This window comes from Perna viridis, chromosome 10, assembly GCF_037379345.1.
Source record: "Perna viridis isolate PV_CMFRI_1.1 ecotype Kerala chromosome 10, ASM3737934v1, whole genome shotgun sequence".
NCBI classification, from domain to species: domain Eukaryota; kingdom Metazoa; phylum Mollusca; class Bivalvia; order Mytilida; family Mytilidae; genus Perna; species Perna viridis.
This window is the reverse complement of record NC_142454.1, coordinates 31580687-31724865: the sequence shown is the minus strand read 5'-3', so window position 1 is coordinate 31724865 and position 144179 is coordinate 31580687. Positions and strand designations below refer to the sequence as shown.

At 32.9% G+C, this 144179-nt stretch overlaps 8 protein-coding genes and 1 pseudogene across 19 annotated transcripts in view; 2 read left to right on the top strand and 7 right to left on the bottom strand.

The window, feature by feature from the left end:
• The window catches only part of LOC148605403 (CD109 antigen-like), a 54512-nt gene extending 40948 nt beyond the window's left edge, over positions 1–13564 (bottom strand). For all 6 annotated transcript variants that reach the window (XM_088548741.1, XM_088548743.1, XM_088548742.1 and 3 more), the window contains exons 1-14: positions 13467–13564; positions 11781–11835; positions 10960–11120; positions 10501–10526; positions 9662–9815; positions 8727–8797; positions 6924–7049; positions 6296–6335; positions 4361–4445; positions 3482–3596; positions 2058–2285; positions 1652–1882; positions 1298–1396; positions 1–10 (exon numbers count right to left, since the gene is read on the bottom strand). The exon at positions 1–10 is cut by the window's left edge and continues 53 nt beyond it. In XM_088548741.1, the coding sequence (XP_088404867.1) occupies positions 1–10; positions 1298–1396; positions 1652–1882; positions 2058–2285; positions 3482–3596; positions 4361–4445; positions 6296–6335; positions 6924–7049; positions 8727–8797; positions 9662–9815; positions 10501–10526; positions 10960–11120; positions 11781–11833 (1399 nt within the window). In that variant the 5' untranslated portion in view covers positions 11834–11835; positions 13467–13564. The remainder of the gene's footprint in view (positions 11–1297; positions 1397–1651; positions 1883–2057; positions 2286–3481; positions 3597–4360; positions 4446–6295; positions 6336–6923; positions 7050–8726; positions 8798–9661; positions 9816–10500; positions 10527–10959; positions 11121–11780; positions 11836–13466) is intronic.
• A 3575-nt stretch (positions 13565–17139) lies between these two features.
• LOC148605402 (C3 and PZP-like alpha-2-macroglobulin domain-containing protein 8) lies at positions 17140–31397 on the bottom strand. 3 transcript variants are annotated; one of them, XM_088549390.1, is made up of 16 exons: positions 31290–31397; positions 30349–30450; positions 29939–30067; positions 28664–28802; positions 28018–28194; positions 27536–27617; positions 26563–26719; positions 25073–25147; positions 24302–24479; positions 23722–23927; positions 23033–23182; positions 21852–21914; positions 21102–21211; positions 19701–19848; positions 19161–19263; positions 17140–17310 (listed from the first exon to the last, which is right to left on the bottom strand). In XM_088549390.1, exons 2-16 carry the CDS (start codon positions 30406–30408, stop codon positions 17222–17224), a joined length of 1866 nt encoding a protein of 621 aa, XP_088405516.1. In that variant the 5' UTR covers positions 30409–30450; positions 31290–31397; the 3' UTR covers positions 17140–17221. The 3 variants fall into 3 exon arrangements, with proteins under 3 accessions (XP_088405516.1, XP_088405518.1, XP_088405519.1); XM_088549392.1 differs by lacking the exon at positions 29939–30067; XM_088549393.1 differs by lacking the exons at positions 28664–28802; positions 29939–30067; positions 31290–31397.
• A 3502-nt stretch (positions 31398–34899) lies between these two features.
• On the bottom strand, positions 34900–49453 carry LOC148605401 (CD109 antigen-like; annotated as a pseudogene). Its single transcript, XR_015916003.1, has 16 exons — positions 49416–49453; positions 47771–47825; positions 45091–45260; positions 44723–44748; positions 44326–44479; positions 43731–43801; positions 43381–43506; positions 42188–42227; positions 41497–41581; positions 40497–40615; positions 39864–40094; positions 39387–39590; positions 37615–37713; positions 36293–36355; positions 35310–35501; positions 34900–35147 (listed from the first exon to the last, which is right to left on the bottom strand). The product of XR_015916003.1 is annotated as a CD109 antigen-like (transcript).
• Positions 49454–56452: 6999 nt separating this feature from the next.
• Positions 56453–76423, bottom strand: LOC148605400 (uncharacterized). Of its 2 annotated transcripts, none has more exons than XM_088548420.1 (12): positions 76232–76423; positions 73621–73667; positions 72097–72231; positions 70638–70748; positions 70333–70447; positions 67635–67812; positions 65470–65996; positions 63751–63775; positions 63110–63178; positions 62511–62560; positions 60025–60130; positions 56453–58410 (listed from the first exon to the last, which is right to left on the bottom strand). In XM_088548420.1, exons 1-12 carry the CDS (start codon positions 76373–76375, stop codon positions 58292–58294), a joined length of 1626 nt encoding a protein of 541 aa, XP_088404546.1. In that variant the 5' UTR covers positions 76376–76423; the 3' UTR covers positions 56453–58291. The 2 variants fall into 2 exon arrangements, with proteins under 2 accessions (XP_088404546.1, XP_088404547.1); XM_088548421.1 differs by having other exon boundaries at positions 72115–72231; positions 76232–76420.
• Positions 76424–79341: 2918 nt separating this feature from the next.
• On the top strand, positions 79342–85234 carry LOC148605399 (uncharacterized). The gene is made up of 2 exons (XM_088550619.1): positions 79342–80234; positions 81150–85234. Exons 1-2 carry the CDS (start codon positions 79448–79450, stop codon positions 82562–82564), a joined length of 2202 nt encoding a protein of 733 aa, XP_088406745.1. The 5' UTR covers positions 79342–79447; the 3' UTR covers positions 82565–85234.
• A 1427-nt stretch (positions 85235–86661) lies between these two features.
• On the bottom strand, positions 86662–104479 carry LOC148605398 (ATPase family gene 2 protein homolog A-like). The gene is made up of 15 exons (XM_088550617.1): positions 104231–104479; positions 100732–101005; positions 99569–99621; positions 98723–99280; positions 97444–97573; positions 96273–96329; positions 95647–95770; positions 95041–95175; positions 94667–94784; positions 93285–93427; positions 91995–92204; positions 90497–90630; positions 89642–89768; positions 87466–87630; positions 86662–86844 (listed from the first exon to the last, which is right to left on the bottom strand). Exons 1-15 carry the CDS (start codon positions 104412–104414, stop codon positions 86668–86670), a joined length of 2589 nt encoding a protein of 862 aa, XP_088406743.1. The 5' UTR covers positions 104415–104479; the 3' UTR covers positions 86662–86667.
• A 43-nt stretch (positions 104480–104522) lies between these two features.
• LOC148605397 (RNA-binding protein 26-like) lies at positions 104523–129304 on the top strand. 2 transcript variants are annotated; one of them, XM_088550615.1, is made up of 21 exons: positions 104523–104736; positions 106772–106890; positions 107646–107797; positions 108864–108967; positions 109627–110000; positions 110876–111043; positions 112146–112244; positions 113895–113972; positions 115326–115535; positions 116123–116284; positions 117031–117158; positions 118237–118386; positions 119290–119466; positions 119793–120035; positions 120257–120322; positions 120891–121007; positions 123468–123572; positions 124173–124430; positions 125446–125532; positions 126879–127013; positions 128092–129304. In XM_088550615.1, exons 1-21 carry the CDS (start codon positions 104678–104680, stop codon positions 128197–128199), a joined length of 3099 nt encoding a protein of 1032 aa, XP_088406741.1. In that variant the 5' UTR covers positions 104523–104677; the 3' UTR covers positions 128200–129304. The 2 variants fall into 2 exon arrangements, with proteins under 2 accessions (XP_088406741.1, XP_088406742.1); XM_088550616.1 differs by lacking the exon at positions 112146–112244 and having other exon boundaries at positions 104553–104736.
• A 6891-nt stretch (positions 129305–136195) lies between these two features.
• Positions 136196–137334, bottom strand: LOC148605396 (complement C1q tumor necrosis factor-related protein 3-like). The gene is made up of 2 exons (XM_088550785.1): positions 137237–137334; positions 136196–136622 (listed from the first exon to the last, which is right to left on the bottom strand). Exons 1-2 carry the CDS (start codon positions 137301–137303, stop codon positions 136324–136326), a joined length of 366 nt encoding a protein of 121 aa, XP_088406911.1. The 5' UTR covers positions 137304–137334; the 3' UTR covers positions 136196–136323.
• A 3334-nt stretch (positions 137335–140668) lies between these two features.
• On the bottom strand, positions 140669–143773 carry LOC148605395 (lysozyme-like). 2 transcript variants are annotated; one of them, XM_088549893.1, is made up of 5 exons: positions 143653–143773; positions 142925–143068; positions 142223–142405; positions 141638–141713; positions 140669–140795 (listed from the first exon to the last, which is right to left on the bottom strand). In XM_088549893.1, exons 2-5 carry the CDS (start codon positions 143052–143054, stop codon positions 140732–140734), a joined length of 453 nt encoding a protein of 150 aa, XP_088406019.1. In that variant the 5' UTR covers positions 143055–143068; positions 143653–143773; the 3' UTR covers positions 140669–140731. The 2 variants fall into 2 exon arrangements, with proteins under 2 accessions (XP_088406019.1, XP_088406018.1); XM_088549892.1 differs by having other exon boundaries at positions 143605–143740.
• Positions 143774–144179: the final 406 nt, after the last annotated feature.

The window sequence follows — 144179 nt, the reverse complement described above, 5'->3', positions numbered from 1 at the left end:
CATTTCCTGCCTAGAATTAATATATTTGTTTATATTTCATCTTCAAATGTTATCTGTAATTATTAAGCTGTTGCCTTATCATTTAGATATTTCAGAAATGATATTAGTTTTTTAATAGGTTATACGAAATCAAATATCCTAGTTTACGACTATTAATCTTTTTAAAATGCTTTGTTTCTAATGAAATCCATTTAAAATGTTGTACCATGGAGTTTAGACTTTAATGACGTTACAGTACACCTCTAAGACATACAAAACAACAGGGTTTGCTAAAGAAAACCCAACTAATCAGAAAAGCTTAGCACAATTCAAATTAAAGCATATGAATTAAGAAATAAAGATTTAATTGTATGGGTATATGTGATACAGTTATTGACATATGTACTAGTTAGAATGACATCAGTTGATTCGTAAACAGAAAAGTGTGCAAAAAATTCCATGTAATGTGTAACTGAAAGTTTACACTTAAGTGTTAGTCTCTGAGAGAATCAGACAATGTGTGCAACATATGAAATATCAATCATTTTCAAGGTTTAATTTGACTTTATTCACAATCAGAATCAAGAAAAAAAGACTATTTATCATATGACTTTGCTAAATTGAGTTATCATTTCATTAAAATGCATTGGAAAGAACATTTCAAGGGCAGATAACTCTATCCAAAAGCTCATATTTTGTAACATTCTATTGATAAATTTCTGAGCCAATCCAGTGAAAACAGAAATCGAATATTTTTATTTCAGATAGAGAAAACATCCTTAAGTGAAATCATATCGTCAGGTCGGTACGTTTTTCACGCTGAGAGCGTTCGTTTAAACGCACGATAGGAGCATTCGTTTAAACGCACGATAGGAGCATTCGTTTAAACGCACGAGAGAAGCGTTCGTTTATTTTTCTTCTTTGATTATTTCCTTGTTTTAACTGTTATTTTTATATGTTTTGCTATTATTAAATTTTATATAATTTCATTAATCTTTTTTTCTATTTTTTCTGTCTTCATTATATGTCAATATCATTATTTTTCGTTGTTCGTCTACCGTGCGTTTAAACGCACGCTAGGAGCGTTGATTTATCGTGCGTTTAAAAGAACGCTGGGAGCGTTCGTTATCGTGCGTTTAAACGCACGACAGGAACGTTCGTTTAAACGCACGATAGAAACGTTCATTTATCGTATGTTTGGTGAGCGTTTAGCGTGCGTTTGGGTATCATGCGTGCAGGAAACCTAAACGTCTCAAGGAGTGTAAGTTCATTTGGTCAGTGGAGGAGAATACGATTTAAGGTGAAGTAAAGGACTAACCTTTAGATGAGATGATCTTAGAAACAGTTGAATATAGCTGTCGCTAGGTGAGTAACTTTTCGAGAGAGTTTTATATGCTGAGAGTGTTCCATAGTTGGCCTACAAATATTTAAAAATGATGTTTAATTTAGCAATTTTAAAGTATAAAAAATTATAAACACATCATCTGAAATATATACAAAAAATAATTCTTCAAGTTCTTTACTATTTTGATAAAACTAACAACCGTACAAGGTAAAAATAAATATTAAAAACAATGAAAATCACGTATGCAGATATCTACTCGGTATACTAAGGGTAATATATTGACTAACATGATATACTATAAAAATTAAAATATCTAATCATGCATACATGTAGTGAAATACTTGTAGCATTGTCAGGAATATCGACTTGAACAGGTACGATGCCAGAATCGGGTACTGTAAATGATTTATCAGCAATTTTATAATTTCTTGTCTGGGGTCCATAGTAATACTTGGGTGTTGTTGATGGTGCTGGCAGCTCATATGTGACTGTTGTATGAAGAACAACCTGGGATCTCGTTCCCATAATTGGGGTATCATCTTGCCTTGCTACACTGAACTGTAAACGAATTTTAAACTATAGTTAAGACAACGAAATGAGATATTTCTAAAAAGTACATTTTCGTCTAAGCTACAATTAAATTAAATGTGTGTTTATGCTATATCTATGCTATGACATTTTACAATGCAAAATGGTTATGCAAGAGTCATGATCTACAGTTTTAAACACTTACATAAGCAGTATATGGCAATCCCGGTTTAAAAGTGTTTGGGTTGGATTTCAGGAATTCAATTTTTTCAGCATGTGAATAAAACGTAAGCAATTCCTTTCCGCTAAGTGTTATATGAGTCAAACCCTCTGTGACATTGGCCTCAACTACGATTTTTCTACCACTGTAAAGACGAGAAGAACCTGAAGTGAAGCTTTGAAGAGGAATGGTAAACTTGGCCTCCCCATCAAGCTGAAAAAAAATACAGTGTCGTTAAAGTACATTGTATAACCCAAATGGATACTTTGGTTTACAATTGAAGCCTATTGATCAACGTTCAAAACTGTATGTGATAATCTTAGTATGTTACAAGTCTACGGTAAATGTGTCATCTGTTGCAGAAGCCACGCTCAAGACATAAAAATCTTATTCCCAGACTAGGTTTTTTTTTAAACACCATAAAGCGAGTTGAAAACAAAATAACATAAAATAAAATAGATCCGCAGTATCACTAAATTTGTCGTAAGAGGCGACACTAAATAGTGCCCAGAACGAACCCTGCCCACAGAGCAACTGTGGTGGAATGGGGTACCCCTAGCATATTACATGCTGGGATCGTGTGACGACAATACGGAAAACCTTACTACAAACCAAAGTGGAGCAACGTGTTGGAAAATATGCCGTATTCCTCATCCACACGTTAAAGAAACCTGCTGTGATATTCTATTGGAGTAGGAATCTTTGCGCTTCGCCAGAGGAGGCTAAATTCTCCTTATTTTAAGTGGCATTCAAAAATCCTTGTGTCCCATCTGATTTTTTATTTCATCATCATTTCATGTTCATTTAATCATCCATTTCATGTCCATTACCTTGATATAGCTACAATATTGCTGCTTGGGAGTTAAACACCAACAATCAATCGATCAATCAATCAGAAGTTGAAAATGATGTCGGTGTTAGTTTCTGTTATTTTCCAAATTAGTTTCGAAGAAAAAAGATAAACTCATATAATATAATCTACAGATACCGTATTTGTCCTGTCCTGGTTTATAAAATGAACATCTGACGACCAAGGCAAAAGTACATTTTATGTTTTCACATGTTTCAAAATATATGTGCTTTGGACCAATGTAGTACTATTTTTTTTTTTTTTTTTTGAGAATTTAAAATACATAGAAATATGTTTTCTAAAATCATACGAAAACTATATTATTGTCAAATACAAAATCTGACCAAAAACGAATAACTATCAACTAATTTCTTTTATCTTGTCTTTTTTTTCTTTAATTCATTCCGTCAGTCGAAAACATATGTTTTTCAGTTGTTTGTCTTGGTAGTCCTAAATGTTTGGAAAACATTTTATAAACGTATTCCTAATAAGTTGTTTTCAAAACTTATTTTACAACTGTTCTGGTGAAAGTTGACAGTTAAGGGAATAATAATCTTACATTTAATGAAACTTCTACCATAGGTTCTGATCCATTATATCTATAAGGTCGGTACCAGTGTTCTAGTTTAGCTCGTACTTTAACTGTTCCCGTTACTGGCTTACCATAGGTGTATCTTTAAAGAGAGCATATTAGAGTTCACTTTTTCATAGTTTTTCTTTCTAATTTCTTCTTTCAAAGAATCATTGTATGAGTAAGTGTTTTCAGAAAAAAAAACGGAAGACCCTTACTCGGGGTAAAATAATGCGACATAAATGGACAATCCGAGGTAAAGCAATGATAAAATTGAGTTTCCGTGATTTACTTCGTAAACAAGCTATCACCAAACAAATTCTAATATGAAAAATAACATATTGAAATCTATTTAGCTACCTACAATCTCACTTTTAAGCTTGGGTATAATACGAAACAAACTATTATGGTTCCTAAATAGGTTTGAAAAGTTAGCATGGTTATAATGATAAGAAAACCAGTAAACATGACCACCATTGTAAGTTGGATAAAAAAAATAGTATGATACAAACGTACAATTGGTTACAAGTATGACGAAAGAAACACTTGTTAATGTAATATCACGCAATATGTCGGGTTCTGGGTTGATATGGATGTTTTGCCCAAAATTAAACTTGCAAACTTATAAAACAAAAAAACTGACTTGTGTGATGAGGCATGTATCTACGAACTGTTTGCTTAAGGAAGTAAAAAACTTTCCGGAAGTCATAATTATAAAAATACGCAGGTATTTAGTGTGAATTGCCTCATATAAAGCATCTTTCAACGAGTCATAATAATCAACTTTTATATAATACCGCAGTACAATACATTCTAAGCAAACAAATTGTTTCTCTAATAAGATTAATAAGAAGCCATGTTACTTACGTTGCTTTTACAGATCCCTGAATGCTGGTGTCACTTGTCAGGCCGAAAGATGGCAGCTCAACAGATACTTCAAACTTTGGTAAAACTAGAATACGAGATAATGTAACGATTAGTACTGATTATGTCTACATGTATAAATCAAACAGGATTGAAAGTGCTTAGCTGAACACAACATTATTCTGAAAATATGATACCAGACTAAATCAATTTACGGAGGTAAAGAGGGAAATAACTTTGGAAATTAGTAATGTATTTGTATCATATTCAATTTCACCAAAGCCTATCAAGCTTTGAAACAGAATGTAATCAATCCAAGTATTTTTTATGCTTACATGAGATTGTGGGAAAAACTGAATACAAACGTTCAATAATTGATAAGAGTTGTGTCACTTTCCTTAGGTTTACCTCATTAACTGATTTTTTCATACTTTCATACTTGCCCATGCCTTAAGTCAGAACATATTTGTGTATGGCATACATATTATTAAATTGCTATTAAACTTTGACATTTCTTATACCTAACAATTTAGTGTTTTACATTAAGGAAAATTAATCTCATTAATGATTTTATATAATGCTTGATTTAGTTTAAACGAGTAATTAAGGGAACCAAGGTTATAGCGGTAATCAAAAGAGTGTAATTCAGGGACAAAGACCAGACATGGAAAACAGACATACTCAACAAAGAACATAAAGTAACTAAAATCATACATACAAAGTAACAAAAGCAAATGAGCAACTCGGACTCCACTAAAAACTGGAAGCATGGACACGATGCACCGGTAGGGTAAGCGTCCTCTGCTTTTCTAGATACACCCGCCAAGTTGCTCATAAAAAAATCAAATCCAGGGTAGACGAAAGAGGTAAGGGAAACTTTGATACGTTGAACAAACCAGTTTTCTTGGCGCAAATGGATGCACCGTAATAATCCATGATTTCATGATGACGGCCACAAAACTTTGTAGTGATGACTTCAATCTTGTATCAACATAACCCTGCTCCAGAAGCCTATTTGTTAGAATTCTAGCGCGATACAAAAAGCCTGCGTAGTCTTGGCAAGCTGTGGCATAACGTATCTGTTGTGATATGAACACTCCATACGCAGGTGCTGAGGGGTGTTGCCACAGATGAATGGAAAGTTGGCAATTCTGAATGAAAAGTCATCACGTTTGTCGTAACGTTTGGTCAATAGATTTCATTTACCATCGATTTCTAAGTGTAGGTCAAGATATGAGGTTGATTTCACAGTGTCTGTAGTATTCTTTGTCTCATTTTCTTTAGGGTAGATGCGATGTATCAAATCCCCGAAATTAGGATTGTTTAAAAATAATACGTTATCTATATAACGGAAACTGAGATTAAAAGATCGAGCTAAACGATATTCTTTCTTTCAGATCAGATCAGCTATAAAGTTAGCCTCATAAGATTGAAGGAATAGGTCGGCAAGTAGAGGGGCACAATTTTTTCACGTCCACCACACTGGACAAATATGTTGTCGATTAAAAATTTTGTAAACATATTCTTCTGTATATTTGGAAGATGATTTGGAATTATTTCTTACACAGTATGAGGAATCTCTACCAAAAACTATATATTTGTATCTAGGTGTACCAACTTTTTTGAAAAAAAACAACGATGTGTAATGTTTTAAGTCGGGATTTTAATTGAGTAAACTTAAAACTTTCATTCGTTTCAAAATTAAGGACCTAACGGCCTTTAACCACTCTGACAGAGAATCAATGTCTTCTTTATCGTTTTATCCATTTTCTTGCGTAGTCCTCCACGGCGTCCATAAGAACTTTATAGAGAGGATTTCGATGGAAGGAAAGGCTTGAAACATTAACAGTGATGAAAAATAATGGTTCAGCAACCTTCGATTTTTACATTTAAAAGCGTCATTGTTTTGTTTCATAATTAATTAATTGATTAATGTACCATAGTGAGCAACTGTAAATACTTTCTCCTCTGAACGACCCTGAAATTTAAAAGAAATGAACATGCATGCAAAAAACCCTATTATCAAAACTGAAAGTCCGAAGTAATAGATGCTTGCTTTAAACTTGTTTAAGATATATAATTTCATGAGTGTACGACTGATTTAGTTTTTATTTGATATTATTTGCGTTTCTTTTAAAATTATATAAAGTTTAACTACCCTACTACGTTTCATAGGTTGACATATCGCCTTTTTAATCTCTAAACTGTTATAATATTTTACTACAGCTTTGGCTTGCAACTGCTTATTTATTCTATATCATAATACCCATTCCATTGCCTCATTCTCATTCCATAAAGAAACACACCATGCAATTCTTAATTAAAAAAAAAACACCCTTTTCCAATTTTTCTTTCATCATTACATTATCCACTTACATTTTCATTATTGACTTTCAAGTCATTTATAATTTTTGAATAAGTTAAACCGATTTCCTCTTTCGTCTTAATAAAAATCTCTATTACGAATACAGAATCCTTAACTCTTATCCACATTCCTCATTTCCTATTCCTATAAATTGACAACATAATTAAACATGATTCATATGAGTACAGGAAATTTACTTACATGTGAAGTAACTTTGATTTTCCAGTCACCTAATACAGGTTGGGTATCCATTACCATAAAGTTCGTAACTACTCCGCTTACGTCCCTAAGGTTCATCCATCGTTTTATTTTATTGGTGTTAGGATCCTGAAAATTATTGCGATCAAAATAAAACAAATATCAATTACATACAAATATGAGAGGTTGACATATCGCTTTTTTAATCTCCATATATATATATATATATATATATAGTCTCAGAATGTGACGACTCTATTCGCTACACTGCTCCATCGGATCAAATTGATACAGGGAAGAAGGGAAGATAAAGTAAACGCATATAAAGGTCTGAGAAATTCCCAACGATGTTAGAACTGTCAAATTTGCAATGCAAATTTTTGGTCGTTCCCTCCGCGGGACTCGAACTCGTATCGCTGTGCCGATGGAGCAGTGTAGCGAATAGAGTCGTCACATTCTGAGAAGTTGTATAATATTGATTTGTTGTGACATGCATCATTAATTTGATCCTTTATCCTACATGATAACATCTAGATGAACTGTCCCGTACTACCATACATCGTGTACTAAGGTACACTCTAGATTAATCCTACGAGGAGAAATGACCTGGCCAGTGAAAGATATATTTTAATATAGCCTAGCTGGCCGAGTGGTCTAGGGCGCTGGACTTATTGCAGGCGGTGTTGTCATAGATGTCACAGCGGTACGAGTTCGAGTCCCGCGGAGGGAACGACCAAAAATTTGCTTCGCAAATTTGACAGTTCTAACATCGTTGGGAATTTTTCAGACCCTTCTATAAGTTTACGTTATCTTCCCTGTCTCAATTTGATCCGATGGATATATATATATATATATATATATAAAGTCTAAAGGAATCTGCCAGCCAGCAAACTTAATGGGTATCGGATCGTCCTGTCATGACGATGCAGCACAAACAAAAATAATTATATAAGTCTAAAGGATTGTACAACGATACCGATAAAGATGCTAACACACTATAATAAAGTATATAATGGGCAAAATTTTCAGTCAACAAATGACCTTCTTCAGTGCCTTAAATAAACTGAGTGTGTATGAAAGTAAATGGTCTGTGAACACAACTCACTACCTAATCAGGTGAATACCTGTGACGTATAAATTTTTTTTACCGACAGTAACAAAGATCTTGAATATTGTGCTATAGACACACGTTGTGTGTTGATCTTGAATACTGAACTATAGAAATAAAAATATTTACAAACACTGTTAAAAGAAACTATACAAAATAGGAAGAACTTAATGTTTTTTGTTTTTAATTCCGTGTGGGTGTAAAACACGGAGTTCTTTCATCCAAAATCCCTCCCGCTTCACTCTCTGTAGATCGCTCCAGATCGTCTTTTGTTCCACGATGGGAAAATTTGAAAAAGAACTACTTGAATCCTCTATAGAAAAGCCTCTGTCCTGGTATAGATTTATTGACGACGTCGATATGAAGTGGACACATATATATTAGATATATATATAAACTTTTTAAATTTTCAAATTTTAGTACCGGTACTCTTTACGTGTGGTTCAAGGAATAACATCCCTTCAGCGACATTCACATTTAATACTTTTTATAACTAAAGGTACAACAATAAACCTAATACAGAAGTTACTGAGAGCCACAAATATCGAAATAAGTAGCTGCATCGTAATGTTTCGTAATGTTTTACAAAAGTATATAAACAACGTTAATGTGTTTTCTACTTTAAGAACATACAAAATGTGATTCATGGATAAAAAGACTGCATATTTTTATTTTTGATATTGACTCAAGTTACTTACATAAATCTCAACATCCATTGGACCATTAAATACAGTCATGTTTGGGTACATCGCAAATGCTCTGAAGTGTACTACAAAAAGTGCATACATTGTAGTTGACAGAGTAATCAAGGGAACCAATATTCTAACGGTAATCAAAAGAATGTAGTTAGTTTTATGCTTGTGTCATGTTATTTTTTTACCAGGCGTGCTCGCTTTCATTTGAAACAGATTGAAATATGTCAAAGTAGCTTAAATTGATAAGATCTATGACAAAAGTTATCCCGAACGCCTAAATGACTTATACGTTTTCTGCCCTTTAACCTAGGTCAACAACTATTTATTGGTTTCAAAGGTATTTTGTAATATATTTTAACTTAACTCTTGAAATCTGTGGTATGTTTATATCATATTCAATTTCACAAAATCTTTTGGAACAGAATGAAATCAGTCCTAGTTACCTTATTGCTTACATTAGATTGATGTAAAATGGTGTATACAAACGTTCCAATGATTTGCCTACCTCCTTAAATAGTTACCTATTGCCACAACAACTTATCAAAGTCTTCGAAAATGATGACATTAAAAAACTTTTAACAACAAAATGGCCACAATGTTTAAAATTTTGAATCAAAAATTACTTACAGTCTTTCCACAAAGCATACAACTATCATTATTATTCACGTGGCATTGTCATATATGTTTTCTTATAAATGCCTACTTTTCCAAGCCGAACAGTGAATAATTATAAAACAAAATTAAACCAGATACTTTATAAATCCCATCGTACCAGAGAACATGGACCAGGTGCACCTAGGGGTAAGCGTCCACTTTACTTAAGTAAACCGAAACAATTACAAGTCCAAAAGAGGTTCAGTTGAAACAATGTTTTATGTACTGCATAAAATTATTCTTAATTAATATTCACACTAATTACAAGAGTAAAATACATATACCTGTCTGTCCTGGTTTGTACATGGCTTTGTCTGTTTGGATAAAGATAGAGATACTCTTCGCTTGGTATGATAATGATGTTTGATTCTGGAAAGTCAGTCCACCAGTTCCTGTTACCTTAATTTCGTATGTTCCGGACTGGAGATCATCAGGGACCTGCAAATATTTGAATAGCAGTCGTTATGATTATAAAGTCAGACAGGAAGCGATCCAACCATGTTAACAACAGTCAAATTTACTCAGAAATTCAGCATGTGACGACGTCACTTCCTGTGATCATTATTCCAAGTTATTGGTAAAGTCACAGTTGCTTGTTTAATTGTAGTCTTAAATGATGTTTATGTGAGACTTTTAAAGTTATGATTTAAGCTTTTAAGCAATTTTAAAAGTACCATTCTTTGTAATAATCAGGCAATGAGTGGCACTTCATTTTTCTCAATTTGGTCTTTTTTTGCCTCAAACATATTCAAATACAACCGAACAGCTATTTTAATTTACCTTAAAGCATTGATGACGTAGATATTTTTTAACCGCTTAGATAATGAAAAAAGTTTGGGAAAATTTTACTGCCATTTTTTATTAGTGCATTTCAACTAAATTAGGCCTATCAATATCTTCAAAAAGGCAAACTTTCTACTTACTTTTAGAGTAATTTCTTGAGGTAATGTGGATCAAATACTTGAATAATGCAATAGCATCTCTGTTTTTTTTTCTTCATGTGCCACACCTTATACCTATTTTAGCTGATTGTTGGACGGAGAACTACTTAATTAATTTCACTGGCTTGATATATGTAAAGTACAAAATGGTGGTATTATTATACATTTACGTTTTAACTTACCGAAACAGTAAGAAGTCCCGGAGTACCTATAGAACAGAAGTAATTTCAAAGTGTAACTGATATACGTTCGTAACAAAATTATTAATATAAACAAATGAAAATAATTTTTTTAAACATTTTGCCGACTATATTATGTAGTTAGTTTGGTCACAAAATCGAATAAAAAAACTGCAAAAATACAAATTTCTCTAAGAAAAAAAACTTAATCCGTTAATCTGGCGAAAAAATCACGTTTGCTATTTTATTTACGAATTTTAAACAGTGGTTCTAATGTGAAAATAATACGCTGTTTTTAAGGCATTTAGCTGAATAATATGTCTTCAGTCTCAATATTTTGATAATAAATCGTTAATCGGAATACATTAAAACAGATCATAATCTACTACACATTTATTGTAATACAACATAGATTACTTTTATATAGGTTTTATTTTGATACATACGTGCTTTAATACTTACCTTGTTGAAAAACCCCTTGCGTTGAACTAATGTCCTTGCTATCAACAGTCCTGACGAGTTGTGCTTGAACTGTGACGTCACCAGTAGCCTTTAGTATGTTGACGCTGACACTTAGAGACAATCCTGGACGTATATCGGTAGGGGCGATGACGACATAGGAGCTAGAGAATGTCATATGTTATATTATTCATGTTAAAATATCTGTTGATAAATCCTATTTTAGCACATGAGGGTGCAAGAGTTGTCTGTTAAGAAGGAAATAAAGTACGATGGGATATTTTGCGGGTGTAAAAGAGTGGCGATTTTGCGTTTCTAATTTTGGAGGATGCTTAGTGGTGCAATTATTTCTTAAGCCATGAGAAAATATTGAAGCAAATATTAGCATCCCGCAAAAAGATCCCGCTAAACTCGGTGATACTGTTTATTCAAATGAGACATTATTATGCGGAGTAGTTATGGAAAATTAAAGGTAACTCTTTCTTTCGTTATATAATTTACATGTTAGTTTCATTTTTTGTAAGAATCAGACATTGATTTAAATATGGTTTAAAATATCCCACCACTTTGACGGTGCAATTTGAAGATTTGTACCATCATTACCAAAGACAAATAGACGGAAATTTTCATACTATCATTTTGGTGAAATTTGTATCACCTGATACAAAGTATAAAAATGGGCGTTTTAAATATACAGGACCTCAGTGGGAGAAAGTTTGATGTCATATTTTGGTAGGCGTATTTAGGAAGTATCCAATTTTGTCTAATTCGTAAATAGACGCGCGTATAATTATATTCTTAGTTCAAATATGAATTGTACTCACTCATCTGCTACTACGGCCGCTACGACCACGGCAAGAATAAACAGGTGCCGCATATCTGGCAAAGAAAAAAAAAAGAATTAGTGTAATATATTTTTTATACATGTAAGAGTCTCAAGTGCGATTGGAACGCGGACGTGCGACAGTCAATGCTGAAGTCCTTTTTGGTATGTAAAGCTAATGCGTGGTATCGCGTTGGTTAATTTTGAGCGTGCACGTGGAAGAATACTGTTCCAACGTCTGAAATATTCAGTGCCCCCAACTTCCTTTTTGAAATATGGAATAATGTCCATTATACAAACATTTACGAATTTTTATCTACTAGTCTTTTTTTATAAAGTTAGCGAAACTGTGAAAATTCCCTTCAGAATGCATGTAGAATGTTGTAGAAAAAAATCGCTAATTTTTCGGATTAACTATCTCGAAAGTAAGTTTAGTGACACATGTATGTATCTTTGTTCAAGATCATTTTTGAGAAAAATTGTGAAAATATATCTTCTAAAAGTATGAGGTATAATCTACGTTAATAAATAGGGGAAAGTAGTGTGATATTTAAATTTAGAACTGAATATAGAAAGGTCTTATCTACTTTAAAATATAGCGTAACCCGAAAAAAAATACCGTTATTATTTTTATTTATTCTTTTCTTGCCCTTTGCTTTTTGTTTTTTGTTTTTTGTTTTTTTTTCTACGATTTACATTTGCTGTGTTTTGTATTGCTAGGTACACAAAGATGTTTTCAGCCTTATCCCACTTTTCACGATTGTACGTAAATTTGTATTTTATGTTTTTTTATTATTATTATTTTATACTTAGGTTTTCATTCATTTTCTAAACTAGTAATGGTTTGTTTTCTATGCATTATATTTATTATTTGTTTCTTCACTTCTTAAATATTCAGCCTGTGTAAAACTTCGTAACACAATCATGCCTTATACCTGACATACTAGTTATAGTAAGTGTTTAACAATTCTTCTTTTTAAATAAACTAACATGTGCATGTTTAAATGTTAAATCATTAATGATATTAAGTTTCCTTAATGTAAACACACTAAATTGTTCCAACTTGGTAAAAGAAATGTATAAGTTTAATAGCAGTTTAATGATATGTATGTCATACACAAATATATCTGACTTCAAACATGGGCAAGTATGTAAAAACAGTTAATGAGGTAGACCTAGGGCTAGAGACACAACTCGTACAAATCTTACAAATCACTGGAACGTTTGTATTCAGCATTTTATATCGATCTCATATAAGATTCAAAGTAACGAGGTCTGATTTCATTCCGTTTAAAATGAAAGGCTTTTGGTGAAATTGAATATGATACAAACATATCACAGATTTCAAGAGTTATATTCCTTACCCTAGGTCTACCTTCTACAATCTATTGACTTCTTTAGATAATTAGCTTGATAATTGAGAAGAATATTTAAACATCTTATAAAAAAATACATTAGTTGATTAATTCCAGGGGTATATTAATCTATTTCTGATGGAAAGATTAAACCCCATCAGAATTGCTCAATTAAGCACTCCGCAAATTAACTCTTAAATACTATGCTAAACATATATAACAAACAAGAACATCTTAGAACATTAACACTTATGTAAGCCCACAGATTTTAATATTTAAACGCAATTTCGTCGTTTGTGGTTAAAATTGTCAATGTGATAATAGATTCTTACCTTGCTTGTTTTGCGACTAAGATTAACGTCTTATTCAAGCTGAACTGTATTTATACGGGACCTAGATTTCTCAATAACCGAAATTTATCTTGACGATTTCAGTATTTTGAAGCTCGTTATCCATTATAATGCCTATGTCAACTGCGATTGTCTTGTTTGTGAAAAAATTTGCAAAAGGTTATCATCACTAAATAGACAGACATGATTCAACGTAAATTTCAGGCATGAATGACTAAAGATAACATTACCTGTATATTATATATATATATATAATCTACCGCAATGGTCTTGATTTGATATTGGCATATCAAAATAAAAGACTTAAAGCAGGTCTTGTAGCGTTTTAATGATCTCAGATTAAAATTATTAATCTGATATCCTGAAGTTGTATGGTCTTGAAATATAATCTAAAAAAAATTAAATCAAGTTATGACTGAATGAGCATACTAAATTACTTTTCTGATTACTATTTTTTCGATTCCAGTCCGAGCTAAAGTGTTGAATGTGACAAAAATCGGGTATTTAAGATAACAGGAACTTATTTATCAGCGATCGGGAATTATTCTCTGCAATGATGGTTTTTTAAAAAGCACTTGTCTGAATAAAGTATTCCCAATTAATGCTTCTGAACGTATTTACCTATAACTACCTAAACTTTAAAAAGATTTATAATGTTTGCTGATGTCCTTCAATCATAACAACACTCCAACATTTTCTGATAAACTCAGTTCTTTTGTGTTCTATTTGGTTGTTTTTTATTATTTTTAAGTCCAAAATCAAAGTCGGTTCCTGTTAAATTATAGGTCGATTGACCTTTCCGTACTGAGTGAACCTGATCAACCTAATATACGCAAAGGAGAAACGTGCGTCCATTTAATAGAATACTGCAGATGATAAACCGAGCCAAGGACGAATTAAATGTAAAGCAACAAAGGAATGCCCATATGAAGTATTAAATCAATGGACTATCATACACTTTTTTTGCTCTTGAGCTGATAACTTAGACGTTATAGGTATGAACACAGAGTTTACATTTTCCTGATCTGGTCTGTGTGAATAAATAGTGTGCGACTGTAATTTTAGGAAAGGTAATTTTATCGTTATTGAAACCTGTACGTGCTGCCCTAATATTATTATACTGAATTTCTCAACCATTTGAATGGATGACCAATTGATGACGGCTAGCTCAAAAACCACTTACCGAAGACCGATCACTCCTGGATTTTTTTTCTCATCATCTCAATAAAACTTATTCATTTTACATAAGAAATATATATTAAAAATCTATTATGATACAAAAAAAAAAGGAAAATAACGGTAATGTTGATATACAGTTTTACACTATAACAATAGAAACACAGCCTACTCCAATAAAATTTTAAAATCCTCTAAAGGCAGGCGATTTATATTAATCGGACTTTTTATCGGAATGATGACTGACCATTTTTGTAGGAAAGTTGAATAAGGGTTTTTTTTTTTGTTTTTTTTTGCAAATTATAGTTTTCATGTTGACAAAAAGCTAAAAATATACCCTTTTTTCCTTATGTATAGAAAAAAAGTCAATTACCGTTTTCAACATAGATAAATGTAATAATGCATGTTATGTTTATTAAATATTTTGTAACGAATTTCCGCCCTGATCCCCCTACCCCCCCCCCCTATTACAGATATGGTTAATTCCCCAAAAGCTTCAGATGTTAAAACATTTTCAATTTTTTAACTCTAATTTTTCAAAATGTCCCCGGTGAATTTTCTTTAAAATTTACCAGAGGACTTACTTTGGTTAGCATGATATTATACATATCTAAAGGAAACTGTATCATGGGAAAATTTTGGGGTCATTAGGGCAACACCCATGTTATAGCAAAGAGAACTGCTTTAAAATATATTTATTTTATTTCTATGTCAGCGAATGAGTGAATCAATATTAATACCAGAAAAGCTATCTTTGACGATTTGATAACATTATTATAAATATATCTTTTACAAATGAGCCTATACAAGGGTTAAGTTAAATTATTTGGTGAGTATCGAGTATTCCGTGCTTTGTGTAGAATATTACATCTTTGCATAATTGACTATAATTAAAGACAAATTTACGGGTGGGCTTTTTGTAACTATAGCAAACAGGAGGGAGTTCAGCAGTATTCTTCATACGGTGTAGAAGTTTCTCAACTTGTTCGATATGCCCATGTTTTTAAAATTAATGAACGAAATTTCTGTATTACCGGTAAATTGTTGAGTCAATATTTTGTTAAATTGGGAAAGAGCTTTTCTAAATTCGTCCATAAATATAAATATTTGATGCTAAAGTTTGGCTGTACCTTTCTTTTGTAATATAATTAAAAATTGGATTTTTTTGTTAATGTAATAAATAAAGCCCGAAAAATTACACAGAATCCTTTAAGTCTAAAAAAATATTGAATAATCTTATCCGTAAGGGTAATCTTCATCGTAAGATTGTTATTATTATTTGTGTGTGTGTGTGTGTGTGTGTGTGTGTGCTAATAAATGAAATATTTATTAATTGTATTACATTCCGTCCTACTCACTGCCGTTTCTAGTAAGCCGGTGGTGCTTAATACTTCTTTCACAATAATCAATATTAACTAATCCCACGAAACAGTTTTATGTGAACGTCAATGTTTACTTATCTTGGCATTTTTACGAAGACCTTCTTTTTCTTAGACATTTTATGTTATATTTTTACTTAATCCTATTGGATGTGTTCTTATTTACATTTTGTGTTTGAGTAAACAACGTGTGTTTATTAATTGCTTTTGGATTTTGAACTAGCTTACCGAAAAAGCAAATACTTTGCCAGGTAGTTACAGCTTTTTGTCCTTATTCCTATTTTTTTAAAGTGTTTGTTTTGTGTATCTATCTCAAAAGTTTAATCCGAATTAAACAGATTATTTAGTTTGGTTTTTGTTGTATTTTCCCAACACTGTCCCTTGCTAGGGGGTTTAGCGCTCACGAACATGGGGCATTTTACAGCTTGAATTAAAGTATAGGTTCTGCCTATCATAGAAGACCAATTGGTGATTTGTAGAAGTTTAATTGATTGTAGTTTCGATAATCATACTACATCTTCAGTTATTTATATTAACTTTAATATCAAATAAAACTTGATCTCTGTTCGAAAGAGTACTTAAACTATGAATAAGTTATTCTCATTTCTTGTATTATACATGGGTTCAAAACAGCTGTATTGGGCCCAGTCAGCTCCAAGACCTTATGGCACTGACGATGACATAGTACAAGACCAATATGAACAAAAAACTTCTATGACAGCTTTATCAAGCAGTTGTGTAAAACAAAAAATTCGTTACCGTGAAATGTTTATATAAAGCTTATATCGGTTCAAATTCGTCGTTCATATCAAATTTTCTTACCATCAACTGCATTAGTTAGTATATCTTAATTAAAACAAAGAAAGGAAAAAAAATAAACGACATGTTTTGCTTAAGACTAATAAATGTCGTAGAAAATCGACATATAATTTACATTTGCTTTAGTGTATAAGGATACCGATTAAGTCGATCTGTAGTTAATGGTTACTGTTTAAATACCAAGTTAGATTAATGAACTTGATAGACCACATTGTATTTTGTATACAATTACTGGATATATTGTATTATTGACAGGTAGTAATTTTGATACAATCATGCTATTTAAATTCAAAATTTTAATACAAATAATTCAAGACAGCAGTGGTATGAAATAGAATCGCTGTTTTAAGACACTTCCGGTGACTATACACATCCACGACATGATTGACAAACATCACATATAGAAGAGTTCCCAAGACTTTGTGGTTGGTAAAATGTAGTCACTTGATTATCTGAAAAGTATGAAAATTATTGAATGGAAACGTGGGTTTACGGATAACCATGTACACGTAAATATGTGTTTTAACTTCAGACGAATCCGTTTACGACAAAAATATCAATTCTTTACATTAGTTTTACTTAAAGAGTAATCAAGGGAACCAAGGTTATAGTGGTAATCAAAAGAAAGCAATCCAGGGACAAAGACAAGACATAGAAAAAAGACATACAGAACAAAGAACATAAAGTAACTAAAATCATACATACAAAGTAACAAAAGCAAATGAGCAACACAATGCACCGGTAGAGTAAGCGTCCTCTGCTTTTCTAGAAACACACGCCGAGTTGCTCATAAAACGTCAAGTAGACAAACGAGGAAAGGAAAACTATTACCCGTTGAATAAATCAGTTTTCATGGTGCAGAGTTCACGCTGTCAACGATCCACGAGTTCGTGATGACGACCATAAAACTTCTGTAGTGATGACTTTAATCTGGTAGCAACATAACCCTGTTCCAGAAGCCTATTTGTGAGAGTTCTAGCACGATACAAAAAGTCTGCGTAGTTTCGGCAAGCTCTGGCATAACGTATGAGTTGTAATATGAACACTCCATACGCAGGTGCTGAAGGGATGTTGCCACAGATGAAAGGAAAGTTGACAATTCTGAATGAAAAGTCATCACGTATGTCGTAAAGTTTTCCTTTACCATCGATATCTATGTGTAGGTCAAGATATGAGGCTGACCTTACAGTGTCTGTAGCATCCTTTACCTCAAGTTTGATGGTAGATGCGATGTATCAAATCCCCGAAATTAGGATTGTTTAAAGATAATACGTCATCTATGTAGCGGAAACGGAGATTAAAGGATCTATTCTTTCTTTCGGATCAAATCAGCTATAAAGTCAGTCTCGTAAGAGTGAAGGAATAGGTCAGCAAGGAGCACAATTTGTTCCCACTGCAATGCCGACCGTTTGTTGAAAAACACGTCCACCACACTGGACAAATATGTTGTCGATTGAAAATTCCAGCATTTTGTAAACATCTTCCTCTGTATATTTGGAAGATGATTTGGAATTATTTCTTATAAAATATGAGGAATTTCTACTGAATAAATTAAAATCAATGCCCTTCCCGAAATGAACAAAACAAAAATTGATATTTGACGAGTCTGTCCAGGGATCGATCGGACAATTCAACAACTATAATGACAGGTCTGTCCTGGAGTCGATCGGAAAATTCAACAACTGAAATGCCAAGTTTGTCCAGAAATCGAGCGAACAATTTAACAATATCCTGAATGACAAGTCTGTCAAGGGATCGATCAGACAATTCAACAACTATAATGACAGGTCTGTCCCGGGATCGATCGGAACATTCAACAACTGAAATGCCAAGTTTGTCCAGAAATCGAGCTAACAATTTAACAATAACCTGAATGACAAGTCTGTCAAGGGTTCGATCAGACAATTCAACTACTATAATGACAGGTCTATCCCGGGATCGATCGGAACGTTCAACAACTGAAATGCCAAGTTTGTCCAGAAATCGAGCTAACAATTTAACAATAACCTGAATGACAAGTCTGTCAAGGGTTCGATCAGACAATTCAACCACTATAATGACAGGTCTGTCCAAGAATCGATTGAACAATTCAATGATATAAACTTCAGTGAAGCCTGTTTGAAAAGAACCTCTTTTTGACTGAAATATTTGTTCTGTTAACGCAGGTGTTCGGTTCACACAAGTTCATATGTAATAAAACTGATGGATGGATCTCAGATAATTTCTGGCATATACAGGTTGCTGTTGTACATTGTTCGATTTATTCAAGTTATAAAAAAACACTTGCAACATAGTTACTTACTTGGTTTGTAGTAGTCAAAAACTCTAATGACAGCTGGTTGTATCTTGGCAACTATTTCCGTCCTGGTTGATTCAATTATAACACACATTGGGGACGTAGTTATCTAACAACAAAATATATTTAAGACATACATTCCAAATAATTTTAAATTGATTTTGAAATACGACTGTGTTTCTTAATTAAAGATTAAGAGTAATTTACGATTAGGTGGAAATAGCAGCATTCACAATGAAGTTTCATAAAGATAATGTAGTTAACAAAATATAAAAACTAATTAAATGTTAAAAAATACAAAAATAAAAATGGTTCAAAGTCATAAATGGCCGTTCATTAAACAGGAAGTAGACCGCTGACCGCCCGACCGACATTCATCGTACTATAACCAGATATTTACATGTGAAATTCGGCTTAAAATTAAAGAAAAGGAAATAAAAACAAACAACACTTTCTCTTTTTTAAATGAAGTAAAGTGTAGGACAAGTCTTTTAACTTTCAAATACATGTGTGGTCGTAAATTTCATAACTATTTCAATGAAATACCTCATCAAAGTAAAGAATGACCTTCCTATTTCCTTTCTCAACTTTCCTCACACCATTCAGTTTTGCTAGTTTTTCAACATCTGCTTCAAATCCAGTAGGAATTCCTACTTCTTGCACTGCCATTCCACTTGAACCTGCTAGTAACCATCTGTAAAAGGTAAAAACAAAACTCGTCATCTGAATTCTCTCTTATACATGAGTCGACACATCTATCTAACCCGTCTTTTGGAATGTTTATACACAGACCATCATAATTTCTCTGTGAAAGGTAATGTTAGTAGAGCAATTTTACTTTAGATACCTTTAGTTAGTAGGTTTAACAGTACCATTACCGCATGTTCATTTCAACTTTACCACAGTTAGTTTCTAATCATAATATATATACAAAATGATAATTTGTGACCCTTGATTATACAAATTAACTATTATTTGTTCTTAGTTTTCGTAGGCATTTCCCCTGTTTTAAAGAAAAATTATTACCTGGAACCGGTTACTATTTACATTTCCCTTGTTTCAAAGAGAAACTATTACCTGGAACAGGTAACTATTTACATTTCCCCTGTTTTCAAAGAGAAACTATTACATGTACCAGATACAGGTTACTATTTACATTTCCCTTGTTTCAAAGAGAAACTATGACCTGGAACAGGTTACTATTTACATTTCCCCTGTTTCAAAGAGAAACTATTACCTTGAACAGGTTACTATTTACATTTCCCCTGTTTTCAAAGAGAAACTATTACATGTACCAGATACAGGTTACTATTTACATTTCCCACGTTTTCAAAGAAAAACTTTTACCAGGTACGAGTTATTATTCAATGTTTTACAGTACCTGAACCGATCCATGCAACAAAAATTCCAATCGGTCATCGATCACCGGTCAGTTTCCGGTCAGTCATCGATCCGTCAAACCGATCCATTTTACTGGTGACCGCATCACCTGACCGCAGAGCAGTCAATGTAATTTACGGGTTTTATTGTTTTCTTTGTCAATTGTACACATATTTACATAATGTGTTAGATTTAAACATCAATTTATACTTTTATTTTACAATTATTTTATTCAAAACAGATTTCACGTGTCATTTTACATAACAAAACTGCAATCAGATCGGTCACCGGTCATTGATCCGTCAACAATCAATCAGTCAACGGTCATCGACCCGTCAAATTGTTGCGCGGATCGGTTCAAGGACTATACCTCATACACCTTACCATTTGCATTTCTCCTGTTTTCAAAAGGACAATTTTACCTCGTACAGGTTATCATTCAAACGTTTACCTGGTACAGGTTATTATTTACACTTTAACCTAACACAGGTAAATATTCAAACGTTTACCTGGTATAGGATATTATTCACACTTTTACCTAATACAGGTCAATATTCAAATGTTTACCTGGTACAGGTTATTATTTTCATGAAGTTTATTGTATCTTCTAACATAATGACGCTAACGTCAAATGAAGGTTCCATTATTTCTTTTTCCACATTGAATGAAACTGATGTCTGAAGAAAAAAAAATCAAATTGTTTTAAACAGATCAATAATAAGAAAGCAACACTAATCTAAGTAATTGCTACTCCATCGATTATATCTTGAAAATAAAGCCAAAGACAATACCCAAGATGTGTTTCTCTATACACTACTTGTATGGGGAAAACTACCGTTCTACGGTATATGGAGGGATAGGGAATAATGATGAGTAATGAGGATTTTGAATGAGGAATATAAGGAAATAGGTTAAAAAAACATATAAAATTTAATTGAGATTAACAGTTTAAAAGTTAAAAAAGTATAAAATATACATTTAAAATCGATAATATCAATATGATAAGGAAAAAAACAATGGGGATTCTTAGGATGGTGGGTTTTTTTACACGGGGAATTGAGAACTCTGTTTATGAAAGTACGGAATGGGAGGATATGCGGTGTAAATGGGAAGTTTTTACATTCAAGAACTGTAACGCTTCAAGTTTAATATGATATTTACAAAGAAAACAGTTATAGTGACTTTCTTCGTTAAAAGAAATAGGAACTTTAAATATATCGGATGTCGCTAATTATGACAGTAAACACCGTTGGAAGTGTTTTAAGCACAAACACTATTCGAAACTCGCTTAAGGCTATGACACTAGAAAATTCTTACCTCAACTAGTGCTATTCCGTTACCAGTGGCATTGATTGTAACTTGAGTTGTATTTACCGGTAACTGAATAAAGGAAGAAATAAATGAAGTCAAGCAATTTTGATGGAGAAATATATACACTTTTCAGTCGTTCAGCCAATTAAGCAAAAAAAAAAAACTAAAATCGATTAAACTATAAACTGTTTCGATTTTTTCCCAAAGACATCTAAAAAGAAAAAAAAGAAAATCCTTACAATTTAAATTTCCAAGTCAATATAAAAAATAACATCGATAAAAACGATCATTTATATGCTTTCTGTAGTCACAGAACATCCGGGCTTGTAAAAACTGATTACTATACCCGATAAACACACATGTATATATATAATGAGAGTAGGCTGATATTACGGTTTGGCGATGCCCGTTTCTATTGTTTCCATCATAACCAAATATATTATCTTAATTGATTATTTATTTCAGCAAAGTCATGATATAAAAACTCATTTACGATAGCTTTTTTTCTGAAGAGAATTGTCTAAATCAAAATAGTATCTAAATGTACCTACAAGTATAATGACTCAAGCCATAACGAGATGGGTTTGTTAATAATTAAATAATATTAATAAAAAAAAACGGAAACTCCATAAAACAGCCAGGCAACACAAAGGGTGGCTAAGGAAAACGGTAGCAGGTTGATCCGTCCCCCAAGCTTATACGTCCCCTCTAATAGTTGTATTGTATGAATTGGTCTGTATAAAATTTAGTGTCATATACCGAAACATGTTATTTACAGACAATTTCGTTAAGGACTGTGGTAATTACACTTTCAAGGAAGGTATCTAAATTCTGAACTAACACATGAAAAAAATATATGGTTTCGTATAGTTATTCAGAGACAAAAAAAAGTGGTTTGTATGGTGTTTCATTTACAAATGTATACGTTCGCAAAAAACATTCAAACGATAAAGATCACACACGCAAATCATGCTGACGAGCACAAACAGCCTTGTTTCAAACCACACATGGATACGGCATTGCAATATTTGAAACCGCGAGAAATTTTCCATTCTCTTTTATTTAAAAAGGAGCGGAACAACAAACAATATTTTTCTAACAGAATTTTTTTAATGTAACAGATTAATAACAAAAGTCTTTCACTATGTGAGAAAAGAAGATTCCTCTCACTTTAACAAGTAACTTACCTCTGCTGACTGAAGAACAAGAGCATTTTTCTCACTAACGTGAAACTCTTTGCTAAATGTTCCAGTATTGATCCTCACATCAACACTGAGGTTTCCAAAAGAATTTAACGCATTAAATTCAGATAATGACTGTAAGGCTAAAACCGTGTCCTGTAAAACATGTTTAGATATCAATACATTAATAAACACAGCATCAAAATCAGCAACAAAGGAAAAAAAACATTACATTATCAAAGAGCGATGAAAACATTATTCAATGAAAACAGACTAAACTGAACATGTATATAAAACTGATTCGTGGTATATCAAGATTCAATATACATTTAAAGTTCTGAAGAAGGACTTTTGAAATTTTGGCTGGAATAAGATTTCTCTAGATTTTTCATTGGTTTTGTGCTCCTAGGTTTTATCTGTAAAAGAAACTAAAGAAATAACAAGGATTTCATATAAAATTTAAAAAAAAAACACATTTCAAGGTTTTTAAACTGTAAACAAAGAAAAAAAACTGGGGGGTCATCGGACGAAACAAAAATTCTATGGAATGAACAAAGACAGATTAGTCCAAAAAGCTGACAAAAAATGGCTGAACAGGTCCAGCAAACATCCATAGGAGAAGTTTTCGGGTTTTTATTCAGGGTTCGTTTTGGACAGGTTTCACTGTATATCTTCTGTCTTATTTTAAATGTTACCTGTGTTGATGCAAATCCACCATTTCCGTTACGTTGAGTTGTCAACCATTTCATTACCGACATACCATTAAGAAAATCATTCTTTTGAGAATATGTTAGCAGTACATATGACGCCGTTTCTATCTCAATAGGATCTGCTTGTACGTGCGATGGGGACCAATAATATCTCTGTTGAGTTGATGGTATATCCCAGTACCTCATTCCATCTAAATCGAATTTCGATTTTGATATTTTAGATTAACACATTTTCAAACAAAAATATTTTTCAAGTATCTACATCAAGAAATATTCAATGGCCTCTTTTTTTGTCTATCCTGCACGTGACCTTTTATGAACAACTCGGGGGAAATTTCTAAAAAAAAAAAAAAGCAGAGCTCTTGGTTTACCGGTGCACCTGTTCCATGCTTGATTCCCTTGATAAATCTTCCAATTCTACTCTCGAGAGAACCCCCTTCTGTCTCAATTTGATGTCTGGTTTTACAGTTTTCAACGCTGTACATAGATTGTGAATTTTGCGGAAATTTTTCTCTGTTGTTTTTAAATATAAATTTATTTTGATACAAGAACAGCAAGTGGTTACCTTTTATCGTCGCCTGACTGTTTAATTTTGCAAGTACAATGTCGGAATAGAAACTCTTTGCCAATGTCAAGGCATAACTGGCAATAGCTAATGTGTATGGATCTGACGCACTATATATTCTACTCTCAATATAGGTTCTAGCCATCGTCGCAGCAGACTCAATTTTCCTCAGGAGATTCTTCAAATGTAATATGTATATTTATGTAACATTTGATGCGATAACTAAGATTAACTGGTTAATTTAACAAATAACATAAAAGCGGGAACGGCTACATTGTATCGAATTCAAATACAATAATTAAATCTATGAAATAAATAGCATTAAAAATATTCAATAATAATACTGTACCATAACGAACAAGATGAAAAGTCGATTACAAACACCACATTGCTCGATGCAAGGAGAAAAGAGCATTAAGTGCGTTACTCAATTTACACTGGTAGTCCATGTTGCTCATTGGCTGATAGGAAGATACACGCGCACGAAGCTCATGATGTATGCATAGAAAACCCATAAAACACGTTTAAAGTTGTGTGAGTTAAAACGTGAGAGGAACCGTTGCAGAAAGATACCCATCAACACTATAATAATGAGAAACCAAAATTCAAATAATAAAAAATATAGAATATATAACAAAATTAGAGATAAAAGAGTTCGTACAAAGGTATATCTTTTAATTTAAACAAAAAGCTGCAAAAACACATTATGTTGAAGTAGTAGTATATGCATATGACAATGTGACGATTTATTTTTCAAATTCATCTACTTACACTTTGAAAGCCTTTGTTTTCTTCCAGTGCAATAAGAACGAAAGCTGTCAAACTTAGACGACTTGTAGAGCCACCCTTAAAAAAATGCCATTATACAAAATTATAATAATCGATATTTTTTCTAGCAAATGCTCATTTGTTTCTATTATGTTCTTCTTTTTAAAATTTTGGTTTCGTATTTATTTATTTATTTATTCATCTTTTAATTTGTGTTTTTGTTTTTTTATGGCAGGGGAGGGGGTAACTCTACTACAAAGAACAACAAAAAAAAAAGCAATCTCCTAACAAGACTATTTTTTGAGCAAATTTGAGTGGTGTTTACATAGAAAAACTATAATTCTTTCATTAATTTATATGGGGACAATGGATTACACAACTCTAATTTACTACCACCCCCAAAAACTTCTGAATGTGATTTACACAGTTCTTGAATGGGGAAAAATTAATATTTCAATGCAGAAGAAGTTAGAATTTAAAAAATACAAAATAAAATTTGATAATATTAATGTTAATATATGTTAATAAATAAAAAAAATGTGCAATTGGGATTCTATGGGGGATTTAGATTTTTCTATGGTGAATGGGGAATCGGGATGTGGCAATCGGAAATAAGAAATGGGGAGATCTTATATGTTATAAGTAAGAAATTTACACCATTCATGTGCTGGTAGCACTCTTTATAAACAAAACCCACTGAACCGACTTTATTTCCTGTTCAAAAACAATTAATGATTACAAAGCCAGTCAAAGTTTTCAATTTGGTCGTTGCACTTTTGAGACAAAAATTGTATGAATTATACAAAAAATTGGTACTTGGCAAAGGCTTTCATTCTTGGTTTTGTTTGATTTATTTGAATTTAGTGGGATACAAATGTATGATGACTCTCAAACATGCAGATCTGAATACAGAAATAATTATCTTTCTATAAAAAAATATTGTAATATGTAGACTGAAAAAGCATCGTTTATTTTGTGGGTTTTTCTACACCATGACTCACTTTCTATTAGCGGCATTTCTTAATAATGTAAATAAACAGAAAATTTAACCAATAGCTGTTTATTTTATTTAACTGTTTAAATTGTACAATTACATATTTTTTAAAAGATAATAAGTGACAAATTAGTTCAGCACTTGTTTTTTTAACAAGTGGTAAACAATTGAAACATCGATCCATGCGACCTTTGCTAACGGTACTTGTAGTTTGTATTCAGTCTCTGTTTTAAATTTTAAATATGGCTTCTATTCATTTTTCACCTCTCCGGTAACTAAATCACGTCACAACATGTATCATTATTTTTGATATTTTACAAAGCTTTGACCAAACACTGTGTTAATATGATAAAGGTAACATTATGAATACAAAAACTGGTTTTGTAAAACATTGTATAATTAAGCCCATTTTTGAGACTGTCGAATGTGGAACTGTTAGTACAATTATAATAGAACGAATCAAGTAAATCTATATCAATTTTTTCATTACCAAATTTACCTGCAATGTTGAGCTATGGACTCTGTTTGTTTCAGGGAAAGACCCGTCATTGTCCTGCCTTGCCAGAATCCAGTTTATAGTCTTTACAATGACTTTGTCATCAATATAAATATGTTTCTTTGCTTGGTGGAATGTTTTGATAACAAACGCAGACAACCTTAAAAGTATAAAAAAAAAATAAATAATGCTTATTTTTCTTCATAAATGAATTTGAACGTTCTATAAATTGCGTGTACAATTTTCAAGATAGTTTTGTAACATGTAACAGTCTACCTGTAAAGGTTTCCAATCAAAATTGCAATTAAGATTTTAAAAATGACGTCTAGATTACTAAAAGATCATGAATTTGTCGATTTTTTAAAGATAATATTTTCACCAGCAAAAAAAATTATGATGTATTCAAATGGTTACCGAAATCGTCTATATAATGCAAAAACTGACTTGTTAATTCCGTTGCAGTGTGGTCGCGAAAGATGCCTAGGGTCCCGTGTTCGATCGCCGGTCTGGTCACCTCACGACATTCATAAACGTTTAGTTACTGATTCGCCGCTAAGCCCGCGCAATATAGAAGATAGAGTGATCACTGTTTGGTTCAGAGTCACAATTATGCATCATACCATGGCCATTTGCATTCTTGCACGGCGTTACTTCTGTGTTAAAGCACATCCGGCTTATCAAAACATGAAAATGATGGGTGTGATTGGTAAATCATTACTGTTCTCACTGGCATGAAATACCTGACATGAGACGATCAGTCAACCAATTAACTATACTTTGCTGAAAATCAGCATAAAAAATCATCATGGTTTCTCTACTATTTTTTTTTTATTTGTACATATGTTGATTAACTTTGCTCAAAGTTTCTGCCGCAAATTTAGGTGCATTTTCCCCTCTATACATATTTTGTTTTAATTAAGCAAGTAAGTGTAATACTCTAAATTATCCGACTTAAGTTACAAAATTATCAACCTACCACATACTTCCTGAATGGTCTCTTTCCCCCCAAATACTGAAACTACCATCTTTATGTTGAAATGTTAGTTCTCTTTGGTATCCTTGTAAGTAAAACATAGAATTTTATCTCATACGATAATTTTTATATATCAAAAAACTATTGGTATATAAAAAGAATTCCAATATATATGCTTGCTTTGTCTAAAAAAATGCAAACGATCCATGACATAGATACGCTCTATGCATATTTTGGTGTAATACTCAAAACGTTTTGACTTAAATTAAAACGGCCGTTTCAATCAAACGTTCAAGATCAAATTCTCAAATTTCGAAAACAAAATTGACAATGGCGTATGTTTTCTTATGATTTATCGTACCTTAAATAAAGTTTGTAAATTTCGGATACTTGTCAACCCCACATTCTCTTGAGACGACCTATTCAACTAATAAGATAAGTACAGTAGACTTTATTTAATACTTGGGATATTAAGTTTAAGTAACCTCTTTCCATAAAGTTCAATGCTTTCTCTTCTATTGCTCTGGACAACTGTTTTGTAGAAGAAAGATAATTAGTAACAAAAACATCTGGAGCAAGTCGGATCATTGTTTGTTCACCGCAACCTGTTGGCATTCTGAGAAGTCTGTCAAGATTGTTAATTGTCGGAGCCATAACATCACCTGTTTGAAAAAAATATATGTGTAGTTTCAGCGTTAATTCGTAGTTGATATTTTTATTTATACATAAATAACACCATTCCTAGTGAACGCCTCGATATGACAAACAACAAAGACCAACTGTTACTCTAACAGACAATGTATTGTACTGTTAAATATTAGTGTTAGATTATTTTGCATTATAGTGTAACAATTATACCAAGTCGTAACAGTGAGTTATCTTAGAATATGTCACTATTATATCTACTAAGTACGGAATTATCTTACTGAAGGATGATTCCGCAATATGACCTCTAGTGCCAAAGATAACCAACATTAACGAGTGCGTTGAAAACCGTGTGTTAAGATTACGATTACTGCATCTTGCTAGACATAAGTTATAGTAAAGGGTGTATGCAGATATTATCAAAACGTTTCATTTAGATTTCAATTGAACCAAGAGTCGAAACCATATTTGATAAACAAATCTTACCATGAACATGCACTCTTACATATTCAGATCCAGTCACCAATGACTGGGGTAGTGCGATTTGGATAGTGTCACTAACCGATGATCCATTCTTAACAGTTAGTAATTTTGGGATATTGTATTCCTTTGAAACACCTTTGGGCTAAAGTAAAAATTTCTCTTTTAATTTGACACTGAGAAAGTCAAGTGTATAAAAGACGCGAAGTTATATCAGATTACAAAATATCTATAAACATATGTGGTCGTGACATATAATCTTAAGACATGATTTGGTGTTACCACTTTCAATATTACAAATTACCTTCGACCGTTCACATGTATTTTCCTCTTTCTATATAATGAAACTTCATATAGCATGAGTGTCAACGTCTTATAAGAAGCCTTTGGGGATTGTGTTTTCAATTTATGTGTTTACATTTTTGTGAGTTTGTGTTGTACGACTGTTTGTCGGCTGTTGTTTTGTTCGTTTTTTTCTTAAGGGAGGGGTGGCTCCCGGTAGTATTTATTTACGGATATTTTCCATACTTCGACTTACATTTATTATGATATGAAACATTTATGATTCATTTAAATATCTATTATATTTGTTAGTGACTACGGCATATACAGCTGTAGTATTTTAGTTAGATAAAACATCAACATCACAACAATAACATATATTTTAATTCAAGCAGTTAGTTTAAGTTTGGAATAGGAGCAGGATGCCAAATTGCTCAAAGGTCTTGGAGGTAATAGAAAATAATAATAAGGTAAGTGCGTACAACAACTGCGCTTCCGGTCCATAGTTCACCCACCCTTTACCTTAGATAACCTTTGGAATCTAGTTGGATTTATCCTTTCTGTCACAGATAGCACAAAACTGATTCGATATATGTTTTCAGGAACCTGCTTGTTACAAATATTACTGGCACTCACGTTAAAAACCTATATTTTCATCTGATTAGACCACTTCATAAAATCATTCGTTTATGTATTCTAATGGCTGTGCAGAAATTGTAATAAACTTTTGCCTTGGATCTTCTGGGGGTTATCTTTTCAGGAAAGAGATATATTTTTAAATTAAAACTTTTTAACTGTCCTTTACGATGTTATTTGAGGTCTTGATTAATAGGTACAATATTAAAAAAAAGTAATAAAACACTTAAGCAGCTGAACAAAAGTGTGGTCCTAAAATTATGACCATGTATGTATTGCAACTTTATTATAACTTTATAGACGATTGTGAAATTTAAAGCTGTATAATTTGCAAGGTGCAATCTACTTTAGTTGTATCTTAACCTGAACTAGGACTTGTCTTTTAACAGCATCTGCAGCCAGAGTTGTTTGAGCTTTTACTGTTAGAGATATTTGTCCTACAGCTGTTGGAACTATTGGAAAATACACAGACTTCACCTCACCTGACTTTACCTTTGAAATATGCAACACAGAGAATGATTTCTCGAACAAAACATAGGAAAAACTAAAACAAAAGACGGAAACGGAAACAGTAAGCAAACATCACTAACGATATCCAAATCGAGTATTTGATGTCACTTAAAGATTTATCATTATTGATTTAAGTTAATACAAGAACAAAATCATATGTAGATTGCAGCGACTATTGCAGCAGACATCGATCCTAGAATTTAATTTTATCTTTTATCACTTTTGTACTACCGTTGATTTTATACAACATAGAATGAACCTACATGAACAGTGTCAGTCTCGACCCTTGAAACATTTTGAGTAGTTCCATTTGCAGCTATCATTATACTTCTAAAGTCATCATTCTTCTCAAGGGTTACTAGAACCTTTGAAATACAAAATGAATCAATTGGATAAAGATATTGTAAAGTTTGGAATGTGTACAGGTGTTTTAAGTAGTAATATCTCATAACAGCATTATACCAAATACATAGTAAGATTCAAATCAAAATGAAGGTAGTCTTCAAGAAGTACCTATACATACCCATACCCACTGAAAGAGGAAGCCAAATCAAGCACCGAAAAGTTATACCACTTGCAATACAAGGAACAAATCGACGATGTATGACAAATCTGACTATAACAGTATGAGAAAGTAATGACCGCGATAACATTGAAATCTTGAACTTAAACCTTTTGAATAATAAATAAACGTGAAAATAATGATATATAAACATCAGTGGAAATAAAACGATTTTTTTCTCAAGCCTGACATTGTAATTTACCAACGTCTCCAGCAATAAATGTATATAAGACTTCTATGTTCATGATCTATATCGTGACGATATGTAATGATAACTATTATAATTTAAATGAACCATCAAAACAGAGGTCTGTAATTTTCTTTAAAAAAAACAATCAATTTCCGTATGTCGACTGGTGACTTTTACAAAAATTACTTTTAAATCGCAAATTGTAAAAAAAAGATCATCTCAATTGTCATATGATTTACTTATGTGTGTTCCCGCGCCGTCAATTTTTTATAAGAGGTAAAGATATGAAGCTGTCTCCATTTAGTCAATAGTGTCATTTGTATAATGTTCATTTGCATATATGCAGAGAAACTACAGATATGCAAAGATCTGACCTAGAGAGCTTGTAAGCTTCGTTCCCGGTTTATACATTATGATATCTACACAAAAATACTATAGAGGTGGTAACATACATCTATATCAGCAGATAAATAGTTGAATACATTGGCTTGCAGTACCAACTGTTCTCCTCTCAAGACGGAATATGGTAAATTTAAACTGACAAAAAATGGTTTAAATCCCGCGACCTGCAATATGGAAATCAAACAAATTCACAATTTATTCCATATTGATTTCTAGTTCATCTGGAAAAAAATCGAAATATGCAACATCACGTTATTGTGGTATCAAGGTGTGGCAAAAGAGAGAGTTCTTGACTGTATATACATGTGTATTAGAAATTAAAATAGAAACTATTTTGCTGACCGTTCCGTGTATTTTTCATGATTAAATTCCAAACAAAAATCTGTAAATCATAATAAGTTTAATGGAATTAGATAAAACCCTTCCCTCTATATCATTTAGTAAATGTCTTTGCAATCCGCAAAAATAAAAACGGAATCCATGGACCAGCAAGCTTGATACAAATCAAATTATATTATAAGTGCACTTATGAAAACTAAATTTCAAAACAAAAACAACTACTATTTAAAGTGATAGGGTGCATTAGGCTTTGAATGTATTGTTAACGTTCTAATAACGTAAAACATTTCCATACAAACGTAAAAATATAAATATTAGGAAATTGTTTTGTGGCATAAGTTTAATGAAATTAATCTTTCGACCCTCTATGTTTAAATTTTGAGTTTTATTTTAGGCCAATGAGACACTTTTCAGCCCTTTATCCTTTTAAAGAAAAAAAAGCTTTTAGATCAAACATAAATTAGTACCTCATAAAACAAGATTCTTTTCCGTTTAAAATCTATAAACGTTCAAGCCCTAGGCTTCACATGGACTGAGAAAGATAGTGTTTCAATGGACCCATGTAAAATGTGTATGATTTTAGAGACAAAAGTAGGGTTTACTAATGAATTTTAGACCAGATTTTGAGTTTACTGCAAATGCACTTGCAATCCAAGATGTAATTGTATCGGGTATTATAGTAGAAATCGTCACATTACCACCAGACCTATGAGAAAAATCTAATGGCTAACTAACATATAATTCGTATAGTTCGGTATGACGGTAAAACTAACAGTTGGGCTAGTGTATATTCTCGGGTATTTTAAAATTATTGGCAATTAGAAAATGTTATTTGGCAAAAGATAAGAAAACACGATTTAGACAGTATACATGTATTTATATGGTAGATAATGCATTTATAAAAGAAGATTAATAGGAAAATTAATTGGAAAGAGTTAATAACCGAATTATTATCACAAGTGCCGAAGAACGCCCAAATTTAACGAACTTGTTCCCCGCTCGAGTTAAATCCTCAAGCATTCTTGGCACGAGCGATAATGTTTTGGTTATTCACGATAACTAATTGAATATCCTGTTCATTATATAGATTTTCTTCATAATTTATCGATATTTTCAATATGAATTTTTAAATTCTGTGATTGGCGGATTGATATCAAAGATTTGACGTTTTGGCGGAAAGTGTGAGAGTGAATTTACCGAATTTATTTCCCAGTGTGAATTATCAAAATTTAGTACACTTGGAACATTCAATAAAATACTACTATCTGTATAATACTTTTTTATAAATATGTTGTAATTGTTTTGTACTATTCGACTTTAAAAGATATTAGTTTGATTTTTTCTCGAGTTCTATATTTGTAAAATTTGGAGCCAGAGAACAATAGTATAGTGTATTGGATTTTATTCATATTCGTCTCATATCCATTACTTATTGCACAGCTATACTTGTACCTCTGACGAAGTCCATACGGCCTCCTTTTCTGTAATTTTTATATTTTTCATTTTCATTTCATTTGTATTTAGTTCCCTTTTACCTGTTAAACGTGGCTAGTGAACATCATTTCATTCTTATTATTAACGCTTAACTGAGCCATAATACTGTATTTTAGTCTGTACAACACAATTATATATATGAGAAGACAATACAATAAAATCACAAGTTCAAAGATTATTAAGGGATAAAACATCATTTATACAGAAAAAACTCTGATCAATTCCGTTTTTTATTTTTTATTTTTTATTTTTTATTTATTTTTTTTTTTTTGTTGGAATTCGGTTCTGGGAATCTACCTCGAATAAGTTTATGGTTAGCTTCTCCGTGTATACTGTAAGTTATTTTATGATATGTTACACTTTTACGTGTAGAAATATTTAGAGACAAGCTGAATTATTTTCATTAAAAAGTAACACCAAAGATAGTGAATATATTTGATATATAAATATATCAGAAGGCAAATAAATGTAATATAATTACCCGACTGTCTCATTGGTCCATAACCATGTTTCTGAAAACTGCTTTCTTACTTTCGTTACCTCATGTAAAACATGTGAAAAAGGGTCAGCTGTAGGTTGCACTGAAATTTAATATCAGTAATTTTTTTATCGTTCTCTGATCCCTTATTACATTGAAACCGTTAAAGAAAAGAAGCAAACATTGTTGTGATGAAAAATTAAAGAAATGACTAAAAATCATAAATTGTCAATCAAGATTAAAAGAAACAGATATGTACAAAAAAGGACAAATAGTTTCTGATATTTAATATAGACTATTACCCAGAACTGCTGTAGTAAAACCTACCTTGGGCAAAATTATATAAAGCAGCTGGGCTTGGCGTCGCTGTAATGAATAATAAATTTGATTAAAGTTATTGTACTGGGACATTAAACGGTGAACAATTAAAGAAATGACTAAAAATCATAAATTGTCAATCAAGGTTAAAAGAAACAGATATATACAAAAAAGGACAAATGGTTTCTGATATTTGATATAAACTATTACCCAGAACTGCTGTAGTAAAACATACCTTGGGCAAAATTATATGAAGGAGCTGGGCTTTGCATCCCTGTAATGAATAATAAATTTGATTAAAGTTATTGTACTGTGACATTAAACGTTTGTATATTATAGAGCGTGAATTGGTACATTAGTAAGAATAATTATTTGTTCCTGGATAATAAAGTCTTTTTTGTTGAAAAGATAAACTTTATTTTGATTCATATTGTACAAATTTCTCTGGCTGAAATACACTCTAATGTAAACAAAACAAAACAAAATATACAAAATAAATAACAACAACACAAGCACAAGGACCCCCCCCCCCCAAATCCCGCCCGAAAATTAAACTAAAGTGAACATACAATTTTTTTTACATTTATTAATACTCTTTATAGTCTTTAATTTGATTACGTACCAAACGAATATCCTATAACTGCCGGATATTGAGTTGTGTAATCATATGAGTATGAGATTAAATTATTGCACTAAGATATCAAATGTTTGTCCAGAATTAGTGTAAATGGGGACGAAAAGCACAATAATTATTTCTACCTGAGAAAATAATGGCTTTGCCGAGTAGTGTACGGTCATTCAAAACTTTTACGTACTAGGAAAAAAAGTGTTTTTTTTTGTTTTTTTTTTGTTTAATGAAATAAACAATAACACGTTTCAACCTCAATCTTCTTTACTACTGGTTTGTTTTGCCAAATCTATCATTTTTGTCCCAACAAGATCCATCGAAGTAATTTAACAGCTTAGCTTCTACATACCCATATATGTCGGACGTTGAGTAAATGACGAATATGGTGTTACCGGCGCTGTAATTACATAAGTATGAGTTCAATCATTGTACTAAAGAGTAATCAAGGGAACCAAGGTTATAGCGATAATCAAAAGAATGTAATCCAGGGACAAAGACCAAACATGGAAAACAGACATACACAACAAAGAACATAAGCAGTACACTTTGATCAACAGCCAAAAGATTAACAAATGACATAGGATCAGCGGAAACGTAAACATTTACAGAATCACCAGGCTGAGCTTTGGATTGGTCAAACGAAATAGACACCTGTAAAATATATGTAAATGATTATTAGAAATCAGGCCCGTACTAATATAATGATACATAGAAACTCTTTTTAGTGTTTTAGTTAGAGTAGTATGCTTAGATAACTGCAGGTTATTTGTTGAATGACATATCAATATCAATACCAAAGAGGAACATACTTACCTGATTTTCAAAGTCTCCCTCCACGTCAAAACTGAAACTATCAGCCACAATTTCTCCATGAGTACGAATGTAGTAAACAATGATGCGGGCTTTTGGCGCCATTTTTTCGCTGACTGGAACCGAAAACGAAACTGAAGTCTTGTTCGCGCCATTTATTTTTCCTGAATCTACAATTGCTCCTCTAGACAATATCTAAAATATTTAATTGTAACGCGTCTTAACATATTACAGCTCAACAAATTAATGGTTAAAGACCGGAATTTTCTACCGCCATTTGCATCCATATATTTTTTCTAAATATTTCAATATTGCTGATACTTACAATCATTGATAGACAATTAAACATAATTATACCTGTTAAATTGTTTTACAACATTCTTCGTTACTAAATGCATCACTTGATATGGCCACATATTCTTTGTTATTTCTTGACAACTACTTAAACAAGAAAGTTCGATCACACAATTACCGTTTAGCCCACCAAAATTGTTATCCGTTAAAAGAAACCCACAACCACATACAACTTGCTCTTTCTTGATGGTTTCTTCATGAATTTAGTTCCTATCACTTCAAAGCACACAACACGAAGATATTCCCATTACCAATACAGTGAATTATGTCAAAACCGGACCTTGAAAAATCAAAAAAATATCTGAACCAGACACTCTTCAAAAACTATCAAAACCAGACACTCTAAAGAAAACTTTCTAAATCATACACTCTTCAGAATGTCTTTATCTTTATTGAAAACAAGTCCACATGTATAACATCCAGGTAGATGAAAGAAAAAGAAAAGTGGTCGATTTTTATTGCCTTACGATATCGTCGTATTATCACACACCGTTATCACTGAATATTGCAAAATGTCGCTTTAATAGTGTATGTTACTATCTCATGAGACATGGCTTGAACTCAAGAATTTTAAATAAAAATAAATTATGAATCTTTCTGATCTTTCACGAGTTTAAATTACAATGTTTTACCTGATATGTTAAAGATGTTACCGACTGAGTTGAGTGAATGTCAAAGTTTGCTGTGTTTCCCACCTGTATACAAGGTACGTGTTATTTACTTCAAGTGTAGCTATCGAATTCCATATAAATAGGAGTTTAAATTCTGACATATAGTTTTCAAATTCAATATAAATACAGTAACTACATTACTTATCGGGCTTATTGTGATATATTCTGTCCCGCCTTTTTTTTTCGATGTGAATCAAAGACAAAATGACAAGACATAGTGCGTTTACAGTCATTATCCGTAATGCGCATGCACAACAATAATTATTGGTTTAAATGAAAGGAGCATCAACGACGTCCTATATAAGTATATGTTTAGAAAATTTATCTTTTTTCAGAAGTGACGTATTTCGGAAAGCAATTAAAAAGTAATTTATTTTTAAATTTAGACTCCAAGCGAGCGTTAATGGAGTCCTTACATATTTCCTTTGTTCAAGATAAAAACATTATTAACAAAGTCAAATGCTATTTGAGTAATAATAGCCCCGTTTCTCACAGATAAACCTAAAATTATAGTATTCTGCTAGACAATTTGCTCATAATAACAGTCAAAATGTCTTGAGGATGAATTGTTGAGTGATTTTTTACAGTGGTTTATGGGTAAATTTCACAACCCATTCATGCAAATGTATGCATTTGCTAAAAAAAATAATACAATAAGCCTCAGATTTTTACTTACTGAAAAACAAAATCAAGTCTTACTAATGTAGTACGATTGTATTTTATAAAGGAAATATTTATATTCCTGTTTGCATATTAAGTTAGAGACTGATAGAAATCAAAATACTACTCTATTGATAATAAAAATAAATTTAATTATGATTATAGTCATATTGCTCATTAGAAACTACTGATCAGATTATATTGAAATCATTGATTGCATTGTATATAAATATTGATTAGAGTAAAGCTAAATTCGTAAGTATTTACAGTCCAGATACTGTCCTGATTAAAATTCCTCATAGAAAAGTCTAAAATAAAAGCATTTTTCTAAACAAGTTGCTTATAATTGCAAAAAAAAGTCTTAATGGTTAATAGTTCTGAAACCATCGCAGTGTTCCAATTTCCGGGTTATTTCTAAATCATTATTGACAATGTTATAATGTTCAAATGTTTTCGTTTTTTTTATCCACACTAAGTACAAGCAGATGAAGTAAATATAGTAATGTGACCTTTTAAAAAAACAATAAATATAACGGCACCAAAGTAAATAACTATTTTGTAAAGGCATATTTACAAACTACAACAAATACTAAAAAATTAAAACTAAGAATTTGTATACAAACTTTTGGATTAATCGATCTGAGATAAAGTTGAATATAGCTGCCACCTTCTGAATAACTCTTTGGTGGAGATTTATGGGCTGCCTGGTTTCCATAAACTGCCTACAAAAAGGAACAAAAGACCACAATTAATAGGAATGGTAGTTATGTCTAAGTACATCTCTGTTTTAAGTATGGTGTTGATATGTCAAAAATTTTTAATATCATAACTGTGTATAACTCATGAAACCTTCTTGACTATCAGCTTCAGTTGAGACAAATTTTTGCTGAAAGTATAAAAAGAAGAATTGCAAAATTTGTACAGTGAATATCATCCAATTGAAAAATCTAATATTATGCACATACTGCCTGCAGCAGAGGAAGGTATTCTAGATTACCACACGAAGGAGGGATATTGCCCGAGACAAAGTCAAGGGTGGTATTCTTTTCTGGGTGAGGTGATATAGTTTGACAACATCAACTGCAGGCAGTATTTGTTATATTATACTTAATATTGTTGTTTGTGTGAGATAAATTCTGTAAACGATTTCATGCACCGTTCTTTAATAGAAACTGGCGGAACAATATCACTCCTCTTTGTTTTGTGTCTCCTTTGCATCCTTAGTTACAAAAAAAACTAATTTTTGTTTTGGCGGAGGTATAAAAATGAACAACGGAAAGGATGAGGAAAAATTCTGGTTCGAGCAGGTGGTAAACTTGACAAAAGAGTAGTATATTCAAGTTAATCATCCTCCTGAACTTGATTTAGAATGGTGGTATAATAAATAAAAGAGTGGTATACCACAATAGTTAATCTTTGTAAACCAATGAAAAACGTAGAATTTTATATAAAGGGAAACATACATCACTTCCTTCCTATATCATATAATGCATGTAGTTATAATTCAAACGGATTTCAATGTTAGGGATTTAACATTTTAAATATGTAATGTCATCGATTTTATTATTCCCCATGCCCAACTGTTACATCAATGTGTACCAAAACTGTATCAATTGATGACCTATTATACTGATTTGAAATGAAAATATTGAAAATCATTTTTTATTCAAAATGAGATATGGTAAACTTGAATAAATGAAACACTGATTAATCCGAAAACCTGTGTTAATCAGTCACTTTAATCAGTCCTTTTGCATCAATTAAAATAAAATTTGAAGCTTGATAAACCGAACGCCTTTAAAATCGACAACTTTTTAAGCCCAAAAGCGATGCGGTTTAGAAGGGTTTCATTGCACATTAAAGTACACTGGTCTAATCGAAAAGATGTTATAAATGCAATGCTTTGATACTGTGATGAAGAGACTTGATAAAGGTACAAGTTGGTAATAGGTTTTTTACTATATATTTTAGATTTAAAATATATTTAACTGTTAAAATTAAGTGAGTCATCAAGGTTTTTTTTTATACAGAACTTTCAAAGATAATCGTATTAATTTTTACCGTTGCTTATTTTCGCGATTTCTCTCAAGTGAACATATTCGCGGGTATCACTTTTCTTGGTTTAAAAAATATTAGCGTTATATAATGCTAAAATCAATTTTGCAATGGCTGCTAAGGAAACAGAAAATTGAATCGTTTACTACAAAGATTATTTTAGATGATGTACATATTATAAAGCATTTCATATTTGTTTTATGCCCTGAAATGTATTTCCACATAAGTATTACTATTCGTGTAACCTTCAAATTCGATATCATTTCTTTGTCTTGTATAAACCAAAGATCCAATTTCTACCAGATCTACCGTAAATGGCGAATGCAAAAGTTTTACTCACCAGTAACGAAATTCTTGTAGCATTGGCAGGAATATCAACTCTAATAGGGACAATGCCAGAATCAGGCACGGTGGAAGTTTTATTCGAATTGTAATGACTGTTGTAATATGATGTTGATGATGATCGATCGAAGACAGTTGTTTGTACAATAACTTTTGATCTATTTCCTACAATTGGTGAGTTGTCTTGTTTTACAACCTTAATCTGGAAATGTTAGAGAACAATTGAATTAAAAACCTGTATTTCATCATGTTTCGGTGCATTTTGTCACCTGAAAGAAAAAAAAATGTCACTATCTATTGCATGTTATATTTACTTTTATTTTGACAAGTAACATTATAATTTTCTCATGAATATTAAATTAAAGAATAAAAAAATCTACTTTAATCCGATAAGACATGGCATACCAATGCGGTACATCTTTATGTACTTGTTAGGAGTCAATTAATATAAACCAATTTGAATTGTTTCTCTTACATAAGCGGTATATGGCAGTCCTGGTTTGAAAGTTTCCGGGCTGGAAGCCAGAAATTCAATTTTTTCATCATGGTCATACAGAATGATCGATTCGTCTGCACCGACTGTGATGTTATTTATGCTCTCTGTAAGATTGGCTGCAACATCAATCTTTGCCCCATCAGTAATTTCAATGCGTCCAGGTACATTGAATTTCTTAATTGGTATGGAAAATTTTGCTTCTCCGTCAAGCTAAGTATAAAAAATATACTGTAATTTTTTTAATTTTCGCGGATTCTGTCAAATGAACATATTCGCGGGTATCAATTTTCGTTCGCGATTTTATAAACAAATGATAAGCATTATATAATTTTTAAAATTAATTTCGCGGATACGTCTTTTTTTGTGATTTCCTGTCCCTCGCGAATATAGTGAAAATTAGTAAGTTTATTATACATTACAACCATGATAACTGTTTTGTAATGTTTGGTGCAATCTTATTTTCACGTCTAGTATGTACGATGCAGTGTTCCTTTTAAACTTTTGAAAACTATAACAAAACTGAAAATCCAAAATTAATTTTTACATATAATGTGCATAGTATATTTAAAATTGATTCGTAGTAATACAAATGATAGAGGAAATAAATCTTACATTCAAAGATATTTCCACCATTGGTTCTGAGTCATAATAAAACGATGGTCGATAAAAATGATGCATCTTGGCTCGAATGGTCACATTTCCTGTTACCGGTCGGTTTGCCGTAGGTGTAACTGAAAGAAACATGCATGTCAAACTGACAATAATATATCACTCAATGATACTTTCTCTATATGAAAAGACCGTTATTTCATCTTTGCATCACTGTATATTTTCCTAAATTTTTCAATAGAATGTTAGAAATATGAGGTTTATGACAAAGTTATCTGCCCTTGAAATGTTCATTTTCAGTATATTTCTATGGAATTTCAACTCAAAGGTCCAGCATTATATGGAAAATTTTGTCTGTTTTCCTTGAATCTGATGGTGCAAATAGTCAAATTACGCTATAGAAATCAAGGGGGCCAAATTTCTTGTGTGTACCCATAATAATAATAATAGAAACAAGGGATAATGAATATACAGGGAAAGTTGGCACATACAACATTGAACATGAAATAACTAAAATGACACTTACAATGAAGTTAATGAGCAACCGTGACTGGGACAGCGGATGGATAAGCATTCTCTCTTTTTTTTTTTTTTTTTTTATTGTTGTTGTTGTAGAGACACCCACCGATCACGTGTTCCTCATTAAATATCGCGTTTAGGGTAGATAAAAGAGGAAAGATGCACCCATCTTTGAAGCAGTTTCAAAGGACCACTTTATATGTTAAAACAATGATGATTCTATGTCGGAAAATTTTTTTTTTCTCTCATTCTTTCAGGTTTTACTCTAAAAAGTGTCCAGAATGCAAAGGGAACCATACGTACGAGTTCCGTAAATTTTTATTACGTCACAAGGACCGCCTCTTTTTGGGAAAATAACTTGTATGGTTAAGTAATGTGACCTTAGGATGGAATAGTTTTTAAAATTCACGTTTTAAACGATGTACCATTTTGAAAAAAAAATATAGGCATTAACTTTAAATGTGCTTCAACAGTTTTAACTTACGTTGCTTTAACAGATCCAAGAATGTAGGTGTCACTGGTCAGACCGTATGACGGAAGCTCTAATGATACTTTAAACTTCGGCAACACTAATTCATGAATAGAAATTCAACAAAAAATGAACCTTGTTTTATATACAATTTGTCATTATTGCTTGTTTTCTTAACGCAAATAACTTACATTAGCACAGAATGCAGGGAAAAAGAAACACGCGTGTAATGTTTAATGTAACTGATAAGTTGTGCAAGATAAATATTTTCACAGGTGCAAGGTGCAAGGTACAACATCCAATTCCAATATTTTCTACTTCCTATTAAAACATTTTGCGCTGATTCTAGTATCTATATGTAACTCCTTGTTTAAACATATCAAAACTTTCACCTGTTTACAACCGGAAAAAAGATTATTGAAACCGCTGAATGTGATCGGTGTTACTAATGTCTTATCCATACTATTTCAGTTTTTTTTTTTGCCCTTGTATTTTCTGGCGTATCAGTCATTAATTAACCGACGCTTTGATTTTGATAGTAGAATGGTCACTTGATTATATCAAATGTATCAGTTACTCGGAATTAAAACATATACATATGTTCTTAATAATATGAATAATAACAGATTTTATTTATATTGAATAAATTTTGATCATACCTATATGAGCTATATAAGAAAAAAGATTAAAATTCATACATACGTACCGTACTCGGCGATTGTAATTATTGTTTCCGTTGAAGTTCCCTATGAGAGATAACATATGTCATTTTTCATTGTCATCAAATGACTGAAAAGACTACTTTCAATTAACAGAGTACAGAAAAATAAAACAAAATCAAACTCACAATAACCCCATATTCCATAAAACTTAATGCACTAAAATGATTGATTATGGTTTAACGTCATAGAGTTTATATTTACTGAATTTTAGGAAAAGAGCTAGTTCACAAAAGCAAACGCCCTCAGGGTACATGCCACCTATTCGGACACGTTATTTCATGTTACCACTCTGTACCTTAAATACTACGCGCTTGCGTAAGAGGGAGTGACTATCAGTTTTAAAGTATTTAGTCTGGCTCGGCCGGGAGTCAAACTTAAGCCATCCCTCGAGGCATACGTGCTATTCTGTGACCATCGGAGCGGTTAAACGAATTAAAAATAACAGAAATAAAAGAAAATAAGATAAAAATTAAATAAAATTAGAAAAAAAATATAAAAAGATCCCTTATGTTTAAAGCCAATAAAACGCACAAAAAGGTAGAAATGATCAAAGAGTAATCAAGGGAACCAAGTAGTTAGCGGAAATTAAAAGAATGCAATCATGGGACACAGACTAAACATGGGAAACAGACACACACAACAAAGAACATAAAATAATCAAAATAAATAAATAACAAATGTAAATGAGCCATTCGGACTCCACTACAAACTGCGGGCAAGGACCAGGTGTACCGGAAGAGTAAGCGTCCTCTGCTTTTCTCTCTACTTTTTTAGAAACACTCGCTGAGTTGCTCATAAAAAGTCAAGTCCGGGGTAGACAAAAGAGGAAAGAAAAACTACGATACGTTGAACAAATCAGTTTTTATGGTGTAGATAGATACGCCGTAAAAAAAAGAAATCATTCATTCCGACAATCAAAAAAGTGTATTATATGGACATATTAGACAGAAATGTCCATATATCAAGTGGTCACATATTCAATTGAAAACACTTAAACCCGCATTTCTAGAATCACTCATAACATCAATTGTAATTTAAAAACACAGCAGTAAAAATATTGATACAAAATTTGATTGGTCAAGACGTATTTACGAGTATGCTGCTACGGCGCAACATTATCTAAGAGGACGTAAAAGTGAATTTCTGCATATGTCCATTGAAAAACTACTGAACTTACATGGGATGCTACTTTAATTTTCCAATCTCCAAGAACTGGTTGAGAATCCATGAGCATTGAGTGAGCCACAACTCCACTTACGTGACTTGAACCCAGCCATTGCTTGATTTTGTTCGATTTAGGATCCTACAAATGTATATTTTACTTATTCGAAATATAATATTATAGAAAAAGATCGTTCGCTCGTTATCATATGATTGCTGTGTTTGTTCGAAACGAGATATTGGGTCGGTGTGGCTTAAATATCATTTGTAGTATATATAGTTATATTGTTGTCATAACATTTTAATTTGACAGTTTTTAATTTGAAACAATTTTTAAACAAATATTTTTTTCTTATATTTACTTACAAAGACTGCAATATCCATTGATCCATTATATACAGTCATATTAGGAAACATTGCAAATGCTCGCATATGCACTGCGAAAAAACAAAAATAAAATATGATAATGATATATGAAATGCTTGTAGAAATAAAGCAATTCAAGACCGATATATTAGCCAGGTTCAACTGACTATATATATATATTCAATAGTGATATACGTTCACTAACTTAACAAAACTTTCTATTGTGAAGTCACAAACGTTACATTGTTTTAAGCTGACATTAATATGTCACCCGTTTCATATAAAAAAATATGTTAATTTCCTTACATTTTAACAGTGCACTGATTTGATAAAACATTGACATACTAATACAGCTCGAGCGGGTAGAAATGCTTAGAACAGCCTCTTATCACATTTTCTCGTATTTTTAAGGCTCATCCATAATTCATTGCTTTTAATTCGTCATTGAGTTCAAAGTAATCACTCTTTCTTTATTTTATACAATTTTTTACTCTCTCTCTCTCTCTCTCTCTCTCTCTCTCTCTCTCTCTCTCTCTCTCTCTCTCTCTCTCTCTCTCTCCTTTCGTGTGCAGATCTATATTACCAAGCCCCATACCTGTCTGCCCGGGCTTGTACATGGCTTTGTCAGTTTGCACGAAGATAGAAACACTCTTTGATTGATACGTCAGTAATGTTGCTCGGCTAAAGTACAGTCCACCAGAACCTGTTACTTTTAGCTGATATTTCCCAGATTCGAGATCATCTGGAACCTACAAATAGTCTAATCTTATATATTGTTTTCTTAAACACATTAAAATATACATTACAAATTTTCAAGATTATTTCCACTAATGTCGTGTATATTTGTTAGAGCCTAAGCGCAGCTTAGATTAAGGAGCAGAGAAAGGAAGAAATATGTCTCAATACATAACACAGAAAAAAAATTTAACTCTACAAAATGGAAATCACTATATGTAACCATTTGTGGTTTGACGATTGAAATCATAACTTACCGAAAGATGTAGAAGTCCGGGGGCATCTGTAAATAAATGAATTACACACAAAAATATCATTTGTACCGTATCTGTTTGCAAGCGGTGAACTAATGGTTAAATATTGTGAACTTACATGTATTACTCTTTGAAAGTTGAAGCGTTGTTAAAACCAGGGCATTAATAAATCAAAATCAATCTTGGAGATCACGTCTTACGAGTAGTCTCACTCTTTCAAATGATTTGGTTTTAAAAGTGCAATTAAGGCCAACATAGAAGGAGGTATATTCAGAATTTTAAGTATCTTTTGAATGCACGAAAATTACTAAAATAGAAATCGCGAATTGAAGGTTTGGTTCATGAACGTTTTTTTTAAAATAAATACAAACCCTGTTGAAAAACTCCTTCACTAATGATGCTTGTGTTTATACTAATGCAGGGGTAGTATCTAAGCACTTGAACCTTGACCGTCACATTACCGGATGCTTGTAAAATGTTGACACCGACACCAAGAGACTGACCAGGACGAATATAATTTCGACTGGTCACAACGAAGGATCTATAGTGTAAACGAAAATACGCAACATTTTGTTTAAAAGAGTAATCAAGGGAACCAAGGTTATAGCGGTAATCAAAAGAATGTGATCCAGAGACAAAGGCCAGACATGGAAAACAGACACACGACAAAGAACTAAAATCATACATACAAAGTAACAAAGGCAAATAAGCAACTCGGACTCCATTAAAAACTGGGAGCATGGACCAGGTGCACCGGTAGGGTAAGCGTCCTCTGCTTTTCTAGAAACACCCGCTGAGTTGCTCATAAAAATTCAAGTCCGGGGTAGACAAAAGAGGATAGGAAAAACCATGACTCGTTGAATAAATCAGTTTTCATGGTGCAGATGGATACACCATAACGATCCACGAGTTCATGATGACGACCATAAAACTTCTGTAGTGATGACTTCAATCTTGTAGCAACATAATCCTCTTCAAGAAGCCTATTTGTTAGAGTTCTAGCGCAATACAAAAAGTCTGCATTGTTTCGGCAAGCTCTGGCATAATGTATGAGTTGTGATATGAAAACTCCATACGCTGAGGGGATGCTGCCACAGATGAAAGGAAAGTTGACAATAGTTTTACTTTACCGTCGATTTCTAAGTGTAGGTCAAGATATGCGGCTGATCTCACAATGTCTGCTGTATCCTTTATCTCATGTTCTTTGGGGTAGATGCGATGTATCAAATCCCCGAAATTAGGATTGTTTAAAGATAAAACTTCATCTTTATAGCGGAAACTAAGATTAAAGGATCTAGCCAAGAAATATTCTTTCATTCGGATCAGATCAGCTATATAGACAGCCTCATAAGAGTGAAGGAATAGGTTGGTAAGTAAAGGAGCACAATTTGTTCCCATTGGAATGCCGACCGTTTGTTGAAAAACATGTCCATCACATTGGACAAATATGTTGTCGATTAAAAATACCAGCATAAAGTAAACAACTTCCTCTATTTAGAAGAAGATTTGGAATTATTTCTTACGAAGTATGAGGTATCTCTACCATGATCTATATATCTGTATCTAGGTGTACCATTTTTTTTTTTTTTTTTTTTTTTTTTTTTTTTTTTTTTTTTTTGAAAAACAACGCTGTTTAATGTTTTTAAGTCGGGATTTTAACTGGGTATGGGGAATAGAAGTATACAGTGTTTGATTATTGATTGTCTCCAAAAGATCTTTTGAATTTTTCAGGATCCACATTGAATTAATACCACTACGGGAGTACAAGTGTTTTGGTAGAACTGTAGACCCTCTTTGACAGTTGTGAGTATAGAAGTTAAAAGTTCTGAAAGGGGTTTGGTGGTACATTCAGCAGATCCAGCTATGAAACATTGTTTGTATCGATTCTTGTGGAGTTTACGAATCCAGTACATAGACGGTAGATCACAATCATCGTCCTTGGTAGAGAGACCAAAAGAGGATAGCACATATTTATGGTTTTCCACAATCTCTTCTTTAGAGAGTGTGGTAGCAGTATAGGTCTTATCACTGCTATTATTTTCTACGTCTACCTCTGATAATAAACATTAGATGCAAAACGTATTGCAGAAAAAAACAATGTTGTTTGGGGCTTTGTCTGCTGGTACGACAACATATTTGTCATGTAAAGTAGACAAGGTTTTTGCTAAATCGGGGTTTTTGAAAACTGATGTAGCCTTGGCACTCATTGACCTACTTAAAACGTTCATTCGTTTCAAAATTAAAGACCTCACGGCCTTTAACCACTCTGACAGAGAATCAATGTCTTCTTGTTCTCGTTTTATCCATTTCCTTGCATAGTCCTCCACAGCATCCATAAGAACTTTAAAGTTATAATCCAATATTTCGAGCGTGGTTCACGGTACTTGGGACATTTAGAAAGGATATTACGCAGTGATTCGTTTTAGATGATGGTTAAATCTCCCGTAACGATGTGACCAGAAGGACCATGTTTAAATGGAGAGTTTTTGCAAGAACAGTCAGGTGGTTTAGCCTTGAAGTCCTCAATCTCGAGGTTCTTCAATAGCCTTTTATAATTGAAAATTTTGGATGCAATGGGTAAAGTATAGGTATATGAAATAATTGGTAAGAATTTGTCTTTGAAATACGGGGGAATTTAAAGAAAGATCATTACCAAAAAGTATGTTTATCAATTTCACCCATTGCCCGCTTGTAAGAGCTCGGATGAAACAAGTTTGATAAATGTTGTGACGATACACATTATTTTCTATTGACGATTGGGTATTTAATGTTTTATTCGGAGTCGCAATTTGCCATTTTCTTATTTTTAATCGGGGATAAAAATGTGAAAAATGAACTTTAAAGTACAGTTACATTCCCTTACTAAATTAATAAATGTCCAAAATTTAAAAAAAAAATAAAGAAACAGAAATATAGTTATTGAAGCGCAAGAATTGTTTTAATGGAGACTTGGTTTGGAATTTGTTATCCGGGCGTTGAAAATGGACTGGAGAATTTAAAATGGACAAAATAAATTGGAAAACGTTATAGTTAAATATACACTGCACTTACTTATATGCTATGACGCTTGTAACAACAACTGCAAGTATTAAAAGCTGTCGCATATCTGAAAACAATCATTTTAAATTAAAATAAAAGTTACTTAATACTGTACATTTTCTTCATATTTCTTCGTTAATATAGAAAAGAATAAAAACATTGAGAATATGACAATTTGGCCTATCTAAGTATAATCAGCGTACACTATTATATGAATAGTTATAATTTGGTTAATTAGAACATTTAAATTTTGATTTCTTTTCTTCTTGTTTTTGTTTTTGTAAAAAAAAAACAACAACAACAAAAACAAAAAAAAAACGAAAAAACAAAAAAACAAAAAACACATGTAAACTTCATATTGCTTTGTCATCTGTTGACCTAGAACTTCACTTGTACAATGTTTTCAAAAATACAATATTCTTTCGTTTGGACAAGAGTAATCAAGGGAAACAAGGTTATAGCAGTAATCAAAAGAATGTAATCCAGGGACAAAGACCGACATGAAAAACAGACACGCACAACAAAGAACATTAAGTAACTAAAATTATACACACAATGTAACAAAAGCAAATGAGCTATTCCACTAAAAACTGGGAGCATGGACCAGGTGCACCGGTAAGGTAATATGTCTTTTGTAAAAAGATGATAACAGTTGCATGTTAAATAATAGCTAAACTTTTTTACCTCTGTTTTTGTTCAACATAAAACCCAATGATGCATCTTAAAGTATAGTTTAAAGTCTAGATCACTTTACTTTCGTTTTACCCATTTTCGAGGGTTCAGCCGGACCTTTTATATGTTTCGCAATTAGACATGAGTCATCGAAGTAACGAGAAAACACAGGTTAATAAATATTCCAGAAATAGTTGTTTGTTACAGAAAGGTTGACAATTTACTTAAGTTTATTATTCAAACAGATTAGAAATTTAAAAAGAAACAAATTCAAAGCTTTGATGCAAGAACGAGTACAATATTGGAACTGAAAGTTGGATGTATATAAAATACGATTATTTCAAACATAAGCTGATTCGAGCACGGAGCCTGGAAAGAAATCCAACATTTTAAATTCAAATACGTGAAAAAATGGTCATCACGTTCATAAACAGTTGTTTATTTTCAAGAGATGGGCCGAATATTAGTAAAAGCAAAATAGCGGTGTGTTTCGTGTCTGTTTTATTTCCAGTTCGTTGCACAAATATATGAAAATAACAAACAAGTTGATGATAATTCAGTATCAATGAAAACTATGCTGTTATACCGTACATCGCATGTGAGGCTAAAGACACACGTTCAGACAACCGGCATGGGTTTCAGACAGGTCCGCAAAATTTGATCAGAGAAGTAGATTCAAAGTGAAAGTCACTTTTAAATTTAAATTAGAATTATAATGGACATTTCATAAGCAAGGAAAAACCAGCAAGAATCATTTAGAGTATCTAGATCTGGTACGTTGATTCTTTTTTAAAACTGACAACCTTTCACATGTCCTATCTCGCATTTTCTGCTATCTTCCTTTTTTCAATGACTTAATTTTTCAAGCGTAAAAAAATAAAAAGTGTGATGCTCGGTTGTAGGTTGTGCCTAATTCATACCATTAAGGATTAATGTGAATCATATAAAAACTTCAGTAAGAAATAATTGCCAGAATAAAACCTACCTTATTTCGTAATTGTATACAAACTATTTAAGAGTACACGCAACTGTAATGTGAGTCTGAACACTCTCCTTTTATACAGAGGACAAACCTACGACGACCGATCCTTATCTGTTAAACCCAGATAGATTTGGCGTTTCTTAATCATTATTCCGGCATACAAAATATTCAACAAGTAGCACCCACAACATTATCATAGTATACGGCCATACAAAAATTTCGAAAATAGTAATCTATGTTCAGCAAAACATGCATATATTTTGTTCTAGATAGCTTTTTTTCTAGGCAACTATTGTGGGTTTTTTTTATATATTTATTGGCTATCGCAGGGGCATTCATGCGTCCTTTTCGGTGTTATTAAAGCTTTAAGGCAAGAAAACACAAAAAGAGAAAATTTCATTTTGTTAACGTTATATGAAAATCATTATTGGGATCAAATGGGAATTCAGTTTCTATTGGAAATATGGAAATCATGATAATTTAGAGACGGTTCCTCCTACACGCCCAACGCATCCGGATCTTTAAGTCCTTTCTTATCTATTTTAGCGATAAATGGTGTTCTTTAGGGTTACATAAAATTCAAGGACGAAGTACAATTTATCAGAGATAGGACTTGGTAAACGGCAGAAAGGATATATATATTTTATATAAACGAGCAATGTGTCATCGGAACATATCAGCCACATTTAAACTAAAAGTAAGTGACTCCTATGATGTCTCTTATGTACGCATTTTCAATAATTTTTTTTCTGCATGATATTTTTACGTTTGTAGTATTCAATTTTCTGTGTATAATTTTATGTTCTTTTTGCTTTGTTTTGTATTTTTTATTTATTAATTTTTTTTTTTTATTTTTTTTTATTTTTTTTTTTTTTATTATTTTTTTTTTTTTATTTTGTTCTTTGTTTCCTTTTTCTATATATACTGTTCATTTGATATTTCAGCCACTGTGTTTATTTATTTTTTGTATACTGTATTTTTTTTTTTTTTTTTTTTTTTTTTTTTTTTTTTTTTTTTATTGTATTTCTAATAAAGGACCAGTGAAACGTTCCCGACAAAAGTATTGGTCATTGGAGGGAGAATTAAAGTTTGGTACAGGGCTGATTTTTACATCTACACTACCCTAAATGATATTATAAACTTAATTTGAAATCTCGTATTCAGCTGCAAAACCATTACTATTACCATTTAAAGATTTCCGTTCAGAATATTAATAGTCTTCATACTATCATAATAATAATAATAATAACAAGAGTAATAATGATAATAAGAATATCACTAACCCCATATGCTATACATTTACATGACAATAGTACTTTCTATAATTAGATCTGTACTTTTGAGAAAACCTTACATTCATCTCCCACAACAATCAACCAAGCAAAGCAAATCAAGAGTGATAACTCTTGTAAATTGCCAATTTTCATACACAATCTTTGTAATTTTTATCTAAAGAGTTCAACAACAGTGTGACAAACTAAGACTGGTTATGTCACTGATTTTGAAATATAAATAAAAGAGTAAATTTTGTGATTTTACATGCAAGAATCGTCAATTCTGTCTAAAAAAGCAAATCCAAATGCAGGAAAAGACTTTTGTTATGTAAAAATACAACACTTGTAGAAATAGTATCATCTGTTAGGTTTTCTACACTATGCATCACCTCTATAAAGGGCACTGTATTAACTCTATATGGACTGATCCCATAGCGAATCAATTGTGAAATATGACATATGCAGGAGATGAAGGGATATTGCTGCACAGGTAAGGACAATTTATGATAGTAAAATTAGTCGTCTCTTTTACTATAAATCTTAGTGCTGAGATGACCACTATTGTCAAATTCGAGAAGTAGGTCAAAAAAATGCAGAACAAGCTGTTTCTGAAGTCTGCTTTATCTCGAGCCCTATTGGATATTTTGACGGTAACCATTTACCAAAAGAAGGGTTGTTGATGGACAATATATCATCAATATATCAGTATGTTAAGTTACAGGATTTAGCATATTTTATTTTTTTGTTCTTTACAAGATTCTTAAGAAATTCAGTTTCGTATGAATATAAAAAAAATCGGCTAGTTAGTTTATATTGAAATGCCAACTTGTTGAAAAAAAAGCTCCTCCAAATGTTAAAAATATGTTATCAATTAGGAAATCAAGCAAACCTGCTTTTCTGTGCAGTACACTTTGTTCTTCTGCGATGTCTTAGAAAAATATTAGATTTACCAAGAACAACATAATTTTTGAAACAGCAAAAGATTTACAAAGAAGTCCTTTCAAACAAGATTTCAATTTATCACGTGGTAACGTAGTGTAAAGAGTTGATAAGTCAAGAGTTTGGAGGGAACTAATTTCCGAAAAGCTGCGGGATTTTCGGTTTTAAAGTAAATCTTAAGAATTTTAAGTACCCACATATGATTAATGCCACTACAAGAGTAGGCAGTATTGTAAAAAGCTTGCTATCCATCCTTCACTTTGAACAATATCTTTGTAAGATGAATCGACGTCTACTTCGTGGAGCAAGATGAAGAACCTGCTATATACCTTTCTTTGTATAGATTCTTATGAAGTTTAGAAATCCAATACAAATAAGGTAAGTCCTCACGTTTTGTTTCGATAAGACATGAATGACTTGTAGTTGTTTAGGATTTTATGTTTGTGTTTGTCAAAAATGGTACATTTGTATATGTCATTACCTGTGATGTTACTACCTTAATAAGACAATTGAGATAATGCGCTTCACAAAAAACAATGTGATGTTTGAAGCCTTGTGCGCAAGGACGATAATGTTTCTCATGCAGAGAGGAAAGGCACTCAAGTGCCTCACGATCGTTGAATACGGACTTGAGTCTTCAATTGACACATTTCTGGATATTGTCCGTACCAACGATCGGATGGCACGTATCCAATCTGACAAGGACTCTATTTCTGGGTCTTGGTCCTTTTATCTCTTTATCCATTTTCTGGCATAATCTCCAACATAATCTCCAACAGCATCCATTATGGTTTTGAAATTAAGTTTCCAATTAAGGCGCTGTGGTTCTCTGAATTATGGACCATGAGAGACTAAATCACGTAGGAGTACATTCACAATGATATTAAACTCTCCAGTGGTCACATGACCAGGACTGTAATTAAAGAAAGAAATAGCACGTCACATGTCATATGGAACTTCAAGTATTCAGACTAGAGGGGAAAATAGACACACACAAAAACAAAGAACACAAATCATCATAATAACACGAACAAAGAAAAAAAGTAAATGAGCAACCCAGACTCCACTGGAAGTATGGACCAGGTTTATCGCAGTAGGGTTAGCATCCTCTGTATTATGATATGTCTCGTCCGGTGTAGACGAAGGAGAAAAGAAAAAAATGGACATGGTTGCAAGCCGGTTCTCATGGTGCAGACGGATACACCATAACGATCCACGAATTCATGATAACGATCACAAAACTTTGTAGTGACTTTAATTTTGTGGGTTCCAGAAGCATAATTGTAAGAAGTCTAGCACGGTATAACGATCTGCGTAGTTTTGCCGAGGCTCTTGCATAACGTAGGAGTGGTTATATGAAAACCCCATACGCAATAATGGGCGTTGATAGGATGTTATTACACAAATAAAAGCAAAGTTGACAATACAGAATGAGAAGTCATCTCATTTGTCGTACTGTTTTGTCATTATTTTCCTTTTCCATCGATCTCTCAGAGTAAGTCAAGATATGAGGCTGCCTCTTAGCGTCTTTAGTGTCCCTTTTTATGAAGTAGATATCATGAGATTGAATATTTCTCTATGGGACCCGCTGTTAATACATGCTCACGAAAATTTGTATTTCAAAATCCTATTATCAATTCAAGTTAGGCTGGACATTATTCCACTTAAAAAATGTATAAATTGAACATAAACTTTGACCTCAAGGTCAAAGGTCGCCACCTCATGTCTTCATGTCGTCTCCTCAATTTTCCAAAATTCGAAATCCTATCCTGAGTCAAAGTTTAAACCGATACAGGATGTATTATTTTTTTACCAGCAAAAACACAAAATTTGACATGTTTCGAAGGTCAAATGTCAAAACCAGGCCTTTCTACCCACGTGCAAAACATCGAAGGCTAATCTTGAAAGACTAAACATTTACAACCTGGTCACAACATTTTATTAACATACGCATGAACCGGCTTTGATATACTGTAGTTTAACGTCTTATCATATGTTTCAGGATTAGAACCTGTGATCAATCGAGCTTAAGTCCGACATTCTGAGCCAGTTTTAAATGTGCTGGCTCATAGAAGTTACATTCCGTGAGAAGACATGCCCCTCCACACTTATTCTGACAACATGCGATCAAGTCCCCAATCTATCACATAAACGCCGTATGCTTGACAGAGAAGCAGTATAAAAAAGTGTCCACCAAATATAGTATATAAAAAATTCCAAAATATTTAGGCATCTTCATCAAATTTATTACACCTAACAATACAAATCTGTTGATTATAGGAAAATTTGAAGACGTCTCCAACTCTGTAATATGAGGCAGATGTAACCTGCAAGAGGACGAATGTTGAATGCATTGATATTTGGAAAATATTGTCTTTCAAGGACAACAAGTTTAACATTGAGTTGTCCAAATTTTGACTCAAGAGACTTTAGAAGGACTTATCATAAGGATCATTTCAGCAATTGAGAGTTTCTATCTATAACAGTTTTCAATATATTGGCTGAAAACTGTTAATACAAAATGTCATTTTTCCTTCTTTTAAGAGCAACAATTCTTACAAGAAGTCGTATGACAACTTTGATCTCTGGAGACTTTTATAGACCTCATCATGTTGAACACTTTTAACCAGTCAGAATCTGACTAAACTTGACGGTTTTGAAGATATATGCAAAAAACTACTGTCTGACACTTTTAGTAACTACGGTCATGTTTTTCAATGGATCAAAAATCCCCACGTAAGTTTTATGCATGATACCCCGAAAAATATTCATACCAAGTTCAACAGGAAATCAATTCTATATGTAGGATAGGACTACACACACAGATAAACCATGAAATATAATATTTATTTTTTCTGCTGTAATAATCAAACAAATTTTACATTTCAGTTAAGATGCTAGGACTTCATTAATTACCGACAAAATGTCCTTAATTTCTAATATAAATGATTTTTTAACAAACCTCATCAAATATTTCAATTTGGTATACTAATCACAAAGTTTGTGTAATATAGTTAACTTTGGGGAATGTCTTTCATTCTTTCATGTCTTTCTAAATGAAAACCAGAATATTTAAAGTTGTTCAGTTCAGCGTAAATAAGAATAATAAATAAGTAAACAAAAGCCACATTTAAGGAGGTAGACCTAGGGTTAGGGACATAACTCATGAAATCAGTGACATGTTTGCATCATACACAATTTCATCTAAGCGTCACAAGCTTTCATTTGAAGCAGAATAAAATGAATCTAAGTTAATTAGATGCTTAGAGTTGTTTCCCTTACCCTAGGTCTACCTCCTAAGAGGTAAAATTGAACTAAATAAAAATATAATAGAAATAAACGGTAATAAAACACAGAAAGTGACGCCTATACAGGCAAAATTATTTTACACGATTTTTGCGCACAAATTTCACATGATTTTCACCTGAATAGAGTGAATTATCTTCCAGACAGAGTTCACGAGAAATTCAGGTGAATTGAGCCTTCACGTGAAATTTAAGTGAAAGCTCAATGAAATTCTTGTTAAGTGAATTTCACGTGAAAATCACGTTAATTTTATGTGAAGGTTCACATAAATTTCTTGTGAAGCTCGATTAACATGAATTTTATGTGAAAATTAATTGACTGTGTAAACTTACATCTTTTTGGCCCTGGTCTGGGACAAAATGTTCTAAATATAAAGAGACCACTATCAACCCAGACTATAGATAGTGGTCTCTTCATGTTTAGAACATTTTGGGGGCTCTCTTTTCAAAATAAGTTTATTGTTTATTTCTTCATTTTTCTTACATGATAACTAATGATGTTCTTTGTGTAGTTTACTGGACAATTAATAAGGAGATTTTAACTTTCTATCATTTCACATGTATTTTAGTCTGATGTTTGAGTTTGATGAAATTTTAAGTACTAGTCCATAAATTCATGGTAGATGTGATTCGTGGTGTAGAAAAACCTACCATACAAACAATGCATTTTTGTATACATATGCTGTACTTTTACATGACAAAAGTACTTTCTGTAATTATTTCTGTACTTTTGAGAAAACCTTACATTCACCTCCCATAAAAATCAACCAAACAAAGCAAATCAAGAATGATAACTCTTTTAAAGTGCCAATTTTCATATACAATCTATAAATTTTTTATCTGAAAATTTCAACAAAAGTGTGACCAATCAAGACTGATTATGTGGACTGTAACTGATTTTGAAAGAGAAATGAAAGCGAAATTGTTGGAGTATAACATGTAGTGTGGTACATTGTAGTATTTCAGACACCAATGGAACATTCAAGTGGCCAGTCAGGATCTGTCTCAAGCTTAACAGGTAAAATTAACTGATCTTTTTTGTTAACAAATTATTTTTAGAATTTCCGATACAACTCAATGGCATGTTCAGTGATCACCACAGATAAATATTCAAGGGTGGGCAGATCACCCTATGTTCCATGTCCATAGTCTTTGAAATGTGTAATCAAAGTTTTTCATACATTTTAGAGGTCCGCTAATCTGATTTTATGATCTTAGCATATACTTTACTTCAAACGAAAAAAAAAAGAAATTTTCATGTATTTGGTTATAAATATGTTTTTTTATCATGTTTTTTGCAAATTTTAGGGCGGAGCAGTCTGTGGTGAACTCTGATGTTACAATAATATCTGTTATCAAGTATGAACCATAAAACATCAACATAATGGTGGAGTAAATAAGGTCACCCCATCTGGTAAAGAAAATTTGTTTCTAGACATAATTTGATATATTTCAATGTTTTAGACAAAAAAAAATTGAAACACCTCCTGTCTAAAAATGCAAATCAAAATGCAAAAAAGACTATTGTTATGAAAAATGTAATCATGTTCATGATAATACACTAACATTTTACATTTTAAAATTTAATACAGAACAGATAAAAATGAAATTCTTCTAAATTGTAATACACAATAACAATTTTAAAAGCACAGATAGCACAGAACATAGAACAGTAATGCTCTTTACTGACAATATTGCACACTAAATTCTAACAGCAATGAAATTAAGGAGGTAGAAATCAGTGATATTTTTGTATTATATTAAATTTCACCAAAGCCTCTCAAGCTTTCTTTTGAAGCAGATTAAAATCAATCCAAGTTAAACAGATGCTTACATACTATTGATGCAAAATGCTGAATACAAACGTTCCAATGATTTTTAAGAGTTGTGTCCCTTACCCTAGGTCTACCTCCTTAATTTGTTTCACAAAAATCAATATACAAAGTTTATAACCTAAATTCACCAGAAGCAATAGTCATCAAGGGAACCAAGATTCTCCCGAAATCAAAAGATATGATTTCATAGGGAACTTTGAATCTGAGTCATCCACTTTCCATACAGGAACATCCCTGATCTTTCTGATATCATCAATTTAACATTATACTTGAACCAAAAACAAGAGGCTCCCTGGAGCCTGAATCACTCACCTTCCAGAATTTTGCTTTTCACAGGCAATAAATTAAACAAGAAGTTGTCCAACAATTTTGAATAAAAAAGTCTTTGGTAGGACTATCACAAGATCTTTTCAACAATTGAAAGTTTCTTTTAATCTATCATAGTTTTCAAGATATTGAATGAAAACTATTAAAAAAAAAAGTCATTTTTCCCCTTTCAAGGACAATAACTCTAACAAGGAGTCTGAAGATTTTTGTAGTCTAATAATATGGATCATTTCAGCTATTAAAAGAATTTGGATAAACCTACAGTTTAGGAGATATATGTGAAAATCTACTGTCTGACCCTATGTTCTATTTTTAGTAAAGGCGGCCACGTTTTTTGACGAATCAAAAATCCCCACATCAGTTCCATGCAGTATACTCCAAGGCACATTCATACCAAGTTTGGTTTCAATTGGTCAAGTAGTGTCAGAGGAGAAGATTTTGGAAAGAAATAACATTAAAAATAGCAAAAATCGTTGAAAAAAGGGCAATACCTCCAATATGGCTAAACGGATTAAAATCAAAATTTGACCAGAGATAGATCTCATCATGCTGAACACTTTTACTTATGTCAGAATTCAGCTAAACCTAACGGTTTAGCAGATATATGCGAAAAACTTCTGTCTGACCCCTATGTTCTATTTTTAGTAACAGCCGCCATGTTTTTTGACAAATCAAAAATCCCCACTATACTTCTATGCAAGATACCCCAAGGAACATTCATACCAAGTTTGGTTCTAATTAGTCAAGTAGTTTCAGAGGAGAAGAGTTTTGTATAATTGTTAACACCGCAACGGACGATGATGGACGACGGGGGACACAAAGTGATGGCAATAGCTCACATGGCCTTTGGGGAGGGGAAATATTTTTGTGCACCACCCATAATGATCATATCTAAGGATCTGCCTAGTTTCTACATGGGTTTAACATTTTAGAATATTGGAATTTTTCATTAGAGGCATAGAGTTTTTTTTTCACAAAAACATTTCATCAAATTGCAGGCAACAATTGTGTATATCAATACAGTGAAACCTGTCTAAACCAGACACTTTTTATTTAAAGTCCATTTATATCACTTAAAATGTATTTTGAACCTGGGTAAACTGAACACCTGTCTTAACCAAAATTTCCAAATTCACAGTCTAAAAAGGGTTCAATTAATACAGGTTTCACTGTATGACAGAGTGCTGAGGATAAACAAATCACTCCAAAAAAGCTGCTCTTTGGCAAATACGTTTCTTTGAATATACAGAGTTCAATTTTTCAATATCAGTGTTACTTTGTAAGTATTTATCATCTTGAAGTGACCATGTCATGTCACCTGAAAAACAAAAAGAAATAATGAACAAGATGACATTTATATAAGGTATGCATAATGACATTTTTAAATTCTGGTCAAATCTGACAAACAAAAGTGTTGACACATCCGAAAAGACAACAACAAATTCAAGTTCATCACGATGAAGAGACAAACAAAATCTGAAAACATTTGACCAATATAATAAAGAGAGAAAAAGTCTTCAATTTCTATAAAATAGGGCAGAGGAATATTGTCATATCAATCCTTTTTCAATCGAAACTTTAGTCCATATGTAGTTCTGTTCTAAATGTTATTGATAAAACTTAATGTGAAAAAAATAAAACACTTAATTCCATTTCTGCTCTCTAAGAAAAACGGAAGTGTAAAATGCATTGTCAAAACAATTCTACATCAAGTACAGTCCTTGAACCAATCCCCGCCATGATTTGATGGATCAATGACCACTGACTGATTGATATCTGACAAATTGATAACCGATGACCAGTGACCGATCTGATCACAGTTTTGTTATATAAAATGACTGCATTATGGTTAAATGTGTAAAATTGACAAATAAAACAATGGAATCTGCAAAATATATTGACAGCTCTGTAGTCACTTGATGAGGTCACCGTTTTAGTTGATTGGTTTGACAGATCGATGACTGATCAGAAACTAACTGGTGATTGATAACCGATTGCAATTTTTGTAGCATGGAACAGTTCAAGTACTGTATACCAAGTTTTTCAAATCAAAATTTGCTTTTTGACCTAATCATATATTACATTTAAAAAAAAAAGAAGGTTTTGCTGAATTTCCATTTGCCTGAGTTGATTCATACTCAAGGGACAGACTTGGACTAGTACAAAGAATATGTCTAAAACAGACCCTGTTTAGACCAGTAAACCTGTGTAAATGATATTCTGAAGTCCACTCATATCAACTCATTATAAACCTGTGTAAACAAAACATTTGTCTTAACCAAACAAACCTCTCAGTCCAAAAGAAGTTTGGTTGAGACAGGTTTCACTGTAACTTAAGTGTCAGTCTCTGTAAGAATCAGGTAGTGGATAAAAATGGTATGACAAAAAATAAACACCATTTTGATAGTGTAATTTAACAATTAGTACAATCAGAATCAAGGAAAAAAGACAAAATTTTCCATATCACGCCAGTGCATTGAGTTACAATTTCATTGGAATGTACTGAAAATGAACATTTCAAGGGCAGATAACTGTCCAAAAAACCTCATTTTTCTAACATTCTATGGAAAAATTTCTTAGCAAAGCCAGTGATGAAGAGAACAAATAATGGTCCTCTCAAATAGAGAAACTTGAGTGATATTACATTGTCAGATCGGTGGGGGTTTGACATTCATGTTTCTGATTTTTGTCATTTTGCCTGATTCTTACAAATACTTACACTGTAAAAGGAGTGGAGTGAACTGCTTTCTAGAATTATATCCTAGTTATTTTAATGTGAGAATGAACAAAAAATTGTATTGGTATAGAGTTAAGTTGCAGTTTTTGAAATTCATTCCTACTCGTGCACTAACAGGTAAAACTTGAATAAATTTTTACTGGTCTTGGGCTGGGGGTCTAATGCTTATTTCGCAGTCTGAAAAAATGTACTTACTTTTTCCAGTTTCTATAAATGTGATCAATTCCTTAACAGTACCATCATGTTGCATCAAAAGATAGGTAATCTCTTCATTCAACAGACCGTATCTGTCTCCTAGATTCTGAAAGAATTCTTATTTTGTTAATTTCGGAAAAAAATTTAGCCATTTTGCATGGTGAATAAATCATCAGAGTTATAATTTACAACAATTAAAACAATAAACAAATAGCCTTGCCATCAGTGGCATGATATGCCCTACCCTTTATAGCTTATTGTCATACTTAAATCAATTTTAATGAACTACTAATGCTAATTGAGGAATAAGCACTCAATAGTCAATAGCCCCCCCCCCCCCAAAAAAAAATAATAAATTGCTCACGCAAAATGAAACAATTTGAATGGATTTGACATAAAAGAACATCACCCACTATTCTAGAATGAAGTCAAAATAACTCAAAAATGGTGAAATGGATAATCATTAAAAATTTAAAGGGACCTTACATCAACAGCAAGATAGAATAAACTAAAATTTCTAGAAACTGCGGGGGTGTTTACGAGTAATTGTCTGAGAATGATAAAAATCACCCTTTTCAATGAAAAATGGAGCTTACATCAATGAAAATATACTATTTGTCACAGTTTTAAAGATATCAATCTAAGTTTATTCAATCATTGTCCAAAACTGGGGAAATCACCCAAAATTAAATGAATAAAAGAATAGTGTTCCAATGTCCCCCGCAAAAAAAAAGTGCCGAACACTTGAAATTCAATGAAAATTTCTCAGTCCAAGGGCCATAACTTCGGTAAAAATCATTCAACTGTAACCAAACTTAATCTGTAACTTCTCATAGTAAAACTACATACAAAATATAAAATCAATTGGTAAAAGCATTACAAAACAAGAGGCTCCCAGGAGCCTGAATCACTCACCTAGTTAAATTTTTGCCTTTGAAGGGCAATAACTCTAACAAGGAGTTGTCAGACAATACTGACTCCATTTGAGTCATTGAAGATTTTTGTAAGCCTTATAATAAGGATCATTAAAGCAACTGAAAGCTATTGGCTAAACCTAACGGATTTGGAGATGTATGCAAAAATCTGCTGTCTGACCCCATTGTTCCATTTTTCGAAATGGCAGCCATGTTTTTTCAGCAATCAAAAATCCAACAGTCATTTTGTTAAGGATACCCTATAAAACAAAAATGCCAACTTTCATTGAATTCTGTAGTTTCTGAGGAGAAGATTTTTTAAAAAATAATAACATCAAAAACAGCAAAAAACGTCCAAAAAGGCCAATAACTCCAACATGGGCCAACAGATTTTCACCAAAATTTGACTACAGATAGATTTCATCATGCTGAATACTTTTTGCCTGTCTAAATTTGGTTAAACATAACCGTTTTGGAGATATATGCAAAAATCTACTGTCTGACCCCTATGTTCTATTTTTAGTAACGACAGCCATGTTTTTTTAACAGATCAAAAATCGAAATAGTCATTTTGTGCAGGATACTCTAAGGAATAATCACCTTAAGTTTCATCCGAATCCATTCAGTAGTTTCAGAAGAGAGGATGCTTGAAGAGATTGTTAATGACGACGACAGACGATGACGACGGACGCCAAGTGATGGCAATAGCTCACATGGCCTATAGCCAGGTGAGCTAAAAAAGTGTAAAAAACTGTAAATTCACTGAAATTTTCAAAGTCCAAGGGCCATAACTTCCATAAAAATCATTCAACCAAAGTCGACCTTAATCTGTAACTTCTCAAAGTAAGACTACATACAAAATATAAAATCCATTGGTAAAAGCATTACAAAAAAGTGCCGAAAACTACATTCACTGAAATTTTTTTAAGTCCAAGGGCCATAACTTCCGTAAAAATCATTTTACCGTGTCCAAAGTCGAACCTATTCTTAACTCTTCATAATAAGGCCACATACCAAAAACAAACTTATTTGGTAAAAGCATAACAAACAAGTGCGGAAAACGCGAACGGACAGATGGAGGCCAGGCATTTCCATGTCCCCTCGCATCTCACGGATGGACAACCATAACTTCTCTAGGATTTGGTTGTTTTATCTACATCATGGAAGACTAGATATATTTGATATCACGCCATGGACATTGTGATATGAAGTAGTGATATGAAATATTCACCTTGCAGTTGGTTGTAGTTGTGTATAATTTTCTATAAAACTTGTTTTGATGAAAACGCCAATGTGATGTTTCTAACGTCTTTCTCCTGACACTATTGGTGATGCCATAGATAGAACATCGCTAGAATATCCCCCATGACAAATGCCGAAAATCAAATGGTTAAATAACTTGTGAAATTTGAACATTGCAAAAAATATCAACTCTATATTTTAATTTCAACATCATAATAGACTCACCAAAGCAAATTTTTTGTCTCAAATTTAGCCTTCAAATTCATTTTTTTTTTCATCAGAACCATAAAATCCATATCAATTAGCCTAAAATGATATATTTACACTTACTTTGATCAATTCTTGTAGTCTACCAACTTCAGATAGACCATTCTCTTCATCTGAAAAAAAAATTGGTATAAACATAAAGACACTATATTTCCATGCATATACAGTAAAATCTATCTATACCATACAAAGGTGTTTGGTTTGGCGAGTTTCAATGAGACTTAAGAAGTGCCTATTCATGGTTTAGTTTAGGCAGGTATTCAGATTATTCAGGGTTTGGTTAGGCAGGTATTCAGATTATTCAGGGTTTGGTTTAGACAGATATTCAGATTATTCTTTGTTTGGTTTAGACAGGTGTAATGATTATTCGAGGGTTTGGTTAGACAGGTGTTCAGATTATTCATGGTTTGGTTTAGATAGGTATTCAGATTATTCATGGTTGGTTTAGACAAATGTTCAGATTATTCATGGTTTGGTTTAGAGTTTTCACTGTATAACAAAAACAATGCACGGATTGTATTGGTACCCTAGTAGTAATTTTTCCAATTTCTGTGAAATAATAATAGATTTCAAAATGAGTGAAAGTTTCATAAAAGTTATTTAAATTCAACATAGAAAAAACAAAGAATGTCTGCAATAACTAAGCCAGTATTTGTATTTACCATTGGAAGACCTATCATCAGCATCTGAGTCATCATCAAGAACATAGCGTGTCCTACAGCCATGTTTACCTACCAAGAAAAAGTAACATGTTAAAATCTAGAATTAAAGCATGTCCTACTACCATATTTACCAGCCAAGAAAAAGTAGAATTTTAAGAGATTTAATTCTGCACAAAATATCTCTAGAACAAGTTTTCATTGTGACACATTATATAACGAGGTTATACCCTTCTAAAAGACTTTTGTGACCAAAATCTTAACAAGACAGACAATCAGATTCTAATATACCATCAACTCATTGAGTGAGGGGGGTACTTGATGGAGAAAATTATAAAAAGAAAAAATGCAAAAATTGACAATGTGGGCACATAGTTTATGGTCTACTAAAGACAAATTAACAGTTTGTTCATCTATGAAGTGGCAGAAGATGCAGAAAAGAGAGTTTAAAGTTACAATAAAATGATAGGAGAAATTGAGTAATCTCCCTTTGATGGTGAAATTGCAATACATTTTAGATAATCTACACCTCTTATTACTGGCAATTAAAAAAGAAAATTAATCCTATTTCTGTATAATTTAACAGCTGCCTGATTCTTACAGAGAGCGGCATTTAATATCTAAAGTCTTTATGGTACACTTACTTTCAGGACTCCCCAATTCTTTACTCTGTAAAGAAAACTACCATACATGAGAAAGAATGTCGATTAATATTTTCAAGAAAGATTGAGCAAAACATAAACATGAGGATTAGCAGCCTGTAGTAAATCCTGTAATCAAGTTAGTTTCATTGAAATGCAAAACCACATTATTCAAAAATATCATTGATTATGACAGCCAGGAAACAAAGACCTTTGACCATTTGTGTCAGAATTAAAAATATGAACTAGTATCGGTACTTGTAAATTTCAATGCTTTAAACTAAAACTTCAAGAACCGATAATATAACTTTATGTAGTAACTTTCAATCTGTGTGTTCCTGACCTTCATATTCCACTTAGGACCTTTGAGAATCATTAAAAGGGAGTCCTTGGAACTTATGAAAAACATGGCATTAATGAAACATTAATTGTTACCCCATCATGTAGTGGTGAAAAAAAGGGGACATGATAAAATATTCAAAATAACCTAACTCAAAACCTACCAGGGTAGGAAACTTACTCAAATTCTAGCCAGTCTTTAATACAATTTTTCAATATATTTACCATATGAATCTATAAATTTTTGCTAAAATTAGCCAGTCTCTGGCTGGCGGGCAGGCTACTATTTCTTACTCTGAAACTACAGTTCGGATTTGTTGAAAATTGAACTTGATCTTTATTTTATGGTACAGTCTAACGTCACTTCCTCAAACTTAGATGGGTCGAACACTACTTTTCTCCTGTATAATAAATTTAAATAACTTTGGATTTCTCGAACACTTGAACTGACACAGCATTTTCAATGTCCACAAATTAACATAACCTTCCAAAAGTGAACAAAATAAAATATCTAAGAATTAATAAAACTTCATAGGTAGTAAGCAATTTCTTACGATAAAGTCAAACTTGGACCAGCAATGAAAAAAAATCCAGAAATTAAAGAACTTCAATTTCTCAAACTCCTGACAACTCAACACATTTCAATGGTCCCTTGGAGTTCAAGCTAACGAGATTTGACTGTAATTAACAACTTTGCAGAGTTGGAAAAAAGTTCATTGATTCATTTTTAAGTTATTATCTGGAGAGCATTGGGGAAAGATGGACAGACAGCCACGCAACTTTTCGGAGAATGTGGCTAGTCATAACACATCATAATTTTTTGTTAATATTCATTCCCTGCTACAGGCAAAAATCACATTGTAAAGTAAATATGAAGGGTATTATAATCATGATTGGTAAATAACACAGTCAAAAGTAAAATATGATGATCTTTACATTGAGATACAAACTAACTGACCTAACTATTGTTAGGCATGGATGTTTTTTTTTCTGGACAAATTCTTTACGGATCCATTGTTTATATGGGTAGCGAGTCCTTGGACTCATAAGTTGCAATTGTTGTCATGCTAGGCACATCCCCATTCATTCAAGTATCACTTACAATGTATGCCCTATACACCAAATTTGAAATTAATCCATCATTAGGAGAAGAGATTTTAGTGAAAAAAAAAATCTATATAATTCCACATAATGAAAAATGACAAAGTCCCATGAAACAGGAAGTTGATTTCAGACAGCACCTTAAATTGCATACATCTATATAAAGCCGCACATTAAATTTGAAATCAATCAATCCATTGCAAGCCAAGAAAATTCTGATAAAATTAGTTGAGTGGGGTATAATAATTTTTTGGAAGAATCAGGAGGCTGACTATAGCATACCTGTTTTATTACTGATACATTTCCTCCAGTGTTCAATTTTTTAATTGGAGAAATATTCTTTGGTTTTAGGAACTCATCAGACTCCTTTCTACTATATCTTATTAGGCTAGAGTCCAACATGTCTTCATCATCAGAACTAACATCCTCCCTAACATAGCCAGTTATGTTGTTGGAACTTTTTCTTTTTTTAGATTTGTTCCGGGTCTCTTCACTATGTTTTTCTATGCATTTGTTTCTACCAGCTGGACTATCAGATGTCTTCAGTACTTCTGGATTTCCTTCTTTATTGATGGTGACAAGAGAATCAGACAAATCTACCCGTAGTTCTTTCCCTTTAGCTGGAGTAGAGTTAAGTGCTCTTTGGTTATTTTTGCCCAGATTCCTTAACTGATGATCAAAGTCATCCTCTGACACGAAAGAGCTATCATCTGATGACTGCACTTTACTGATTCTGTCAGGTGGCTTTCCAAAATATTTGGATAAATTTGCTGCCACAGGATTTTTAACTTCCACATTAGATTCTCTCCCTGTAAAAACATGGAAATGTATCAGAGTTGAATCGAGGGTGTCCAGGATTGAAACCCCTCCCACCTACTTTTTTTGCAACACTTTGTAAATTAAGTGCTTAAATTGGAATGCCCTCCCCATTCTGTTGGAAAATTTGAAACTTTTGTGCATAACTTGGGAAAAAATGAGTAAATGATAGCCTAGTAATCCCATTTTTTATAAATTACTTGATCAAAGCTTGTGTGTGATTTAAAAATTCTCATACTCAAGAAATAAAATATTACAGAAAAAGTAACATTGAGTTAAGCATCTCCTCGCTATAAAAAAAAATAAAAACTATGACCTCACTTTCGTAAGGATTAAATGTTTTGTCAAAATCCAGTGAAGATTTATGATTTGAGGCTTTCACTCAGAAATGTTTTTTTATCACTGACTTGGCCTTTGAACTTTAACCTAGAAAATCAATAATTTTTGTAGAATTTAAGTACCAGGATTGATCAACACACATCAAAAAGGCTATTGTAGTATAATGATATGGATGTTATTGAAGCTGAGTTTATTGAAGGTGAGTAGAATTACTCAACCCACCTTACAAATTTGCTTGTAAGGAAAGAACTATAAATGTTGGTGTACAAGGAGGTAGACAAAATCAACCTAAGTTACTTTGATACTTACATGAGATTGATGTAAAATGCTGAATACAAACATTCCAGTGAGTTTTAAGAGTTGTGTCCCTTACCCTTACCTCCTTAAGTCCTTTAGGATAAGAGGGGAGGCTCTGAGTCATTTAAGTAGATCATATCTAATATTTCTAGTAGATAAATTTTCCTAGTTTTTTTTTCTGGAAGATTGAAATTAATGTAAATAAATAGGTCACCAAACTTGATTTTGAGATAATTGAGCCTTAATAAATGTAATTTTTATATGGATTCTACGGGGAAAATCAATATTTCACTAACAATAAAAAAAAAGTAGATAAAAACACTTCATTGACAATCTTTTATATTTCAAAAAGAAAATTGGGGGTCACCAAACTTTTGAATGCTCAGTGAAATAGGTATGACACTCCAGATTATACTGTCCTATTCAAAAAAGTAATTTTAAAAAGAATATTTAAGAATGGCCTATTATGTATCATTAGAAATGACTCTTTTCAAAAATCTAATCCAAATCACTGTTTATTCAAAATAAGCCATATCAGTGTGAATATTACTTGACATTTCTGTGAAACAAGCCTTCCCATGAATTTCATATCATATATAAGTTAAGTTCAATTCAGGCTAATTTGAATCACTGGAATAATTTTATGCAACATGAGAACAGATTTGTTCAACATATCATAGTTTTCCCTTCCAATTTGTGTACCCTAGACTTGACTTTTTATGAGCAACTCGCCAGGTGTTCCTAGAAAACCAAAGGATACTTACCCTACCATTGCACCTGGTCCAAGATCCCAAGTTGCTAATTTACCAGTAACTTTTGTTTCTTTGTACACATCATTGTGGTTATTCTATGTTCTTTGTTGTGTATGTCTGTTTTCCATGTCTGGTCTTTGTCCCTGGATTACATTTTTTGATTTTTACTAGAATCTTTGTTCTCTTGATTACTCTTTCACCAGGGACATATAAACATACAGAAGATGACAGTATAGAACTAACCTTTCCTTGGTGAGGAATATGGAGATGTCCTATTGTTTTGACCAGATACACCATTCCTCTGAGAATAATTTGGTACGAACATTCTTTTCCACTTCTCAGAAATATCATACTTGGTTACATTAGGAAGCACTACTTTCCTAAATCTACAATTCATTGACTGTGCTGAATGGCTTGTGACCTGTAAAAATGATTAAAAGAAGGATTCTAAAATTCATTGACTCTCTAGGCAGAAATATCATGCTTTCCAGGCTTTAAATATTTTAATTAAACAAAGAGACCCCTCTTTGTACTTACCGTATATACTCGCGTATAAGTCGGATTTTTGGGAGTAAATTTTGAGTTGCTAAGAGGGGTTCCAACTTATAAGCGAGATCTTGGCCATGGGTTAAAAATTCTAGTCCGAACAAGTGGGAGAATCAAGGTATTGACTCGAAAATGACACCTACCTTTAACAGTCAGATCGGCGCAGTACTTGTGTATTGTGAAATTCTACCTTTATGTCATATTTGTTATTGTTGTGTATGCTTATAAAGTGATGAAATAAATGAATATTTGCAGTTTTATTTTTATTATGCCTTACAACTAAACTATCTTTAATAAAATTTGTATTTCCTGTATAGCTTCTTCTGTTTGTTATTTTCACTTGCATGTCACATGGTTGTTGAATATATCGGAATACCAAAAAGATGACATGAAACATGACTAAGTGTCGCACCGTAGTCTACAAGTAATAATAGCAATGCTAAGAAATAATTAAAATTTAATTTTAAATTGTAATAAAAAGATGTTAACATTATCTTTATCAATAATTTCATAACAATATAATGATAATAGGTATGGTGTATATGTCAAAGAGAACTGTCTTGATGGACTTAATTGAAAAGAAAACAATGAAAGATGATTACCGGGTAAAAAGGTGTTATAACATTAATGAGCAATCAATCCTTTTATCACATTAATGGGTAATTAATTTATTAAATTCTTTGAACTCCATAGGTGTTCAAGTTTCCATTAAAAAATTGTTCTTCACAGTTCTTAGTTTTTACTTATTCTAATCTGGTCATCACTTGTATAAATAAATTATCATAAAATGGCAGTCATGCTTGCTTGGGTTACTGGTAAACATTAAAGAATCATGACACCTCAAATGGCTTGCTATATTTATTGTGTAAATCATTTCAAATATGTACAGAGCAATTTGATTAAAAAAAACAATTCACATGTTTATGTTGATCAGACACAATGTACGCCCTGGATGTAAAAACTTCCGCAGCACAAAATATTAAAAAACAAATACATGCACATTCTTCACATTTTCTACCAAAAATTGTGCCCTTCCTTTCAATTTCACTGATTGTTGTACCTGTAAAAATTCAGTCCAAGTTCAGTCCGAGTTATAAGCGGGTGAAGGCTAAATTCCAGAAATTTTTGTCTGAGAAGGGGGTTCCGACTTATATGCGAGTATATACGGTATTTGAACTATCTCAGACAATGCAAAGTCAATACATATTCTTTTCTAAGGGGTATGTTTAGAAAATGTCAAAAACAGCCCCCAAAACCAAAGTGTTCTTAATAAATTTGAAAACTTCATAATTCACTTATTAAACACGGTCTTTTTTTAAAACAAAGCCTTTTGCTGTTCATGCACGTGTTTCACTAAAACTGGAGATTGATTGATTGATTGTTGGGGTTTAACACCCGAGCAGCAATATTTCAGCTATATTACGGCGATGAACATGAAATGGATCATAAAATGAACATGAAATGGAAAATGAGATGGGACACAAGGATAATAGGGGTGACAAATTTTGATTGCCACTAGGAACAGGGAGGGATGGGTAGGGTCCGGCAATTTAACCTCCTGTGGCAGAGCGCAGAGGTTCCTACTCCTATCAAATACCACTGCAGAATTCTTTAACATGTGAGGAGCGTGGCATCTTTTCCAATACAGTGCACCACTATGGTTTGCAGTCAGGTTTTCTGTACTATAGCCTGACGAACCCAGCATGTAATATGCCATGTGTACCCTATTCAACCATAACTATAGTCGAACTTAATCTGTAACTTCTCATAGTAAGACTACATACAAAATATAAAATCAATTGGTAAAAGCATTACAAAAAAAAGTGCGGAAAATTGTTAATTCACTGAACTTTTCTAAGTCCATGGGCCATAACTTCCGTAAAAATGATTCAACCGTAACCAAAGTCAAACTGAACCTATTCTTAACTCTTCATAATAAGGCCACATACCAAAACAGACTTATTTGGTAAAAGCAAAACAAAAAAAAGTCCAGAAAAACTAAGACAGACGGACGGACGCCTGGCATTTCCATGTCCCCTCGCGACACGTTGCAGGAGACAAAAAGTTCTATCAAAGTGCATATGTCCCTACCGCTTAACTGTATCAGTTTTTTATCAATTTGAAACAATTTTTCAAAGAAACAGCAGTGAAAAACAATAATTTACAAACTGGAAGTTATTAAATGACCATTATTATTAATCAAGTCAGGACAAGACACAGAATATTTTCAGAAATTTGAGTCTGCTTTAATTTTTCAAAACACATTTTGAAAATAAAAAAAATCGGGCCGGAAGAAAAGTGAATAGATAAATCCTGATAAAAAGGTCATAAAAATTTCCAAATTTGCTACACTTTATTGGTTTTAGAATAGTTTCTGAAACCAAATTATACCAACCTTAAGAAGCACCATATCTTTATATAGCTGCATTCCACTTATGGCACTCTGTCTATTTTCAGAGACAATGTAACTAATCATTGCAATATCTTCTTCTACGGTATATTTGCTTCTTCTGAAATATACATTAAAACAGGTAGATCCGTGAGCCAACACCCACTAGTGATAAATAAATAAAACAAATGTCCCCATCCTTCATTTTTTTTCGTTGAAAAATAAACTAGAAATAGCCTACTAAAATATATGTGATATGGGCAAAATAATATGTAACAATTTCTTTCTAATTAGTCTTTATGTATGAATACCCTTTAACATCTCTGGCTTCCATGACAACAGAACTTGAGGGACTCAAATCATCGCTGACATTACTCAATTCTTCTGCATCTTCAATACAAAGCTTCCTCTTCGATTTCCTACTAAAATGATGAAAGTATATATGTCAAAAGAATGGTTCTGAATATATACATAACAAACATGTTGATGGTACATGTTTGCATGTTTTTCTCCCATTCTAAACCGATGATTCAACCACTGAGAGATGATTAAATCCCAGGAAGAAATTTCAATCTTTTACATTTCTAAGTTTACTACAGATTTTATGGAAACATACTGGTTCTCCTTAAGCCAATTTTCTATATCATCTATTTCTCTACTCTTTATGATAAAATTTACATTTCAACACGCTAGCTATTACTCAATTGTTGAAGTTCTAAATTTCACCATCTTGAGGGGAGAAATAGTTTAAATCATTCATTACTGAAAGATAATCTACATGCAGACATGATACATACAGTGCAAGAATTTTTTGTTGGTATAATTTAACTATAAATTAGAACTTCCAACAAAACAAGTTTATATTGGCACTCAAATACATCAAAAGAATATTTTGAGGACATCCCATATATGTACATAAGGTCGATTAGTTTTTTAAGACCTGCAATAAACAGCCTTCAACCTAGTGTGATGTTGTGAAAGGTCATAATTGGTTGACACAGGGTTGTATTTAAGGGCCGGTAGCAGCAGATTTTACCCTGCTGCATTATACTTTAATAAGCCCGGCTACTTTGGTAATTTTGCAATTGATTTGTATTGTATTAAGCCACATAACCCCCTGCTATTTTTGTTTTTCACCCACCTGTCCAAAAACTTAGAGACAATTCTGGTTGACAACACAATAGGAGTACATGTTCCTGGTTGACAACACAATAGGAGTACCTGTTCAATTGGAAACTGTTAAAAAATGCTATAGGGTTATTCTTTAAATATGAAAGCAGAGTTTGACCAACTTTTATGACAATGGCAGTATGGTCCTGAGAGTTGGAAGGTATGATACAACAGCATTCTAAATTGGTCAAGGGAAACTTCTATACTTGCATGTTACTTTTACAGGTTACAAGATTTCAGTCTAAAGATACACTCTTATCTGTCACTGAAGTCTTACAGTAAAAATGATATACATATTTGTAATTCTTGAAGGGATGCATTACCCATGGACTCTCTCTGAGGCCAATACAGCAGGCCTGTAGTATACCAAAAAGAGAGTTTAAATACAGAAATTATTTGGCACCAATATCATAACAGAGACAATTCACTAGTTAAGTATTTTCCCATGAATTTCATATTAAATGAACCTTCAAATAATTTTCATGTGAAATGTTTACTTGAAAAATCATGTGAAGTAAACGTCATGTAAAAATCAAATTTATACATCATAAATCATATAAATTGTAGTTTCATGAGAAATATTTTGCCATTGATCACTACCAATACTTCTCTTGATACTTTTTCATTCTATAATCCTCGATATCAACAAGTTTGTTTTGGTTCACACAGTCTGTGATGTACTTCGTGGAGATGTAGTCCTCTGAAGCTGTCATGTGATCACCATCTTGTGCCAGTCTACAAGAGCAGTGTACGTTAACACAGAACCCATTCTAGAGGGAGAAATGAGCAAAACCTTCCACTTGTTTGTGCTCACTTCTCCCATATGTCTTTGACTAGAAGTTTTTGTAATAGATTACATAGACAAAAATGACAACATTTTTTTTTTTTTTTTTTTTAACAAAAGTAAGTACATGTGCATGTTAAAGCTCCTTGTCATCAATGTCTTCAAAAAAAAAATATAGATTAGGCCCTCATAACATTTAGCGGTTAACCACATAATACATGTACATTCACCCATCAAATCTTTTATGGGTCTTTAAAGTTTCTTAACTCTAAAATAAACAAACAAAAAAAAAAACCATGATACAAACAAAAGCAACATTTGTTTCATCAAGATCAAACAGTCAATCAAAATACATGTTGTACCTGTAATAACTATTTAACTTGAGCTCTTGAATTATTAATATAATCAAGGTACATTTTGAAAATTTCTGGCAATCATTAAAATGTATTGTAATATTTAACAGCTATTTTCAGTCATTCATGCATGTATGAACAGGTCTCGGAGCTCCCTAAATCAATGAACGGACAAAGGCTGTTCATGTAATGTTTGGAGTGGAGAGATCTGTTCATAAATGCATGAACGACCGAAAATATCTGTTTAATCCTTATAATTCTATGACACAAGCAAAGTTACCCTCTGAAGCCTCAGTCAGATATATTGATACACAGTGTTTATGTTTACGCTTCAATATACACATTTTCTTGCACACGTATTTGAGCACAGAGGAATATTTACACATAATCAATATGAAATCGGTGGGACAACGACAGTGAAGGCAGCATGGACAAAGTGATATTGGCACTGAAACCTACGAGATGTAAACAATTCAACAATAATTATTAAGGAAATATAACAAGGAAGAAGAAAAAATAAAACAAGGTGTTTTCAAGGATTGTTCACATGTTCGGTCAGAATCAGTGGAAATGGAATGAATAGTTCTGGAACATTGGATTTGTCGCAAATCCATGCATCTCTAGACATTTCACTTATTTGTTGGTTGAAATATTTTTTTCATTTTTTTAATTCCTTTTTAAAAGGCGTTGTTCCAATACTACATGGCATCCATATTTGTTTCAATAACCGGTGTTCATGTATGTACATGTATGAACAATCTGAAGAAGTTCATGCAAGTATGAAATTTCTGGCAGAGACATTCTAAACCAATCAAAAATGGCTATAAGCATGCAGAATCTTATGATTAAAATTATTGCTCAATATACAATACATTGTATAGGTAACTTGGTTGATATGATCAATTATGAGAGATTTCACAGTCTAACGGGTATTCTAAAAATTAAACATACATTGTGTACATGTTAGTACTAAATCCTTATACTCACTTGACTGCACCAGAAATAAATTTCGAAAGCAGTTTTCCACCACCATGCTGAAATAACAGAAATAAAAGATATGCAGCACATCATACAAAAATATAGAATCATAAACATTTGTCCAAGTACATGTACTTGTTTTATCTGCACCTATTTTAATAGTGGGGCAAATTCCTGACTATAAGTGTAGGTGATGACAGGTGCAAGAATATGCTGATATACATGTATTCTATTTCTCATTCAACAAATGAATTTGACATAAACAATCAAGACTCATGGGTCTTTTCTTAAAATCTGGTATGACAGTCACTGTAAATGATTATAGTGAAAACTCATGTAATAATGCTAAACAAGCCAGATAACGATATACATGTATAAGGAGTGATCTCGAAAGTTATTGCCAATACCGGTGCACCTAGTCCACGCTCCCAGTTTTTAGTGGAGTCCAATTTGCTTATTTACTTTTGTTAATTTGTATGTATTATTTTAGTTACTTTATGTTCTTTGTTGTAACTGTCTGTTTCCCGTGTCTGATCTTTGGAATAAATTCTTTTGGTTCCCATGATTACTCTTAAATAAGCTTGACTGATATATTCTATTTCATTCAGGATTTTTCTCTATAACTACACTGAGTCTGATGACATTACATTTTCTTAAATGCTGGATATAATCTTGATGAAGTCAAAACAAAATTAGAGTCAGATAGCTTAAAATTGATAGATTGGTTTGCAGTGAATCAGATGAAAACCAACCCTTATAAATTACAAGCACTTGCCATTTGCCAAAAAACATTTCTTTCCATCTTGGTGATAATATTATAAAATATGAGGATGAAGTAAAACTTTTGGGAGTAACAATAGATTACCAGTTAAAATTTGATACTCATATAGCCAACATTTGCAAAAAGGTCTCTAAACAGTTAATTGTTTTAAAAAGGATAGGGAAATACATTGTACTTAAATAAACTGGGAAGAGTAATCAAGGGAACCAAGGTTATAGCGGTAATCAAAAGAATGTAATCCAGGGACAAAGACCAGACATGGAAAACAGACATAAATTAACTAAAATCATACATACAAAGTAACAAAAGCAAATGAGCAACTCCACTAAAAACTGGGAGCATGGACAAGGTGCACCGGTAGGGTAAGCGTCCTCTGCTTTTCTAGAAACACCCGCCGAGTTGCTCATAAAAATTCAAGTCCGGGGTAGACAAACGAGGAAAGGAAAACTATGACCCGTTGAATAAATCAGTTTTCATTGTGCAGATGGATACACCATAACGATCCACGAGTTCATGATGACGACCATAAAACTTCTGTAGTGATGACTCCAATCTTGTAGCAACATAACCCTGTTCCAGAAGCCTATTTGTTAGAGTTCAAGCGCGATACAAAAAGTCTGCATAGTTTCGGCAAGTTCTGGCATAACGTATGAGTTGTGATATGAACACTCCATACGCAGGTGCCGAAGGTTAACAACCACTCATTTATTTTGCCCAATTTTAATTATTGTCCTGTCACTTGGCACTTTCGTAATGAGGCTAATACTAATAAAATAGAAAAAAATCAAGAAAGAGCCCTTAAATTCATCTATAACGACCATAATATTACATATGAGGACATTTTGTTAAAATTAAAAATGCCATTATTGAAAGTACAAGGAATTAGAAACATTGCAGCAGAAACTTTCAAGATAATAAACAGACAGAGCCCAGTATATCTGCAAAACCTAATTGAAATAAAGGATAATAAATATAATTTCTGATATCAGAACACAGCAAAACTACCAAGCGTCAGAACATCAAGGTATGGGTTAAACTCCTTTATACATTTTGCTGCAAAAACCTGGAATGAGCTGCCAGACCACTTTTGTAGAGAATCCTTTGTTATTCAATTTAAGAATCTTCTAAACTGATGGAACATCAAGTCATGTAATTGTTCTGCTTGCTATTCATAACAGCTCTGCTTTATATGCTTTTACATTCTTGACTATTTACAGTGCTGCTCTTTCATTTAAATCCTATTTCACATTTGCTACTATTTGCCTTATATGTTGACTGATAATTTATATATGGCTGCATGAAAAGGACTAGATAAATGCCATGTATTGTACTTGTGGTGTAAATGTTATTTACTGTAGTGCAAGTATGTTGATTTTAAAAGCTCCCAAGAGCTTATGTTGTATTGCTTTCAAAGTATTGACGCTAAATAAAGCTTTTACATATATTCCATCTGGAAATCATTTTTATTTAGGAACAATATGTTCCAAGTGTTGTTGCGTTGGGATGTTTCCGGCAATGTTTTGTTACAAACTATAAATGATTTCCCAAACCCCAACAGTGTTGATTAGTACATGTATGTAGCAAAACGTATTGTCATTCAGCAGTATGTACAAACATGTAACTGAACACTTGTAGACATGAAGGATCTGGCTAGATCTTTTCTAACAGAATTGCCATTGCCAATCTATCCCTACACAGTAACAGAACAAATCTTTTCAGGAATTCGGCTCTTCTGACAACAGAAAACAGAAAAACACTGCACTGTGCACTGCTTATTCTGTCAGTCACTCTGCGACTTGACTAACAACATTGCCTTACAATATAATAAAACCATGATACCTCAACTAATGGCCTTAGCTTGGTTTTGTCAGGACACGGCCTAAGGAAAAATATGATAGGTTTGTTTTCTTTTGTGAAAAGATCTCTGTTGTGGTTGAACACAGGAGATGCGTCGTCCGCCATTTCGTATTTCAGCGCCACCATAACAAATTGTGCGGATTGCCATTTCGTCCCTAATATACCTCGCCCAAAATTACTTCATATACATTAGAACAGTTACACTACCCTTTTCCTTTGTCTTTCGCGGAGTACTGATCTTCTACGAAAGGTCGCCATATACACAAAACTCATCTTGAAATTAAATGTTTGAAAAAAAACTTCGAGTAAAACATTACGAATGTACATATTACATACGTAAATATAGTCCTGAGAGTTATATTCACTAATTTGCATCTCATGAAATGTCAAATTGGTTGGCAAATAAGCGACATAACAAACAATTAACAATTTTAGGATCATCAATTTCAGGAAAATCATCCTAATTTTAAAATCTTAATAAGTTTGTTATTTTATATCCGATGTTGGTTTTGTTTTATTGAGATGAAATAATTCATATTTGTAAATTTATTATTCTTTTATTTAAAAAATAAGTTTGCAGTTATATGTTTCAATATAAAACATTATTTTTGTCCTATATCATTGTATTTTAAAGTTTATTTCTATATCGCATAATAACTGAATATTTATCTGAAATTTCCACAGATAAAACATAAACCATATCATCGGTAACTGATGACATCATCAAGAACATTTTATGATATATTTTCTATAAAACAATTGGATGCGTTTAATATTGATATTTAAAAAAAATAGAAGAATTAAACCACACAATAATGTCAAAGTTTATTTCAAATTATTTCAATATCAGTTGGAGTTATTTTATGTCAATTTTCTGTGTCATTAATCAATTAAGTTCCGTAGTGATGTTAGAACTGTCAAATTTGCGATGCAAATTTTTGTCGTTCCCTCCCGCGGGACTCGAACTCGTACCGCTGTGACATTTATGGTAACACCGCCTAGACCACTAGGCCAGCGGTGGGAACGACCAAAAATTTGCTTTGCAAATTTGAGTTCTAACATCGGTGGGAATTTTTCAGACCCTTCTATAACTTTACGTTAACTTCCCTGTATCAATTTGATCCGATGGAGCAGTGTAGCGAATAGAGTCGTCATAATCTGAGACGTTGTATGTATATACTGAAGAAAATCTCAGCATTACCGGTAAATTGTTTAGTCAAAGTTTTCGATACCATAAATCAGTTAGAGTTTTATTTATTTTTCCCATAAATATACAGATTTTATGCTGATGTTTTGCTGTACTTGTCGTAACTTAATCAAAATTTGATTCCACATCCTAGTTTTTATTGTAATGTAACATATAAAGCTCGGAAGTTTAAACAGAATCCTTTTAGTCTGGAAAAAAAATATTTGAATTAACATATGCGTAAGTGTTAAAATTATCTTCACCGCATCATCGTTAAATCTTTAAATTATGTATTTATTGTTTCTAACATTGACTCTCTTGTCAATATATCAAATATTAATTAGTCTGTTACATTTCGTCCTACTTCCTGCCATTACTTCTTCTCATGGCATTTGTACGAAAACCTTGTTTTACTTAGACATTTTAGTATACATGTATATTTTCAATAACTCCTGTTGGTTAAAACACAAACGACTGTATGATCAATTGAATTTTTAAGTTCTTTACTAAGGTGCTCTATTCCATGTTTTCTAGTATACCGGTAGCGTTAAAAACGTTCTTTTTCAAAGTTCAAGATTATTGAATCCTAGGTGACTTTATTATGTTAATGTGTACGAATTCTAGATAAAATCAGACTTATATCAATTGTTTCATTTAGTCCTATATGCATTGACTGTATATATGGAACAACTGATAGGTCTAATTTAAATTAGATTGACGTGCATGTGAACGTCATTGCTTTTTTATCTTGACACTTCCACGAAGATCTTAATTGCAAACTTACAGATTTGATGATATATATTTTCACTAAATTCTGCTGGACGTGTTATTATTGATATTTTTATTATATGCTGTTTGTAGTGTCATTTTGCCGGAAAGGGTCGGCCATGACCACTGGCCGTGATTGGCTTATAAATATTCTTATTCTTATAGCCAACCTTAATCAGCTACGCTAGGGCCCGGGTTACTCTATTATATTTTGACGGTGTACGTGCATTTTTAAAAATGAAAGCTGTTGTATGGCAAGCCAAAAAGGACAAAAATGAGAATTTTCTAATATTAAAAAATGATTTTTTTTAATTTATAATATTAGAAAATGAATTTGTAATATCAGAAAATGAATTTATAATATTAGAAAATAAGTGTTTTCAAAAAATGTCTTTTAATATTTAAAAATAAATTGAATTTGTAATATTAGAAAATCATTTTGTAATATTAAAAAATGTGCCTGATTTTGAATTAGTGCAAAGTGATTTTCTAATATTACAAATTCATTTTCTAATATTACAAAATGTGTGATATTTTATAATATTACTAAATCAGGAATTTGTAATAGTAGAAAATGAATTTTCAATATTACAAAATGAATTTCTAATATTAAAAAATCTTTTCTAATGTTGAAAAATGATTTTGTAATATTAAAAATTCATTTTCTAATATTATAAAATATTGACTTTCGTCCACTTTTGCTTGCCATACAGTTGCCATATCTATGTGAGCCTAAACCTGGATTGCCATGCCCAAATATATGTCTGAAATAAATCAATACCCAAATATCTATTCGGAGTTATAATTATCAATACCTGAATCTGTACGAACCATTTATTACATCAACATGTAGATCAGCATTTTATAGGATATCAGTGCTTTTATCTCTCCACACAAAATTAATAAAAACTAATTGAAGATATAATCATGTAAACTGACAAATAATTCTTGACTCATTACTTGTACCTATATATGGCATCATTTTGGTAAAATGACACCCATATATATGTGTGAGTATCATTAAATAAAAGGGTACGAAATATAGGGCTGAGCTCAACCACCGGACTATTTTTTCACAATAGCTAGGTACGACTACCTTTACGGGACGAAAAGAATTGTGACCGAGTTGAAACAAGAGTTCTTCATCAAAGAAGGCACCAAAAGTGTGTGCTGTGAAAACAGAAACGAAGTGTGAGGATACAGATTTATTGCGATGCTGGTCATCTTTCGATTGAACCATTCACATGATGACTTTGTCAATATTTTCACGAACATCAGCAGTTGTTTCTCCAAGTGTCATTCAACAATGTGGAAGCTTTCCCTGGGATTCAGAGAGTGACCTTTACAAGATCTGCGAACAGAATGGAATTGCCCCAACCCTGACAGATAAAAAAGAGTGTATTTTTGAGGGAGACTGGAATGCAATGATAACAGTTTTTAATCAAATAGCTAAATATTTAAATGAAAAATACAACATTGAATCCGGTCTGTTAATACATCAAGACTTCAGAGAGAAGAATAACCATCCTCAAGCAAATAATGGTATCAACTCCATCAATAGATTGAAAACAGAAGTTCCGGATCCTCTAGCTTTGCCAGTAAATGAAAGTACTTCAACGGATACGATCACTGACAGTATTGTTGACCAAGTTGCTGAATATATCAAGACCCACACAACACCTAAAACACAACCCCAGAACCACGAGGAAACCAACTGTCTGTTATACAGAAAAGAAACAGACATCAAAGAAGAAGACAAAACACTGAGTACAAAAATCTCAAGAAAACAAAAAAATACTGTGGCACCTACAAAAACAAAGTATGCCATAGTGACCAGAAATCAAAAGTTGTTGGAGACAAATATTTCAGCTTTCCAGGAGAATCAAGTTGGCCAGAAAAACATCAAAGACAAATTTGACTGTAGGGATGAAAATATAGATGTATCATTGCATAATACTCCCCAGAAAAGTCCACTGAAAATACATAATCTTGAACCTGAGCCGATGAAACATATTACTCACTTGAATGAAGGTGATTTTCTTGAGTAATATTCATTTATACATGTTTATGATTTACAGTTTTTTAAACAAGATTCTAATAACTTCTTTTTATTATGGATATTTCTTTCTGGAAGTTGATTATTTTTTTCACTTTAATCTAAACTAACTAGAAATTTACTAAATTTAACCAAAGATTTTCCCAAAAAGAATCTGCTCAATGAAGTTCATGCCTATGAAATTAGTGCTACTGTCATAATGCAGATTTTGATGCGAATAAAATATGTGACCAAAAAAATACATGCAACTCATTTTTGTCAATCAGGTGCAAAGTCCACTCAGATGAGTCAAGTTAGTGAGATACTCCATGAAAGATTTTCGTAAAGTTCTTTTAATTTGCTAATCAAAAGGATTATTTCTTCCCAGTCAAGCTGAAATTGAAAACCTTGTATATTTAACTAGAGGTCAAAGGTTTATTTTAAAATTTGTTTTTCTAAATAACCAGGGTCCGTGATTGTTTGCACTTAGGAAGAATGTTATTTATTCATTGATACATTATATGTATAAATTTCTAGGACTAATCATACTAATGATAAATCATGTTTAATATCGGATAAGAAAATGGGTCTCTTCCTGCTGAAGGTGCTACATGTAAAATGTATACTTGGCATGTTGGTTTATCTAAGTACATGAGTATAGTAGAAATTTTTGTGTGTATTCATCACTGTCTTAGCGGTAGTAGAAAATTTGGATAAGCCACTCATGTTAAAGAAATAAAGGTAGAGACAAATGCTGTGGTTAATGTCCAATGTATTTGAAAAGGCCATCCTCAAAATTTAATTAGCCACATTCAAGTCATTGAGTATTTGGCTACATGGCTTCTTTCTACCGCTAACACAGCATTATTTGTTGTAGAATGCTAACAGCAAACCATGATTTTATTTTGCAGATACAAGCTCTGCGAAGTTGACTTTTAATAGAACAGTTAAGACAAAGAAAAAACAGTATTCCTGTGATCGCTGCCCTTATCTCACAACAAAAAAAGCTGACCTTAATAAACATGAAAAAGATATACATGATATCAAGACTTGGTCCTGTAGTAAGTGTGGGAAAATATGTAATTCTAAGAAATATCTACAGCAGCATGAAAAATCTCATCTTGAAGGACTATGTTATTGTGAAATATGCGGGAAATTCTACAAAGCTAAAAGAACTCTGGAACAACATCTTAAGAGTCATGAGAAAAGCTACATCAAGCCTGAGTTTGAATGTAAAACTTGCAAAAGGTCTTTTAGTACTAAGTATGTTTTGAATTATCACATAAAGTCACAGCACTTGGGTATGAAGAAACAGTTTTTATGTTCTACCTGTGGGAAAAGTTTTACACAGAAAAATTCCTACCTCCAGCATGCAAATGTTCATAATGGATTGAAACCGTTCCAGTGTGAACACTGTGGAAAAAGCTTTGCTTATGAAAAGTCGCTCAAAGAGCATCGATTCATGCATGATGATGTTCTACATTTTAAATGTGAAGTTTGTGGAAAACTATTTCGACAAAGTTCAGCCTTGCAAATTCACCAAAAAATTCACAAAGATGTTAAAGACTTTTTGTGTGGTACTTGTGGAAAAGGTTTCACTCAAAAACAAGCTCTCATACGGCATGAAAGAATTCATAATGGTACAAAACCCTTTTCCTGTGGTCTTTGTTCTAGGACTTTCAATGATGCGTCTATCATTCGACGACATATGATTCTTGTCCACAAAAAAGACAGCAAAGAATGGAGAGAGGATGTTATTTGTGACTTGCAAGGATCTAAAGAGTATTGGATTGATGGCAAAAAGCCAGAGAGAGTAAAAATGTTACCAAAGAACAGAATGAAAGATCTTGGTCAAATTTCAGAAAAAGTTGATCATAATAAGCCTAAGCTGACAATTGAAAGCAAGGATTCGAATTTAGCTTCTCGCCCTCCTTTGAATGGTAAAAACAAATTTAATGAAAGATTGGAAAATGGTTCATCTAACGTACAGGAAATCAGCACTTTAGAGGAAACTGGTGAAAAAATAATCCCTTCATCATTATATTTACCTGATAATATAGCTGAGGGATCAGATATATTACTTCACTCCCCAAGTATTTCACAGTATATACAAAGCACTACAGATACAACTATTCCAGTTAGTTTAGACCAGACATTTGACAATTTTACAAATCTTCAAGATCGCAAGTCTGACGTTGTTCCTCTAACATTTCAAACAAGTTTACCAGGTCGATCTGAAAACCAATGGACAGCTGAACCTTTACAGTACAGTGCAAATGTCCATTATCTACCTCACCATCATTTTACTAACTACCAAAACCAATAGAGGGCATGAAATTCTGTAAATATATTAATTTTCAGGGTTGTTTAATTTCACCAATTCTGCCAAGTGAACCAGGGCTTAATGAGCAAAAACTTCTCCATGTTTGTGCTCACTTCTCCCATTTGTTTTTGATAAAGAGAAGTTTTTGTAATAGATTATATATATTGTAACTTCTCCTAGTCGTCAGTCTAGATAAAGCCCTGGTGAACATACCAGTATTTGCAGATATCGATTTCTGCATTTTAAATAAAAATAATAAGCCTCAAATGTTCATTTAAAGATCAATTTTGCAGGTACAATTTTTTTTTATATACTTTTCTGTCCACTGCAAAAATTATGAAAAGTAGTACCCATACAGTACTACACTGCGAAAATTAATATGCTTACAGTAATTGATCTGTTGTTACCAAAATTGGTTTGTTACTAGAGTGAAATCTGCATGAATTGAATCATAAATAAAGTAAAACTTGTCTCAACTAGACATCTACTTACATATAAATACCTTTATGTCAGTTTCAATGCTTTTTGAACCTGTGAAAACCGAACACCTGTCTTATATGAATGAAATTCTTAGTCTGAAAGAAGATCTGTTTCAATTGGTTTTACTGTAGTAGCCTCTTTTTTTTTTAAGTACTATTCTGTGTAAGAATCAGGCAATGGGTGGCACATCATTTTCCCCATTTAGTCATTTTTGCCTAAAATATATTCAGTACATCTAGAAAACAAACAAAAAGCTATTTAAGTTAATCGTGAAGCATCTGTGACCTAGATATTATTTTTACTGTTTATAAATGGAAAGTGTGGGAAAATTTTCCTGCCATTTTTCCATAATGCATTTTAGCTGAATTTGACCAATCAATACATGTATCTTAAAAAGGCTAATTTTACAAACACTTTGATGGTTATTTCTGGTGGTTATCAGTTATAATTAATTGGTTAATGCATTAAAATCTGCGTTTTTTTCCCTTCATGTGCCACACCTTATACTTATTTTGCCCAATTCTTAGACGGTGAAGTACTTAAGTGACCTACATGTATGATGTACTGCTGTTCCTTGTCTTCCCACTGTCCATACATTACATGATACAGTGAACATTGTTATTCAGGAAGGTTGTAACTTTATAAATTATTGATGTGTATGTTATCAAGGAAATTTTTACCGAGGGTTTTACAGCATTCATTGTCTAAGTTGTTCCTTTTAAATGCTGTGACCTTTGGTGTTCTTTAAATGATTGACTTTTCCCATTTTATATGACCTTTAAAATATGTACATGAATTGTTACTCAATTTGTTTTTAAATCTTTACAAAGTATTAAATGTCAGTCTCCGTAAGAATCAGGCATTGGGTGGAAACATGGTATGAAAAAACCTATCATTTTGATAGTGTAATTTGACTATTTGCACCATCAAAATCAAAAAAAGAAGACAAAATTTTCCACATCATGTTGATGCATAGAGTTGTAACTTAATTGAAATGCACTGAAAATGAACATTTCAAGGACAGATGACTCTGTCAAAAACCTCAATTTTCTAACATTCTATTGAAAAATTTCTGAGCAAAGCAAGTGTTGCAGAGATTAAGTAATGGTATTACAAACAGAGAAAGCATCATTGAGTGATATTACATTGTCAGATCAGTGGGTTTCTGACATGCATGTGTCTTATTGTTCCCATTTTGCCTGATTCTTACAAACACTTATAATTAAAAGAGCCATAAATGACATATCTTACAATGAAACCTACATGTACAGTACATGTAGGTTAAATTACCTTGTTTTTAAAGTTCTGTTACCTACTTCTCAATTACATTTGCACTTTGATTATTTGTAAGAGGAGGTTTGAAAATTTTTGTTAATTTATAGCTTGGAACCTCCCTTTCCAAAATCTCTTGATCTGCCCCTGATTTGGCATACTTTTCGTTCTTTTTGTGAGAATTTGTATTAGGCACATTTTAGTAATGGGATTTAGGTGTACATGTATGTAGACAAAATAACCAGTTCTACCATCATGACAATTGTGAAAGTATTTCATTCTTCTACCATTTAAATATAGACTTTCCCTTGCAACTAGAGTAAAAAATAATTCATAATTTTACATGTTTAATAAAGTATTTCCTTATTTTACTAAATGGCCAAGCAGGATCAGCAAAATTGTTATTTTGCATATAGCCTGTTACTGTTCTAAAGTTCATTTTTCTAGCCAGATTCAGTGTTTTGGAATTATATCAAATTTACTTTGTGACATAGCAAATTACACGAAGCTGTTTAGATTAACTAAACGACATTACTTCATTAAACATGTAAAATTACGAATTGATATGAGTGACTCCTCTGTGAAGAATGAAGAAGGTTGGAAGTACAATAAAAACAATGGTCCCTGAATTAAAATTTTTGCATATTTCTGCTACTTAGATATTGAAATTTGAAATATTTCCCGGCGTTGCTTAAAAGTTATCAATATACATGTACATGTAGTCTATTCAGGCTAGTACAATTGTATTTCCACTTCAGCGAGTTTCAGATGATGAGTTTTACCAAATTCTTACTGTGTAGCTAGACTTGAACTTTATAACTTACAATTTTGTTATTGTTCTCATATTGCTTTATGGTACCTGTGTGATTGTTGGTTGGTATTTTCTGAAATAAAAAAAAAAGAGTTGTGCCTTTCTATAAACTACATTGTACATGTATCTCTAGATGTTTTCTACTGATTTGATCTGACTTGTCTAAACAAAAATCAACAAAAGATGGAGAAATATTACATTGAAAATAAAAAGCTTCATGGGGGGGGGGGCAGCATGATATGACTGCAATGGCCGAACCCTGAACAATTGGGGCAAGTGTGGAAAAAATATTAGTTTTTGAAACACATAAGCAAAGGACTTACATGTACAATTCATTATAAATAAAACAACTGGTTTTGACACACTACAGCACATAACTTTAAATTTGATTGAAAATTTTCAATATCAGACTAAAAAATAAAAAGTCAATTTTTTAGGGTGTGGCCCCTTGGACCCCTTCTATTTCAAAAACTGTAAGAGGTATCTAAAATCTGATAATTGTGGGTGCAGTTTTCCGTAAAAAAATATGAAAATAGAACAAATAAATAATAGTCGAGTTATTTTCTGAACATCAGGAGAATGCAAGTTTTTGACCCACTTTTAGAGCCGTTTGGGCTATAACCCCCAAAATCAATATAAACCTTTCTTTTTTGTTTTGTAACCTTGTTGTAAAATTTTATAAAGATGGACTGACTAATACTCATGTTATGGCACTAAAATCAAGTGTCTACGGACGCTGACAGCACCATCATACCAATATATGACCACAATTTTTTTTGTGGTTGTATAAAAAGTACTCTCATATTTTATGTGAAGTAGTATGGATTAAACGTGCAAGAGGTGATGCATTCAGCATACAAGTATACCTGGATACATAAAAATCTTTTACTTGACTTCCACCATCAGTACATATATTTTAGTAACTATTATTGTGAAAGTACTTCAATTCGTTGGTACCAATTTTTCGAGGATTAAGGAAGAAACACAAGTTTGTGGATCCTTTAATTCGTGGTTTTGCTGTTTTCAGTTTACAAATCAATGGGATTCTCCTTTTTGTTGGGAACCAAATTTCTTTGTTTGGCCTAACCATGAAAACCACAAAAATTGATACCCCATGAACAACAGTACTTTCACAATATATTCTGTGCTATTACACTTGTACATGGTCATATTGTGCTCTTTGTTTTTCTTCCCAATTATAGCTGTGATGGATTGATTATCATTTAATGTCCAGTGGCAGATATTTCATGCATATTAAATGTTTAAGGACAAAAATTATTAACCAATCGAACAGACCAGCTTTGCACAAGTCCAACATGCTTAGACATATCTTAACTGTGCTAGCTCACAGAAGCAATATGTATTGTTTTTTTCCATACATGTACTTTATTGCTATTTTCAACTTAATTTTAAATTTAATGACCTGTGGATATTTTGATGAGAGAAAGTCCAAAAGTGTCATTACAGTTTGAATTGTCAATTTTTTTTTACACAGGGAACATTCCACTATAAATTACTGCTATATATATAATAAAAATAATATTCATATAGTTTTTATTCCACTTTTCTTTTGATATTCATCATAAAAAGTAGTCAATTTTGAATCTATCCTTGGTGTCACTATACTCAAAGCTGTGTTGAAGTGTTTAACTAAAATGTTTTTAGCACCAATATTCTCCTGCAAGGCACTCATAGCAGCTTCATGGCAAACAGCACAAATCTGAAATATGATAAAACAGAATAGATTTTAAAAAAAATTATTGATATGTTTGAATCATATTCTATTTCACCAAAGCCTATCAAGCTTTCATTTGAAACAGAATGAAATCAATCCCAGTTACTTTGATGCTTACATGAGATTGATGTAAAATGCTGAGTACAAGTGTTCTAATGATTTGTAAGAGTTGTGTCCCTTACCCCAGGTCTACTTCCTTAAAATGGGTATTACTCCCACAAAATTCAGTGGATCAAAAATGCCTTAATGTGCACAACTATATCCGTAACTGGTTCTCAATACCTACAATGTTACATGGAATTCAGTGCAGTAGTTTCTGAGGAGTTGCGCTTACAAAAGTTTGACAGACTGACAGAACTGAAACATTACCTTTCCCAACTAAGACAGGGAGGGGGGAAATATAATTAATAAATAATTAATAAAATGATCTGCAGTGTGCAGCTTGATATGGGGTACAAGTCAAACCCTAGACACTGCATTTAAGATTGACCCTGCTCTTAAACTTGGATTGTGACTGAATATTTGAATCAGCTTCATTGCATACAGCACAAATCTGAAGTTAATTTAGAAAATAATGGTCAAACCATATCAGTAAAATTTCCTGACCTCTGCCCCAGAGTATCCGTTTGTCTTCTCAGAGATCCATTCCAGGTCAACTGATTCATCTACTGGCATCTTTTTCAGCTGAATCCTCAAAATCTCTTTCCTTGTCTTCTCATTTGGCAGAGGGACATACAAAATTCTGTCTAGGCGACCTGGTCTCATTAAGGCCTAGTGAAAGAGAAAAAGGTAGTTAGTTTGAGATCTATCATTAATTAATTTTATGACCAGGAACTCCACTGAGCTTTATAAGCCACCAGGATGTCTCAGGATCCTGCATAATCTGTATTTTTTTAAGAATCATGCAAATTCTGTAATATGTGATACACTCCAAAAAGCTACATATTTTCATTTTTGTTATTAAGTTGCTTTATAGGTCTATATGATGAAATGTATAATCATTCAAACAAATCTATCTGCTTTTAGGAGATAATCCACATGGAAAACCAAACAGTTCCTATTGAATTTTAGTGTCTTTTACAGTGGTATTTCTCTTAACTTTGAATTCTACAGTGCATTCTATACAACTTTTATCTCCAAAGAATAAGGTTTCTATGAAAATGCTAAATTAATAATATTTTTTGTTTACTAAAGCATTTCAAATAAATTATAAACAGTAAAAATATGTAGACTTTCCAGCCATGTATCACATTTTGCATGATTCTCACCTTGAGTACTACTTGTATTAAAACAGTGAAATCTATTTGAACAGAACCTTCTTGGACTTAGAGTATGTTCAGATTAGAAAAGTACTAGTATTTTAATTACCAAGGTTTAAAATATATAAATAATAATTTCATGAGACTTTTAAAAAGTATCCGGTTTAGACAGATTTTCTGATTGTTCAGGCTTCAATTAAAAAAGGTTTCACTATACTTTCAATGTTTTTAAAATCAATATGAAGAGGTCAGTTTGATGTCAGTTTGATACCATAAAGAAGAGGTCAGTTTGATACCATAAGTTAAATCAATTTGAAGAGGTCAGATCAATACCATAAACTAAATCAATATGAAGAGGTCAGTTTGTTACAATAAGCTATTTATTTATCCTGACCTTAAAAGAGGAAAACTGGGTATGAGAATATTTCTTGCATTCTTTGGAAAACATTTCAAATTATCATTTATGTCTATTTCCACATCATATAACAGTTGCAAATCAAGAATTCAAAAAAGGAAGAAGCCTTCAACTAACCTAACCCATTCCATTGATTTTCTGTTCTTTCTACATTAAAAACCAAACCTCTCAAGCATAAGAGGGCAGGGTCCTTTCCCCTTTGATCTATCTATGTTTTGTAGGTACATGTGTAATAAATTTTGAAAAATAGTTGTCAGACATGACCTTGTCTAGCTTAGAAAATGTTGTAATTTTGAAACCATTTCAATGACTTTATTATTGAAAACACTTTGACTGGTGTAAAATTACAACATTTGTAAGTTTCAGGGAATGATACATCACACCTACCTCAAAAAGAATACTACAAACACTGATGTCAGCCTCATATATTGGCCTACACTTAGAGATCCATGGTAAAAGAAAACTATTGACCAAACTATATGACAAATGTGTTGACTTTTAATTCCGTATTGTCTACTTTCCTTTCATCTGTGGCAACATCCCTTCGGCACCTACATATGGAGTTTTCGAATCACAACTCATACGTTATGCAATAGCTTGTCGTAACTATGCAGATTTTTTGTATCCTGCTAGACTTCTTACAATTAGGATTCTGGATTTGGGATATGTTGCTACAAGATTGAAGTCATCACTACAGAAGTTTTATGGTCATCGTCATGAACTCACAGATCGCTACGGTGTATCCATCTGCACCATGAAAACTGATTTGTTCAATGTATTATACTGTTTCTTTCCTCTTTTGTCTACCCCAGACTTGACTTTTTATGAGCAACTTGACAGGTGTTTCTAAAAAAGAAAAGGACACTTTCCCTACAAGTGCACCTGGTTCATACTCCCAGTTTTTAGTGGAGTCCGAGTTGCTCATTTACTTATGTTACTTTGTATGTATTATTTTGGTTATTTTATTGTGTGTGTTGTGCATGTCTGTTTCCCATGTCTGGTTTTTGTCCCTGGATTACATTCTTTTGATTTCTACTAGAATCTTGGTTCCTTTGATTACCCTTTCAATATTTTGCAATCCAAAGAAAACATTAACCTCTGACCTCACCTTATCAATCATGTCTGGTCTATTGGTTGCTGCAACTATGGTGACATCATTTAACCTTTCAACCCCATCTATTTCTGTCAAAAGTTGAGCTAGTACTCTGTCACCAACATTACTACTTCCACCAGAGCTGAAGAAAACAATAATTGCATACACTGTAATATTGCTATACCTGAACTTGTTCAACTTGGCAATAAATATTTAAACAAAATAAAATTGAAGACTTGAGTATTCAAATTTGTTCTATGGGAAATCCTCAAAATTACAGGAGTGATCAAGTAAAGACTGACTGTGACAGACAGAAAGACAAAAAATATTCTTAGGGAATTGGAATAAAAAGCTTCCAAAGCACAGCATTATACAACAGCAGCCAGTTGAACTCTGAGATGACTTAGACTGAGATTTTCATATGGAATCCCAATAATAAATCCTATAAAAGGGAGGAGGGTTCAAATTTCCTGAACAGCCTCCTTAACCTGCAACTGGACATGACACAAATTTTCACTTGCATCATGTCTATGGAGATGTGATATGAGAAACAGGAGGGAAGCAGAAATTTCCAAAATCGGAAGTAAATAAGCAATAAACAGTCCTTCAAAATTCTCAACAAATAGCCCGAATAATAGAGGACTGTTTAGGATTCAACTAACCTGAAACAAGAAAAGTACACACCATTTCACTAGCCCGAATCAATGTTTACCAACCCCAGGCTTCGGGCTTCGTGGCTAAAGGTGAGCACTGAATCAATTCAAATCAAAACAAATTTGCATAAAAATCTTGTGTTGAGCACTGTTGCTACATGTGTATGTACTGAGAATTTTAGTTTCCCATTTAAAACAACTATTAATCTATAAATACCTTCCTCTCTCCACAGCTAAGGCATCTATCTCATCGAAGAAAACAATAGAAGGGGCTGCTGCTCTTGCCTTTCTGAATACTTCACGTACTGCCCTCTCTGACTCACCTACCCATTTGTTGAACAATTCTGGACCCTGATTGGAATATATTTTATAAATGCTACTTAAAAGTATCAAATTTCAAACTAATTCTTATTTGATGAAATTATAAAGTGAACAATCAATTCAGACTTTATATTTTTAAGTAAGAATTGAAAACAAGGAATTTTTCAAATTTTTCCTTTTTTCCCTTTTTTTCAAAAGTCAATGTCAAAGTGAAAGTTGATAAAACTGAAAGGAGAGATATCAAAAATACAAAGATTTTGTCTTTATCCTTCTTTTTGAAGTCATCTTTTTTCTTGTCTGAACTCACTATTTACCTTTCTGTTGACAGACAATTTGTTCTATTCTTAACCATAACATAAGATGATTTTATTTCTTGTCTGTTGGCCAGGGTAAACAGGCCTCAAGTCAACATATGCCTTCATTGATGATGATTTCACACATTTACATAAGATATAATAATATCCGAACTAGATAACGGAGGCATTCTGTCAATATGATATTGAAGGATCATCCTAATCATATTCCAAAACACTGATTATTGATCTGGAAACTTTAATCCATTCCCAACACTAATTTAAAGTAATCTAAAGTGTTTAAAGAGTAATCAAGGGAACCAAGGTAATAGCAAGGTTATAGCAAGTAATCAAGGGAACCAAGGTTTAAAAAAATAACAAGAAGGTAAGATTCAATGAAAAAAAAGTGTGCCAAATTACTCAGTTGAAAATTGTTTTTTGTACTCAAAGTCCCCATTCTAAATTATTTAAAAGAAAGCTGTGAACCAAGATATTACTACTATATAGCACATAAATTTCGCAAGTGCAAAATTTCACTATTTTTTCTATGAATAGGGAAATTATATTTTTGCTCTCTTTATTTTTTGATATCCATTGATACAGTCTATGGGAGGGAGTGTGAAATATCGGGACATGGATTTTGTAAGCTTTTAATTTCGCAGTTCCCCAAACCTCAAGAATACAGCAAAAACTAGATATACTGTGAGCAAGCTCACAAAGAGAATACCCCCCACCCCTGCTTCAAAAGGACTTCAATGTAAATTGCTTGTTAGATTATCTTCTTTTGGCATCATCCAACAGTAATTATATTTCTTCATGCATATCTACCTCTGCTACCCAACTTTCCTTTAAAATTTCATCAAAATCACTTGAGCAGTTTAGGAGGATTCGTACTTAAAAGGTTTTAACATGTAAAACCCATAATTTGAATTATCTTACTTAGGAGTCATACAAGAGTTATTATATTCCTTCATGCAAATCTACATATAATACCCAAACTTCCAATAAAATTTTATCAAATTTTGTTTGCAGGGGTATAATAAGAATCTCATAAAAACTTCCAACTGTACAGTATTTCGTAGTACATTTGAATGAACTTACCTTTATTGCAATAAAATTAAGACCACTTTCAGTAGCCAAGGCTTTTGCAATCATTGTTTTAGAACATCCTGGCGGTCCATACATTAGAATGCCTCGTGGAGGACTGATGCCCATTTTCTGGAAAGCTTCTGGATGTAATAAAGGCCATTCTACTGCTTGTTTAAGCTTCAATTTTAATTCTTCTTGGCCACCTATATCACTCCATTTGACCTGAAAAGAAATAATAGAATTATCTCCACTTTAGAGGCAGGTCTAAAAATAATTGTTTTTCTGTGTTTCCTGAGGTGGGCTCCATTTTGCAGTGAAATTTCATGACTTGATTTTCTGCAATTTTGTACATGGAATGATATGGAAGAAATCTCAATGATGAAGCATTACCAAGACAATATCTATATACAATTTAAGTATGCAATCAGGGACAACAGAAGTGGATGCCGAGATTCTCAAAAGAGGGCATCCCCTGACTGGCCTAAGATGGGGACCCGCTCTGTCATGGCTCAGTGATTTCCTATATAATCAACTAAATTTTTAGAGGCCCTTGGTAAGAAACACAAGTTCGTGGATTCCTAAATTTGTGGTTTTGAGGTTTTCAGTATTCACATCAACAGAAATCTCCTTTTGTAGTGAACTAAATTTTGTGGTTAGGTCTACCCTTGGAAAACCATGAAAATTAGTACCCCACGAACACAGTATTTTCACAGTATCTAAACTTCAAGTCAAAGAATGAAGCAAAGAAAATAAAAAACAACAAACAGAAAACATGAAATTCCATGTGTTGTTGTACTGATATCAGACAGGAACCCAATTGCTAACAAGGCATGCCCCATCTATATACATCCAAGTTACAAATTTGAAAATCGAGTAAATTTTGATAAAACTACATACAGACGATCAGAATGACAGATGAACATACAGACGAACAAGGTGATTCTAATATACCACCCCCTCAATTGGTGGGGTAAGAAAATGTATGTGAGACTACAAGTAAATCTTCAATCTGTAGTCACTTATTTTACACTTGAGACAATTAGTGAAATTGACTGCTGAGACAGTACAACACCAAGAATTGGGAAGATTGTCCCGTGCCAGTTGTTCAAAATATTTGTCCACTTGACAAAAGTTTTTTACTTGACAATAAGTCTAGTATAATCTATAAAAGTTATCCAGTGGATTAATTATTGAACACAGGCATAAGTTGGTACAAGAACTTGTAATTAGTGTTCATTAACTTGCTTTATCAAATTTATTTTTTATATACCAGTAAGTTGTAAAGCAGATAAATATTGTTACCTGAGGAATTTCAAGCTGAACTTCTCTCATTCCTGAAGGCTGAACAGTTGCCATGGCAACAGATATGTCTGTCTTTGAAATGCAAATAGAGTCTGCTGAGCTGATGTCTGCCTTCAAGTTCCTTTTCAAGGAATTAAATCTGGCTACAGAAAAAAAGATGTGATAAGTGAATAGAAACAAAAAACAAAGGAAAAAAAAAGCATTCTGAGAGTATTGCAAAACAATACATAGTTCGCTACCAGCTGTTTGTATCACTGACCCAAATACTACCTTGTTCATCAAGTATAAATGACAAACTGAGGAAATGACCTTGATTTTGAAACTTTTGAAAAAAAATCAGCAAAGCAGAACAAAATGTAAACTTGATCTGTAACTCATCAAGGTAGACTCACATGACAAATATCTATTCCATGGCCAGCCTATGGTAAAACAATGATAAAATGGAATTTTCATGATTTTTTTCTTCATTAAGAATTCTTGGTGGTTCCAAAGCCAATCTCCAAAGAAACAAAATGAAGGAGTGAAGTATATTCATTTTTAAAAGAGGAGATCACATTTTTTGTTATTTATTTTTCATTGCCAGGAAAAATTATGATGGGGGAGCTTTTTTGTTTTATTCACATGGCATTGTCCATCTTAAAGAGATAATGGAGGTCCTAACCGAGGACTAAGAAATTATTTTTATGGATTAGAAATTTTTACATGAAGCTATTCTAAAGAAATCTAAATTATGTCAAGTATATAAATCAGTGTCTGTGACCTAACAAGTACAAAAAATGTCAACAGATACAAAAAGAATATAATTTAACATCATATTGTTTTTTTTGTATCCGTTGGCATTTTTGGATTTGCAACTGACGAAGAAGGTTGTGCCATCGATATATATATTGCAGATTCATGCAAATAAAACCAATCACATGTAAATATTTAGTAGGAAATTACATTTTTTTTCTTTTAAAGCAAAATATAAGCTAAGACCATAAAATCAGATTTACGGACCTCTAAAATGTATGAATTAGATATTAGATTAGATATTTCAATGACTATGAACATAGAACATAGGTTGATTTGCCCTACTCTTGAATTATATCTGTGGTGATCCCTGGAACATATTTGTGGCATCAGTTTTCATGGTTTCAAAAAAAATGATAAATAATACATTGTGGTAAGGTCAGTTTCATAGGTACTATTTTTTCCAGATAGTACACAGTGAATATTAATACGTTTAGGATAAGCGTAAAATGATACTCAGTAAAGAGCGAAAAATTTACCAACTTAAAACATTTGGCTTCATAATTTTGTGAGAAAAAAAACGAACCTCTACATTTGTAGATATATATAACAAACATCAATTTACTATACGACCATAGAAACAGAAGTACCTTGTTGACAAAGATTGTCCAGATCTGCCCCAACAAATCCATGAGCTTTACTGGCTACCTCACAGATATCATCTTTCTTTAATGTATGTGGTGTCCTTTGTAACAGCTTTGTCAAAATCTAAAAGTATAAATATCAGTCAGCAAGAAATCTTTAAGCTAATGCCCACCAGTGATAACCTGCATTCCAACTTAATTGTATCACATGTTTATCAAATCTAAGAAATAAAAAATACACGGACAAATGTAATTTTGATAAGCAAACTAACAAAAAAATACACATAGACTGATTAAAGTTACTTCAAGTATTGGGTAACCTCTACTTTTTAATTTTTAGACACAGTCAAGCTCTAGCTTTAAAACACTTGATTACAGACCTCTTGTCTCTCTGCAGATGAAGGAACACCGACTTCAATCTCCTTATCAAATCTTCCTGGTCTTCTGAGTGCTTGATCTAGTTGATCAGGGTTACAGCAAGCTGCAACAACTATAACAATCTTTTCTTTAACATCCTTTAACCAGGAAGAAAAAAAAATAAGGCATTAAAAGAAGATTAAAAGATATGTTATGGTAATAAAAGTGAATGAGCATCTCTTTTCTTTAGACACTTCTGAGTTTTTAAACAAAAAATCTTTGTTATATTTGAACTTACATGGAAAGAGGCAGACCTAGGGTAAGGGACACAACTCTTACAAATCATTGAAACATTTGCATACACCATTTTACATAAATCTCAAGTAAGCATCGAAGTAACTTGGACTGATTTCATTCTGTTCAAGGAAAGCTTGAAAGGCTTTGGAAAAATTGAATATGATACAAATATATCACTGATTTCAAGAGTTATGTCCCTTACCTTAGGTGTACCTCCTTAAATGCTCAGTTGAACCAATGAATACTATAATATTTAATTTCCCAATAATTTTAAACATTTTCCAACAGGGCATGATAGAATATTTATGGACAACTAATACTTAGTACAGTACCTGATTAATGCCATCCATGAGAGTCAACATGGTGGCAACGAGTCTCTTCAGTGAATCATTCTGTGTCTTGTCCCGACTAGGTAACAAGGAGTCAATATCATCCATTACTATAATAGAAGGTGCCCTGTTGGACAGATAAAGATTTTAGATTTCATAAAAATATCATTTATGGAATCCTCCACTAAGTAATATAGGGTTAAAATAACCTAATACAGAGATAACTTGAATTTTCTCATACGAGGCCAATGACCCATTCATGTGACATGAAATGGGTGATTTCAAATATTACTATAGGCCAAATATATGAATAATGCATTATTTTCACACACTAAAATGGGCCATTGATTGATGCCTCCCTATCTTTTTGGGTCATTTTTGCATTTTTTGAGTCAATGGCCCATGAACCCCTCCTAAATAGATCCCTGCTAATGTATAAAATATTGAGTTCTAACTAATAAATAATTAATTTTTTAGTGTTTATAAACTACTTTGCACATTGAATAATTTCTCCATGCAATATAAATCAGATGTCTAAATCAAAGGGGAGGTAAAAAATCATGCTTTCGTATCTTATTAAAATAAGTCCTAATGTATGCAATAATTTATTCAAAACTTCTTCCACCTACTTTTCTTCAGCTTCCTTAAATATATTTCTAAGTCTCATTTCTGATTCACCAAAGAACCTAAAATAAAAAACGCAAAATACTTAAAATGTAAGGTATATGCAGGCATATATAGGCAAGGTAGAATTTGGCAATTTTAATACCAAAAGGTATAAATTTCAGAGTTATTATATTTGATGTATGCTAAAAGGGCACTAAGTACTTGAGCCCAGAGTAAATGTTTGCTGAGTTCATTCTTACTTTTCTAAAGAGTCTGCTATGGCCAAATTAAATAGATGTGTGTTTCCTAGCTATTACCCTACCCACCCTATTTTCTAGCTTAAAATTGTTTAACCAAAAGTTTTTTGGTTTTTGTTTTCATTTTTCAATAAGCACTGTTAAAGTCAGAATATTTCTCCCATAGTCTCAATCTAAAAAAAAAATACTACAAACCAATACACTACTATCACATAAAAACTAAGTGTCTGCAGACAATGTCCACAGGGCCATACCAATATACAACTGCAATTTTTTTTTAAAAATTCCCACAAATCTACTCTATTTTTTCAAAGGTATAATATGCAACACACATATAATTGCTTTGGCCTAAAATAGGCCAAACTGAAAGCCCAAGATCTTCATATCACATTTTACTTATTCGGCCTTTTAATCTAAAAGCGAATTTTCTTTCCAGTACTTTAAATCCATTCATTTTACACAATACAATTAATTGAGGAACATATCCATACATCTGTAAGACAAAGTCATGTAAAAGTTTGGGTTTTTTTCTTGTTTACTTGCCAGAATCGGAATCAATGAAAAAAAAAAACAGCACCATCGAATGAAATACATTTCTTCCATTCAAAGTTGGTGATTAAATTGCATACACTTGTTAACCACTGTGGATTGATCAAATTCCAGCAAGAGACTTCCGACTATTTTACATTTTCCAAGTTTTCTACAGAGTCCATGGGAGACATAGATTATTTGTGTAAATTTTATTTCAGTTTAATTCATGTCTATATACAGCAAAATAACTTCATATAATTTTTACCTGAATTGGGCAAATAAATTTTGTGACAGAGTTTCACATGAAAATCACATGAGTTTCATATCAAGGTAGCTACACATGAATTTCATGTGATTTTTCTTTACTGTAAACAGGATTTTATATTGATTACCACTGTAAACTCACTTGCTGATGACATCAGATGATGCTACAGTGACCACATTGGCTTTGACTTGGTTGATAATTGCTTTAAGCAGGAGAGACTTGCCTGTTCCAGATGGCCCAAACAGTAACACACCACGGGGAGGGGTTATACCTAAAAAGAACAGCATTATATGAAATAATGTATTACATGTATGAAAAGCAGATTATATTTGCAGGATGGAAATTTCAGGAAATTTTTTGCTTGTTAAAAAAACTTCGAAATTAATAATGTAAATTCAGAATTAACTGTGTTCTATTTTTTACGATTTTGTCATTTAATCAAAATGCTATATGTATTTTAATTTTTACAACTCAAGAAAAATTCCTGTTATATTTATAATGAAATACTAGACAAGATCTTAGTTGAGAAAAGGTTTGCAGAAAGTATGTTTTCAAATTTTTTTAAGAGGCTATGCCAGAAAGCATATGATATGATGTTTAACTCGTAAGAATAAATTTGACATTTTTGCATTTATTGATATCTTCATATAGTGATATATAATACATACATGTAATGAAGAGTTTTGTTACAAAATTTGGCTAAATTAAATTTCTACACCCTTGTTTGAACTTCGGTGCATTAACACTCATTTTTACAGTCTTCATAAATTAAAAAAAAAAAAAAGATACCATAAATATTGATCAAAATACCAAAAGCGTTCAAAGTCTGACTTCTGGTAATTTCTGGTATTCACTGGTTTATACAGTAGCAAAATTTGATTATTGTATATTTATTCATTCTAATCTGTCTGTTCTTAGAAGATAATCCACAATGAAAATCCAACAGTTTTTATTGTATTTTAGTGTCATTTACAGAGTTACTTCCCTTAACTTTTAATTCTACAATACATTCTATATAATTTTTATTTCCTAAGAGCATGGGTTGTATGTAAAAATCACGTGTAATTTTTTTTTAACTATAACATATAAAATAAAATTTCTAAAATGAAAATATATAGGCTTTCCAACCATGTTTCACATTTTGCATAATTCTTAATATGTATGATTTCAGGAAAGGTGGGCTAATTTTCATATTCATTCATTTGTTTTGGTCATAACTTTTTTTTTTTTACATTTTAACATTAAGTTAATAATATTTAATAATATTCTGTATATCACCTTAAGACACAAAGAAAATGCTCTAAGGAGTTTTACATGCATGTACATGTATAAGATAAATAATTACAAGTGTCCATATGTGACATAAATTTAGTTACGTGTTTTTCTTGTATTATTTAGGTTTTCTTTAGAGTATATTTACCATATGATTTAAACAATTCTGGCTGAGTTAATGGTAGCTCTACCATCTCCTGTAAAACTTTGATTTGTGACTTCAGCCCTCCAATATGATGGAACATTACTTTTTCTGATTTTTCTTCTGTCTCCATGGCTACCTCCTTTTCTATCACAACTCTTGTGCAAGGTTTAATACAAGCAAAACCATTATCAATTTTATGCCTAACTTTACCACAAAGTTCAGGTGTTTGAAAATGATCCATTTGCCTATTTTTTGCCTTAGGTGTACTTGACACGGGTAATGAAGCATTCAAGCTGTCCAATGACACAGACTGGTCACATGACTTTTGAGTGGTACTTGATGTATTCAAACAGTTGAATAATAAAGATTTATCACAAGATTTGTTATCTGCATATTCTGAAACATCTGACAAGTTAATAGCAGAGAAATCTCTCGACAAGTCAACGGTTTGTGAATTCAATGTCTCTTGGTTGCCCACTGTCATATCTGTCACAATAAACTGGAAAAATTGTCCATAATAGCTAATGTTGATTTTATTTCCTATTCTGAAGACTTTACCAACTGGAAAAAATAAACCATTACACTTTACATACTGTAAACCAACTACAATGTAATTTTCAGGGATACTTATTTGATGATTTCAGGATATCAATTCAATTTTGCTTCTGCATATATTTACTTGCATACTAAAACTCTGCTTTACACAAATTCCACAATAATAGGACTTATTAGCAGCAACTTATTTTCATGATTTTTTGTTCTTATTTATGAAATTTGAGAAAAAAATCATTTGCAACCTTGATATACTAAATGATTTAGTGTATGTATTAGAATTAGAATGGATAATACCTAAACTATTCTTCATATAATCTAGAAAGTTGTCATCCTCTGGCAGAGTTGAACTGAAACACATAGTTTAGTACAAGCAATTATAGAAATAACAATACATGTATGTTAAAAGTAAATTTTTGTAAATTTTTGATAACTTGCACTGATGAAATATATATCTTTACAAGAGTCATTAAATTAAAGTTTACACTATGATTAATATTGAAATTATAAACGTTGACAGAATGTTTTGCAATTTGGTTGCCATTTTGAGTTTGTGTCTGCAACAGTGACATTTTGAATTGAAGAGACAATTAAAGGGTTCATTATGAGGGTTAGTTAAGAATTGGAGTCGCTAACTTTATGCTGCATTCTATATTTTTATAATTAGTTTTAGAGTTTGTGCTTGGAGAGGAAACATCTTTTTTATTTTAATGTGCTAAATTTACCTAAATTGTTATAGAAGTTGGATAATTAAAAGTAGTGAAATTTGACTGAATTTGTATCACTGTATTTACATGTTTCATAACAAGGGAAAGTTGAATTTAAAAAATATCAATTCAAGTTATTCAATTTCAACATCATAACAAATGAGCCTTGGCAAATTTGTTATAGTTTTGAAATTGAATAACGCAAGTTGATATTGTGCAGTATTCAAATTTCATGAGTTAAAAAACCTATTTCTCTAACTGACTCCTTTGTAATACTTGGTGAAATATCTAGCCATCGGAGAAGTGGATAAAAGGTTTTAATCATATAGAAACAAGTTTTACTCCAGGATACAGATGTTAATTATTCAAGTATTCAGAACAGTTACATTTATATGACATACTCCATTTTATTTATACAATAAAATAAAAATTGATGGTTCTACCAAATGATGGGTAATAGCAAAATTAATGAACTGATAAACTCTAGGCAATAGTCAAAAGGAATAGTAAACAAGTACTATCTTTAAAAAAAGACGCAGTAAAATGTAAACTTCGATCAGGTGAGTTGCGTTTCCATAGAAGAGCGTCCTTAAGGTCAAAGGGTAAAAAGCAAAGCTATACAGACTGCATCGGAAAAAAGGAAAGTCAGCATAACAAATGGCAATACCAAGAGAAAAAACAAAATTAAAGATTAAAACCCTCTGCATAAGAGTTTAAAAATTTCAGTCAAGACTGGCTAATAATTAAACTCACTTAGCTTTAACTTTTATTTCTGTTGCTGTCGGCAACATGCCATGAGCTGGTTGTACTGTCACATTATCACCTGACTGTTTATTAAGCAGACTGATCAGATCCTCTGGTGCTCCTATAGATGTATGACTGGTTGATGCTGAAGGCCACGAGATACTTATATATTGTCCATCCAGTACGCATTGTCGTCCAATGGCAAGGGAACTGTATTTCATGGTACTAGGGTGAACCAGAATGAAATTGTTTCTTATTGAGTGCGGCAAGTTAAGTTTTTCAACTGAAAATGAACACAAAAATTTAGTGAATTACTGCATTAGTTTTTTTTTCTGTTTTTGTTTTGTCTTCAACAGAGTGCTTTGATTTAATTAATTATACAATCACTGAAAACAAAATATAAGTGTGTTACTGCTCTTCTTAAAGGAAATGTAACAAAGCCCAGGGTCCATTTTCATAAAATAACCTCAAATTGAGATTTTCCTTAATTTTTTTTTAGGTTTCCTCAAATCTTCAATTTCAAGCAATTTGATTGGTGGAAATTAGAGTTGAGGAAGAATTTGAGGAAAATCTCAACTAGAAATGTTTTTTTTTTAAAACCCAATCCAGCTCTCCTCAGCACTGTGAAGTAGCATACTCAATGTAAAAACATGGTACAAGTATATTGTAGTTGTGAAGAAAAAACTGACGAAGGTGTTTACCATTAATCTGACAATTGTATTTGTTTGAAAAATTAAGCGCTGGATTCTGTAAAAATCAGGCAAATTGATATTTGTTTGTTTGCTTGCTTGTTGGGTTTTAACGCCTGAGCAGCAATATTTCAGCTATATTCAGGTGATGAACATGAAGTGGATGATAAAATGAACATGAAATGATGAAATGAAAAATGGGATGGGACACAAGGATAATGGGGTCGAGAAATTTTGATTGCCACTGGAAATAGGGACAAGTGGGTAGGGTTAGGCAATTTAGCCTCCTGTGGCGGAGCCCTATGGTTCCTACTCAAAGAATACCACAGTAGGGTTTTTTTAACATGCGAGGAACGTGGCATCTTTCCCAACACAGTGCACCACTATGGTTTCCGGTCAGGTTTTGCGCATTATAGCCAGACAACCCCAGCATGTAACACACCAGGGGTACCCCATTCCACCACCTGGGGCACACAACCCAGCTGCACTGTGGGCAGAGCACCCTAGCCCCCGGCTAGGGTTCTGAGCACTATTTAGTTGCTTTTTACGACGAGCTTAGCGCTGCTGCAGGCCTATTCTTTTGACACCCGGACCTGCACAGGTGGGCAAAATTGAAAAGAAAACAATTAATGTTCAGGAAAAAACACACAAATTCAATAAAATGGGCAGGTAGTAGATTGACAAAATTGACAGTTGGTATGTCTTAGAAGTGTAAAAAGATGTAGAAAAGCAAGTTCAAAGTTACAATAAAAGGCTGGGAGAAAATGAGTTATCTCCCTTTGATTATGGAACTGTAATCCATGTCATACAATTGATACTTTGAGTTACTGACACTTAAATAAGAAGTGAACAATATTTCTTTACTTCAGATATAATTTTGAATCAGATTTCATGGAAAGACTTGCATGTTTTTTTTTTTTTTTTTTTCACCATGATTTACCTACTGTTAATTCTTACAGAGAATTACACTTATAAAATGTACATGTAAGTCAGTGAACACTAAGTTTATGGGCCACCAACTTGAAATAGTGAGCACAGAATAACACCCATACAAAACATAAAATGGCTGTGATGTACAGTAGTTCCAGAAAAAAATGGTGAAAAAGTTTGTTTTTTTTCCCAGACATATGGATGGATGAACAGAAGTACAGACAGAGGTACATGTAAACAGCATGCTCCTTCTCCATTTGGAGGAGGTACAAAAATGTATACATGTAGGCACATCAGAAGTGTGAGAGAATTTTTTTAATGATTTTGTTTTCCCTATCTAATTTGATGTTAAAAATAAGAAAATTTAAATCATCAACTGTAGAAGAAAAAAAACTAGTTTAATATAATTTAATTTATACATTTATACTTTGTTGTCATATATAAAAACTGTATACAGTATGGTAGAGGACAAAATGGTCAAAGACAGAAATGGCCAAATTTTGTTAAACAGGAAGATGTCCAACAGGCCTAAAACGGATCCCATAATATGGGACCAGTTAAGTAACCTGATGCTGGATACCAAATATCAAGAGACTGCAATTAGAAGTAGCTGAGAAAAGTGTTATAAAAAAAAAGATAATTCCCTGCCTGCCGGCAAATGATTCAACTAGACAATATAACCTTAAGTGTATGATAAACTCTTGTACATGTAGCTGTCTACATCCACAAACTATGATTATACTAACATCTAAATGGAAAAAATTGCACAACTACAAAGTTTGATGTTATTCTCCTTTCCATTTCCTTCAATGCAATCACACTTTAATTTGATTGGTCAATCGAGGGAATTCAAATGAACCAGAAGCCATAATTTGGATATAGCCCGAAGGAACATTTGCCAAGACAAATAAATCCTTTATTTTTATATGTACATATAAATGGCTTCAAGTACACGAATGTATATTTTCAAAGTCAAGAAATCTTCTTTCGAATAAGTTTTAAAAAAAGATTTCTAAATACATAATGAATATTACAACACTGTACGTGTGATGAATTTTGAATTCACTTTCAGGCTGAGTGTCAACTCATTATACCTCCTAGATTCTGAAGTACGAAGAGGTTCGGAAAAGAAAGTATGTAAGACTATACAATAATAATGACCAATTAGGTTCCACAAGGGGCAGACACATTACAAACATGAAGGTGACATAATAAGGCAACAAAGATGAGTTTACGCAAGGTGTACTTACAAATGTAAATGTTCGTGGGGAAGTTTGCACGAAAATACATATTGAGGTTACCTGTATGTTCATTGCATCACTGGGGTCACCAGAATGGCCTTACAAGATCAAAGAGTAATTACTATAAAAGTAAATTTGATTAATTTATAATCAGCATTATGACAGTATGTAGTGACTATGTAAATAAAATAATGTCAACAATTGTACCCTAAACTGACGTGGTTGGGACGTTAAAATACTGAAAATCCAGTAACTTTATCAATTGGAAAGAAACATAACTCGCCATTAAATACAAATAGTTATAGTTGTTTCATCTTGTTATTTCAGTAACATTCTCAATCTATCATAATGCAAACTATCTAAAGGTTGTTCTTCCAAGGCCAACCTTTTAACAATAAATTGCTGATTAATGACAAAAAACAAGGTGCTGATTTTACCACACCGAGTGCTGATTTAACCAGACTTGATGCCGATTTGACTATGCATAGTGCCAATTTCACCAAGTGCCAATATATAATTTGAGTCTTGGATAGTAGGTTCCCTTGATTACTTGAATTCGCATCATATCTCCCTGTATAATGACAGTGAAAAATAATTATTATTTATTATTATACTTCACATTCATGCAGAATATGCTATATATTTCACCTTCTGTGCTTGACAAAGAGGAGATGGTTCCAGAGAAACTATTCTTGAAGATAGATGGTGTACTGAAATTTGCCTGCTGGTCACATTCATTGACGTGCTTGTCTGTGTGTTTCTGGTATATTAGATGACCACATTTTATGCACTGTTGCCATTCCTGGCGTGTCTGTTTACTTTTCGGGGGCATTTGTATTTTCCTCGTGTTACTGTTTACATCATCTGCTAATTTTACAAATAGGCAACCAGTTTATGAAAGGTTTACGTTATTTTGTTTTTTCCATTATCCTTGGCTCCTAGTTGTAATGGAACTAATGAAACCAGTCATTCGCCATTTTGAACCAACACGTTTCCGGTCGAAGTAAGACAGACTGGTTAAAATTGATTTTCGCAGCAGATGTTTTAAAAGAACTTGGAATGCCTTGGTAGATTAGAAGACTTAAATCAGAAAAAATGATAATAGAGGACGTTGAAGCTTTGAAGAAATGGCTCATGGACACCGTTGCCCCGATGTATGTAACTTGCAATGTGTAATTCGCGGCTTTTGCACAAACATGATGTTTTCGAAGTATTTCTACTGTTGTAAACATTTGCTAGGCAAACGTCTACGGCTTTTAACTAAATAACAATAATATGGGGTAGACATTTCCCAAATTTGGGAGCACTGTTATCTTTACCGTACATGTACCGTCTGAGCGAGACTCGTAAAAATAATAAAGGACATTACCAAGAAGGGGTCGACCCGGATGGAAATTTTTGCATCACAAGTGCAATATTTATTTTTATTTATATTTAAGCAGCAAGCAAAATCAATTTATCCATTTGAAAATCTGTCTTGTTAATTAATTGGGGAGCTTTATATCAATAAATGAAAAACTAAAACAATTTTGCCCCCAAAAATTCCAACACCATACCCTCTTTCCCCTCACTCTCAAAATGGTCAATAACTTTATAGCACTTCGCAATACTTTGATCTTTTTATCCATTAAAGGCATCTCTAGCAACATCCATTTCAGCTTTGGCCTGTCAGATCAATCTGTACAGATACCGGAAATGTTACAGTTCTCCATGGATAGTGGAAATATTTTACACATATCATGTGACGTAAACAAAATTCAGATGACAGCTGCAAATTCCAAACAAGACATAAATTCTAATACTTTTCTGTTATATTTACCATTTTTAATGAAAAAATGTTGTTGATTAAATATTTTATGCTCCAAGTACATTTAATATGACACTTTATTTGATTTGTTGCAATCAAAATTCAGAAATTTACATGAACTGATTATAAGATGCCCAACCAAAAGATATTTTGTAGTACTAATGAAATGATGAAATTTGGTGGGTTTTTTTGCCAATCTATAGGAGAGTTCTTCGTGATGTCATCACTTACCTGTGATTTGGTTTTGGTTGGCAAAAAATCCATTGAGTGGCATAGGGTATCAACTTAAAATCCTCGTAACTTTTTCATTTTTAAAGATAATTGAAAAATTCTTTTGGTTCCCAATATTGCAAATAAAATTCTTTTTATCCATGGAATTTTTAAATAAATATTCAGTAATTAGACTACATGTACACAAGATTTTATACAAAAATATAGGTTTACATATAGATATCACTACAAATTTATTTTTTCAAGTAAAACAGTTATAAATTCACATACATAATATGAATTATTTTATCGAAATGAAATATTTTACAGAACCAAAATTGGATATAAAATAAAGTTATAAAGTTTTGAAAATTGGGATTCTAATCATGATATTGTCAGTTGTTTATTTAGTTGTTTTTTTGCCAACCAATTTGACACTTAATGATATGCAAATTAATGAATATGACATCACTAATGAGATTGGCAAACTCTCCTATTGTTCTATATTGAACCATTCATGAAATTTGAATCCTGACTTATACACTTGGTTACCAGACTTTATTCTCCTCTTAACTAGTCCAGGATTTTAAGAAATTTTTCCACCAATAAAATTTAACAAATACTGAAATTTTACAATTTAGTGGGTTGATGCTGAAGTGAACTTATAATAGGGGCAGAGCGTTAGTGACATCCTACATATGTAGATCCTCTGTCAATACACAAATCTTTCTCTTATTTTTAATCTCATATGCAAATCATGTGTTATAGGAAGTCTTGCATATTCCCATTGGTCAAGGCATCAGCAGTATATAAAAACAATGGTGCATTATCAATTTAGTTAATGTCCCTCATAGGAAATGTCTGAAATCATATTAATGTACGCATAGAGTTCCCCAAGCAAATTTTAGTAATGGAAGTCAATTTCTACTAGCAAAATTTAGTTTTAATTTGTATTTAGCTAGTATTTCCACTGCTAGTTGACAGCTACATGTATGTCTCAAGGTGACCAATATTGTCCAGTCATATAGGACCTCCATTTTTTTCTGTTAATGCTGGATACTGATTATTTACTCCCTGCCAGACTTCAATCAAAATTAAATTTGTATGGATTACTTTTATGAGAAATTTGTTCTTAATTCATTTTTCAAATTATTTATTGTAATTTTATGTAGTTGCGATGCAGACCCAGAACCCTTGTCCAGATACTGCTTAGCTCTTGTAAAGAAGGATAAACCAGAAGCGGAGCACAGAGAATTTTGTTTGGAACAGCTTGATGTTTTCTTGCAAAACAGTATGTTGAGATAGTTACCTAAAATGTTTAATGTTTACAAGAGAACATAAAAATGAATAGTCGTTTGGTGCATGGTCTGTTAAAAAATAGGATACATTTATGCATATTATTGTTCATGTACTGTACTCATGAGACTAGGAATTTATATCCATGTACATGTTTATTGATGACGGTCTAATTAAGATATGACAATTTCACACTTACAAAAGCTTCAAATAAAAGGAAATCATATATCATTGAAAGATATGTGCTGGAGCTATAAAAAATGTTTGACAAATTTTGCATGATTAAACAACTTGCAATATGCATGACATGCTACTGCCAGACAGGAAAGTTTTAGTGAGTTTGAGGTATAATTTTGTAAATTTGTGTAACCTATGCACACATGTATATTAAAGACAAATTTCCTATGTTTATATTGATAATCAGAAATTTAACGTGTGTTGCCAAAGTCTTAAGAATACGGTAAAAATATCAATTTTTGTGGTTGCTGATTTTCTGTGATTCTGTCAATTTAACATTTCATAGGTATCAATTTTCGTAGTTTCAAAGAATGATATGCGTTACATAGTGTTTAAATTCAAATCGCTGGTACTATTTTCGTGCTTTTATATTTATTGCAAAAATAACGAAAATTAATACTTTATCAGCAATTTCCAAATGTCTAGGGTGTCACAGAAATTCATTTCCCATACCTTGCAAATCTGAAGCAGCAGTCCAAGGTTGGATTTAACCCAATTGTTAATACATTTTAGAAACTGCTGGCTTTGTGGACATCCTGTTTGATGCTTTGAAATCTAAAGCCTATCTTGGTTCAGCAAAGAATAAACCAAGCTCTACTGATAACAGACAAGAGGCTCCAACCTCTACAACTGATGATATTAAAATAAAGGAAGAAAAACCAGAGGTAATACATGTACTATGGTAGAATATTTTTTATAGAGCAAGTTGTACATGTTGGAAAAAACTGCACATGTACAGGCTAATAATTTTCACATGCAATTAACATGAACACCACATGAAATTACCATGAATATTACATGAAATTCACTTAACATGAACTGCCTGTGAAAAATTCAGGTGAAATCTGCCTCAGTTTATTTGCATAATTCAGGTGAAAATCGTGTGAAGTAATTTTTCCTGCGTACATATATATAGGAAGAACATGAGAAACGTACACTTACCAACAAATTTTTTTTTTTTTATGGCGGAAGAAAAAACTCACAAAATATGTATGATCACATGTATCATTTATGAAGTTTGTTTTCGGTATGGTTTTGTTAAAGAAAGACATAAGTATTTCACTTAATTCTTGGTCCAAATAATCATTTTGATATAGTTTTTTTTTGCAAAGATTTACATACTTCATGAGTCCTAAATATCTCTGCTTGCATTAAATTTCTAATTTAATTTCATTTTTAAAAAAATCACATTTTGTTGGGAACTTAATTTTTCCCACCTGTTTTGTTGAATACAATATTTTGAATGTAATATCCAAAACCTATTGTTACCATATATTCTTATATTGAATAGCTTTTACTCAGATTTGTATGGATGAACTGTCGGGTGGATTCAGGTGTGGGCTTGGCAGGCATGCGCCCCCTAAAATTTTGCAAAGCATGGGTTGTCAGGGGTAAAATTTAGGCTGTTTTAGGTTGAAACTTTAATTTCTCGCTAATTTTACCACAAAGGGTATCTGCATTGCACCCACTCTAGAAGAATATTTATAAAAATTACCTCAAAAATTTTTTCAGCTCGCTCCGCTCATCGAAATTTCAACTGTGCATCCCCCTAATCTAAAATCCTGGATTGGCCCTGGTCTTCATATAGCCTCAGTGACCTTAATTAAAAGATGAACATCAATCAATCTAGGGTACAGTATTAATGTTAAAATTTCAAAAAAAAGATTTTTTTATTAGATGGGCAAGGGAATGAAACATTGTTTTTTTTAAAATTCTTCTGGTTTCCTGCAGGTTCCTATCAAACACAGTAACAGTAAAGAGGAACAGAAGGATCTTAGAGATGTAATCAGGAAACGACATGGATCTAGAAGTCCAAGTCCAAGAAGGAGAGAATTGTAAGTGCTAGAAAATGAAGAGAAACACTTAAAAATACTGTATAGTGGGTAATTTTTGTAGGTTGCTAATTTTGATGTATGTTAGCAGTCTGTCTAAAAACATGAAAACAAATTCTGTAAACCACTAAGCATCACTAAGCATCCACCAAAATAAGAAATGCTGAATTTTTTCGTATCTATTTGAATTTGGCCAAATTTTACACCCACCTTAGGGTAAACAAAGCACAAACTACAAATTACTTACAGAAAGTGAATTATTAACCTCCTTTTTATCCATGGATTCATTATTTGTAGTTATTTAGGATTTGCATAACTTTCAAAAATTGGCCTTCTAATAGATTGGGTTATGTTTTGAATGGAATCCATAAAGAAATATTGAAATCAAAGATATAATAAAAGTTTTTTTTTAATTCTACTCATCGCATTTTAGCACTGTTTCTCTAAATGTACCCATTTTGTTTTCAGAAATAAAGGAAATGAAATGTTTCATGTTTTAAGTGCCAAACAACAAAAAAAAGGCTTAGTGTTTCTTTGTTGCCCTAAGTAGTAGGAAAACCCGATTGGCTACTAACCCACAGTGACAAATGTTTACATGCTTGGGATTGTAGTTTGTATGATTAGTTGGTTCCCTATCTATAACTAGGCAATATCTATTGCAGTGATGACAGGAGAAGAAGAATTGATGATAGAAGAATAAGAAGGAGAAGTAGATCTAGGAGTCCATACAGGCGTAGATCTCCAAGAGCATGGTCTCCAAGATCTCCAAGAGGACGCTCAAGATCACCAAGAGGCAGGTCTCCAAGGAATTGGTCACCACCACGTGGAAGGTCACCAAGAATGAGGTCAAGGTCACCCAGAGGTCGCAGTCCTAGAAGGATAGGTAGTAGAGAATCTCCTAGAAGATGGTCAAGATCACCCAGATCATGGTCACCTAGGCAGAGGTCACCAGGTTATAGGTCACCTAAAGGTAGACCAAGGTCAAGATCTTGGAGTCATTCTAGGTCACGAAGTCACTCTAGATCCAGGTCTCCAGGTATATAGCACAAATTAGCATAGTCATATATATCAAAATTGTCAAATCAGAGTTGCATTTAGACATTCAGAGCTTCAGGAGAAGTAGTAATTCAAATAGTTTTAATTATGTTCAATTAGTATGTAGTTAATTGAAAAAAAAAGACTTACAAGCAAATTGTGTAAATATTTGGAATAAAAAAATAATATTAGTAGCAGCATAATTTCTGTATTTCTGTGGGTGTAAAAACATCATAATTTTGAGTTTGGTTTCCATTTTAAATGTCATTGGTTTGTATCTTTGTATTGTAAATAATATCAACACCACACCAGTAATTTAGGATATTTTGCTTAATTTAAAACCCACTTTTGCTGGAAAGTAAAGAAGAATTTTAGAATACTGTAGTTGAGGATTATATAAACTATATAACAAAGATAAAAAAAACAATAAACCATGACTTTTGTCTGCTGATTGGGATATAGAAATACTTGTGTCCATCTGCACTTTTTCAAGTTTTAGATCAAAGGTCCACTTGAGTAAACTCTGAAGTCTTCAAGACTGGTCCTAGACTTTTTCAAGTTTCAAATCAATGATCCATTTGAGTTAACTCCAAAATCCTCAATAAAGTTTCAATGAATATGTTTCTGGACTTTTCAAGTTTCACATCAATATTCTATTTTCACTTAAGTAAATTCAATAGTCCTAAATATGTCAGTGAATATAATGGAAGGTCTCAGACCTGAGAAAATGGAATTTGAAAGGTCCCAGATCTGATATTAAGGGTCACTGACCTCAGACCATTACTAATTTGAACCCCTGCTCCTTAACTCAGCTGTTGACTTAGATACTTTCCTTAGTTTAGATTAGATGTTAACAAATGCCTATGTGTTTCACAGTTGGAAAACGAGATAGCAGAGGATCAACACCTACTATGGACAATGGAAAGTACAAAGAAAGTTCCATTCCTGTGATGGGAGTGACTGTTTATAGTACAACTAGGACGGACACAACTGAAACCAAGCCTCAACCTGCTGGGTCGCGTCCTAGGTGTAAAGATTACGATGGTAAATTTGGGGTCTCCGTCTTTGGCGGTGGATGATTGACTGCAGCTGCAGTGCTTGTTTATCATTTATTTTTTTTATCATTCCTCTTTCTGAGAAAAAAAAAGTTATGGGACCATTAAAAAATGATGAAAAAAATGAAGATACTAAGAAAAAGGTGCAAAGAAGAGAAAATTTTTAAAAAATATATATTTTTACTATTTTCCATTAAAAAAAAAAGAAAAATATATATATTAATAAAGTTGTTTAAAAGAAAAAATAAGCACCTAAATGGTCCACAGAAAGAGGGTGAAACTTTGTAAAAATATTTTAATATTTTGTTCTCTCTTAAAAAAAAATGTTAACTAGCTAATGTGAAAATAAGTGCCACTTGAAAAATGTCTTCACGAGGAAAATGGTAAAATGATAACTGTAGCTATAAATCCATTTTATATAGTTAAAAAAAGAATGAAAGTGGCATAGCTAGTTGAAAGAGAGATTTTTTTTTTTGAAATGCATGTTAATCTACAATTCTGCACTTCTTACTTGCTGTAAAAATGTAAATACATAAACTAGCTTCTTTCTATTCAACTAAACCCTATAGAGTTCTTTTTTGTGTGGAATTTTCCTTTGATGATCATCATTTGAATTAGAATCTTGATCTAATTTACTCTTAACTGAAAGAAGCAAATTTAATATGAATGACACAAAATTTCAGTGAACCTAAATATTTTTGTGTAGTTTTTTTATGTCCTTCAATATATTTTTTGAAAATTTTCTCCAAATTATTCATGCTAGTTTGTGTATCATTTTGCTTGTTACTGCTTTTCTATGTTTTAAACACAAGTTTTGAGTCATTTAAAAAAAAAAAAAAAAAGTGACTAGCATTTATCTATGCATTTAAAAAAAAAAGAAAAAAAAGGAAATATGTGAACAGATATTTATTTTTAATGGAGATTTAATTGAGAAAATTTTGTGGGAAAAAAAAACAGAAGTAAAATCATTGATTATAAAGTTTTGCATAGATAAGAAATTTGAATTTAAATAATAAATGAAGTCACCAAAAAAAGAGGAAAAAAATGACTCAAATTTGAGGACTTGCATAGATTGGTTTGTATTTTAACAGAGCAGGGATATTGTATGCGAGGTGACATGTGCCCATATGACCATGGCACAGATCCAGTGATCGTCGATGATGTTCCAATCCCATCATTCCCTGCATCAGGTAAGGCCAATCAAACGCTAGTAGATTTTCATCCTGGGAGGTCAAAGGTTATTTTAGGCCAAGATAAATTGTGTTATAGATTTTCTGTCTGATTTACACCTGCATCCCCAGTTGTCTGATTATCTGATTTATTTTGAACATTTATTTCATTTCCTCTAGTTCTATATATTCTCTTTTGCATCTTTAGGTTTGTTTCTAGAATTCTTAAATTGATTATGTTTTCTCTTAATTTTTTGAAAACCGATTTATTCAAAGGGTCATAGTTTTCCTTTCCTCGTTTGTCTACCTCAGACTTTTTATGAGCAACTGGGCGGGTGTTTCTAGAAAAGCAGAGGACGCTTACCCTACCGGTGCATGCTCCCAGTTTTTAGTAGAGTCCGAGTTGCTCATTTACTTTTGTTACTTTGTATGTATGATTTTAGTTACTTTATGTTCTTTGTTGTGTATGTCTGTTTTCCATGTCTGGTATTTGTCCCTGGATTACATTCTTTGATTACCGCCATAACCTTGGTTCCCTTGATTACTCTTTCTTAGTATACATGCATGTTACAACTTCCAATTTTGTTTCTGATATGAAGAAAAACAGATTTTCAGTTTTCTCAGCATGAAACTATGATTTTGATTATCTTTTAAAAATATGCCTATTGCATTGATTTGATATTTGGTGGAATATCTACTAATACCTACTAATTTTTCATCCAGTCACTACATAAAGTATCTAACAATAATCCAATCTACTTTCTGTTTGGATAAACTTTCAGAGCAGCAAATCAAATTTCTGCTGTCATGAGTTTGAATACACTGTTTAAAGAGTAAAACTGAGGACCCTGTAAAGGTCATCTGAATGAAAAGTCTAATGAGTTACTCTTAGATCCTATGTGCAGTGATTAAAAGAAATAATTAGTAATTAGTAATTTGTGATTTTAATTAGGTTGTCTACCTAATACATTTTAGGCATTGAAACACTGAACATGTTAGGATTTCTTCATATGGCCAGAAAAGCAAACATTAATTGTAACACTTCCTGTAAAAACCAGGAAGGGATGAAAATCTATAATCATGTGTTTAAATTGGCCTGGGGTCATATCATTTAAAATCATGTTGCATGCATAAAGGTTGGGGATTTATTTTCAGTTTTTCTAATGGAAATACATGTATTTTTAGAATAAATTCACTATTGAAAACATTAAAAATCATATGTTTCCATTTTTCCTGTGTAAAGGGTCATTTGCACTTTGACCAAATTTTCTACAGAAATTTCTAATTTCATGGTTATTAACGAATAATTAACTTGTCTTCTATAATTGCATATTGAAAATAAATGATACCAAAAGATCATACCAAAAACAAAAAGATAGATTTGATCCATGAACAATTATTGAAATGATATAAATAAGGTCCTAGCAAACTTTTATCATTCATTCCATTTTCATACATGTATCTCATCGGATGGGTTCTACTTGTAGTACAAAGTAAGAATATCAATATTGAGGGCACATTTGATCTGCTTCCATGCAGGTTCATCTTATCCATTTCTTGTTCATTTTTGTTTCTTTTGAAATGTGAATCAAATCCATGAGGATACTAATGAATTCATTATAAAAAAAGTTTTCTTTGCTATGTGACCTTTTATTTTGTTTCTAATTTTAGGACCTCCTACTAGTGGAGCACCACCAGTGCCACCCCATGGAGGTCCCCCACCTCCCATTATTCCACCACAAAGACCAGGTAATTTTTACACAGTAATGAGTATCACAGTATGCTCAGCTTGTTCAGCATTACCAGATAGTTTACATGAATAAGCCTGCCTGATTTACCAAATGGATGTAATCATCTTGATCTTATTTGAGTTATGTAACCATGTTGCATTTTCTCTTTTGTAACCAATGTGATGTTTGTCTGATTTTGCATCTAGATCATATTTACGCTATACTTTTCACTCAGACTAAGGATATCTGGTATGTTTACACATGTTGATTTTCCATATGACTTGTGTATTTACCTGATCTTTGACTCAAAGAGAAAGTACTATATTTTCCGGACTATAAGTCGATGTAGAGTATAAGTTGAATTGCGTGATTTTGACCAAAATCGAGGAAAAAACACATAAAAAAGTCTAATTTGGCAGATAGGTCAAGGCTCAGATGTGTGCATTTACATCTTGTGTCAGCGAAGATCCGAGTTGAGTGGTTTGTTTTCAATAGCATATTATTCTAGCAATGTTACCAAGTATAAGATTTCTGAATTAAGTAAATATCTGTGTTTTTGTTAAAGTGTACTTTGTCTGCGAGTTCAATTATTTTTATTGAATGGCATGTCAATGGCTCTGAAGCCATAGATCATCAGGAGTACGAAATTGTAAACTTGTGGGCAGCCATTTGTGAAATAATTGGGAAAATCGTTTGATGAATTGGTCATAACTACGAGCGATAATTAGTAAACAATATTACATGGTATTAAGAAATACAATAAAAAATAATTGTTACCTGCAAATTTGGTTACAATTAACCATTTAGATAACACCTTAATTGAATTACAATGTGAGCCTCATGTGGATATGTTAGGACATACCGTAAATGGGTATAAATTTGCATATTAAAGGACTGATAACTCCAAAACACCTGATAGTATTTTCCAAGTTAAGAAAAAGTTTTGTTAAAGTTTATTTATATATTTAAACGGTTTTAAAGTTTCTGAGTTTTTATTAACATCATCGTATTCATTCATAAAGGATAGCGGCTATGATCAGTAATATTCGAATTCAATTGCTGGTTTGACAGTTTGAGTGATGGCTTTCATTAATTGCAGTTGACCCAAAAAATTTGAATTGAAGTAATCAAAAGTGAACTAAACAAATTTAATGAAATGAATTGTTGATGAACATTTTTTTTTTGAAAAATCCTTAGATAAGTCAAAGTGGACGATAAGTCGAGGCTGACACTTAGCTGGAAAAAAATATTCACTTATAGTCCGGAAAATACGGTACATCTAGTTTAGTTTGGCTAATTGCTCAAATGAAGTATATAATAACAGCCAGAAAGTTGTCATCTAAATATAAATATGGAGTATTATCTATTCTAGAACATTTTGAGCCTTATAATCCAGAAGCTCCTGCAATGAACAGGCCCCCACCATACTGGACAGGACCTCCTCCAGGAATGAATGCCCCTCCCCCAGGACCCCCTGGGATGTACATGATGCATGGGCCACCACTACCACCCAACATGCAGCAACAAGGACAGAGGCAGAGAGACTTGGTCAACATCCGGACTATGCCAGACCAGCAGAAAGGTACTGAGATGCATTTTTAATAGATATTTTTACAGTATCATAATTTTATAGAATTATAGTTGAAACTATCTAATCTACTGTGAAATCTGAGTATTCCTGAACCATGTATTAACAGACTCTTGTAATTTTTATTCTTTCATAGTTATTTTATGAAATTAATACAAGTATTTCATGTTTGTTTTTATGGATAAAAAGTTTAAAAGAAGGTCTTTGGTCTATATAAATTCATCTTCTTGAAACAACCTTCATTTCCCTGCTATTTTCGATTTTTTAGCCTGCCACACCAAATGGCAAGTTAGTATGTGATACCCTCTATGAAGTTGCACATCCATTTCTTTATGGTTTCCAGATGATCACTTTAGAAGATATTGAAGGATCTTTTTCAAACTTTGTATAGTTATTAAGTATCATAGAATATAGATCATATTATTTACACAAAGGTTTTTAAGTTGTTTTTACCTCCAAAATTTTTGCAACATGATGGGTCCCGTTAGATGCCTTTTTTTTCATACAGGGCTTTTCATTTCATTTTCTGTGCATGTATGTGTTCATTTCTACTACAATATACATTTTTTATTGTTGATTAGATGACATACCCAACCGTCCACCAGGAAATGAACCAGTTCATGTTCCTCCGCCATCGTCACAGACAGACAGGACCGTCATTGCTCCCAAGAGACCTTACAACAATGACAGACCCTATGGACAGCCACCTGCTAAGAAACCATTTGATTATAATAGAGTTGGAGGTAAATGCCATGTATTGTGGAAGTACTATTGTTCTTGGGGCACCAAATTTCGTGGTTTTCATGGGTTTACTAAAGCAAGAAATTTGGTTCCCAACGGAAAGGAGATTTCCCTTGATGTATATACTGAAAACCTCAAAACCACAAATTTAAGTTTCTGTGAACTTGTGTTTTTTCCCTTATCCACGAGAATTTGTATCCACGAATTAAAGTACTTTCACAGTATTTGAAATGTGAATTTTTCCCTCAAAAGATCCTCTGCCTATAAAATTTCAAAGTTTTTCTTAAAATCCATATGCTTTTGAATATAATGTGCAGAGTTCAGTGATGAGCCCACATTATACCATGTTAATGCTGCAAAAAGCAAGATTTTTTACATTTAATTTCTACGATAATGACTGTTCCCCAAAATACTGTCGTCCTCCATCCAGAGAGGGAAGACATAGTATTTTCTGGAAGTGCCCGAAGTATCATGGTAAGAAATTGATTTGATTTTGTTCTCACTTATGTAACACTCGGGCTGTTTCAGAAAAAACATATGAGGGACCAGAGGGAGGCACTTTTATTCAGTGTATATTGGTAGGTATTTAAGTCTTTTGACAAAATATGAAATGTAACAAAAAAAAATCAATAGAACTTTTATTAGTGGCTCCCCTGGTGAAAAAGTTTCTTTCCCAGGCATCTCATATCTTTTAATGGTACAACCCTCAGGCAGCAACAACACATTTTTTTCTGTGCTTTTTTTTTAGGTTACAGAAAACCTGGAGCCAATAACACCAACACTACTTTGGAAATCAGGAAAGTTCCGAGAGAGATGAATAACATTGCCAAATTGAATGAATTCTTTGGTAAATTTGGAACCTTGACAAATGTCCAGGTATGAGAGTTTTAAGTACCACTCTCTGTAAGAATTAGGCGATGGGTGGCACATCATATTTCTCGATTTGGTCTTTTTTTCCTCAAATTTATTCAGTACATCTAGAAAACAACTGAAAAGCTATTTGAATTTGTCCTGAAGCATCTGTGACATAGATATTTTTTTACTGCTTATATAAGGAAAAAGTGTTGGAAAATTTTCCTACCATTTTTTCATAGTCAACTAAATTTGACCTATCATTCTTAAAAAGGCAAATTTTACAAACACTTTGATGGTTATTTCTGAAGGTTATTAGGTATAAATACTTGGTTAATGCAATAAAATCTCTGTGTTTTTTCCTTCATATGCCACAACTTGTACACATTTTTGTGATTTCTTAGAGGGAGAAGTACTTGTTTATAGATAGATTGTACCTGCTACACGTTTCTGGTGCTTCTTTATTTTGAAGGTTATATTTTGTGTTTTGTAATGTTTAAAGTTATTAAATGAAATTGAAAAGGATACTTAGGAAAAAATTGAAGTTTATAAAGTATTCTTTGGAATCTTCCTATTTGCTCAATTCATTTTTAGCATTGTGTTCCACAAATCATCATTATGTGTAATCACTTTTAGTTTAGTATTTACATTATTTGCATTTCAAAAAGTCAATTACACACAAAACTATGTTACCAATTTTTTTTTTAAATTCCTCTTCACCTTTTTGTTTTTTTATACTCTGCCACACAAAGTGGCAATTATTATATGATACCATCTGAAAAGTTGTGTGTCTGTTGGATTTATATCTGAAATATTGCTGCTGGGGTGTTAAACCCCAACAATCAATCAATCAATCAGATTTGTCTGCCTGCGTCTGACAACTTCCAGATGATAACTTGAGAACAGGTCAGTGAATTTTTTTAAATTTTGCACAATTAAAGTTATTTAGTACTGTTAATACAGGTTAAATTCAATTCTCAAGAGAATCCACTATGTAGTTTTTGAGTTAGGCCATTTTGAAAATTTTGCCATCCTGCATTTTCCCCCATTACATAGAGGTTATCACTTTTTGTTCCATTAATGCCTTATTTTTCTGTTTTAGGTTGCATTTGAAGGAGATCCTGAGGGTGCTCTTATCACCTTCTCGTCAAATGCCGAGGCCTTTGCAGCCTATAGAAGTCCTGAACCAGTCTTTAACAACAGGTTTATCAAAGTGTTTTGGCATAAAGCAAAAGACAAAAACAAGGATCAGGTATTTAAATTTGTGTTATTTGGAGGCAATTACTAAAAGAAGCCAGAATTTGTGTTAAAATTGGCAAAACTTCAGCTAGAGATGATACTTTTCAAATTCATATTTAGCCTTTTATATGATAAAAAACATTGGCTGTTAAAAAATGAAAATGCTGTTTATATATTCCTGAAATTATGGCATTTTTTTTTTTTTTTTTGCTTTAAACAGGCAAAAAAAGTTCCCTCTGAAATTTATTAGGTTTAGGTCAATTCTGTCACATAATGTATTCAGGGGAAAATCATGTTTAATGTAATACATTTCATGTCTTGAAATTAATTGTTTTTCAGTAATGTAATTTAATACACATAGAAATAAACCTTGCAATGAAGAAAAAAAGTAGTTCTTGTGAATAATGCTGGTAAAAAAATATCAGAAAATGTTTTTTTTGGTGCTTTTCAACTTATTTAAAGAGTAGTTTGTTTGTTTTTTTTTTTTATCATATTTGATCTGCATTTCAATGTGCATTAGGAATATTTTTGGGATATGTCAGCAATGAAGATTTCCATGTAGTTATTAGATTCTCATCCCCTCCCCCCTCTAAAAAATTGGCAAAAATAAGAAACTTAGGGCGGGAATTTCAGAATTTTTTTGCATCAGTTTAACACTCAAGTCTTTCATTTATTGGTGACTAAAATGATGTGGCTATGGATTTCGAACATATCTATACTTCTAATAGCTAAAACTAGGCTAGCAAATATCTGGTAAGAAAAAAATAAGAAATAAAATTCTTCTACCAAACCCACATTTTTTGGGAAGGTTGGATGAAAATCTACCATTTAAGTTTAGTTGGCCCAATGCTTTTATGTATTATTCTTACTTTATAGACTGCTTGTTTCTTACATGGATCTGTATTTAATGTTCCAGACTGATGAATCAGACTCCACAGCCTCTGATCCAACCAGTACAACTCCAGCAATACCGACAGGCAAAACCAAGGATCAGAGAAATGTTAAGTTACGAGTCGAGATACCACCTGCACATAAAATGTCCCTGAATAATACAACTAAACAGTCAGAACAAGCTAAACCAGCTGTAGAAAAGGTATTTTTGTGTACTTTTATGGTATTTTGGGTATTTGATGTACATTAATGATCAAGTGCCTGTAAATATCGGGTATTTTAGGCTGCAAGAAATATCTGAATACATGATAAATCTATCATCAAAGTGTACTTGATTTACGGGTAAGTTTTTTTATTCTTCTCTACAAATGGGCAAGTAACTTTCCATTTCAACTATCCAAAATAAAATTTCACCAGCCAGCATGGTTTTAAATACAATCTTTAAACATTGAATATGACATGTTAGGTTGGCATAAATTTTGAGGGATATTCATAAAACTGAATATTTTGGCTTTTTTTCTTTTGTAGACCATTGTATACACACCAACATTAGGTGTTATCACCAAGACTGTGTATAATCCCAAGGCTCAAGCTTCACATCTCCATAAACCCAAACTTACAAGTCCAACTGCTGTTGGGTCTGCTCAATTTGTGTCTAAAATTGAAGCCATCAAGAAACAAGAAGATCTGAAGAAAGAAGCTGCAAAAAAGAAAGCAGAAATACAAAAACAGAAACAAGAGTTACTACAGAAGCAAATTGAACAGCAGAAGGTAGAGAAGTCCATCTAAAATTTTGTTCAAATGAACTTTCATGGTTTCCTCTTTGTTAAGAAAAACAAGTGTTCTAGAGTTTTTGAGATCATGTGAATTGAACCTTAATGGGAAGGGGATTTAATTTAAAAATGGAATAATGGTATGTTCACTCACAAGTTGGTTTTTTACTTATCTGATTTTAATATTGCTCTCACATGGTTTGTTTTTTTACATTTCAGAAACTCATAGAAAAGTTGGAAAAGAATAAATCTCTATCATCTGAAGATAAAGAAAAAATAAAGAAGGTAAGTTTTTGTAATAGAGTTCTAAGCGTTTTTCTGAATGCTCATGAAATCAAGCTCAAAACATTCTTGCTTTTCTAGAACTTTGAAATATGAATATCTGGTATATTTTGTCCTATAATTAAATTAGTCCACCTTCTAAGTAGACCATCAACTGCAGCTGTTGGAAAGAAAATAAAGACAGCCATCAGTTTAAACTATCGTTTTTTGCTTGCCACTTAATGGTATTGGCATGTACTCTTTACATGGGCAAAATTATTTCACATGATTTTAACATGAATTTCATGTAATTTTCATTCTTAATGAGGAAACAAAACTTGTAACTGAGTTTAACTGGTCCCCTTTTAAGCTTTCACAAGAATTTCAATTAAAATTTGTGTCAGAGTTTAATACATGAAATTCATGTAAATCAAGCTTTCACATGGATTTCCATTTTGTTAAGTAAATTTCATGTGAAGTTCACTTGAATTTCACATGAGGAATATGTGTCTACCCTTGTTTTTTATTTTATTTTTTTTTTTTTTCTGCTATATTACCATCAACTTAATGAAAATTTCTTTCGTGATTTTAGACCCTAAAAATCCTAACAGACAGTATAGAGAAGTTGACAAAAGAAGTTGTACCTATAATTAAGAAAGCTACACCACCAGTTACACCGGAATTACCTGTAATCACCTCACCTGAACAGGTAAATATGGAAATCTTACTACCATTGCTTATTCCCTTTTAGTTTTTTTTTCTTCATTCCTTTTGATTATGAGTTGCTCGAGATTTTACATGTGTATTGTAATGTATGCACTTGTATATATCATTATAATTATTGGTGCTATTAACAAGAAATTGTTAAACATTGATTAGCAGTTTTATTTATTTTCTGGAGGATCATTAATGTTTGGAGAGAGACTATATTCATTTTGTGTAGTATTCACAGCAAATTTTTAGTTCTTGGGTCTGTGACTAATTTAAAAAAAAACTAGTTTGAAGAATTTGTCTGAATTTCTGGTGTTAATGCCAGATGCAGTAACGCTCAACATTTGTAGGTTTTTTTTTTGAAAATCACAAATTTATGCCAAAAATATACATTTTTTCGAAATTAGGAATATGGAAGGGGGGACAAAACCCTTGTAAAATCAAGATTTCATTCAAAAGGATACACTTTGATGTCTATCCCTTCCCTGGCTGAATCCACCACTGTCTATGGTATATCGTTGCATTGTAATGTGTTCATTTCAGTAACCGTTTTTAAAACATACCTCTCTGCTTCGGTGTGATATACTTAAATGCCAAAGATCAGATATCAAAGTAAAAAGACCTGAAAGTATTGGCACAGACAAAATTATATATTGTATTATGCCAAAATTTGTATGTGATTTGACCTTGAGGTTAAAGGTCAAGGTCAAAGGTCACCTACTCTGGTTTGTTTGTTTGTTTGTTGGGGTTTAACGTCCGAGCAGCAATATTTCAGCTATATTCAGATGATGAACATGAAATTGATGACGAAATGAACATGAAACGATGATGAAATGAAAAAGGGATGGGACACAAGGAGCATGGGGTCGACAAATTTTGATTGCCACTGGATATAGGGAGAGGTGGGTAGGGTCAGGCAATTTAGCCTCCTGTGGCGGAGCCCTATGGTTCCTACTCCGGGAGAATACCACAGTAGGGTTCTTTAACGTGTGAGGAACGCAGCGTCTTTCCCAACACAGTGCACCACTATGGTTTGCGGGCAGGTTTTCCGTATTATAGCCTGACAACCCCAGCATGCAACACGCCAGGGGTACCCCATTCCACCACCTGGGGCACACATCCCAGATGCTCTGTGGGCAAAGCGCCCTAGCCCCTGGCTAGGGTTCTGAGCACTATTTAGTCGCCTTTTACGACAAGCTTAGCGCTGCTGCAGGCCTATTCTTTTAACTACCGGACCTGCACGGGCCACCAACTCTGGTATGCAACACTCTGCCCTGAGAGGATGTACCAACATACCAAATATTAGAAGTCTAGGTCAAAAGACAAAAAAAGTTATGGTCTGGACAAAGTTTGTATGAAAAGCGTTAAGAAGAAGAAAAGTCTTTATGGGTGGTGATTTCGGGTTCGGATGAGCAAGAAACAAAGAAAGGTTACATTTTTTTATTTTTGATATGTTTCAGTGGAGAGGTCTTGCCACACATCAATGCATACTGAACATAGCCTATTGTCATATATTTCAAAATGTCAAAAATTCAGAATTTTGGTTGCTATGGTAACCAGATCTAAACCATTCAGATTGCTTTGTACATCATTGTAAATTGTTTTCCTTATATATATATATATATATATATATATATATATATATATATATAAATGTCTCAGAATGTGACGACTCCATCAGATCAAATTGATACAGGGAAGATATGTAAACATATAGAAAGGTCTGAAAAATTCCCAACGATGTTAGAACTGTCAAATTTGCGTTGTAAATTTTTGGTTGTTCCTCCGCGGGACTCGAACTCGTACCGCTGTGACATCTATGGCAACACCGCCTGCTCAAAGTCCAGCGCCCTAGACCACTAGGCCAGCTAGGCTATATAAAAATATAGCTTTCGCTGGCCGGGTCATTCCTCCTCGTAGGATTAATCTAGGGCTGTAACTTAGTACACGATGTATGGTAGTACAGGACAGTTCATTTAGATGTTAGTAGGATACTGTCCCGTACTACCATACATCGTGTACTAAGTTACAGCCCTAGGGCGCTGGACTTCGTGCAGGTGGTGTTGCCATAGATATTACAGCGGTACGAGTTTGAGTCCCGCGGAGGGATTGACCAAAAATTTGCATCGCAAATTTGACAGTTCTAACATCGTTGGGAATTTTTCAGACCTTTCTATATATATATAGAATTACATTCAAATTGTGATGTTTTTGTGATAATTAGACCCTAAATTGGTGGTTGCTAAGGAGTGGTCATTGCTATGGTAATGGTGAAAATATTTTTAATTTTTTCATTTTATTTATTGTTTTTCCAATATATCCAACTGATTTAAAGCCAATGCGGATAAAATGTCGGACATCAATAAATCACTTACAGTGAAAATTGCATGATTCTTAGGCAGACTGCTACTTATTGGGTAATATATTACACTGTAATATAATATTATAAACGTTTTAGGCAAAGAAAGAAATACTGGATACTGAATTAGAATTATTTAACAAGCAACAGAGTGGAGAAGACACAATAACACTCAGGAAGAAACTCAATGAGTTAACCAAGCAGGTATTTCTCTCGTTTTGTACACAACTCAGTTTGCTTGGTCTTTGGTGAGTCACTGATTAACAAAAGGCCACTGTGCTGTCATTGGTCATTCAAATTCACACTCAAGATTTTTGACAAATTTACTTTGATTTTGCATGACTTTATAGACAACTTCTTGGATAAATGTATATTTGTATATTGACATATTAATGTGTATCTTCAAAATGATGAAGTATTCTACCAGTTACTTCTTCTGACGTCAAGGATAATCTTGATATTTGGATACATGTGAATAATTGTGAAAAACTTCTAATAATTTTTAAACCTTTTCTTCCATTCTCAGAGAGTAAACAAATTTATGCACATTTCTGTAAAAGATTTCTAGCCAATTTGTATTTTTAAAAGTTTTTGAAAATTTCATGGAAGAAACCAATTCTAAATAAGATAAATCTTGATTTGAAATATTTCTGCATGCACCAATGTTGAATAAAGATGCCTGTTCTAGTTCAAATGTTAAAAAAAATCTGAATATCACTTTTTTGAATGAACAAATTTATTCAACAATTTATATCAGAAAGGAAAGACCATAATATATTTATGTAAATGCTTTCTTCATTTCAGGCTTCAGCCATGGGTCTGCTAGGAAGAGGAAGAGGACGAGGAACATTCTCACGAGGTGGTAGAGGTAGAGGATTCCCAGGACGAGGTTCAATGACCTGGGTTGCTGGTGGAAGAGGTGCCTCAAATGTCTCCCCCTATGGTCGAGGATCTAGTCATTTCCCTGTGGCTCAAAGTCGTTCACTAGATAACCGTCCAAAACAGATCGAGGTCACTGGATTCTCGATAGACCAGAAAGACTTACTACAGAATCATTTCAAGGTACTTCTTTTCTTTCAGTATTATTTTAATAAGTTTAAATAAGGCCTTAAGTCTTTCTTAGCTAGAATGGAGAATATAAGAAGTGTTCTAATATAGCATGCTTCAAAGCTCTGTAGACCACAGCCATGGTAAAAAAATGATAATTACACGACCAACATTTTATGCAACATATAGTATGCATTTATTATAAAAAATGAAGAAAAGAGTCCTTTTAGAATCTAAATAAATTGCAGAAACTCCATTTTATCATTTTTTTAGCAGGCCATTTATGTCATTATTTAACCCAATTTTTTTGCTCAGGATAAGACAATGCAATATAAATGGCCAGCCGGTGGTAAAACAATGATTAAATGGAGTTTCAGTAATTTATTTCTTAAATAAAATTTCTTACATGAACTTCAGAAATAAGCTTTTCATATGGTGACAACAGGCAGGGATAAATATGCAGTGAAACCTATATAAACAACCGAACCCTGAATAATCCAAAACCTGTCTAAACCAGACACTTTTTAAAGCCACTGTATATCAGTTTAAATGTATTTTGAACCTTGGTCAACCAAGCAAATTTTGAATTCTAAAAGCTTTTAATAGTTTGTTTTCTCACTATTTTGGTTGCTTTCTAATTAGGCTAACAAAAATATGTCGGTTTAAGGTTACTTTGGATGAAAAAATAGGGTAGGTATTTTAACATTATTTTATATCAACACTAATGGGAGGATTTCTTGACCTTTACAGTGCTAAGCTAAAAAATGATAGTAAGGTGGCTTTTCATAATAAAATACCAATAAAATGATCTAGGGTAGACAGAAAAAATAAGGTAGGTAGGGTAAACTTAAACAGACATATTTTTTTTCTTGGCCTTAGTCAGTACATTAAGTTACTGTTCTGATGCTAATAAAGGTTGAATCACATGGTAACCAGGTTACCAGGATATTCTCTACATACTAGCCTGTCTGCTTTCTGGACACACTTTAAAATGGAATAGCTTTCAGTATTTTATTCCACCTTTTTACAGCCATTTGGTAGTGTGGATCGTATTGACTTTGATGATGTTGACAACAGTGCAATAGTCTCATTTAGAACTAGACAAGATGCTGAAAATGTAAGTGGTCATTATTTCAGTTAACACGGACATTTTCATGATATGCTGGGTATGACATGTCATGTGGGTGTAAATTTCACAGGCACAATGTAACCTGTTAACTTTTTGGGTTGAATCTTGTTCAATAGGGCAAGTTGAATATTTATTAAATTGAAAACTATACTTTGTCCTTAATTTATGTTGAAAATTACATAAAACTTGGTTATCCTGTATACAAGTATGTCAGAATGGTAATTTTACTTGTTCGACAGGTCAGACAACTTAGTCTTAGACTAATAAAACAAAACACTGGTTATTTTTGCATATATATCATTTCCATAAATATAGTGCAAATTATTCCCACACTTTTTCTTTTTTTTTCATTTGGTATTTTGTTCTTTTTTCTTTGCTCAAATGTTATGTAATAGATCTCATGTCAATCCATTTATCTGTCCGTCTCCCCTATTTGAACTCCTGATGATAATTCTACTCTATGTGATGAAATATTTTCAAATTTGTAACATCAAAATACAGGTTTACTTTGATTATGGCCCATATTGTCTTTACCATAAAGAACCTTTTAAAATGAAAAATGTTCATCCTTGAAAGCTATATCAACTTTCTCTTGTTGGTGTGGCATTTTATCTTACCCATGGAGAACATACAATGTTAGATTTCATTAACTCATTATCTCACCCATGGAATATATATAATGTGTGATTTGATTATCTCATTATTTCACCATGGAGAATACACATTTGTGGCACTAAATTAAAGACATTTTATGATATTTTGTAAACACTAAAGAAAACCAAAACAGCTGGACATTCTGAAAAATGTTCTTATCACAAATTAATTTTAAAATTGAGTAAACAAATCGCTCTGCCAAAAATGTTAGTCTAGGACATCTCGGGTAAGATTTCAATGCTGTCTCTCTGAGACACTTACTAACAGTGCACCTTGTCCACGCTCCCAGTTTTTTAGTGGAGTCCGGGTTGCTCATTAACTTTTATTTCTTAGTATGTTTTATTCATGTTCTTTGTTGTGTGTGTCTGTTTTCCCTGTTGAGTTGTTATCCTTGGGATTATATTCTTTTGATTACCCTTTCCTTTTCATAGAAAATTTGGAATCTTACTGCTTTAACTGATTCATTATATACAACTAAAACCTGCCAAAACCAAACCCTGAATAAACTGAAAATCTGTAGACGAGACACTTTTTGAAGTCCTTTTATATCAGTTGACATGTATTATGAACCTGGGTAAACTGAACACCTGGCAATACCAGACAAATTTTACAGTCCAAGAGTGGTTTGGAATAGGCAGGTTTCATTGTACATGAAACAATATTAAATCATCCTTTTGCAGGCTTTTGTTAGAGGAAACAAGCTACAAGATACTGTAATGACCATGAAATGGCATACTGGTGTAAAAATTAACATTCGACTCAATGTCAGCAGTGATGAAAGCTTCAACACGGAGGCAGTGGAAGTTGCTGAGGAGGTAATTAGACTTAAAATATGTTAATTATATAGCTCGAAATGTTACATGTCAAATAACTATTTTTTGTTTTCTTTTATTTTGTCATTTCGTAATCCTGCTCATGCTAGAGTGTCAAAGTTTGAAATGGTAATCATAACGAGTTCCCCTGGTTTGTTAAATATTTGTCTTTTTTTTTAGGAAATTGTGATCAAATATGGATTATTCATCCTACACTGTATCCAATTAATTTTTCCATCATTTTGAAATAATGCAATGCACATGTGTACAGGTGACAGCCTTCATATGCATTATTTTAAATATGCTGCTTACTTATTGTTTAGTTTGTGTTTATATTATTTAAAGTAATTTGTGTAAATTCATTGGTTTTTTTTTTAATTTCTTGGTATAGTTTTTGTCCCCAAATTATGGATTTTCTGTTCATTGGTCACCTGCTTTTAATTTAGTAAAAATAAAATTTCCTGTAATCAAACATTTAGTGCCATTACCATAAACATTAATTTTTGCTAATGTGTACTGAAAAGCGTGAACAGTTTTAACAGTGAAATTGATTCTTAACACTGTGTAACACTAATCATTTTTTTTAAGCCTCGAAAATTGATACCTGTGAATATGTTAATTTGACAGAATCCTTAAAAATTAGCAACCACTGAAAATTTATATGTTTGCAGTATGTTATTTTATTAAAATTACATTTGTGTACATGCACATGTATACATTGAGTATGGTGTTATCCAGCATTGAAGTTTTACTGTTGTCAATTTGTTTGAATGCTTCATGAGAATAGTTCAAAATTTAATATGCAACCTTTGCGTAAGGGTTGTACATGTAATATGGTTTTCTTCTAAGCTCCACACCCGGATACGCTGTCATGTGAACTGTTGTTTTATTCTTAATCTGGCTCAGCATGTAAAACTAGTATAAAGTAGGGTCAGGGCGATTTATCAAACATTGTCATCCTAAAATTTATGTAAGATTTGCTGTTAAACTTTGAATAATGAATCAATCATAAAACAAATAATTGATACCAAAGGAAGGCTGACATAGTGATTTATTCTGTACTCGGTCTATTCTATTTCAGGCAAATGAAGATTTAGATGAAGAAGCACTACTTGCTGATGAGGAAGCTCTGCTAGGAGGTGAAGACGAGGAAGATGAAGATGAAGAAAGTCGTTCGTGGAGACGATGATGAAAGTGTAGATGAAATGACAATGACATTTAAAGTCTTCAGAAATGTGAAAAAAAAACTAATTCACCTGTCATGAATGTAATGGTATACTGAATTTTATCTTGCTTTGTTGGAGGGAAAATTTTCATGGAGTTGGGGTATATAAAAAAGACCACTTTCCCTACATACTGTACACTCAGAAATAACTGATACTTGCTTTTTAACCTTGAAGAAATTTCCTATGATTAATTATTATTTTATTATTAAGAACGGTAATTACCAAAATCTAAAGATTGTTTGGACTTTTATTGAAAATGATGAATAAAGCTGCAAAATAAATTTAATTTAGAATTTTTTACAGGGAGGAAAAATGTTACAATTATATAACAGTTAAATCTGTGTAAACTGAGCATGTTTTTTGAATGTTTGCTGTTCATGTTCAGCCATTTTCATCAGATTTTCAGATTGCTTTTTTTTCCCATTTCATAGTATTAATATTTTTTGCCCAGTGACCCCCACTTTTCTTTCCATAATTTCTTTAAACACGTCTTAAAATGTTATTTGGGATGGTATTATGAAATCCTTGCTATTTCTAGACAAACTTATGAAAAATTTAGAGTAATATTTTTCTCGCCGTAAATCCAAATGCGTATATTTCAAAAACAAACACACTGACTTACCTTTTTATTTCTTTTGTTGTTCTAGCGTGAAATATCTTAAAAGATTTCACAACGCTTCAAAATCTTTGTTATTCTTAAATAGAGCAACAAACATCTTTAATAAGTACTTTAAAACAGTGTCTGGATTAGGCAGGTTTTCAGATTTGTCATGATTCAGTTTACACAGGTTTCATTATACTTATAACTTGTATATATATGAAATGCAAGGAATTATTTTTGAAGTTTTCCTTGGAAAAATTAAATTATTGTATATTTCTTAATTATTTTTTTTACGTTTGTTGTTGAACTTTTTTCTTTTAAAATGTCTGAAAGAGAATTTTCTGTTTTTCCTTTTTCCTTCTGAACTTGTCTTGTTATTGATAGGATGTGTTCATTTAAGAATAAAGAAAAAGTTGTATATATATTATTACTTTGAAAATGCACAATGAATAAAAAAATGATGATGATATCGCACTTCTTATTTAGCCTCAGAAGATATTGTGGTAACATGCTTGCTTCCAGTATGGGAGGTCATGGGTTCCATCCCCAGCCAAATCACATCAAGGACCATAAAATTAGTAGTCACTACTTCTCTGCCTAGCATGCAACATTTAGGTGGTACAGTAATGACTGATTGCCTAGGAGTCAGAATAATGTGTCTGATCAGTGTAATATGCTGACCTGGTAGCCATTACTTCTCTGATCAAACACAAAAATCCTTCTTAGTGTGTCAGACTAGTATAAAGCAGGGTATATTTCATTGTCTTGAAATATCAGCCGTAGAACGCTAAACCACTAGCAATCATTTGCCTTAGAATAAATGAATCAAATAGAAATATTGGTTTTGAAACCATCCATGCTCCAAGTGCCTGTGGGTGATCAGAAATTGCTGACATCCACAAGACTGAATTTCATTGTTTGATCTCTGAATGGGACAATTACCGTAAGTGTTCTACAATATTTGTACTTTTAAAAATGAAAAAATTCTACTGGAATTGTACATTAATAAATCATACAACCAGCAAAATGAACCAGAACATTTCATGCCAAAAATGAGAATATTAATGTATTGTTTTTGTTACACAACACTTGTCATTCATGAATTAGTATGAATGAAAAACTAAAAATCTGCAAGCTAGATTGTTATTGAGTACTTAAAAGCGTGTTCATTTTCATTCATATTATGCCACTATTTTCTACTCAAAGGTAGAATTCTGACAAGTTATTTTATAAGGAGAATAGATAGGGTGAATACTACCCAACCAGGATGAAAAATGTCGGCTCAAGTCAACTCATGGGTCTTCAATGAACGACAAAGAAACCTTCATACCACTGGCCAGGTGGCAGCTGGCCTCCAAAACATTATATACAGGTACAGGGAATAGTTGCCTCTATATACTCCAACAACACAACACTAAACATATTTTGTGACATGCAGCCGATTCAAACAAGTAACTGAGTCAATGTTGGAATTTTTGGTGGACAAAAATTGTAGAGATTGGAGGAATGCTTATGGGAAAAACTGTGACACACTTGATCGAATTTTTTCTATATTTGTATAAAGCTATGTCTTTAAAAAGTCAACTAAAGAAAAAGAAGAGGGGATTAGTCTAGATTTTCAAATTCAGCTTCTGTTCTAAGGATTATGTCTTATTTCTGAATAATCATAACTTTAAGGATTACTTGGTCAACCCAAATGAACTTTGAAGTTAAAGAGATAACTGATACACTGTCTTCCAGAGCATGCGATGTCACTCCCCATTTTAGTGGGGGGGGGGGTTGGCTTCTTGCAATTTCTTTAGTCTTTTTGGAGCAGTTGTTGTTTTGCTGTTTTTTTTTTTAATCTTGAAAGTTTTGGCCATTTATTTTGGATTCTGATGTCACTCGATCCGTTTTGACGTAAGTAGTTTTAACATTTGAAGCAGACACACTTAAAATGCAGTGTCAACAAGGGGGCAATCCAGGCCAATAACACACATTCTCGTGCTTCAAATCTCTTCAGACCACAGACATGGTAAAAAAAATTATGAACACGTGACCAAAATTTCGTGTAACTCATAGACTGCGTCTATTAAAAATATGAAGATACCAGTCCTATTAGAAAGGAAATAAATCACGGAAACGCCATTTTATCATTGATTTACCAGGGATGGCCATTTATGTCGCACTGGTTACAAGTAAAAGCATTATCAACAAACATAGAATATGCATCGATAGCGAGTTGATTATGAAATTTTTCTTATCGATAGAAAAATAATTTCATGTTTTTAAGAGGCTTGCCGAGAAATCAAAATAAATTATATGAAAATTTATTTCTCGAGATGTGAGAAACTTAATAATTAACGAGCTAAACTTGTAGATTCTGTTTCTCCCAATGTTTCAGATCAGGACATTCGGTGTCTTAGCCAATCAAATGCCGATAACAGAAAACTCTCTCTAGAGAGAAATATTTTGAACCAGGTGTGCAAATTGGCTAGAAATAAGAGGAAAATGTTTATGTACTTTGTGTGTGGAAAAAGGTATAGATCAAGATACAAGCCTTACATTAATGCTGATTCTGAATGAAAATTTGGTACACTGACATTATGAGGTATAAAGCGTCAACGTATTAGATACAACAGCAAACGAAAGAAAATAGAGGAGCCAAGTGAGAAACTATTCAGAAATACAGAATTAGACCACTCACCAAAAGTCTATCAGTAGCATGTACGTTATGGCAAACTATGGTTGGTCGTGGTAATCAGGAGTATTTCAGCGGCGGTGACGAAATAAGCCGCGCTCATCAAAATTTTAAAGAAGGCACGGTGATTTATAGCGTCTCGTTTGGAACAACCTAGACATCATGTTGCTCTCTCAAACTAGATTTATCAAGAGTTATACAAATACTACATTAAATTCAGCGATGCCTGGGACTATAACTTGGCCTTTATTACAGACCTTGGATATATAACTGGTCCATTATGGGAAAGCACAATTAACTTATTAATACTATAAGAATGCCCTTTGTACCAAGAAGCTATAGAGAGACTCTCTTTACAAGAACTTACAAACCTGGCTGATTGAGACAAATATTTGGAAATCTATCTTGCTCTCTGTTTAAGCACAATGATCTCTTTTTAAACAAAATTTTTAAAAAATGTGAAAATGTCAAAACGCTTTATACAATCAAAGTCTTTCGTTTTTCTGTATTTTTGCCATTTGTTTTTGTATGTGCTCTATGGGTACACTGACACAACTTCACCTACTGAATCCCAAATTTCGTATTATAAAAGGTTATTATTTGACACTGAACAAAATTGAGCAGGACCTCGAGACTTGGGACTTCAATGCTAAACCACCTGACTGTTCGTGCAAAAAAAACTCCATTCAAATATTGTCCTTCCGGTCACATCTTTACGGGAGATTTAAACCACCGAATTCAATTTAATTTCTTGTTCAGAAACAGTTACTGATCACATAATCAGTCTTAGTTTTTCATTTGGTTGTTGCGCTTTTCAGATAAAAATATATAGATCGTACATGAAATTTTGCAAGAGTTGTCGTTCTTGATTCGGTTTGATTTGGTTGATTTTAGTTGGAGATAAGTGTATGATTTTTTTTTAAAAGTCGAACCTGAATGCAGAAATGATTATCGTTATGTGAATGTATGGCACATGTAAACTGAAAAAGCATCGTTTGAATGTTGGGTTTTTCTACACCATGAATCACTTAACAATTGGTAGTGTCTGAATTTTATGTGGACTGGGACTAAAACATTGATTCATTGTCGGTGTGGGTAAAGGCTGTGAGGTACTGGATTCTAAATCCCCACAAAAATTGATACAAAAGCGCTTTATAGCTGTATCTGCAAAATGTACCACCATTCTTCATTCAAAACTTTAAACTTCTATTCTCACAGCTGTCAAAGAGGGTCTCCAGTCTTACCACAACACTTGTTACTCCCATTATAGTAGTATTAATTAAAAGTGGATCCTAAAAATTCGAAAGATGACTTCTTGAAACTCTCAATTCCAGATTGTATCAGAATACAATAGCATCAAGACCTATGATAGTTCAGCCCTTTATACTTCTATACCCCGTTTTCAGTTAAAATCTCGACTCAAAACATTATACATCGTAGTTACTCCAGAAAAGACGGTAGAGATTCTTCATACTTTTAAAATACGATTTTTAATCATCTCACATTACGGGGCGCCGAATGGGACTTGATATTTTTGTAATGAAAATCAATTTTGAGTACACAAAATTGAATTCTGCATAACAAAATAATGTTCGTCGTACAAAACTATAGCTATGTTACACAGACTTTTTTTATGTTCACTTCAATTTTGTAATGACGAAATTCATTTTTTTGAGACAAAATAAAATTTTTTGACACAAAATTGAATTTTGTGAGACAAAAATCGATTTTGTTAGACAAAAGTATATTTTATGTTACAAAAGTCAATTTTGTATGCAAATTAATTTACAGAATTCTTTGGATATACAAATGAATTCGCTCTCATTACGATTTTTGTAAGAAGGCCTCTCATTGGATATAGTAACGCGGGTCTCGCAGCTTTCCGATTACTTCGAGTAAGAGAATATCGTAAGGGTGATGCGCTACTCTGCAAAAGTGATATTTGATTAGATATTACTTACTTTTGCAGAATAGCTCATCACCCATTGTGACCTTGCTCGAAGTAATCGGAAACCAGTGTCTGCGAGGCCCGCGGTTACTATATCCAATGAGAAACCCTCTAACAAAATCGTGATGAGAGAATTCATTGCATATCCAAAGGATTTTGTAAACTAATTTGCATACAAAATTGAACTTTATGACACAAAATAGACTTTTGTCTCACAAAATTGATTTTTGTTTTAATGGGAACAAAGTGTAATCCTCTTATCGCTGACATATTCTCTCACTCTTATGCGGCTAACTTTATATAACTGATCTGATCCAAAAGAAGGAACATCCGTGTAGCCAGATCCCTTGATCTCAGTTTCACGCTGTACAGATGATTTGGGGATTTTATACATTACATTTACCCCCAAAGAACTTGAGATAAAGGATACTACAGATACTGTAAAGTCAGCCTCATATCCTCATATTATAACTCATACGTTATGCCAGAGCTTGCCGAAACTACGCAGACTTTTTGTATCGCGCTAGAACTCTTAACAAATAGGCTTCTGGAACAGGGTTATGTTGCCACAAGATTGAAGTCATCACTACAGAAGTTTTATGGTCGTCATCATGAACTCGTGGATCGTTATGGTGTATCCATCAGCACCATGAAAACTGATTTATTCAACGGATCATAGTTTTCCTTTCCTCGTTTGTCTACCCCTGACTTGACTTTTTATGAGCAACTCGGTGGGTGTTTCTAGAAAAGCAGAGGACGCTTACCCTACCGGTGCACCTGGTCCATGCTCCCAGTTTTTAGTGGAGTCCGAGTTGCTCATTCACTTTTGTTACTTTGTATGTATGATTTTAGTTACTTTATGTTCTTTGTTGTGTATGTCTGTTTTCCATGTCTGGTCTTTGTCCCCGGATTACATTCTTTTGATTACCGCTATAACCTTGGTTCCCTTGATTACTCTTTGACCTACACTTAGAGATAGATTGAAAAGAAAAACTATTGACCAAACTATGCGACAAACTCGATGACTTTTCATTCCGTATTTTCATTTTTTCTTTCATATGTGCATGGCAGCATCTCTTCAGCATCCGTGTATGGAGTTTCCATATCACAACTCATACGCTATGCCAGAGCTTGCTGTAACTATACAGACTTTTTACATTTCTGAAACAGGGTTATGTTGCAACAAGATTGAAGTCGTCACAAAATTTTGAAGTTTTATAATCGCCATGTCGTCATGAACTGGTGGATCGTTATAGTGCATCAATCTTCTCCACGAGAACCGATTTAATCACCGTGTCATAATTTTTCTTTCATTTTTCGTCTACCCCGGACTTGAATTTTCATGAGCAACTCGGTTGGTGTTTCTAGAGCAGACAACGCGCACCCCACCGGTCAACCTGGTCCATGCTCCCAGTTTCAGTGGAATCCAAGCTGCTCATTTACATATACTTTTGTTTCTATGTACGTGTTATGTTGGTTAGTTCATTTTCATTGTAGTGTATATCTGTTTTCCCTGCATGTAGACAAATGCATATTGTCTATCCCTGGGTAGCTTTATTTTGATTTACGCTAGATTCTTGATTCCCTTGATTACTCCATCACTCGCTTTCTTTTTGTATTAGCATGCTTTCTCCTTCTCTGTTTACAAGGAAACAGGGCAACATATTATATACAAGTACACTACATGTTGTTTAGTTATTCCTTTTATCAATATTTTTTTAACAACAAATAAATACTTTATTTAGTTACGCTTGTTACATATAGCACCTTGAACCCAAGCTTTTCAAGGTGTTTCGTGTAAATTCCTCTAGTTGTCCAGGGTAATAACTAGTTGTAATATATATATATATATAGAGAGAGAGAGACGTTATATATATATATATATATATATATATAGTCTCAGGATGTGACGACTCTATTCGCTACACTGCTCCATCGATCAAATTGATACAGGGAAGATAACGTAAACTTATAGAAGGGTCTGAAAAATTCCCAACAATGTTAGAACTGTCAAATTTGCTGTGACATCTGTGACAACACCGCCTGCACTAAGTCCAGCGCCCTAGACCACTCGGCCAGCTAGGCTATATAAATATATAGCTTTCGCTGGCCGGGTCATTCCTCCTCGTAGGATTAATCTAGGGCTCTAACTTAGTACACGATGTATGGTAGTACGGGACAGTTCATCAGTGTTATGTAGAATAGAGGGTCAAATTAATGATGCATGTCAACAAATCAATATTATACAATGTCTCAGAATGTGACGACTCTATTCGCTACACTGCTCCATCGGATCAAATTGATATAGGGAAGATAACGTAAACTTATAGAAGGATCTGAAAAATTCCCAACGATGTTAGAGCTGTCAAATTTGCGTTTGACAGTTCTAACATGGTTGGGAATTTTTCAGACCTTTCTATGCATATAAATGTGTGCTTTGCTGTTTTCTATATGTATGTAACGCCTGTATTCAATTTGGATATCCCAGGGACAGATTCCGAGATATTGAAAAGGAGACTTCAGAAAAGGGGGATTTCTGGCTATTGCCAAAATTTTCCGACCGAAAAGGAAGGGGGAATTATACCCGAAACACCCTATCCTTGATCCGTTGATATTGAAACTAACATCCATCTTTTATATATATGTCTATACTAAAATATTTAATCAATAAAGATTGGTATTTATTTTATGTCGGGTTAATCGGCATGAATTAGAAACCCAGACCAATATGTGTGAGCTCCGCTGGATTTAGACGTACTGTGTCCAGCTGGAGTATGCTCTCCAGCTGCAAAACCAATTTCCACCCAGACTTTATCCCCGCTCTCTAAATGTAAGACAGCAGAAACACTTGTCTGTATTCAAACGTTCGTGTTTCTATCAAGCCATCCGTAACCCACGTGCTGTCCTGGCGAATTTTTCGTCAAATATAGATGAAACGAGTGGTCACCGTCATGGGTCTCTGCAGAGGTACCAACGAAATGGAAGTGGTACGTGCCGTTCACAGGGGCACGGAAAGTTCCAAAGACAGGGTTATAGTTGTTACCAGAATTTGTAACAACTTCATCGAAAACAACGATTCTTCCAGAATTTGGATTCACCAAATCTTCCCCTAAATAGGCAAAGAAGGCAATATCTTGATCCTTTCTGTTCAATTTAGCTGGAAAGATACGGAGAAGCATCTATGAATTGCATCTGCATGTAGTAGTACATTTGATACTGGAAAGTTTGAATCAATCAATTCAAATGTTATTAAAATTAATAAATTTTATATTGACATGACACAGACATTTTGTTACTGAAACATCATAAATTTAAAATGGTTGAGTAAGAGTAAATACTAATTATTGTCGAAACCAGAAATTTTGGAAAGGGAGGTACGCAGACTGGTCTAAGGAGGCCCGCTTCAGTGATAAGCACTTTTGCAACATAAGCCGCCACCCACCCACCCCCGACTTTGATTTCATGATAAAACAGTTCATCAAAAGTCCTGTGTTTGTATCTCACCGACTTTGTATCTCTATTTGCACAGACTTAAGTTCAACGCAAATATGCCGCTTTCAGATCGTGATAAATCTCACCGACCTGTTTTTTTTTTTATTGTGTATTTCCATTTGCGCAGACTTCAGTTCAGCGCAAATATGCCCCCTCCCACTTTCATTTCAAAAATAAATATCACCGACTTGGTTCTTTAAATTTTGTATGTCCAATTGCCCAGACTTCAGTTCAGCGCAAATATGCCTTCTCCCACTTTCATTCAAAAATAAATCTCACCGACTTGGTTCTTTAAATTTTGTATGTCCATTTGCCCAGACTTCAGTTCAGCGCTCATCTTAGTCATTTCCGAAACTACATACTGGAGTATTGCGTCATTAGACAGAGTTCCTGCGGTTGGATTTCCATTCGAAAGTAGGAGGCCACTGATAAAATGGCACAATGTTAACAATACCAATACAACTGTCACACACGCCATGATGAATATTTAGATAAGGTCGACAGCCCCGAGAAACAAACATTTCACAGACATGTTCAAAGAGCACATGGCTACGGAGCCCTGATAGGGACATCTATTTAGAGGCGGAAAACAACGATATGATGAAGTAATTAAAATGTGATCAGAATATTGATGTTGAATTTCACTCATTCGTATAATTATTTTGTGTCCGCAATATATAAAGTAAAACCTTGCTCTTTACATCACTAAACCAAACTGTCGAAATCTCATTTTTTGATACAGATAACTCAAATTAATTACATTGTAAGTTAGTCTTTGTCCAGGTGGGCGAATCCCGATATTTAAAAAATGTGGGTTCCAGGCTATCATTTGTTTATTTTTGCCAAAATTTTGCTCGAAATTAAAAATAAATCCAAATCCCTGGAAACCGCTTCTTACATCCGTCACACAGGACAGCGGTGTTCAGTATTTCAGGTTAGTCAGGACCAGTGAAAGATTTTATGGACAAAAAGTTTAAGATATCGGGCAAAAAATTATTTTCCACTAAAAGTGGTAGGTTGTTTTAATCCAGTTTCTGCAAAATTCTATAGTATTTTAGTGGAATCTTAGTATGCAAAAAATCAGTTATTTGCGTACACATCGGCAGGGGAGAATCAAGACACTTTGAAAAAGAGGGCTGTCAGTGGTTGTTCCTCAGAAAGGGGGATGCTAGGACATTATTTGCCATTTATTGCCAATTTTACAAATTTTACAATAAAATGGGGGGTACCAACCACCTGCACATCCCACCTTTGGAACCGCAACTGCATCGGAAAATCGAAATGAAATATCCCCCACTTTGTTTCAAATCTTCAGAACACTGAATTGGGGTCGGGTCCTACAAAAAAAAACAATCGGAATGTCTGGTGTCTTTTTACTTAAAGCACAAAAACTACGTCGGTTTACTGTGATAGGAATTTCGTAAGAGAAGTCACTTTAAGTATACTTTAAGTACCGGTAAGATGCACTCTGTGGTTTCCATTATTTTAAAAAACAATATTTATCTATTTAACCATTTCCACAGTTTAAACGCAGAAAGCATCTTGCCTTCATTGAAGAAAACGTGAAGGGGGTGTTCGAGTTTGGCGAAAAGTTTGGGAAAGGCGTTTAACAGCGTAGTTAGACAATGCAAAATTGAATACTGGGACTTTACTATTAAACATTCTACCAAAGTGTTGTTTTTCCCTGAATTCACGGAGGGGTAATACCTACACGACCAACAAGCCAAGAACAACGGTGTTGGTGGTGTTCACGGAGGGGTAATACCTACACGATCAACAAGCCAAGAACAACGGTGTTGGTGGTGTTCACGGAGGGGTAATACCTACACGACCAACAAGCCAAGAACAACGGTGTTGGTGGTGTTCACGGAGGGGTAATACCTACACGACCAACAAGCCAAGAACAACGGTGTTGGTGGTGTTCACGGAGGGGTAATACCTACACGATCAACAAGCCAAGAACAACGGTGTTGGTGGTGTCCATGATAGCTAACCAGTTGTTTATAAACAAAGGCACAACTTGTTTCTGTGACACATAAAAACTTTTCAAAGTACAGCTGTATTTAGAGGGAAACAGGTTTATTTTTCACAAAGACACTGTGAGAAACATACATGTACTAATAAACACCGATTTGAAATTAATTACACCATCTTTGTTTTGCGGGATGTTTAGGCTTAGACGAAAGCACACTACAGGCTTATCAAATCAATGAACGATTTGAGCTTAACGGTAAAAAAAAAAAGTTATTGAGATCTATTGAGATGGAAGAAGCAACATCTCCAAGGCGAGCACTTCATCGAATTTTATTAAAAATTCGGATTCTATACATTGGTATATACAAGAGTAATCAATGGAACCAAGGTTATAGCGGTAATCAAAAGAATGTAATCCAGGGACAAAGACCAGACACGGAAAACAGACATACACAACAAAGAACATAAAGTAACTAAAATCATACGTACAAAGTAACAAAAGCAAATGAGCAACTCGGACTCCACTAAAAGTTGGGAGCATGGACCAGGTGCATCGGTAGGGTAAGCGTCCTCTGCTTTTCTAGAAACACCCGCCGAGTTGCTCATAAAAAGTCAAGTCAGGGGTAGACAAACGAAGAAAGGAAAACCATGACCCGTTGAATAAATCAGCTTTCATGGTGCAGATGGATATACCATAACGATCCACGCGTTCATGATGACGACCATAAAACTTCTGTAGTGATGACTTCAATCTTGTAGTAACATAACCCTGTTCCAGAAGCCTATTTGTTAGGATTCTAGCGCGATACAAAAAGTGTGCGTAGTTTCGGCAAGCTCTGACATAACGTATGAGTTGTGATATGAACACTCCATACACAGGTGCTGAAGGGATGTTGCCACAGATGAAAGGAAGGTTGACAATTCTGAATGAAAAGTCATCACGTTTGTCGTAAAGTTTGGTCAATAGTTTTCCTTTACCATCGATTTCTAAGTGTAGGTCAAGGTATGAGGCCGACTTCATAGTGTCTGTAGTATCCTTTTTCTCAAGTTCTTTGGGCAAAAAGTACCAATCACGTGTTTCAAGGAGTAACCTCTCATCAGCAGCATTATTTTGTTTTAATAGAAAAAATAGATAGACTGAAGACGGGACAGGAGAAATGAAGAAGATACTAGTACTTCCCTATCTGCACAGTTCTACTGTCTGATTTTTAATGTGCTAGCCCACAAAGCAATAGTTCGAGTGTATGCACGGTACCATCTCGGATCAAACTAGTAGTGACACAATTTCCGCGTGGTTGGCATAGAAGAAGTGACTATCAATTTTTAAATGTTTGGGATGATTCGGCCGGGGATCAAGCACACACACGATCCCCACCCTCGAAGCGAGCAAGTCGTGTGCACGTCGGTTGAAGACAGCTTTCAAAACTCTTAAAATGCGGAAAACGATGGGATTCTTTTACTTACTGTTTGACTCCTTTTGTCTGTTTCAATACTGACTTTTTTTTTTACAAATATCTTGCCTTGAATGACTTGTAAGCACCTCACTGATCTACTTGAAGGATGATCTCTAAATAAAACTGACAAAGTTACGCAGTTTGTAAACTCGCGACAACAGCCAATAGACTTAATAACAACACGTATCATGTCCACGAGCTCAATTTGACGGTCTTTGTTTTCATAAAATGTTAACATATCTTGTTTTTTTTTTCTATTTCTTTTGCAGTAAATAACAACATATCAATGCATTTTGCTTTATTTAATAACAATTACAGTACTCCATGGGTATTAACATTACCCAGGTTAACAGCCACTGTAATCATATTCGGGGCCAGAGACATCTGAACAGTACTCTGTATGAGCATTCCTGAAACAAACAAAAATAAAAATGCAATAAGATTTGAAATCGTAAATAGAGTCGAGTTTTTTTTTGCTAGCTTGAGCTTGGTTAATCTAACTTTTTACTACGTGACAACCAGGCATACATGCAACTAATATATCATTGGGTAAAGCAAATGACATGCTACATACATGTATTAAACCATTTAGGCGTAAGTGACGGTACTATACGGATTTTACAGTAAGTGCCGCAAAATTACGGATTTATTCCAAGCGCAACAATTGAGTTAATAGTCGTTTATAAATAAAGAGAGAACTAATTCATTTGACAAGTTACTGCTACAAGTTACAGTAATTTGGGTTGACCAGTACCGCGTCCTGTTTTCGTAAAATATCTGAATTAGAGAATTTCCTCAATTCTGCTGTAGTTTTTCTTACAATTTATAGTAATTTGGGTTGACCTCGCCTTGTTTTCGTAGAATACCTCAGTAATAAAATGTCCTCAAATCCTGTAGTCCTCATATCTTCAAGTTCTTGAAATTCGATTGGACGAAATTGAACAAGAGGAAAATCTAAATTTTCTATTCTTAACGAAACCGGACAAAGATCTCAAAAGACTTAAAGTAGCCGTTGTAAACCGACATTAACAAATTTATGCAAGAACCAAGTACTAATTCAAACTGCATCCCTTTATGCAAATAAGTACAGTACACAACGTTCATGTCCTGTGATTTTTTTTCACATCCTGTATAGAAGAGCTAGCGGAGTGATGTGTAATGAATCCGGAAGCGGTTATAGGTCTGCGGAGGAAATTATATATCTTAATACTATTAATATTTTTTAAGTTTTCGACATGATTTATGTACGTACCATCTTTTGAAACCATCGCAGTTCTTTATTCGGACTGCACAGTCGACATCATTTGTGATGTTGGAGTCAATGAGTGCTGAAAAGAAAAACAGATGATTAAAATTAAAATGATTAAACCCCACAAATAAAAACACCCAAATTTTATTTCATAAGTTGTTAAGATATCTTGTTTTTTTTATCTTGTGCAAAATTTAAGTAACCCCTTTTAGTAAATGCCTGAATGTGACCCAGCAGGGCAAAAAAAATCACGACTAAAGAGTAAAATGTAAATAGAGACATTGAGTTTATTGCACAATTTAAAATTTTGTTAATATGGGCAAGAGTGCGTACATAATAGCCTGGAACCCATTTTGAATCGCCCTTTTCAGACTTTTGTATCAGCCTCTTGCATTATCTTTGGATGTCCATATAAAAATTAAATTACATTACTGACACAATAGTCCGAATTTCCTCTGACCCTGCAACCCTCCTCTTTTTTTATTTGGATATTGATATGTCGGGTTGTCCAAATAAAAAAGAGGAGGGTTGCAGTGTCAGAGGAAATTCGGACTACTGACACAAATGATACTTAAAAGTATAACTAACATTGACAAGAGTCAGCACATCCATAGGTACGAAGCCTCCAACACGTGGAACTGTCGGTGCCACCCACTCTACCACAATTAAACTTCTCGCTAATCTGGAATAGGCCATAGTCAGTATACCCGTCGTCATTCAGATATGTTGCGTCGTAGTGGAAACGACTTTCATGCTCTACAAGGCAAAGCCCTGTAAATGTTTACCAGTAAAAGTGTACAAATAAGACATGTGGACATACTTACAAAAAGTCGTAAACATAATATATCATAATATTTTTGCTACAAGATTCATATATATTACTTTTTAAAGCTTGTCATGAATATAGTGACTGGGTTATGTATAAAATCAACAGTGATCGTCTGTGGCGGAATATAATTTTTTAATGAATTGCTTTTGCACAATTTATGCACCCCCCTTTTTATTGGATAATTTGTCGTTTTCATGTGTAAAATTGACAAAAAAATAGCAAAAGTACCCTACTTTTTCTGAGATACTCAGGCTGGTACCCCTCCTTTTCAAAGTGTCTGGCTTTTCCCTCATACATACGAGTGTATCTTTTGCAAGATTATTTACAAATTTTCTTAATTCACTTTGATTGGGTTTTAATTACCGGTATATTTACAGCCTCTAACTTAAAATCCCGGATCCGCCCCTGGCCAGAGAAAATATCTTAATTGTTCTGTTTTGAGATGGCTTTAATCAACTTACAGTCTCTAAGGTCATAATCTGGTACTCCACGTGCTCGTAAAGCTTGTACAACCTCACATTTCGTCTTCTTGATACCTTGACATTTGTGCAGTATCAAAAAAGTCGAAATAACAATGAAAAGAATCTTCATTCCTCTCGAAATGTCTTTAAAATATAAAAAAACGTGCTAAAATAAGAAAGATGCTATTCGTCGTGGTTTGAATCGTATTTCTCTTGCGTGTATCTGGTTCACTTGATCAGTAAATTATGCTGAATGTACATGGTTCTTCTCTAAATGTGCAGTTTTTTTTTGTATAAATATTTGAAACTAAACTTGCATACTTTTGAAAATTTGGAACGCTAACAAATGAATACACGAAATTTACCAAAACTATCAGAACAGCAAACACAGTGGGTCAACGATTTGTTTTTGTTTAAATCTGAGTATATCAACTCGATTTTTGTCAATTTAGATCGAAGATGGGAATTTATACATAAAAGCAGTTTTCGAAGCCGAGATATTTCTTAAACCTGATGGCGGGAAATACATCATATACATTCACAAGTTTGAGTTATCATTCCACGTCATAATACAGTATTCATTATTCCAATGTTGGTGTTTATATCAAGTATACGTTTCTTTAATCTTATTCGATATCAATTGAAGCAGTACATGAGTACTTTGATATAATTTTCCTTACCTGAGTAATCGTCAAAAATCTTGTCAGTGGTTGCCCAACCGGACTTACCTGTCCTTTATATAACCAAGTCCCCCTAATAGTCACTATGGGTATAAAGCAGTGCAAAGGAAGAATGTGGTTTATTGAAAGTGTTCCTGTCTAAATAATTATGTTTTCGCTGTTTTAATAACGATAGGAGCAACTATTTCATCACTATTTTAACAATGCTTTGTATATCATTTTACGTAATACCGGATCTAATAGAAAAGATTACATAAAACAGTACATGTATATGGATTTTAATTTTATTAGGGATCTTGACGTTCTTTGTATCGCAGAAAAACAACCGAATAAATATGAGTGGGACATCCCCGTCAATATTTGTTTAAAAGACGTATCCTATTATTATTGTCAAGTTTTGTTACCTAATCTCTTGTTGGTCCCATGTTTGGTAGAAAACGTCGTGAGAAAAGATTTGACATAAAACAAATGTATATGTCTTACATACTAACATTAGAATTAGTTCAAATCTGGAATTTCAGTTCCTTTTCTTGAAATTAGGCTATTTTGAGGAGTTCCAAAAAGAAGTTTAAGTT

Bases quoted from the DNA above. Each gene is read 5' to 3' on its own strand.
- LOC148605402 (XM_088549390.1), bottom strand. From the start codon at position 30,408: ATGATAGCTGCAAATGGAACTACTCAAAATGTTTCAAGGGTCGAGACT. The intron at 30,068-30,348 runs GTAGGTTCATTC...CATATTTCAAAG, and splicing joins TCGAGACTGACACTGTTCAT to GTAAAGTCAGGTGAGGTGAA. The intron at 26,720-27,535 runs GTAGGTTGATAA...TATACTTTTAAG, and splicing joins GACCATTCAGGAAGTATGTG to GTTGTCTGCGTTTGTTATCA.
- LOC148605400 (XM_088548420.1), bottom strand. From the start codon at position 76,375: ATGGTGGCGCTGAAATACGAAATGGCGGACGACGCATCTCCTGTGTTC. The intron at 72,232-73,620 runs GTGAGTATAAGG...CTGCTCTTGTAG, and splicing joins TTTATTTCTGGTGCAGTCAA to ACTGGCACAAGATGGTGATC. The intron at 58,411-60,024 runs GTAAGTACATTT...TTTGTTTTTCAG, and splicing joins ATTTATAGAAACTGGAAAAA to GTGACATGACATGGTCACTT.
- LOC148605399 (XM_088550619.1), top strand. From the start codon at position 79,448: ATGATGACTTTGTCAATATTTTCACGAACATCAGCAGTTGTTTCTCCA. The intron at 80,235-81,149 runs GTGATTTTCTTG...TTTATTTTGCAG, and splicing joins TATTACTCACTTGAATGAAG to ATACAAGCTCTGCGAAGTTG.
- LOC148605398 (XM_088550617.1), bottom strand. From the start codon at position 104,414: ATGCCCCCGAAAAGTAAACAGACACGCCAGGAATGGCAACAGTGCATA. The intron at 97,574-98,722 runs GTAAATATACTC...TGTTCTTTTTAG, and splicing joins AGAATTGTTTAAATCATATG to GTATAACCCCTCCCCGTGGT. The intron at 87,631-89,641 runs GTGAGGTCAGAG...CTCTTTCACTAG, and splicing joins GACCAGACATGATTGATAAG to GCCTTAATGAGACCAGGTCG.
- LOC148605397 (XM_088550615.1), top strand. From the start codon at position 104,678: ATGATAATAGAGGACGTTGAAGCTTTGAAGAAATGGCTCATGGACACC. The intron at 119,467-119,792 runs GTATTTTTGTGT...TTTCTTTTGTAG, and splicing joins CTAAACCAGCTGTAGAAAAG to ACCATTGTATACACACCAAC. The intron at 121,008-123,467 runs GTAAATATGGAA...TAAACGTTTTAG, and splicing joins TAATCACCTCACCTGAACAG to GCAAAGAAAGAAATACTGGA.
- LOC148605396 (XM_088550785.1), bottom strand. From the start codon at position 137,303: ATGACTAAGATGAGCGCTGAACTGAAGTCTGGGCAAATGGACATACAA. The intron at 136,623-137,236 runs GTGAGATTTATT...GTATCTTTCCAG, and splicing joins AAATTTAAAGAACCAAGTCG to CTAAATTGAACAGAAAGGAT.
- LOC148605395 (XM_088549893.1), bottom strand. From the start codon at position 143,054: ATGAAGATTCTTTTCATTGTTATTTCGACTTTTTTGATACTGCACAAA. The intron at 142,406-142,924 runs GTAAGTTGATTA...AAACATTTACAG, and splicing joins AGATTATGACCTTAGAGACT to GGCTTTGCCTTGTAGAGCAT. The intron at 140,796-141,637 runs GTACGTACATAA...TGTTTGTTTCAG, and splicing joins TGCGATGGTTTCAAAAGATG to GAATGCTCATACAGAGTACT.